At 42.8% G+C, this 144,179-nt stretch overlaps 1 protein-coding gene and 3 long non-coding RNA genes across 36 annotated transcripts in view; 3 read left to right on the plus strand and 1 right to left on the minus strand.

Moving 5' to 3' along the window:
* The first annotated feature begins 22,056 nt into the window (after positions 1-22,056).
* On the plus strand, positions 22,057-32,160 carry LOC309647624. Its single transcript, XR_014256197.1, has 4 exons — positions 22,057-22,171; positions 27,503-27,609; positions 31,139-31,176; positions 32,061-32,160. It is a non-coding gene; the product is annotated as an uncharacterized lncRNA (long non-coding RNA).
* LOC309647518 (uncharacterized protein) lies at positions 29,873-111,810 on the minus strand. 28 transcript variants are annotated; one of them, XM_082434940.1, is made up of 5 exons: positions 110,889-110,940; positions 110,221-110,287; positions 107,772-107,821; positions 95,798-95,979; positions 65,717-71,814 (listed from the first exon to the last, which is right to left on the minus strand). In XM_082434940.1, the coding sequence occupies exons 1-5, from the start codon at positions 110,906-110,908 to the stop codon at positions 71,669-71,671; spliced, it is 465 nt and encodes a 154-aa protein (XP_082291066.1). In that variant the 5' UTR covers positions 110,909-110,940; the 3' UTR covers positions 65,717-71,668. The 28 variants fall into 28 exon arrangements, 2 of the variants coding, with proteins under 2 accessions (XP_082291066.1, XP_082291067.1); XR_014256108.1 differs by lacking the exons at positions 65,717-71,814; positions 95,798-95,979; positions 110,221-110,287; positions 110,889-110,940 and adding exons at positions 29,873-29,998; positions 32,401-33,857; positions 111,484-111,606; XR_014256109.1 differs by lacking the exons at positions 65,717-71,814; positions 95,798-95,979; positions 110,221-110,287; positions 110,889-110,940 and adding exons at positions 30,894-32,538; positions 33,652-33,857; positions 111,484-111,606.
* Positions 110,947-115,461, plus strand: LOC309647629. Of its 5 annotated transcripts, XR_014256199.1 has the most exons (6): positions 111,020-111,131; positions 111,560-112,148; positions 112,393-112,480; positions 112,644-112,691; positions 113,531-113,659; positions 113,752-115,461. It is a non-coding gene; the product is annotated as an uncharacterized lncRNA (long non-coding RNA). The 5 variants fall into 5 exon arrangements; XR_014256198.1 differs by lacking the exon at positions 111,560-112,148 and having other exon boundaries at positions 110,947-111,045; XR_014256200.1 differs by lacking the exons at positions 111,020-111,131; positions 112,644-112,691 and having other exon boundaries at positions 112,040-112,148.
* A 26,673-nt stretch (positions 115,462-142,134) lies between these two features.
* LOC309647648 overlaps positions 142,135-144,179 on the plus strand; it is an 11,672-nt gene continuing 9,627 nt past the window's right edge. For both annotated transcript variants that reach the window (XR_014256224.1, XR_014256225.1), the window contains exon 1: positions 142,135-144,179. This exon is cut by the window's right edge and continues 222 nt beyond it. This is a non-coding gene — a long non-coding RNA (uncharacterized lncRNA).

Consider the following 144,179-nt stretch of genomic DNA (forward strand, 5'->3'; position numbering starts at 1 on the left):
GATGAATAAGTTCTGGGGATGTAATGAACAGAATTGTGATTATAGTTAACAATACTGCATTATATACTTGAAAGTTGCTAAGAGACTAGATCTTAAATGTTCTCACTAGAAAAAGGAAATGATAATTATGTGATGTGATGGAGGTTTTAGCTAATGCTGTGGTGGTAATCACATTACAATACATATGCGGATCAAATCAATACATTGTACACCTTAAACAATGTTATATGTCAATTATATCTCAATAAAAAAAGGATAGCATGAAGGATTTTTTTAAGGGGGTAATAGAACTCTTGTGTATCCACTTTATGGTGGTGGGTACACAAATCTATTCATATATACACCAAAAAAGTCAATTTTACTGTATGGTCATTGGAAAAATAAAAGTAAGTTACCCATCAAAAAATGTCACTTGAGAGGCATAGTCAATACGTGCTATAGGATCTCATCAGGCAGAGATATCCCCACTGGCTGTAGAGGAGAACTGAAAGCAGACTGTATGGTAAAAGGAACTCACATTGGACTAGAAATCATAGATCTGGGTTCTGGTCCCAACCCACCCCTCCCCTAGCCCTGCGATCTTGACCTTAGGCATCCCTGTTCAGTGTGAGAAGACACATAGGGAAGTACCTTGGCTAAGTAGACATGAAGACTGTGAGTGTGAACTTTAAAGCCAGACTGCAGAAGAAGACGATGTTGCCCAGGGGTGTGGAATAAGAATGACAGAGGGAAGGAAGTCTTCGAGCTCCTTAGTAACATATTTCCTGAGCAGGTGTTTGGCTAGAGATCTGAATGTTGTTATTGTCCTGTGGCCAACAAGAAAATGTCAACAGCAACATTTAATAGCTTTTGGTAGGAATAATATAAGAAATCTAGGCAGAAGGAGAAATAACAGTGGTTTGATTCCTATCCAAGTGACTGCCACCTGCCATTATGCAGAAAAGGAAAACAAGGAAGGAAAAATAACAAAGCACCATAGGCATACAAATCGAAGAGATGACAATCGGTGGGCTTGTATACAGCCTGGGAAATGTACAGAGAGCAGGAGGGGGAAAAAAGAATGACCACATTCCCACAAAGAAACTGCTGCCACAGGTCAGAAGACTGCTGAGCAGATGATAGCCACTCATTTTAGTATTGGAGCCAAGCAGGGAGTGGCAAAGCATATTTAATGCCCTGGAACTTGCCTTCTCCTCTCTATCGGCTGGAAGGAAGACGTGTGATGTAAAGAGCACTGCCTGAGTGACAGTGCGCGAGTGATGTCTGGTCCTTACATTCTCATGCCTACGCAGCTTTCCGGCTGGCCGCCACCTGATGGAATGGCCCCTCGGCCCCTCCAAAGGTCTCTTCCCCCCTGAAGCCTGTCCGACACTCATATCCAGGGACATCTCTCTTCTGAGCAGTGACAGCACTTAAGAGTCTAAAGTCTGCATACTGACACTTATCTGAATACTGTATTGTATTGTTCTTGAGTTTTGTCCCTGGCACTGGTTTAATTCCTCTGCTAAATTCTAAATTCCACTATGACATTGGATGGCTTTTTTGTTTTTGGTGGCGGTGGTGTTGTTTTTCTTTTTAACAACACACAGCACTTTGTATTCTGCTGGGCTCATGTTTAGGAGGTATTTAATAAACAATTATCAAAATTCACTTAAATGAACTCATTCATTCAACAAGCATTTATTGAATGCACATTATGATCCAGGTTCTGGATCAAAGCAAGGGAGAAAATAGAGAATCTAGTACATAGTAGCCACTCAGTAAATTTGTTTTCTGATACTGGGAAGCACAGGATGCCAAGAAAATATATGGGGCTTCCTATCCCATATTTCCTGGAAGAGATGAAGCATCAGAAAGCAGCAGCTTTTCAAATTGCCATCACAATACGTGTTGCCTTGAGAAGTAGTGCACCATAAACCATCACACCACCAGGGAAGCATTCAGGACCACAACAGTAGAATTAATTATCTACCGTATCAGCACCAAACCCATTTTGCTTCATATCTCTGACTCGCTCCAGTCTGGCCAGAAGTCTCCAGAGAGATTCAAGAAAATATTCCATCTATAAAACAAGGATAAGATGCTATGAAAGAGAAACAATAAGAAAACTATTGGAAATTGAAGAAGGGACAGTCTCAAAAAATATAAAAATTAAAAATTATAAAGAGATGGAAAAGAATAAGAGATGTAGGCATTCAATCCAGGAGATCTAGCATTGTCTAAGAGGAGTTCCAGAAATTTAGAGCTGAGAAACAGAGGAGAGGAGATTATCAAATAAGTAACAGAATGTGATTTTCCAGAAATGAACAGGCATGTTAGTTTGAAAATTTAAGTGTGAAGAAAATCCTAAGCAATTTAAATGAAATATAAAGACCACACCTAGGTAGACTTTTCTGAGATTTCGGAATACTTAGGCTAAAGATAAATTAAATCTTCCTAAAATTGGGGAAGATAAGTGGGGAAGCATAACAAAAAGATGATTAAAAAAACAAGAATCAGACTGGCATCAGCCTTCTCATCAGCAACACTGAATGCTAGAAGAAAATCGAGCAATATTTAAATTACACATTTTATTTTACTTTCACACCAAACCTATGAGATAGCTACTGGGAGACACTTCCTCCTACTTTTGATGTTTCCTTCCATGTGGAGACAACTCCTCAAGGATAACACTCCTGGACTTCTCCACCCCATCTCAGGTAGAGACTGACTTAATCTGACTTGTGAATTTGGAAGAGAAATTGGGCATGTGTAATCTAGCGTGTTCTCCTGGTTCCTTTTTCTTGGGAACAAGCTTTCCACAGGAAACATAATTCTGTTCTGCCTCTACAGACTGTAAAGCAACCAGTCTCGTCCTCAGGGGTAAGTCAGCTCAGTTCTATGGTTCAGCATCTGGAAGTACTTGGGAAGCTCACTTGCTTGCAGACACACTCTATTTCATCTCATGGACGACACCATCAACTGGAAAGCAGCACCAATATTTTATGTACCACAAAGAAAGAAAAACACTGACAATCAAGCAGTGCCATCCTTTCTATCACTTTGAATTTTTAATACTTATTGAATAAGATTGTTTCTTTTAGACATACGTATTTATGACATATCACTCTTTTGTATGCATAAAAAAGGAAAAGAAGTTGGTTATCATATTTCTAAAAAATTTACATTCAGAGTCTCACTGTTTTGACTCAGAGTTATCTACATCCTTGATTTACAACATAACATTTTCCTCTTTGTCACTGAGATATTGCACTGGACTCATATTGCTCTAGGATTTTCTTCCAAGCTGTAGACATCCATTCCGTAGATTTCGATGCCAGCATCTTACCTTTTAGAAGGTATCAATGGAAGGTTTTTAGACAACAACCAGGACTTATTCCTTCCTTAAATGGTCCTTAATAGTTTATTAACAGAAACATCAAGAGGTGCAGCGGCCCGGTCTTGCTGCCGAGAATAACCCAAGTTTACATGTGGGCAAGCACTAACAGCTATATCATGACTGCCAACTCACCAGCAGCAATGGTAAGATGCCCTTGATTGTGAAATGCAACCTCAGTTCAAAGATGTTAAATGTAAATAGAAAGTACATCTTAGAATCAATAAAATTCAGCAGCCACTTTCTTTAGTACCAGCGTAATCACTAAGAAAAAGGGTATTCCATTTCTCATCTGCTTTATGATTGTGTTGTGTTTTCCAATTTGGTCAAAACTTGGTGGGAAGGAGGGCCACCATTTATCAGGTCCCTTTGAATCCCAACAGTAAGTACTGTTTTTATCCTCATTTTGCAAGTTAAAAAATGAGGCTGAGCAAAGTTAAATAACTGGCCCAAGGATTCTTAACTCAGGGGCAGAATCAGACTGAATCCTGGTCTGCTGGGTGAGAGCACCTAACCTCCAAGCATACTTCCCTTTGTAAGCTACCTGCTGAAGAGAGTTTTAAAGGATGGATAGGAATTGACTTGTGAGGAACACACACCAGAACGAAGAGGCTCAAAGATGTGAGAGAGCGTGGACTTTTTAGGAACCTCTAAGAATTCCTCAGAGCTGGAGGGCAGGAGGAGAGGGGATGGGGTGTTGTGATGTGATACTGAAGAGGAAGCATTCCCTTTTGCAAGGATGATGGGCAATTTTGTGAAATAGTTCTTTTTATTTTCCAGGTTAAGCAATGCTGCCCTGGGAAGATTTCCCCACTCTTACAGTCTAGATGAAGGGTCCCTGTCATCTGCTCTGATGGTAACTTCTACCTTAAAACTTATCACACTTTACTATAATTACTATTTTAACTATATTCACCACCTACTATAAATAAGCTTTGTGAGCAGAAGATTGAGTCTATCTAGGTCATCGTTTTATTCCCAGAGCTCAGCCTGGGGCCTGACACAAAGTAGGTGGCCCCAAACTGGTTGGTATATGAATACACAACTCAATTAGTGGTAGGCAGGGGTTAGCCAGCAAATGTGAATGCTACACAAACATAAGAGGGAACCACTGGAGAAACTGAAGGACTTGACCAATGTAACCAGTGTTGTATTTTAGAGAGCTATGTCTGGCTGCAGGGTCAAGAATGGATTGGAGGGAACAGAGTAAAGGCAGGGAGACAGTTAGAGGCTGCCTCGGTGGTCCAGACATGCAGTCCTACAGCAAGAGGGTGGCAACGATGAGATATCATTAGCATTTAATTAATACATAATTGAAATCATGAGACACTTGAGTAAGAAGAAGACCAAGACAGAATACCTAGTAACACCGACATTTAGGAGATGGTGGGGAAGAGGAGTCAGTAAAGGAGGTCACAAGCAGAAATTTCCAGAGGAAGAGGAAGAACAGGAGAGCATGGTGTCAGAGCCATGTAAGGAGAAAATAATTTGGAGGAGAAAGATGTGGTCAACAGGATCAAACTCAGGCAAGAACTGAAGTAAAATTTCCATGGGAGTAGAAACAAGAGGTCACTTGTGACTTAGAGTAGTTTGCCTGCCATGGAGGCAGAGGCCGATGGCAGGGGGCTGAGCTGGAGCTGGGAGCTAGGAGTGCAAGATGTAACATTTGAGGAAATTAATTTTCTAGGAGCCTCAGTGCAAGGGAAAGGAGGGGCTAGGTGACAAGGAAGGAAGTGTGCAATCCAAGGAGGATTGTTGTTGTTGCTATTTTGTGATTGAAAACAGTTGAATCTGTAAATAAAGTGGGGGTGAGGCGCCATCACAGAGGGAGAGAGTGAAGATCTTGGGAAGGGGGATGTATTTGACGTAGTGAGGTCTCCGATGAACTGGAAAGTCTAGGTGGGGCACCTGGAGATTTTAAGTGTTAATGACAAGGGACAGTCGAGGCTTTGTGAATGACCTTGTGAGAATGAAGGCAAAGGGAATGTCTCTGCTGGAGGAAAGCCAAGATGGATAGAAAGAGAGAAGGGGAATGAGAGGAGGAGGGGAGAGGAGGGGAGGGGAAAGTGGAAGACAGAGGAGAGGAAAGAGGAGTGAATTTCACTCTTGCCAATAACAGAAATCCTTCTTCCACAAGGAGGTGCAAATGAAGGGGTGATGGAAGGACCAGAAATATCCCCCCCTATGGCTTCCCCCTGGGATGTGCAGAAGAAACCCCCTCCCCACCCCTGGAAATATGACAGGGCAGTTCCCCAACCTTCAACCTAGTTAAGGCCACTGGAGGAGACTAACAGAGAAGTCTGGTGCTGGTTATTTTTCAAGACATGTCAAAGCTTGACAGCAAAGGGCAATGGCTTCTGGGGGAAGGTTGCTGCTCCATTCTCTTGAACAGGCATGGAGAGAATAGCTCCATTTTTGAATGTGTGGGCCTGAGAGCAAACCCAGTGGGCCCTATCAAGATCCAAAGATCAGTACTCATTAGCCATCCACAGGCTATGCATAAGGCCGGTCATTGAATAATTTCCCATCGCAAACACAGAAAACACTTGTGATTCCCAGCACATTTTTGCAAACCGTTTGATTTTGCTTGGAACAGATTGCTGTCAGGAGGAACATTTTCCAGGTGGGGAGTTCCCCTTTGTTTCACCCTTAGCAGCCCTTCATGACATTCTCTGGCATACAGATGCCTCCTTATGCTGTGAACCTTTTTCCCTCTAACCTCTTTCCTGGGCTAATGGAGCCCTTTTCAGCAGCAAATCATTCCTTGAGCCTGTATTACATCTCTTCTTCTCAGGATTTGCTCCACGGGTATAATTGGCTGCCTTCAGCTCCCTTCTGTCGATAAGACCATAGATCATACAGGCAGAGATGGATCCCCGGTGAACCAGAAGAGGCTTATGGCTTCAGGAAGGCATTAAGATACACATATTTTATTTTAACCTCCTTTGGGTATAGGGCAGCCAAGGCTTGTGTCCTCCTAAACAGTCTTCCTGGCTAAATAGTCAATGGCTACATAACATATTGTATAGATTACATTTTTTTAAAAAATCAAAGGGGGAAATCTTCCCTTCCTATAACCCCCCTTCTTCGAGTGATGGAGAAGTCTGTGATTCTGTTGCAGAACATGAACTCAATTAAAATAGTTCCTATACATTGCTGCTGGAATCACTCTTGAATGTTCCCATCCTATAAACATATCATATTATAATATTAATGTGGAACCTGCTCACTTTATTGCCTCAGTCTCTTCACAGCTCATTGATTAACCAGATGCCAAGCATCCATCCCCTTGACTATGTGTGTGTGTGTTTCATCATGGAGGATGCATTATGCATCCCATCCAACATTCCTCATTGAGGTTTTTCCTATCAATTGTTTCCTTATGGTTCACAGCATATGGCCAGTGTATTCTGTCATCAATCCTCAGTGGGCCATTTGTGTCCTTGATAATAATAACAGCATTAATGGATGTGCTCCCATTTCAGGATGTATCATTATCTTGAGCTAATTTAATTAAACTGCACTACAGCCTTGTATCCTGGCTTCCTATTCTTCATCATGTTGTTCTCCCACACCCCCAAAGAATGTGTTTCTGAGCCAGTGAGGCTCATTTTTTACCTTCGAGAAGCATGAAGGGTCCGTGGGTTAGAGTTCAAGGAGAGCTTGGGAAAGGGGTTACAAGGGAGAGAAAAGGAAAGACTATGAAATAAAGATGGCTTTTGTCAAGAATTCCATGGTCTAATAAAATGAGCATAGACAGAGACTCAAACCTCAGCACTGCCACCTCCCAGCTTTTTGACCTTGGAAATTTTTACTTCTTTTAGTTTTAATGTCCTCATCTATAAAAGGGGCACAAGACTAGACTTCTTATTTGACTCTTTAGGAGAATTAATAAAATAATATATGTGTCCCTAGCACATGGTTGGTACTTCATTAATATTAGCTCCTTCAATTTTTTCCTGTTTTTCAACTTGAGTTTCTGCAGAGGCTGCTTAATATATATTGCAGGTGTGTGCTGCTCTAACAAAAGGTGTGCTTCTAAATAAAGGGTGTAAATTAGGTTGGAGAAATGAGTCATATTTTAAATGTAGTGCAGAGCACACTTTCTAAAGTTCTCCTGTGCTGCATTCTTTTGTAAAGCAAAATCAACGCCCCCCATAACAAGTGTACATAAAGCAATAGATTGCTGTACAAGAATTTTTCTATACCTGAGCTATAGGCTTCCTCTTCTATGTGTCCACTGAAATAAGAATAATGTCACTGAATAACATTTACTGAGAGCTTACTATGTATATTGTATTAATGACCCTCACATCCTCTGTGAAACAGATGCCATATTATCTCCTCTTACAGAGGAGGAGGAAACTGAGACATAAAAAGGTTATACAATGTGTTCAAGGTCACATAGTGAGTGGCAAGCTCAGATTTAAATACAGACAGTCTGACTCTCCTGAGTCACTTCTGGGGAGGGTTTCACTCTAATGGGAACCAAAGTGGAATACCTGAAAAATCTACCCTCCCCTAACCAAGACTTCTTAAGAACCTAAACTGTACTCTCAATGTTTCCTTTAACTGTAGTTGCAGTTAAAATGGGGCTATGGCTGAAATCCACCGCCTGGCTCTGCGTCCTGTCAGAGGTGTAAGATGGATGGCATTCTAGATCTCATTTTAAAACAGTTTAATTCCTTGAGGTCTTCCTAAAGACCCACTAAGAACAGCACCTGACAGCAGCTGACATCTAAGTGAGCACAGAGCTTCTTCAAAGGGAAAGAGGTACCAGCCACATGGGAGGCACAATCCCAGCAGCTGGCATCTTCAGGAACATGCGGGTGACTCCTTCTTGCCCCAAAACTTTTGTGTAAAATAAAATACCTCAGATTCCTTGCAGGGAATTGAACCAATTTTTTTAAAGAATCATCAAAAGAAGGAGTGACATAAAGTGGTAGGAAGGATTTTTCAAGGTTTGGAGAATGGCTTAAGCTTGAGCTACGCTTTTGCAACTATGTCTTCAAATCCTGCCTTTGCCACTGATCTTTCCCCAGGAAGACATACAGATAGAGGTGAGGATGTGAGAGGAATTCTTCCCTCCGGTGCTCAATTAGAGGGGCAGTTCTGTGACATCCCCATCCCCTAGGAGTTTCAGATTTCCCATAAGTTGTTTATTTGCTCAGGTGGGTGCTTTAACTTCCTGAAAGACCAGGAAGTTGAAAGTTGATTGAGGACTGGACTCTGCATCCTCTCTTGGGGTCTCTTAGTCACTAAGGTGGGTTCTCCAAGCATTTATAATGCTGTGCAGCCTGGTAAATCTTTACAACTCTCTGGACCCCATAATACGCTGGGGTTTGTTCTTATCTCGCACTTTTCTTTGAAAATGATGGTTATGTCCTTTGAAGTAGAGTTGGGGTGAGTCACTCTGAGTGACAGGGAAAATAGACTTCTGCTGTTTGGATGGATCCTGGCATAAATGACTCTCTAAAGCTGAGACTCATCTACTCTTTTTTTTTGAGGGGGTGAAGGGTGGTTAAATTTGTGGTAACATAGGGAGGTACTTGAAAAGATGAATTTCTAAGAGCCATGCCAATAAGCTAGGTTGAATTTGGAGTTGCGTTCTAATCTCTGGTTTCAGATGGGCTGCAAATATGCTGAGCTGTTAATACTGACCTATCAAGGTCATGACAGGTTAAGAGAAATGAGACCATGAAAACCAGGATTGGCATTTGTACAACACTGGATCGTTTTTAAATTTTGCACCCAGAAGCTTCTCTTGCCCAGTTCTGTTGAAAATATCCAGAATGAGGTTTGGTGCAGAACAGATCATCAATAATCAGAGTCCCAACTTCTGTCTCAGAGCCCAGCTGCTCTTGCTGCCATAACCATTGTGACACATTGAGAAGCCCTTTAGGCTGCAGTGACTGCCTCCAACCTCCAGCCTGGGCGCTACCCATAGCACCACCAATAAATACAAGGAAGTTCCTGCCTCATGGGTTGGGTTTTGACCAATAGGAGGCAGATAATTTCTCCCTCTTCCTCCACTGAGAAACCCAGGAATCTGGAAGGCCTTTCAAAAGACTTACCAGAGACCAATCCACGAGGGGCACTTGTTATAAAGCTGAGGCCAGTTCAGCAATGCCTCCCCTCATGTTTGCCCTTCACTGCCTCAGTTCCTTTTGTCCTCACTGTTGTTTCCCTTGAAATGCACTCCTTAGTAAAGAGCTATTAAGTTCCTAAGTAGCCCCTGGGTCCAGGGAACCCAGGCTAAGAGAAATGATAAAAATTATATACATTGTTAATCACCAACCACATTCTGATCTGTTCTAGCTGCTGGGGAGGAATTGATGTTCCATGAAACAAAAATAGTCCCTGCTTCCATGTTCATGGAGTTTCACCTTCTAAATACATAATGACAAATTGAGATGAGTGCTCTGAAGAAGAACTCAGCTCTCTAGATTGCATAATAAAAGAGCTTGATGTAGACAAGGTCAGGGAAGGTGGCCCTGGGAGCTGTGGGCGAGCAGGAGTTAAGCAGGTGCAGTTTGATAGGGAGGAAAGAAGGGCAAGGTGTGTGTGTGTGTGTGTGTGTGTGTGTGTGTGGAATGGAAGAGTAATGTGGTTGGTGTGTTTACACAGGCTCTGTGGCTGAGCACTCAGTGGGTGCCACCCAGAAAGCCATTTAAAAAGGATAAATGCTGAGGCCCTACCATCGGCCTACTAAATCAGAGTCTTGAGTAGTACATGGGAAGGTTCTTAAGTCTTCCTTTTGAACCTTGGCCAGGTTTGGAAACTACTGAATTAGACATGTACGCCTTGGCCTGAATAAGGTGAATTTTTGTTCTCAGTGTGCCCTCTTCCTGCTGCCAGAGACCACCATATTTCTCATACTTACCCTCTATCTCCCTTCCCTTCCACAATCCCTGTCCCTCCTGCGCACGCACGCACGCATGCGCGCACACACACACACACACACACCTTAGTAGTGCTCATTTCTTTGCTTGCCCAGGATGCCCTCAGCCGTGCTTCCCTCTGGCCCACTCTCCACAGCTGTGTCCCATGTGGAGGACTTTTCTTGACCTCTTTCCCAGCAAAACTGACCCATTTGGAATCCCTCAGGTCCCTGCTTCCTGCTAATTAAGAAAGTTTTCTCTAGTTACATGCTGATTGCTGAACACCCTTCCAGATAATCGTAATAACTCACATGTCAGGATAATGACCCTGTCTGGTATCATAGCTTAAAAAGATATTTTCAACATCATATTTTATTTAGTATCTCTAGCAGAACTAACCGTGCAGTATTATCCACGCTAAAGAGATGACACTTCATCACTGACCAAAGGTATGTAACAAACGTACCACTCTATCCCCAGGGAATACATTTCTATCTTACATACGGGTCTTTAACCTCTTTATTAAAGCAACGGAGTGATTGAGATTGGGTTCATCTTAAGGCAAGCCTCGATGGAGTGGAGGAGGGAGACAGGGGTAATTTCGCAGGAGAAAACTTTCAGCACTGCCATGTATGGGAGGCAATAGAGTACAGCAGTTAAGAGCAGCATGCCTAGGCTTTTGAGTGAGATGGCTTGAGTTCAAGGCCCAGTGCTACAAGGCATTAGCTATGTGGTCTTGCTCAGTTACTTAATCTCTCTGATTCCAGTTTCCTCAACTGAAAGTTATGAGTTACACCTCATAAAGTAGGTGTAAAGACTAAATGAGATAATACATTGAAAGCACTTGACAAAGTGCCTAGAACATAGTAAGCCCATTCCTTTATCATAATTATTATACCACGTGGGCAACTGCCTTCCCTTCTGTGAGACAGGCCTTAGAGACAGCCACCGGAAAACGGAAAATGAAGGTGAAGTGTTTCTGTTGGTGGGAGTGGGGAGACGAGGAGGAAGACATGGGAGCAAAGGGAAATCAAGTGAAAAGCTCTTGGCTTGCCCATATGACCTTCTTCTGATTCCATGGGCCCAGCTGGGCCATTTTCCAGCCCCACCAGAAGGAGTGGAAATTTAACTATGATCTGGAGAACTATCCGTTCTGACCATGAGTCAAATACCAGGAGCCAGTTAGACCTAATTGTCTTTGAAACATCCGAAGACCAGATACATTTTTAGAGGCTGGGCTGCGCTGCTGAAAAGGAGACAGAAGTACCTGGGATGAAAATAGAGGCATAATAGCTTCATACAGTTGGTCTGAAAATGAGCGTTAGGGGTCTCCTTATGGTGGTTTCTTAATGATGTGCAACGTAATAATGGCTTTGGCCATAATAAAGATGAATTACTTCTTTTTCCTAGCAAAATAATGAAACTTTGGTAAGTAAACATCCCAGGTTTATCACTTAATTTTTCCCCAGCTCATGGAGGGAGAGAGAGGGGGAGAGAGAGCGAGAGGGAGTGAGCGAGCGAGAGGGAGTGAGCGAGCGACAGAAAGAGAAAGAGAGAGAGAGAGAGAGAGGAGAGAGGCATACCCCCAACCCTGTCCCCATTTTTAATATTCCAAGCTATTAGATTTCAATAACCCACTCTCCAGCAACGTGTGTCTCATTTCCCTGGACAGACCAAATAGGCAATAACAGCCTCTCGGTTAGAACACTAATGTTGTAATTTAGAACTTCTGTCAAGATGAAAGATCTTTGCTGGGATCCTCAGAGGGCCCACAGCAACACTTCAACCCAGGCCCAGGTAATGAAGTTTTCATTATTAAATAAAGATATTTTAGGAATGTCATAAACCATAAATCCACTCTGCTCTGTCTATTGCCCTGTCACCTTATTGTGTGTATTTCTAGAGAAAGCCCATCATCTTTCTAAGGTCCCTAATTCCTCCAAACTCGGCATTTCTTGCCTCTCAACCCCCTAATCCCACTGTGATGCCCTGAAGTTGCCATGGTGACAGAAGAGTGTCTTCTCCCACTGTAGATCCATAGTGGCGGGTATGGAGGAGGCGAGTCCCTGTTTCCTCTCCTCGGATGCTCCTTCCTCCCCACCTTGTCCTGCCAACCAGCTGAGAGGCTGACTCCAGGCAGTTTTATCTCACCTCAAGGAAATGCTAACAAGCGCCATCAGGTCTGGCTGTTCTTAAAAATTATGGCGCCATCAACTTTTTTTTTTTTTTTAATAAATATTTATTTATTTATTTATGGCTGTGTTGGGTCTTCGTTTCTGTGCGAGGGCTTTCTTCTAGTTGTGGCAAGCGGGGGCCACTCTTCATCACGGTGCGCAGGCCTCTCACTATCGCGGCCTCTCTTGTTGCGGAGCACAGGCTCCAGACGCGCAGGCTCAGTAATTGTGGCTCACGGGCCTAGTTGCTCCGCGGCATGTGGGATCTTCCCAGACCAGGGCTCGAACCCGTGTCCCCTGCATTGGCAGGCAGATTCTCAACCACTGCGCCACCAGGGAAGCCAGCCATCAACTTTTAATGTGAATTTAGTGCTGGTTGGAAGCATTAGATTCCGAGTCCCAGGGAAATGACTCATCTGTTTATCCACTTGCCAAATGTTAGGGTGCATTTCCCGCAACGCCAGCTGCCTTAACCTGGCTCTAATACCCACCTCAAGAAGACAACCTTACTGGGGTGCCCATGCCCACCTCAGGAAACTGCCCCCTCTGCTGATCATCTTAACAGAGTGGATGAGGATGGATGCTTCTGTTTCCCAAATCCAAGTGGCACCGAGAAGGCTCAAGAGGCAAAGGGAGCTCAGACACATTGCATCTCAGTGGATTCTACAAGTAAAGAGAATCAGGACGTCTGAAATTGGGAACTCATTTAGTCATCCCCAGCCCACTGCTAGATCACACCTGACAAGCCAGCTGTCTTAAAAATTTAAGAGAAATTTTCTAGTCCGTAACAGTAAAGTAAAGAAGCTCTCATTTGCACGTAACCAAATGTCTCTCTGCTGTAATTTAGGCCCATATTCAAAAGAGATAATGATCTACTTATCATAATACACAAGATTTTGTTCATAGAAGGGGAGTATTACCACCTAGACAGGGGATTCATTTATACCTGTATTTTTGTTTATACCCGCAATCTAAACTGAAGCAAAAAGAACTATTCGATTAATCAAAGAAGAACTTGTAGATATATTCAAAGACAAAGATGATGACCACAGGGCTCCCAGCCATCTCTCTGGAGCTTCTTCCGTCTCACAGTGTGATTTGAAGTCGGACAGAGTTAGCTCTAAGATATAGCGAAAACAAGCAAACAAAAATCATTTTTTCATCTCCATTGTTCAGTGGGCTTTAGGAACAGTTGGTCTCAGCAAAAACACTCCTTCCTGAAAACATCTGAGAATCCAAATTATGAATTCTGTATTTTCTTTTAAAATCCATGTAGGAGTACACATCAGTTTGGGATTTTTATTGGGGAAAAGGGTACAACAAACCACAGCACCCTATCGGCATTTGAATTAATTGAAAATAAATTTCCCCTCCCAGCACTAAACAAATGAGGAGCTTTTTGTGCGGTAACACCTACACCCATCTGTAATAGGTTGCTAAGATGCCACTAATTAAAAAAAAATCTCATCTGAAGATAGTTAATGGTTTCTGCATTGCTACAAAGCACTAGTCAGACTACATTTCCTTGAACTTCAGGGTCTGTGCTGATTACTACTCAATTAGTTTTGATTCAATTCACTGAAGAAAAATGTCCATTTCATTAGTGCAGAGAAATAACCATTGGACACAAAATATATTTCCCGGCATTGCTATGGCAACCAGGATGACACAGCTGAGCTCAGAATGTTAATGCCTTCTCTGGGACTGTGTTTTTAAGTCAGCATGTGGCCATTAAGCCTTGCTGGGTGGGGATGGCTGGCTGGTGCCACATCACTCCTGGGATTGGCAAGCGAAAGAGTCCAAGGGGCTCCCAAGAAGGCTGCCTTTCTGCCACTCATCTCCCCTGGCCACTCCCCTGAGGGCAGGGCATCTCAGTAGCAGCATCGATTGCTGTTTTGCAAGTCCCTAGGGCCCCTTTTGATGTGACATGCAAAAGTCCTCCTAGAAAGTGAAAAATGCAGCCCATCTTCCAGATGTGTTTTTCTACGTGTTGCCTGTTTTGTGCATGTGTGTGACTATCAAGGTGAGGGACTGATGTTTGAGTTGGCCCAGGTTGGCCCACACTGAGAGTGAGGTGAGAAGCTGGGAGGTGATCCACGCAATTCAGTAAATCTGGCCATCAGCCTGGAGAACCCTGCCCCCTTAAGGGCAGCTTGAATCTTACCCACACTCCCCCAGCATTTGTAAGCAAAGGATGGGAAAAAAAGATTCTAGATTACCAAAGCAGAAGCAATGAATCTGTTTGTATAGGATAGGAGGCAAAAGCACCAATGCCAGTTTTCAAGAATGATAGATGTGACCATTAGTAAGTACTAATTAGGGCAGATAACCAAATTAGACCAGAACAAAAATTTTATTTGGCAGACTGAATTTTCCTGGTTAAATGGATAATTGCCCATATTTTCCCTTAAGCTATGTCAACATAATCTTAGACTATCAATTAATAATGAATTGCTGTGTACTATGTTCAAGGTTCCTTGCCTTAGGATACAAAGATTAAAGACAAGTGACCAGACTCTTAAGGAACAGTTTAGTTGGTAGGTAGCACACGAAGTACTAGCGAAAGCTACTATTTACTGAGTACTAATACATGCCTTGCAGTGTCCTAAGTGCTTTATATGCATTATTTTATTCAATCATCACACTGGTGCTAGGAGGAAGATGTAAGCACCATTTTAGAACCATTTACACTAAGGCTCCAAAAAGGTACCTGACTAGTCAATTACTAGTTGATTACAGCCAGTAATTAGAGGAACTGGATTCAAACCCAAGTCTGTCTGGCTCCACAATCACTTTCAACCACCAGGCACACTGCCCCTGGTGTACACATGAATAGCCAAGTGGGAAATATTAGTACCCACTGAGTGTTGCAACAGTACATGCCTGATTTGTAAAGAAAGCAGCAAAGTCCTATGCATTTAATGAATTTAACTTCCCTTTTAAAATTCACCTTCAAAGGAATGGGCAAAATCAGTGTCCCATCACCTTCATTAACCAGATGTTCTACTCATTGGCCTCCCACTCCTTCTGCAGACCACAGGGAGCGGCAGGAAGGCTGCTGTGAGAGCTGCCAAAAGGCAAGGACCGGGCGCTCATTCTAACACAGGAGCAAGCTCACAGTCAATTATCTCATTGTCAGAGTCACAGTCTCCCCATCTCCACTCCATCGCTTTGGGATCCTGTGCACCTGAGCTTCTTTATTCTGAATCATCATCATGTCACCATCAAAAATATTTATTAAGTTTCCGCATACATAGTGTTCTGGTCACCCCATTTATTCTTGCTCCCTTGGCATGTGTGTAATTTTCACTCTATCTGTTTGCAGTTGCTTAACATGATTTTATGTCATCTTTATACATCTTCAGATATGACGTTCAATACACCCAGAACTCAGAGTGGGTCCCCAGCCTTCTCTTTGTTTGTCCTTAGCAATAATATCGGGTCTTGGTGTCGGGGTATCTTGGTTCAGGGACTGACAGAATGGCTTCTTCCAAATACAATCCAGAGCAGAACGAATTGACATATGTAGCAGTTTATAATCTAAAATCATACCACAGATAAAACATGCAATCTATAGACTGGCTTTGTTGCTAGAGCAGCATTTGTCAAAACGCATTCTAAGAAAATCTAGTCCCTAGGGATGTTAAAGTCTGTTGATAGAAAAAGGGAGGGAGGCAGGTTCTGTGGTCAGTTATGTTTAGGAAACACTGGGTTAAACAAACTTAATCAGGTTTCTTCACTGCAAGTGTGTTCAGAGCTCTTAATATGCTAATGTACTGTAGGACTCTCCAAGAGGAGAGAATAGGAGGAAGCATTATCTACAGAACAGTTTTAATCCTGGAGTTTGAAGGGATTAGTGTTTTTGCAAACTCTGGAAAACACTGGGGAGGGGTCAATCTAGGAGCCTAATCTGCATACTACCTGAGGAAGTCTGGAAAATGGCACAGGCCACTGGGACTTTTTGCATGAAGACTCCTAAGCTTCATGGGAGAAATGTTTAGGACTTTGGTACTGATATTTGAACCCAGAAAAAGGAAACTAAGGATACCAAAAAAGACATAGTGAAAAATATCTGGTTTCAAATTTCAGAAGGAGTGGCCCAGATGGGCTGGAAACTAGTCATCCTGAGGTAGGAGAGAGCTAAGTGGCTCAGACCTACCCTAGTGCAATGATTTTTGTTTCTAGAGAAACCTTTGTATAGAATTGGATATCTGAAATACAAACGACTGAAAATTCTAATTAAACAGTTTTGAACAATAGGCACATTAATAATCTCACCGAATAAGAAGACCCGGGCTCAAATCTTTAGAATCTCTGTGATTCTCTTAGCTTACATCCACATCACCTCCTTCTTTGATTTTTCTTTCTCTATTGGAGTAAATAACTTAGGAAGGATATGTGAGAGGTAGATTTTCTAAGTTCTTGAATGTCTTGGTATACCTTGTTTTACCCTCACAATTGATTGATAGTTGGCTAGGTCTAGACTGGAAATTTAGATTGAAAAACGTTTTTCCTCAACATATTGAAGTTCATTTCTTCCTTGCTTGTTGGTGTAGAGTGATGCTTCTGAGAAACCCGAAGCCAGTCTAATTCTTTTCACTTATGTATAATCTGTTTTCTCCTGCACTGATTTATCTTTCTTTAAAACTTTAGATATAATTGACATTTAAAGTATTAGTTTCAGGTGTTCAGCAATTATTCGATATTTGTGTATATTGTGAGACAGTCACCACAATGCGTCTAGTTAATACCCATCACCACACGTAGAAATTTTTGTTCCTTGTGATGAGAACCTCTAAGATCTACTTTCTTAGCATCTTTCAAATATACAATACAGGATTAACTATAGTCACCATGCTGATGCTATACATTACATCCCCAGGTCTTATTTATTTTATAACTAGAAGTTTGTACCTTTTGACCCTCTTTACCCATTTGCCCACCCCTCACCCCCCCCCACCTCTGGTAACCACCAATCTGTTCTCTGTATCTATGAATTTGGTTTTTTTGTTTTCATTTTTGTTTTTTATATAAGTGAGATCATACGGTATTTGTCTTTCTCTGTCTGACTTATTTCATTTAGCATAATGCTCTCAAGGTCCATCCATGTTATCCATGTTGTCACAAATAGTAAGGTTTCCATCCTTTTTATGGCTGAATAATATTCCATTATATACACATATATATTATATAATATTCCATATATATATATATATATATATATATATATATATATATATATATATATACATTTTCTTTATCCATTCACCTATTTATAGGCACTTAAGTTGCTTCCATGTCTTGACTATTGTGAATAATGCTACAATGAGCATAGGGGTACCTATATTTTTTGAAAGTGTTTCCTTCAGATAAATACCCAGAAGTGGAATCATATGGACCACTGGATCATATGGCAGTTCTGTTTTTAATTTTTTGAGGGATCTCCATAGTGTTTTCCACAGTGGCTGCACCAATTTACATTCCTACCAAAAGTGCACCAGGGTTCCCATTTCTCCACATTCTCTCCAACACTTGTTACTTTTTGTCCTTTTGATAATAGCCATTCTAACAGATGTGTGGGAATCTTCTTTTTAACCATAATCTTCTGAAATTTTGCAAGTACATTCCTAAGTTTGGGCTTATTCAGACCTCACTGATCCCTTTCAATCTGAAAACTCAATCTCTAGCTTTGTGAATTTTTTTTCTAGTGTATCTTTGATAATTTTCTCTCCTCAATTTTCTATATTATCTCTTCCTGAAATTCTTTTTTTTTTTTTTTTTTAATTTATTATTTATTTTTGGCTGTGTTGGGTCTTCGTTTCTGTGCGAGGGCTTTCTCTAGTTGCGGCGAGCGGGAGCCACTCTTCATCGCGGTGCGCAGGCCTCTCACTATCGCGGCCTCTCTTGTTGCGGAGCACAGGCTCCAGATGCACAGGCTCAGTAGTTGTGGCTCACGGGCCTAGTTGCTCCGCGGCATGTGGGATCCTCCCAGACCAGGGCTCGAACCTGTGTCCCCTGCATTGGCAGGCGGATTCTCAACCACTGCACCACCAGGGAAGCCCCTGAAATTCTTTTTAATGCTTAGAGCTTCTGGATCAATTCCTTATGTCACCTGTACTTTCTCAAATTTTTTTCTCTCCCTAATTTTTCTAGATTCTAGGAGATTTCTTCAACTTATCTTCCCACCCTCCTACTAATTTTTTTCTTTTATTCAATCTTGTCAGTTGTATTCTTTAGGGCAATGCTGCCTGCTGTTGTACTAAATAAAACCCAATGTCATGTACAGCATGGGGAATATAGTCAATTATACTGTATTAACTTTGTGTAGTGACAGGTGGTAACTAGACCTATGTTGGTGATCATTTCATAATTCATATAAACGTTGAATCACTATGTAGTGCACCTGAAACTAATATTGTACATCAATTATACTTCAATTTAAATAAATAAATAAAAATAACACCCCCCCCCAAATTTCAGTGGCTTACCACAATAAACATTTGCTTCATTTGTGTAACTCTTTAAACACAGATGTTACTGTTCATCAGGCAGCTCCTCCCCATAGGAAAATTCAAGGTTGCTGGCTCCTTCCATAGTCAGGCTCATCCATCACCCAAGCCTCACAGTCCCCTGTATACAGCAAGAAAAAGGGGCAAAAGCAAGAGAAGCTGATTCTCAACAGCCTTGACATGCAAATGTCACATGGCACTTTCACCAATAAAATGTGAGCACATTCTATTGGTGAAATAGTCATTTGGTCTCACTGAGATGCAATCTGGAGGGAACTATAAAATGTAGTTCCTGGTTAAACAACTGCTTCCCACAGTAACTGTATAATTTGGAAGAAGCACAAATTTTGTGCTTAGTTGATGACCATTAGCAGTCTTTCTTGCAGCAATCATATTTTTATTTCCATGAGATCAATCATATCTCCTATTGTTCCTTTCACAGAGCACAGCTTTGCCCTTTTGTTCACTTTTTCCTCTGGGATCAGCTATTCTTCATTATCTTGGCCATTCTCATTTATGCTCTTGTTTCCTTCTCTTTCTGGCAATCACTGTTAATTTTTTACATTAAAGGATTGAGGAGAAGTCTGATTACTCTGAGTAGATGGAGTGCATTTCATTTATTGCGTATTTGCAGGCATGGTTCTTTCAACAGGACTTTTCCTTGATGGGAAGGCTGACACCTTTGTTCATGGGTCAGCTTTTCCACCAGCAGGTTCACTCTAGGCTCTGTGGCATTAGAATGGAAGAGTCACACAGACATAAAGAACAGACTTGTGATTGCCAAGGGGAAAGGGGGATGGGGAAAGGATGGATTGGGAGTTTGGGGTTAGCAGATGCCATTATATAGAGAATGGGTAAACAACAAGTTCCTACTGTATAGCACAGGGAATTACATTCAATATCTTGGATAAACCATAATGGAAAAGGATATAAAAAAGAATGTATATATTTGTATATCTGAATCTCTTTGCTATACAGCAGAAATTAACACAACATTGTAAATCAACTATACTTCAAAAAAAAAAAAAAGAATGGAAGAGTCAGCAGCCCTCAGACTGCAAGCTCTACAGGTGCCAGAATAAGACAATCTCTACTCTGGGCCACCACTCTCAATCAAGAAGGCTTGGCTGCCCCAGAAAGTCCATCTTTAGAAAAGAACATCTAGATGTTTCCTGAGAGAGTAATACCAGTTTGCCTGTCACTCTGTGAATAGGAAAGAAAAGGGGATCAACAAGGACCTACTGTATAGCACAGGGAACCTCAATACTCTGTTATAACCTATATGGGAAAGAATCTGAAAAAGAATAGATATATGTATATGTATAACTAAATCATTTTGCTGTACACCTGAAACTAACACAACATTGTAATTCAACTATACTCCAATATAACATAAAACATTTATTTAAAAGCACAAAAAAATTAAAAAATAAATAATTTTTTAAAAGCTCGTGGCTGTATATAGCCCAGACAAACATAGACAGATATGAAATTATAAAATCTTCAAAAAAAAAAAAGGAAGGAGAGGGGAGGGTGAATGTGCCTGGCATAGCATCCCACAAATAAATCTTGGATTAATCTTCCTCTCAGCAAGTACTCTCCCCCTCTGCCCTCCTTACTTACCAACACCAAGCTGCAAGCATGTCCAGGTTCTAGCCAGCAGGCCAATCTCACCTGCACTGCAGCCGCATCCAGCAAATGATCAAGTCTTAACAGTTTTCCTCGGTTAACATGCTTCCATCCATTCTGTCTGATGGACTAAAGTCTCTCAGCTGGTGAACCTACCAGCTATCACCACCTTAATTTTGCTATTAGGTGTTCATTCTTTTGTATACTTTCAAGCTGTAATTTTGATGAGAGGAAAGGTCTTAGCTCGCCATCTTAAGCAAGATGAGAAAAACACTCGTAAATGTCCTTTGGACCAAGTTTTATGAGAAAAGAGGGTTATAAAAAATTATTAAAAGCAGTGGCTGACAGGATTCTGAAAGAACTTCGGTCAGCCTTTAGAGAAAATTATCTCTCAATTTACATGGCCTGGTCGATATATTTATGCATTCATTCTTCTTTTTTTCAATATACTGAGAGCTTATTCTCTACCACAGGCTGTGCCAGGTACCAGGGCAAGACCATAAACAACATGGTCTTCCCATACCTCGCCTCGAAAAACTTAGCATTTGTGGAAGGAATTAGCATTTGAAACTTAAAATTTAAATTTACTTTTCACTATTAGAAGAAGTTCAGGGCACTGTGGAAGCACTTAAACAAGGCACTGAGTAACCTGAGAGATGAGACTGAACCAGCCAAATCAATGCATGGGGTGAGATGGTAGAATGTTCCAAATAAAAGAAACAGCATGTCAGAATCACAGTGGCTCCCACCTGCATGTATGAAGAGCTTCATATGACTATTGTCTGTGCTTGGAATGTCTTCCCGTCCACCACTCCCAATCCAGCAAGTGTGGCAAAACCCTCAACTCAGGTATTCCTCCACCCTTGGAAAAGCTCACGGAAAGTTCCCCACAGATCTGGGCATTTTCCTCCATTTGCTCATTATAGCTTATATGTTCCATGCTTAGAACAATGGGCACACTCTAGAAAATGTTTAGTTCCCTTCCTGTATCTACCACCGGTCTAAATTCTCTGAGGCCAGGAGTTGTGTCTTATTCACATTACCTGCCCATGTGAATGGCAAGTGTTAGGTATGCAATTAGTACGTGTTGCCTGTTGAATGATGAATGAAGCAGCAGTATTGTGACCATATATTGGTTTCCCTCAGTTGTACACAAGTTTGATGTGACTTTGTTTCAGAGGTTGAGAGTTGAATGAAGAATTTACATATTCACTTCTATGGGAACTTGGTCCAAGCACTTAGGAAAGATAAGCCTATGGAGAACTTCCCCAAAACTGCTGCTACCTACAATAATACAAGCATAACAAGCTCTGACATTATGAATTAGCAGGAATCAGGCAAGTCTTTATTAGGATAACTATGATAGTGTCAGGCAAGTCTTTATTAGGATAATTATGATAGTGTCAGCTTTACCTCACCTGTTTACCTTACCCCTGCAGGTTAAGTGGACATCTGAGAAAGAATAAATTCCCTCTGGATGTGTATGAGTCCTGTGCAATGATGTAAGTTTGCTTTAGATGGAACCAAGGAGGCAGGAGAATGAAAATTGGGATGGCTTCAATCAACGAAGACTAAATTGCACGTTCTTCTCCCTGGATGTCAGTGAGTTCATAAAATATCATTTTGTTCATAAAAATTGCTTTTGCTACAATGAGTATACATGATGTTATGATGATGCATGTCAGATGGAGCCTTGGCATAAGTGAAGCAAGATGTAAGATCCACTGCAGGGGAATAATGGGTAAGAGCCCTAGAACATATCATTCAGGCACTAAAGAAAGATTGCATATTTACAGCAAAGTGTGAGAACATTGCCTCCTGGGTATTAAAGAGAGTACAAGTACAGCCAAGGCAGTAAACAACCGAGCTCAAAAAGTAGCACAGAACTAAAGGGCAACCAAGTGAATAGGGCTGTAACTTTAAATGACTTAATAGACACTGGGAGACTCTGCTCTCCCGTAGCAATGCTTGCTTCATAATTACTGCTCACTTGTTTGGTATTCAAACCTGTATCTTAAACACACAAAAAACTGAGAGTCATTGAGTTCAACTATACCTAGTTTAATATTTGCACTTTTCTGCTAATTTTTAATTTGGGTAGATAAAACGCATCTGTAAAATTTTGAACCCTTTATTTAATCACCAACACAATAATTATTAAACATCCCCAATTGAAAATAATCCCTATTATTAGGGTGATTTTACACCCTAGTTTGCTTGGGACACTCCCAATTTTTATCTAATGTCCCAGATCCTGCACAGTTAAACATGTAACTTAAATTTTTCATTTTTTAACAAAGCATTAATTAAGATAAACTAAGATAAGTTTGGTAATTTCCAGTTTGTACCTCTAACTTCTGCCAGCGTCTTGTCTAATATGAAGTTGTATGTAGTAGTTAATATAGTTGTATGTAGTTCTGTATGTAGTTGGTATGTAGTATATAGAATTGATTGACATACGGTTAAATCTGAAAGATGACAGGTGATAACCAAACCTACTTTTCCTTTCCATTTCAAGACAGGATATGCTACTAACACATTCTTTTTTTTTTTTTTTTTTAATTTTTATTGGAGTATACTTGATTTACAATGTTGTGTTAGTTTCAAGTGTACAGCAAAATGAATCAGTTATACATATATCCACTCTTTTTTAGATTCTTTTCCCATTTAGGCCATTACAGAGTATTGAGTAGAGTTCCCTGTGCTATACAGTAGGTCCTTATTAGTTACCTATTTTATATATAGTAGTGTGTCTATGTCAATCCCAATCTCCCAATTTATCCCTCCCAAACCTTACCCACCCTGGTAACCATAAGTTTATTTTCTACATCTGTGACTCTATTTCTGTTTTGTAGTTAAGTTCATTTGTACCCCTTTTTTAGATTCCACATATAAGTGATATCATATGATATTTAACACCTTCCTTCCAAGGACAGCATATGCAGTCACTGATAAAACAAAGTAGGTTCAGATTAGGTAGCCAGGGACAGCTAACTCCTCTGGTTTGGCTATGATGGAAGAAGTGTTCAGTGTTGCTGCCCTTGCGGGCCAGAGTGTATACCAGCAGCCAGTTGTGCTGTGACCAGGACCATGGACAATGCCACAGCCTGCAAATTGCAGGAAGCTATCAGGTTAACAGTCAGTGGGAATCGTCAGGAATGATAGGTTTGGAATATGTGAAATATGTGCAGGAAATACAGGCTTGACTGTCCTACCATAGATCACAGAGAGAATAGTCTGAATACATTTGTTCAGTGGTACTTATTATTTACTGTATGATATAAACCTACAATTATGTATCTACTTTATTGTTTAGTAAGGTTTTGTTTTATTTTGTCCTTTTCAAAGCAATGATCTCAAAAAAGTGAACGCTTAATGAAATATTAAATACTGAATCTCCATTTCTTAAGAAACTTGGTGATGAAAATGTCAGTTGCACAAAATTCTGGTTTACGTTTATCATCTATGTAACATCGCCAAAAGACACAAATATTCTGAAGAAGCATCAGCATCTACTTCAAAAGTTAGTAATTATTTTTAAAAGACTGTTTCCAAAAGAGTCAGTATAACAAGTACAGCTGCAGAAGGTTCATTTACAACACTGGAAAGCATGACTTATCGTTGGGATCAAATGAGTATTTTTCTAAGATAATTTCACTCTTGATTCTACGTTTCTCCTGTGTATGTGTAAAAGTGAAATTATAGCTATTAAAAGTATTGGTTCCATTAGCTAGAGAACTTCACTAAGAGTTAGATGATATCAGTTTTACATTAGTGTCATGAGATTCTTCAAATAGAAAATCAGTTAATTCCAATAATGTCTTTTAAATCCAACTCATGAAATCAAAGTAAAACTTTTAGAAGTTTATTCTCTCTTGGTAAAATATTTTAACTTTCTTGTAAATGCTATTAAAAATCTGGATACAAAGCTCAACCTTGAAGATAAAGTTACTTGTATTTACAATGATAGTATAATGCAAATTTTGATAGGGCCCAATATTGTGGTAAAAGCCATGTTCTAACTAAATCAGGAAACTTGTGGAGCAGGTTTGGAATTGGAGTTCTAGTTGGAATTGGTTGTAGTGCACATATTATTCATGAATGTGTCCAAACAAGCTTTGATAGTCTACTTGTCAAAATAGAAGCTGTATTTAAAGTCAGCAAAATTATAAACTTTTGTGACAAAATTCATGTTGCATTTATTTTAAAATGTTTCAGTTATGGTAGTGCATGCTTTATCTCTTCGCTGTCTGTCACCATCAGATTTTAGAATTTTTTTTGTTTTAAAGAACTACTTTGTAGATCCAACTAAGCATCTGACAATGATATTGAACCTTACTGTAAAGCAGTCCTCTAAATTTAGGTTGCATTTTGTTTGAAAGAAGTTGTAAATCATTAATCAGATATTCAACTGATGGAACACCAAACAACTTCAGCTTTTGAAATGTGCAGCAAATTATAATTATTGAAAGAAAATCTTGACACCAGAAAGATGATGAATTGTAACCCCATAAAAGCAAAGGAAGAAATGGATTAACTAAATGATAAAAGATGAAAAGCATAAAATATTAAACTTTGAAATTCTGTAATTATACTTTGGAATATCTTTACCTCTGGGGAAAATCTTCTAATGGAGAGCCCTTGGATTCTTTTGTTTTCTTTTTTTTTTTGAATAAAACATATTCTGTACTGAATGGAACTATACTGAGGTAGCCTTCAAATATTGCAGATAATCTCTTGACAGGTTATGTTTTGTAAAATTGTTTTCTGAAGCAATGTAGGCAAAAGGACAGTGCATGCAAAAATATTTGGCATAAAATATTTATACATTTACATGTTAAAAAATAGAATTAAGAATATCTTTCATCCAGCAGAATTCACTTAGAGCTTACCAGACAGATACATCAATACCTGAGGTATTTTTGCAACTAAAAATAGTGTGGTCTACAAAGAGAAGTCAATTGAAGTTATGAACAATTTTAAACTTATCGACCATAAAATGTAGTTTTGAAAGATACTGCAATCAGTTTTATGAAAAAAAATTGACTAATAAGCCATATCCAAACTTTTATTCTTCAGAAAAACACCTATGTCATAATATTAGAGACGGACACAAGCAAGAAATGAAATATGTAAAGGTATACCAAGAATAATTATTTACTTAGGTTATTTCAAATGTTTATATAGTTATACATATATATATACACGTTACTCCTATTTTTTAGAAATACTATTTTTGAAAGTAATTGAGTAGAATTAATTCATATCCATCCATACAATAAACCCATTTATAAAGTAATAAGTAGACATTTCAAAAAGTTATATAATCTTAATTATTTTAGTACTTCCTTTCACCCTTCTGATTATATACTTACCTTAGGGACAAGTCCTATTTCCCAGAGACCAAGTGGTAGAAAGCCCAGAAAATAAAAGAGAAACACTAGCTGCAGCTTCTTCCTAGATTTTAGACCATGAAGTCACACAACCACGCACATTTCAAGCTAGAAAGAAATTAAAGAGATAATGTAATTCAGACCCATCAAGCATCTCCCATTCTTGGATCTACATAGTATGCCAGAGAAATAATTTTCAACTCTTTCTCCAAACAGCAGATCTTAGAAACTAGGGGAGAGGCACTTTCCTACTCAAGGAGTCACAGTAACAAATGTAAATTTATGGAGACTCTAGGTCTTCACTCCAGGAGTAAGTGCCCACTTCATAAAACGTACATTTTGTAATCATGCAGATTTCGGTAAAAATGAATTTTTAAAAATACAGTCATTGGTAGACTACATAAATATTTTAAAGTATTTCTAAATATGGTCTTTGAATAAAATATGTTGATTATAAAATTTGGACTCTATCAGTACGTTAAACTTTCATGAAAACCTCCTTCTCTGTAGATGGACAAGGAAAGAGGTAAGATGGCAGGCATGGGATTGGCTTAAGTGAGGAGAAAATCTTGACTGGGAACTTAAAAACAATTCCAAAACGACACATTTAAATTTCTATTAAATTCAGAAATAATCGATTTTTAAGCATGTTTATAAAATTTAACAGTGAATGTAAAAATAATGGAATTAATATTTTCAACTTCCTTTATTTGGTGTCTTATTAAACAGTGAGGTTGTTTTATTAAACAGAACATTTTTTAATACTCTTTTCCATTATGTTTTATCATAGGATATTCAGTATAGTTCTCTGTGTTATACAGTAGAATCTTGTTGCTTATCCAGTCTATATATAAAAGCTTACGTCTGCTAACCCCAACCTCCCACTCCATCCCTCCCCCAACCCCCTCCCCCTTGGCAACCACCAGTCTGTTCTCTATGTCGTGATTCTGTAAACAGAACTTTTTTTTAACACACTGTTTTTAGGTTTTTCTTTTCATTAGCGCATATCCTTACCTGTCCATTTTTAAGAGGACTGCCCTATCGGCAAACATGTAGGTTTTAGAATATGAGTTTGGTTGCATGTTAATAAACCACCAGAAAAGATACACATTTTCAAGAGCTGTCAGAGGATCTGAAAGGAGTTTCTCTTATTTTTGAATAAACTTGAGCTAGATGACTATCTTCTCTGACATATTGTGGAATCAGGAGAAGCAACTTGTGGATATCAACGCTTTGAGTCCTTTGGAAAACAATTGTCTTCTCATAGCTATTAATCTCACCTACAAGGAAATCTCCTGGTAAGGAAAAAATAATATTAAGAATCTACTATGCACCAAATAATTTGTTTACCTGATTTTACTAATTTCTATTGAAAATAATCAATTTAAAGATGAGGACATTTTAACTTAGAGAGGCTGAGTAGCTAGCCCAAATTCTCATATCTAGTAAGTGATAGAGTCAGGAGGCATGTGGCCCCAGGATACATCCTCTTTTGTTTCATTACACCGCCTTCTACTTAGTGTCTTTCATGTCTACCCAGCATTTGAATCTCAACTGGAGTGATAGTGGGGTGCAGTGGAAGAGGAGGACAGGAGCTCACACGTCTGACAGACTTTGTGAGATTCAACTGCCCACATTCACTAGGCGGTAAGCTCAGGGTGAGGCCGTGTCTGTATTACTCACCACTGTATACTAAGCACCTCATTCTATACACATGGCATATAGAGGCCAAGGATATTTAGAAGGAATCAATAATTTTTGTTAAATGCTGAATTCAGGGTCAAATTTTAGTTGGTGAGCGGAGTGGAAAGACTGAAACTGGATATTTTGACCCTATTGACTAGAAATTAAGTTAATGTTTCCACTGCCTTTTGCACTTATTCATATTGAATTCATCCACTCTTTCAATATATATTTTGCTGAGTTCTAGGCATTAGGGATATAACAGTGAGCAATGTTCCTGTCCTCATGGAGATGACATTCTGGTAATCAAGGAATTTCACAATTAATTTTGAGACCTCAGAACTGCCCTGTGAAATGGATGAGGTGGGTATATTTGTAACCTGCTGGCTCTCTGAAATATTGCAAAAATGTCTAATCCATGCAATTTCATTCAACAAAGTACATCAGTGACAGAAATAATATAACCATCTGAACATGTTTTTTTAAATTCCAGATTCCCTTCTGTTCTCAACATAATGTGATAATTTAGTATTATTTTATTCATCAATTTTCCTACCAGTAACGCACACACACACACACACACACACACACCACCACCACCATCCTAACCTGTCCCCTTCCACACCCCACTGCAGGGCTCAATGAATAATTATCACTATCGTGTCTGTTATGGGCTTATCATGTGTTGGACAGCTGGGCCTTAAATTTTACATTATTTCTGATCTTTCCAATAACGTCAAAAAGTAATTATTTCTATCCTGGATTTAAGGATGAGAACATTGTGATTCAAGAGATGATTTCACCCAAGATTACAGGGCTAGTTAGTAGCTACGTTCAGGTACAGATATATACCTGTCTTGGTTCTGTCAGTGTTTTTCTGTCTTGACTCGAGCAGAGTTTCCCTCTTTTCTCTTTTGTCTTTAACCCATTCTCCACAGCTCACCAAAGTTATATTTTTAAGCACAGTTTCAATCATATAGCTACCCTTACAAAGAATGAATGGATTGCTTCAGCTTTTAAGATAAAATGTACAAACCTCAGCATAGGATACAGGATCCCTCTTGACTGTCCCCAGACTCTTTTGCCAGGTTCTCCCAGGCTGTCATTCCCCACCAAGCATTTATTCCCATGACACAGCAGGCTTCTTTCGTGGCTGTTCATGCACATATTTCATCTCTGCCCTATTCTTCTTCTCTCTCTAGTAAAACCCTACTCTTCATACATACCTCAAAGAGTTCCTCCTTTGGGAAGCCTTCCTTAGCTTCTCCAGAGCTAGTTCCTCCTCCAGGGATCCCCAGTGCCATTGTATTAATCAGAGAGTCACTTGTTACATGGGTTTGTTTACTTGCTATCCCCTTTGTTTACTTGTCTTCCCCTCCCTCTTCTCCCCCAACTATGCTATGGGATCCTTGAGGGCAGAGCCAAGTTCTTATTCACCTGTATCTGTGTAGCATAGCACTGGGCCTGTCACATAGTAGGGTTTGAAAAACTCTAAATGAATAATAAATGACTGCCCTCTCCTTCCTGGTCCTTCCCTCATGAACTCAAACCCAGCAAGGCCGGAAGAGAAACGCAGCTGGCCAGAAAGTCTTCCTGTAACGAAGCGCTGCAAGGTACAGCCACAGCCAGCTCCTGCGATGTTACCCAGCAGAAATGTAATTGACAGGTTGTCTTGATGTGACTTGATAACGCAATAATTGATAAAATGATCGTATAATGTAAAACAGTCTGCCTATGAATAGGCCACTCTCAGAGATGAAACAAAAATGAGAGTGTCTGCATAATCTGTGTGTAAATGCAAGCAGGGTATTAAGCATTCCTTTTTATTCTTAAAGAGCTGAGATGAGAAGAGCTCTCCCCACCCCTAAGCAGTCTCTCTCTCTCTTTCTTTCTTTTTTCTCACTAATAAGCTTTGAGCAATTTGGAGGAAGGGTGTGATATTGCTCTCACAGATAAATAATAACCAAAAAATCATAATGTTGATGTGATTATACCTCACTGACTAAAGGGAATTAAAGGTAGACTCTTTTTTATTAGCTTACTGATCCTGGACATCCGACTCCTCATAACTGCTCAATATATCACACTAGTTAATCATTCTTGTCATTATCTTTAATGTCTTATTAGAGGGCTTCATTCATCTGGTTTTTATCTGTTTCACTGGAAGCAGTTTTAATCTCATTTCAGCAGCGCTGATAAGCCTGTTAGTTTGCACAAATTGGTTTTGGTGACAATGTGTAGATAGCAATAATGTTCGATTTGCAAATGGAAAAGAGAAATCTGTTCAGGTCCAAAAAGGCAGGTGGCTTGAGCAAAGGAGCTGTGAAGAGGTGGAGACGGTGGTCTGGGCATCCTAAAGGAAATATGAAGAAGGTAGAAAATAGGAATGAGAAGATGGGAGAACATGAAACAGGAAACTCAGATAAATTGTTACAGCACCGCCGCACGCACCCTGCACCCCTACCCCGGCCCCCGCCCAGCGCCACAACTCCGAAGTGCCAGCGGTGATGGCTGCGTCCGACCACTAGATGGCCTCATTGAGTCAACCGTGTCTCATTGCAGCGGTGGAAGGAGACATGTTTAGTAGTAGTACTTTGCCCCCGAAACTGGGGTACCCTACTCTCAGATTCCACTCTGAGTCTGCTCCCAGTGCAACCAGAAATATTCCCTCCAAGACCGTCTCAGAATTGCCTTCCTGCTCTGGGGTGCTTAATATCTGGCTGTCGTTGTGCGATCTACCCAGCTAATGGAGCCACGTTCATCACTTCCACCTCACCTTATACTGGTCTGACTCTAGGCTTCTTAGAATAAAGCAGACAAAAAGCCCATCAGGCTCAGTGACTCAAAACTGCATTAAGCGTAGATGTTAAAGTAAAGACAGTTTCCGCAGGTTTCCAGATTGCGAGTCATCTTTTGCTGGGGGAGGAAATCTGAGCGATATGAGCGGCGAAGCTGGGAATGGATATCTGATGTAAGAAAGCAGCCTCTTGAATTTCCCGACTCCTGCTTCTCGGGTCCCGGTACTAAAGCCGGGAAATGAGGCTTGTCTATTACAGTCATTGCCCCTTTCTTGAGAGTGTTGATCCAGGGTCGGGTGTCTGGAAAGATTTAAAACCAAAATCGCTCTCCAAATGAACTAAAGTCTATCTGATTTATACTTCACATGTACACACACACCAAAATAATAATAATAAGGAAAGGAAGCATTTCAAGAAAAGTGTGTCTCATAACAGGCTTCCAAACCACTTGTTTTGGAGGCAAACAAATACCAGCCAAATACAGACAGTCAATTATCTGGTGGCGTATGGGGTGGGAGGGAGCTAATAATATTCCAAAATCCCGAACTGCCAAAACACTTTGCAGTTCCATTTTCAGCCCCTCTGCTTTTCAAGGAACGTTTGGTTCATGTTTGTCTGATTCATTCTCACAACTCCAAATGTTGATATAACGTCTGTTTATGAAATTCTGAGCCTTCTTTTTCTTGTTGTTTTAGAAACCCAGGAGGCTACACTTCCCTCAAACCTAAGCAAGGTGTGAACCCCCCTCTCTTTTAGAATCTGAAACTCTCCACCAGACATTTCAGGTAGTCTCAGCTAAGAAGTTCTCACAATCCCTCTTTATCCCATGTTCTGATTTTCCTGGTTTACAAGCATATCCATCCTGTGACTACACTGTGGAGCGAAGAATCAAGGATGAAGTTTAGTGCCTCACTTCTGATCTGAGCCTCCAAGGTAGAAATAGAATCCTAAGACCACAGCACAAAGAAACTGATTTCCTGCAACCGCCTTTAGCTGACACTCAAGAGCTGAGCTCTCCCTCTTGAATGAGTTGCCATTGGGCAATCACTGCAAGTAATAATGTCTAGAACCCATGAAACCAGCTAGGTTTACATTTCTATCCAATGTCGTGTTGTTCCTTCATGTGGAAATGATAGCATAGGGCAGCTGGGTACTTGCCTAGAGCCGTATGAGTACAGTCTCCATCATTACCCGACCCCCATGGGGACATATTGGTTGTGCACATGGTCTGACAAGGACATGACCTTTGGAAGCCAGGTTTGTCCAGGACAGTCCAGGACATAACACCACCATGAGGTAGCCAAAGAGAGCCTACTGTCAGGGCTGTCTGTTTAGGAAGTTCCTGTGGAGATTTAACTTATACGTGTGTGTCTTTGCTACTCCTCTAAACCATGCCATCAACTCTTCGGAACAAAATGCACTTCCCACCAGTGAGGTCTCCCTAACAGCCAGTATGCAACATCTGTATTTGGATTTGCTGTCCTGTGGCTTTGGAGATGAACTCAAGGCCTTTCAGAGATGATCCTCTCCTTTCTCCCAATTCCCCCGGGACATTCAGCTCCTAAAAGTCAGGCTATGGATCTTTGATGTATATTCTGACTCCTTAAACTGCCACAGAATGCACTGCTCAGTGCCCACATAGCACTGAGAGCCTCGGGACGAAACTGTGCCAGCCGCTGCAATGCAGAGCCAAGCGTGCTTGAGGTGGACAGAAGGACCCCACACAAGGCTAGAGACTAAGGACCTCGTTCCTCTATTTTTTCACATCCGTATGCTGATAAGCAGAAGACCGCGTGCGTGAGGGCGCATATGTGTGTAAAGTGCCGAGTGCATACGAGTCAGATCTGTTAATAGCCTGATCCAAGTGAGCAAGGGCTGTCAGAAAACAGGAGCCAGGAAAAGCAGACACGTGGCAAATGGTCCATCTGCCTGGGCCTAGAATCCAAATATTACAGACCTGATGTTGGGAACGCAGATGGAACTGCCAACTGGGGCTCCTGCCAAACTTCTTCCAAACTTTTCGTGGTACAGCTGACACCTATTTGAAAGTTTCTCCTTCCTTCTATCCACTGAGATAATGTCAGGTTTCTCTGACCTGAGTGGAGAGGGAGAACAAAAATAACATTAAGCTGTGTTTCCCAGACTCCATAGTCTGTCCTAGAACAGTGTTTCTGTGTCTCTGTCCCCACGTGATCACCCACATCTCTTGGATTCCAGATGGTGTCTGCTGGCTCTCTCAGCTCCTCTGGTGACAGCTCCTGCTGAGGCCACAGATGACTGAGACCAAGGCACAGATCCCTGGGAAGAGGCCTCAACCTCCCATCACCCCTGCTGCATGGCTGGCCATGGTGCTCAGGAATCCCCTGGGGTTGCCTAGAGCTGGTGACGTCCAGTGAAGCCGATGTTTTTGTTGTGCCCTTCTTCTATAGCCACCTCCCCATCCGAGAATTTGGGTTTATTTCAGGATCTGGTTTCTGAAGGATAGATGCCAGAATTTCCTCTTTCTCTCTTTTTGCTGCATTGTCATCGACCAAGCTCATACCCTTTAGCCTTCTTTCTCTAAGACATCCTCTTTCTCAGCATATCCTTGGTACTTCAGACAAGTAGATGCCCGGGGGACAGCGAGGAGGGCCCCAAGGTGCCCAGCTTTGGTATCAAACAGCACTGGCTCAATCTGGGACCTCTCCCAGCCCCTGAATATGTATACACACGGACCCCACACCTACACATGCCAGGCTTAGAATACTTAAGAGCGTTTCTTCTATTTCCATTTGATAACATCTATTGAGTCAGATTTAATATTTGAGAAGACGTAAGTAACCCAGATACAATGCAGGCCAAGTCATGGCCCCCTCTGCAAATAAAGTCACATTCAAAGAAACCCAATCTCTCCAGGTTTTTAGAGAATTTTAATATTCAACAGAATTTCTCTCTCTCTCTCTCACACACACACACACAAAGTCAAAGGAACCTAATACATAGCTCCCAATAAAAACTTCTTAAATTTATATTTCCCCATTCCTCTGATTCTCAGTGCAATTTGCATACCCCAGTGGATCTGAATCTTTTCCCCAAAGAGTCCTGTGGGTACCTGTGTGAGTTCTTAGCTTTCCTCCTTCTCCCCCTATTCTTCCATTTCTATTCTTTCATTCCCCCATGAGTAAATCTCTGTCCTTTTATATTCAGCCCCCCACCCAACCATCCTTACCTCTCCTTTCTGACTCTCACCACATGTCTTTGGGATTCTGCATCATCAAAGTCCAGGAATTGAGACTCAGAGTTTCAGTCATCTGCCTCTCAAGGTAGAATTCTTCATAGAGAATGGGAATTGAAGATGCTGAGGATGGCAGACTGTATCCCATAAGTGTTTGGGGTGGTGGGGGGAACCGTGACTCTCACATTAATGCTTTTTGTCTACAAAACACAAAGATCGAGGTTGGGTTTTAATTGCACACCTCTCCCTATGAATTCCAAACCAACTGAGAAATAGGCACTACAGCCAAAGGGGGGATCCAAATATAAATTTATCTGTTGGTGAGCCTGAACTGCAGAACCTTAGACCTATGGTCAAAATCAGGCTCCTTCCTGCTTTCCATCACACTTAGTCCCTAGGACTCTGATGAGGGTGATGGGGTCTGAAAGCAGACCTCACTCTGCCAGACTCCTAGAGGAGCCTTGTCTGTCATCCACCTTACTGAGTCCAGAGGGCCCAAGAGCCCAAGAGGCAGATGAACGTCTAGACCTTCCTGCAGAGGAGCAGGGTCAGAAGGAAGGGTGCGCATTGGTGGTGAGAAGACCTTGAAGGGGTTGAGCCATGCCTGTCCCCTGCCCTTCATCCAGTGTCTCCAATCAAATGAGTCATCCTACTCTCATCACCCAATGCAAAAACCCTTCCTGATACTTTTAAAAGCGCAACAAAAGCCCACTCCATGCTAATCTAAGACATAAAGATAGAAATGGGGAGAAAATAATGTGCTACAGTAATAAGCCAGAGTTTCTGCCCACAAAAGGTTCATTCTAGACATAGATCTTTTAAAAGATTTTATTGTCTTATTGAAAAGATTTCGTGTGTCTTTTCACACAAAGTAGCAGAAAGAAAAATAGAGTGGGAAAGAGTCAGAAAAACAGGGTTCTGACTCAGATTCTGCCACCCAGGGTCTGGCTCTCCTGTTGGGGTATATCTCCAGAATTCTGTCTCTCACATTCCTGGCAGACCACTGGCCGGGCAGCTCCTCCGTCCCTGCACCCAAGGGTCTTCCTGGGTTCAGCAGTCCAAGCTTTCATGTGTAAGGAAAAGAGGACACCTCCTTCATAGCAGGTTTATTTTTTAAAAAGCTGTAATCTGAGAGCCTACAGTAGTGGAGTGGCTGGATGATGCAGAGGAACTAGGAATATCCCCTCGAACACTAACTGCCTCTGTTCAAATCTTGGCCCCATCACTCTACAGCTGAGCAACCTCTGGCAGGTTGTTTAACCTCTCAATTTGTTCCTCTATAAAATATGGGATATTAACAGTGTAAGCTTGTTGGGGAATTAAATGACTTAGTGTATGTAAAACACTTGGAGTAGTATCTGGCACATAGGAAGAGACATGAAGTGTTTGCCAGCACTATGGTTTAGTAATTTCAGTACAGAAACCAACATAACGTTATAACCTCATCACAGTCATTTTATGAACCTTTCTAATAACATGGAAATGCTTATGCTTAATTGTTAAATTTGAAAGCTAGAATTAAAATATTTATGTACCATTTTGAACTATGTTTAAAAATAACAAAATAGAATGAATTCTAACAAAATGTTAATTGGTGATCTTTGGTCATCAGATTATGAAAAGATATTAATTTTTCTTTATGTTTCCACACATGAATTTTCTAGAATAGCATGTATTCATTTTAAAGAAAACTGTTTATTTTGATTTTTTAAATAATTCTGGTGTCGGGGGCAGATGTACTGGACAAAGCATCTCTAGCAAAATGTTGTTCTTTTAATCTGGATATATCGCACATTAGACTGACAATAAATTCTATTTTTGATGGAAGAAAAACATTCCTTCGTCAGCAGTAAATCACTCTATCCCTACTCCACCCCACAAAAGTTATAAATGCTTCTCTCCTTGGTAGGTGTTTCTCCTGGGGGCTGCATTCCACAGCTCCACAGCAGGTATCAAGTTCTGCTATTACTTTGAGGGTCCATCCATCCTGAAGACAGTTGTTGCTTGAAGCAAGAAGCCTTGTCAGCCCCACCTGCCCCCATCACCCCACCCCTCACATCATATTTACCAATGTATTAAATGTTTGATGACAGAATGTGCTCAAGGCCAAAGATGACAGCTAAGCCCACTCTTCTATTGCTGCTCCATTCCCCCCTTGAGATAGAAAACTTTCATTGAATAAACAACCTGAATAATTCTAGCCCCATGTTGAAGCCTCGGTCTCCAGGTATGTGACTCTCTAAAACATTCCTGGGATGGAAACTTCCACCTTGACTCTCATTCTTGAGGTTCATTGCCAGTTTCAGGGGGTTGAAATTTTTTCCCCGGTATTTATGAGTTTAGATTGCTGCAAACCAGAAGAGCTTATCTGCTAAGTGCATCACAGGACTCAGTCTGTCAGCTTCAGCATCTAACCCTGGGGGAAAGGAACTATCTGGACAAGAGTTAAGTCCTCGGTGATGACACTGTCGTGAACTCACGTACACCATGACCCAAAGCCTAGCACCGTCGAAGATGGACTCAGCTCCAGGCCACCCACATGCAAGCTCTGCCTTGTCTTGCCTTTCTTGCTCCCTTATTTCTTGCTTTTTAATGCTCCCTCTAGACTCATCAAAGTCACAGAATATTGTATCTGGAAAGGAGTTGAGCCCTGCCTTACATCACACAGCTAGTTAGAAATAATAGTAGTAGTAGTAGTAGTAGTAGTAGTAGTAGTAGTAGTAGTAGTAGTGACAGCAACAAACTCAGGCAAGCCTTCACTATGGGACAGGCACTCTTCTAAGGTGTTAAATAAAGTAACTTATTTAATCAGCACCACAACCTTGTAAGGTAAATACTATTATTATCCCCACTTCATGGATGAGGAAACTAAGGCCCAAGAGGTTAAGTAACTTTTCCAAGTTCCCTCAAGCCACCCAGGTGAGGCCAGAACCCTTGGTCTCTTGATTTGTCACTCATTGTTCTTTCCAAAATACCAGGCTGTTGCCTGGAACTCAAAAGCTCCTATCAGCAGCCAACACCCTCAGAATCTTCCTCCCAACTCTGCTGGGCCAGACAGAAAAAAACAAAATAATCACAGACGTGCAAAAAGAGTCCAGTTAACTTTATCTCAGAACTACCCACTGCACAGCACTCCCTCCCACACTCCCTCCATTCCCGAGACTCATCTCCCAGCAAAGTCTTTACCTGTGGGTCCCATTTGGTGAGTGATTGATGAAGATTTCTGAGCGATGCCAGCCCCTCCTCCAAGCCTGGCTTGGCTGCTGCACCATTCCGGAACAAACACACGTTTGATCTACGAGGTCACTTTCTTACCATGAAAGGATGTGCCTCCCAAGTGACCTCTTCCTTGATAGTTGGAGAGAAAGTGCGATAAAAAGCAAAAGCCACGTCCTTTGAAGATAATTCATACATTGGCCAAGAGATGCAATAAAGTAGCTAGAAACCCTGTGTGGGCTACAAGCGACTCCACATTAAAGGTATCTGTGTTTAATAAAACTAATAAATCAAATGCTCTTAGGTGGCGCCTCCTGGCTATGTTTTAGGGCTATAATTGGTGCACATGGATAATACAAGAATAAAAGGCATTGAGTCAGCGGAGAGGCTGCTAACCTCTGATATGCCCCTTGAGTATTTATAGGATTCCCTACATGATTTGTTTGAAGAAGTTTACCGAAAGTATAGTCCCTTTCCTAGAAAAGTGCCAGGCTACAAATCCATGCCCATAAACAGGGAGTATGCCCTCTCTCCGGGGATCCACAAGCATAACGAAAATGCCAGAGAGGAAGGTAAAGGAAAAGTAGGAAACTGGGAAAAAATTAAGTATATTGATTTGTCGTGCCTCTCAGATGTGCACTTCATATGTATTTTCTGATTTAATCCTCACAACCACCCCGTCAGATATGTGACATTATCCCCTTATTACAGGTGAGAAAACATATGTCAGTGAAGTGATTTGTCTGATGGCAGAGCTGGTTAACTCCCAAGCCAGTGAAAGAAGAACCTGAAGAACCTTGGAGTATTCAGCCTTGAGAAGACGGACTAAGGGAGCAGCTCTTACAACTTTAGGTCCATCTAAGGCTATTCCTTGAAGAATGGAAACCCATTAGCATTAGACCGGAGGAGAACAAAGGATGTAGGTTTAGGAACAGAAGGAATCGGTTGGTAGCAGTCATCTCCAAGGGCTGTTGGACCTAAAAGGAAATGGTAGGAATTCCTGGCCTGGTGTTATAGAAAGGACATTTGACAAGGTCCGGGCCCAGGTGCTGGCACGTACAAACGGTGCAATCTTCAGCAAGTAACAACCTCTCTGACCTTCAATTTGCTTTGTAAAATGGAGATAGTAATAACTAATTTGGAGTATTTTGAGTAAAGCAGTAAATGAAATGATGTATATAAAATGCTTGGTAAACACTAAAGTGTTATCGAGGATGAGGATTGTTATGACTCCTCCTTTCTGGAACTTTTAATATATAACACAGCCTGGAGACAGATGGACTAAATGACTTCTTGTGACTCCTTCTTACCACTAGAAGTAGATATTTCAAAGCTTGGGAGGGAAGGCAAGCTACTTCTAGGGATCATTAGCTTTACAGTTTCCAGAAAACCTCAGCCTAAAATAGAGATGGCTTATCTCTCCCCTCCACTCCCCCGTGAAACGTTTCAGCCCTGTCTCTGTTGCAGAATTTGAGAGCGATGGAACAGGTCACGGTCAGCCTCCTTCTGCTAGGAAGGAGGACAATTTTTATGAGGAGTTACAGGGTCATGATACTGAAGTGAATTCACGATTTGGGGCTAGAAGAAATTGGCCTTTGCCTCAGAGCTATTTAATGCCATAAGACTCCAGGCCCTATTTTAGAGGCCAACTTAAACAAAAAAGACTGTGACCTTAATTATTATAGTAGATTGATTAGTCAGGGACAGATGGCTTGAAGTCTATTCCCTACCTTTCCAATAACTTACCAGATACACATTAAGTTCATCTCTTAATCAATATTGCAAATAGTTATCTCTCTTCATTAAATGAGAGATAGCATCAATCTTTAATGAGCGCTAACATACAATGTCAGTTGCATTCTTCATACGATATCTTTCTAGGACTGTGCAAGCTGGTGTAGAAGCATAAGCTAAAAAATTTTAAAGAACTATACAGATGTAGAAGAATATAGAAATAGAAATTGATGTAGATATACTTAGCATGATGAATTATCATGACAATGCAGTCTGAGATCTTATCTGTTGTTTGTTTTAAAAGTGAGAAGCTCCAAGTACTTCGTAACTACATCTTTATTCTCTCAAAACTCACATCAAAGAGCCTTCTGAGTTTTAATAGGATAATAGAAATTTTGGCTTTTTTGAAAGAGCTTGAGTATACTTTTGATAAACTTTCCCACACGAGTCACCAAAAATCCTTTGTAAGACTAATTAAATCACCAGAAGTGACTGCATTTATTAAGACCCTCGCAGATTAAAACCTAAGTCAATCAGCCTGGAACAGGAATGACGTTCCTAGATGAGAGACCAGCTCACATCACACAGTGGTGCTACTGTAAGATTTTCTTCTTATATAACTTTAGGGCATTTTGTAGAGCCTGAAAAGTTGGAAGTGGCAGACTAATTCAGCTATCCTCTTTAGTACTGATCATCATTATTAAGGGCACACTAGTGCACAGCACTGTGCTTGGAATGGGGTGGCAAATATCTACTTACACCATTCTTTCCCTCAGTTGCTTACCATCAAGGTGAGAAGACAGGGCTATGTTTCAAGTCACAAAAGGCAACACAAGTTTGCCTGATTCAGTGCCACATGAGTATGATAGATATTGATGTTTATAAAAATTCAGAAGAGGGAAAAAGTCTCTCCGACATGGGGGTGATTAAAGAAGTTCTGAAAATTCTTTGAGAATTCTTTGACCCTCCGGTATCTGCTCAGTATTTTGTTAGCCTAGGGCAAATGGACTGCTTGTAGAATATTATTATAAAGCCAATTATCCTCTCAGTGTTCTAAGCAACTTCCCAATTGCCTCTTGGACATTTGACCCCAGTTTTAGCAACAGGAAATTTCAATGCCTACAAAAGTATATTGTTTGGTACAGCACTGGATTTTAAGCTTGAACTTAACCGCCAAGATGTAATAGTGCCATCCCTTGCATTGGGAAGTTATTTCTACTTTTTAAAGAGTGTTTTCATTTGGGGGCTATTTTGTCTTGATAGGATTTCTGAGATCAAACAGAAATTATTAATCTCCATTTACATCTCAAGTAACTGAGGTCCAGAAAAGTTGTTCAAGACCAGACAAAAGTCCTGAGCAGAGGCAGGTCTAGGACCCAGGGCCTCCCAACTCCGTGTCCAGATGGGGAGACAAATATGTCAACCAACAGTTACCTGACATCAAGGCAGCAGGATGTGATGAATGTTGTTTGCCAAGTGTCAGCAGATCCTTAGAGGAAAGGGCATTATAAAAGTGCAACATATTAAGCTAATTAGTACAGGGGAAATTCCTTGAAGACCCATTTCCATCAGAAGCTGTCTTTAGAGGCTCCCCAAACGGTAGGTGGCTCTATAAAGCCAGATTTTCCTGTGATGCAGAAATCATAAACACTGTTTGGCCACACATCCCTTCCTCAGAACAGAGACCTGAACACAATGAGAAATGATTTTCAACTCACATCGAAAATGAAACCAAGCTTTAATTCCACCTGGAGCTGGCTGCTTAGGGGAGAGAAGATAACATGGAAGGAATCAATGCAGATTTCCAGGAGTGATGGGGCCAAGGAGGCAAGCAACATTTACTGAATGTCTAGACTGTGCCAGGCCATTTTGCACATATCCTAACATTTAATACTCACTACACCCTGTGAATGATGTAAGGACAATTGTACCTTCTAACAGGTGAGGTTAACAAATGTGCTCCAGGTCACATGGGCAGGAAGAGGTGGGCTCCCCACCAGCTCTCCAGTATATCTGATCAAAAGTCCATGCTTTTTGCATTCTCAATTCTAAGTTAAGCCAGCCACTGAAAGAGGCTGAGAGAGAATGAAGTCAAGACTTAGAGAAAAGTCTACCTCTGACCACACTTCTCTACCGGAGGACTGGCTATTTAATGCAGGGGGCCCTTTGTAAAGTGAAAATGTGGAAGCCCTTGTTCAAAAATTATTCAGAATTTTAAGACAGCAACTGCAGAGAATTAAACCAAACACAGGAAACCTCTGAGCACAGAGTCCTGTTTAACGGCATGGGTTGTATGTACATGAAGTGGCCCTGTTCCACCAAGTCCAGGGCATAACAAAGGTGAGAAGGTAAGAGTCTTGGAGTTGGGGGTGAATCTGGAAATATGGTCTCATGGTAGGAAATATGTACCATGTGGTCCTCAGGAGCCTTCCCTCCCATGATGGGCTGCTCATCACACACACACACACACACACACACACACACACACACACACACACACACACACACACACACGGAAGTGCGTGCACTGCCTGGGGGAACTCACTAATCAAGACTGATAAAAATTACATAGCAAGCCCCTGGGGGCAATTGTAATCCTTTTTCTAATCTCAGGAAGATTCGAAATAGCATCCTAGTGACACAGGGAATGAGAGAACATCACCCCTATTGCAGCTGTCACTTGTATCTGAAATCAGGTGAATTATAGAGATTAGCCACGTCCAAGAATTACTGCACTTTTTGCATGGTTCTGTGCATGGCCCCTCTTAAGGTGGAATTGTTCAGTTTTGCATTCAGACTCTGGAGAAAGCTTAGTAAGTTCCGTGCTGCCACCCAGTGTTCAGAGAGCAGGTCCAGGAGAAGCAGACGAAAGGCTGGCCAAACATCCCCGGTTCTGTAGGCGCTGGAGCCATCCTGTTCCCTGGGCCCCAGGCAAGCTTATTTTAGAGGTCACACTCTACATTACACCAAAGATATTACAGTGTACCCACATCCCGCACTGAAGAAATTGATGTGTAACCATATAAGACTTGAGTAATTTTTGAGTTGGTGGACGTATTATGTTTTGTGGAGATTTAGTTAAACATTTATTTTGATTTTGCTATTTTCTTTTTGGAATATGGATTCAATGTGGTGGCTCTGGGGGAGAAGGAGAGCTCTTCTGACTTCTATTTCACGTCAGAAATATTTGAAAAGCTCCCCGGGCTCTGTGCCTTTAGTACCTGCTACTGGGGGTAGGCATAACAGAGGAATACCATGGAAGAAGAGAAAACGTGAGGAATATTGGATCTGATCACCTCTGACAACCTGTATTCTTCAAGTATTAGTCCTTTCATTATATCTGTGTAAAGTAGCAGCCTCGGTAGGTGAACCATGGCCAGTATCTGCTAGACTTTAGTGCCAAGATTTCATTATTAAAATAACAACAACCAAAAAACCCTTGGTCAGGTCTGCTGTCCAATGCAATTCCATCAAAAGGCCCCTGCCCTCTCACAGTGATGGGTTTAGCTGCTAACAGGCAAGCTGCCAGCACGGAGTTTCACGCTCCCTGAGTGCCTGAATCCCTCCTGAGCTATGGTGAGTGACTTTTAACTGCATGAGAGAAAGACCCTCGCACAGCTCTTGCAACAGAGAAACAACATTCAAATATGAATCCCCTGCTTCTCCCACCTGGCCTTGCCCCTGGTTGACAGGTGTGGAAGCACAGGGGCGAAACCAGAGGCAGAAATGACCAGCTTTGTGTAAATGAGGGCAAATTGGACCAGGAAAAGGTGACACATTCAAGCTGGGAGAGGCAGTAGAGAGCATTTAAACTACCCCCCTGCTCTCTGGCAGAACCGAAGTGAATTTATTTTGACCACCTTATGGACTGAACCTCATAATCCTGCACGTTTGTGGATTTAAGATTTCTGTGGATTTAGGACACAGGGGTGTTTATTCTGTAAAATAATCTGTTCTTTTTACCCCCTTTCATTACTTATTCTTTTTTTTTTTTTTTGGCCACGCTGTGCTGCGACCAGGGATTGAACCCCTGCCCCCTGCAGTGGAAGCACAGAGTCTTAACCCCTGGACCGCCAGGGAAGTCCCCCATTACTTATTCTTTAAGCTCTTGAATTTTATCTTCAACCACACTGGACAAGACCCTATTTCCCCCATTAATTATTTGTGACTGCATTTTACTATGAGCCTCTCTGACGCAGCCTCTAGAGAATGATTATGGGATCATGTGACTTAGAGCTGGCAGAGCCTTTATCTATAGAATCGAGCTCTATCCAGAGCTGAGTCTTCTTTACAGCACTCCCAGTCAGTGCTTGTTCAGACTCTGCCTCAATAATTACCTATCTAGAAAAGAAGCTGCAACTTTCTGAAGCAGTCTTTTTCCTATAAGTAGTGAAGTACACCTGCCAGAAATGTCTTCCTTCTACTTTCCCTTTAAGAGTTAAACCAATGTGAGTCAGTGATGTTGAGCCTGGGGGTGGACATTTGACACTTCTCTGCTGCAGGTCACCAGTGGGAGCCCTACATTGCCCTTGGGGACTCCACACTGAACAGGTTACATACTCTGCAGAGAAAACACCAGCAACCAGCCCCACTCCTTCCCCCTCAAGTGCCTCTAAGTCCAGGCTTTTGTGAAAGAAGTTAATCTATGGACTCAAGGGACAATCGAGCACAGATGGCTGTGAGCAAACCAATTTCTTGCACTTGTGCCAGGGCTCAGGCCTGTTCTGAGGACCTGGAACTCTTCTTTGTAGAGGTCATCCAAGTAGCATCTGTAAAACATCTGAAACAAGACCCTACAGAGTCCTACGTGTTTTCCTCCACATACCAACTATTGAACTCCAGTTCCATGGTTGTTATTTGTGGTTTTAAATGTGGGTGGGTGTGTGTCCAAATGCTCAGTCCTAGGCTTCTGAAATCTAGGAGGCGAGACCATCTGAATGTGAATGAAAAACCACAGTTGGCTTTAAATTCTACACCATCTACATAAAAAAGAAGGAGGAGGAGGAGGAGGAGGGGAAGGAGGAGAAGAAGAAACTCAGCCCTGAGTTCCTGCATCAGTTGGAAAGTGGGCTTCAAAGAGTAGACAGTAGTGTTTGGAATCTCATCCACGTTTTTGTCCATTCAAGAGCAAGTGATTGCGAGCTGACTAGCAGCTGGGCATGGCGCTAATGCTAGGGATACAGAGATGAACAAAGCAAACACATGTCCCTGACATTTCAGAGTTTCAAGGGAAGCTAAATGGTTAAACAACTAAAACTGTTCTTGAAGCCAAGTTTAAGGAGTAGGATTATTATGAGAATCTCTCATTCTACCCATAATTACTCCATTTCCACAAATTTAACTAAATATGGCTTAAGAAGAATTGTCCCTAAAGCAAAAGGTCTTCTACACCTGCTCCTACTAACCCTCCACCCAGCAGGGCCTGATGGTGGGCAGTGGTTTTACAGATTATATTAGTTTCCTATTGCTACTGTAATGAATTATCACACAATTAGTGGCTTCAAACAATACAAATTTATTCTCTGACAGTTCTGGAGGTCAGAAGTCTCACTGGGCTAAAACCCAAGTATCAGCAGAGTAGGGTCCTTCTAGAAGCTCTAAGGGAGAATTTGTTTCCTTGCTTTTTCCAGTTTCTAGAAGCCTTCTGTACCCCTTGGCTCATGGCCTTTTCCTCCACCTTCAAAATCAGCCACATAGCATTTTCAAATCTGTATGACTTTGACCATCCTGCCTAACTCTTATAAGGACCATAGTGATTACATTGGGCCCACCCAGATACTCCAGAAGAATCGTTCCATCTCAAGATGATTAACTTAATCACAAATGCACATGCAAAGTCCCTTTGGCCATGTAACTTCACATATTCACACGTTTTGGGAAATAGGTCATGAAAATTTTAAGGAGGGGGGCCTTTATTTTGCCTATCACATGTGTCATTTCTTGTTCATTTTTTAACACAAATAATCCATGTTCATTATAGAAAAGTTAGAAAATACAGAAAAGTTTTAAATTAGAATATAAACACTTTAAAAATATCTCCATTTTGTTCTTTTAAAAAAAGCAAATGAAACCTGACTAAATATTCTCTAACACACTTTCTCATTTTACCATATAATGTAATCATCCTCCCATAACGACAGATGTAACTCTATATACCAGCATTTTATTGACTGTACAATGTTCTATTATGATATTGATATAGTACTATAATTTTTGAACATGTAGGTTGTTTCCAGTTTTCTGTACATACTAATAATGATGTTATAATGTTCTTGTCCATGCATATCTGTATATATGCCTGATATTTTCTGAGGGTGAGTTCCCAGTAACATAATTGCTAGGCCAACGGCTGCGGCTGCTTTTAAGGCTTGAAATACATGTGGCCAAAGTGCCCTACAGGAAATTAGAGCAAGTTCACAGACTCTCCTGCAGAGCAGACTGTGACCCCTCATGCTCAGAGCCCTGGTGGGAATCAGACTTTTAATCCTGTACCAAACTGATAGACAGATTGAAATCCCATTGTTGTTTTAATTCATATTCCTTTGATAACCAGTAATGTTAAACATTTTTCATATATTTATTTTCCACTTACCTTTCTCTTGTTACCTGCCAACTTATGTCCTTTTTTTTCTGTATTAAGGTGCTTATAATTTTCTTAATATATGTTCATAAGTCTATATGTTAACCCTATGTCATATTTTTCATAAATAATTTTCTTACTTTGGTGCCTTTTTTTATTGAGTCTTTATTGCAGAGTGGTTTCAAAAATTTCTGTGGTTAAATCTATCCTTTTTATTTCCTTTAATTTACATTATCTGCCTTTGGTTTCATGCTTAGTGTCATGGTATCATGCTATCATGGTTCTCACCTACCCGAATATTATATAAGTATTCTCTGTTTGGGTTATTAAACCATCTTGGTTGTTTTGCCCAAAATATATGTTAGTGCCATTTGCTAAAAGGATTCTGTCCAGGCAGCCACTTGAAACACAAAGATGCAGCTCCCTGAGGGGCTGACACCAGGCTCTAAATAACGAGTATGTTGTGAGGCTGTGTCCAAAGGCTTGGCAGCCGAGTCTCTAATTAGGGTTACACTTGAGGTCCTAATTCATTGCGATTTTTAAACCAAGTGAAGAGCCTGTAGAGAGAGAAGACCTACCACCTCATTCTATTCAGTTGAGATAAATATGACTCAGCTCTTGCTTTTTATGGTGGAGCAATTTAATTTTATTTTCCTTGTCATTTACTTCCCCTGCGCTTTGGATCACTGAGGTATGGGAAGAGATTTGCTGAAATGGGGTCCAAGCCCGTGGAGTTCTTGGCTCTGGCTTTAGGCTATGACCAAGGTGGATCAGGGCATGAAGGGCTTTGGATAGTAGAACTTAAAGAAGTTATTGCCATAGACCCATGCTGCCCACTGCTCAGGGGGAGACATCTCTGTTCTTACCTCACCTGGAGGGGTAGCTGTGGACTGACTCAGCAACTGTCCCCTGCTGAGTTTGGGTTGGTGCCAGGTAGAAGCAAGAAACCCAAGCTGGCATGGAGGGGTCTCCACTTATCAGATGGGTTTCACTGTACACTGCAAGCCTAAAGATTTAGGTGGAATTACTTCTATTTTCCTGAAAATCTGAGTCCTAGAACTTTCCATTGAATAGAGAAACTATATGCTGAACCACCTCCCCTCTCTCTAAGTCTACAAAAGTATGTGGGAGCAGAGACTCTGCTGAGGACAAAGCCCCATTGCTAAGGATCTCCCTCATTAAAGTAGGAAAGTGGACCACACCTGTTTTTTGGTTCATTTGCTCAACAAGCAGGTACTGAGGGCCTATCTCCACACTTTTGTTTATGCTGTTCCCTTTCTAAGCATGCCTTCCTCTGCACCCACCTAGTGAAATCATCATTCTCAAAACCCAGCTCAACCTCTGCCTCTAACTTAAAGCCTTCCTCAACATCTTTCCAACCCTATCTTTCTTTCTTCCTCAACCCCATCTACCCTGGAAGAGTGTATAGTGGCTTTGGAACCAAATGGACTTCGGTTTAAATGTATTCTTCTCCCTAATCACTTGGTACATTTGGGACATTTCAAATATTGACATAACTATTTTGAGCTTCACTGTCTTCATCCAAAAGATGAAAATATACTGACCCTCATAAGGTTATTATTTTGCAGATTAAATGAGATCACATATGAGATGAATAAGAGCAGATATCTGGCTTCCTTAATATAAGGTGCTTATATTAATTGGTAAAACTATAACACATGCCAATATCACTATCATAAAAGGGATACAGAATGCTTCTCAGTACAGAGGAAAAAGAGATCTTATCAATCTGGAATGATGAAGAAAAATAAGTGGAAGAGGGGAACGTTGCCTCTTGAAGAAGGATTAAAAGCCCACCAGGTAAAGCTTGTGGGAAGGACAGATCTGATTAAAGGAACTCTGTGAGCCAAAGATGAAGGCAGGAAATGCAAGCTGTGTCCAGAGAACAGAAAATAGCAGGCTCCACTAGAACTATTTGAAAATAATCAAAGGTTTCTGAGCATAGACTGATATCATTAGAATTATCTTTAGAAAGATCAACTTGGTGATTGTGTACAATACAGTTTGGAAGAGATTCACTGGACAGTTAAGAAGGTAATGCAATTATCCGTATTGAAAAGAACAGCCTTAGTTCTGGAGTCAATAATGTTGACCCAAATCGCAACTTGATTGGATATGAGAAAGTGGATGGACATATCAAAGAGGACTTACCCTCAGTGACTTGGAGTATGGTGGGGCCATTAAAAGAAACCCTTACGGGACCATTTTTTGACATGCTGAAATGAAGATCTCAGGAAGAAGAAACATCCAGTAGGAATTAGAAGCAGGACAATGAAGGTTAAGGAAATGATGGCACCCAAGATAAAGCTTGAGGGTTTATCTAGGTAAATAAGAGATAATGATACTTGTGTGAATGGATGAGATGCCCAAAGATAGAGTACAGGCATAAAAGAGGACAAGGACAGAACCTTAAGTCATGTCTACAATTTAGGAAGTAGAAGCAGGAAGCAAGACCAGGATAAAACAATATCACATCTGCATATGATGTTTTGTCTTAATTTGCAATATTCTCTGAGATTACCTTTATTTAAATTGCCATCATTCTTTAAGGTCTAATAGAATTCTTACACAAAACAATTATTAATGGCTTGAATTTATTGAGCATATACTGGTACCAGCCACTGTGCTAAGCACTTTACGTGTATTATCTCTTTCCCATAACCCTATGATGTAGGTACATTAATTTTACCCATTTCACATATGAGGAAGTAAGATTCAGTGAGGTTTAATTTGCCAAGGCTTAACAGTTAATAAACAAACCCAGGTTGTCTGGTGTCAAAAATCAAACTCTTAGCTTCTTTGTTCTACTGCCTTTAACTGGTCTCCTATATATTGGGGGTAAGATCTAAACATCTTTATTTTTTGAAGTTCTATGGGTGATCCTGGGAGCACCCAATCTGAGAACCCTGCCATACACTGCAGTAGTTAAGAGCAAATCTGACCTCCATGTTGACAACATGTGAACTAATTGCTTAACTCTTAGGTCTTAGTTACCTCTTCTTCAGGTGGAGATAATGTTTGCCCTGAAGGGTCAGTATAAAGGGTAGATAAGTTCTATTGCTATTACTAATACTATTATTGCTATTGTTGCAGGCATTCGCCTACCTCTCCTTGAGCTCCTTCCACTCCCTGAATCTGTTCCAAATGTCTCTCTGTAGGTGCAAGTTCTCAGGCATCATTCATCTATGGTGTTCTTTATTTAATGTACTGCCCATCCCCAGGGAAACAGCATTTTACAGGGAACTTACTTGTGATGGAGTATCAAAAGGGTTTGAATCTTGGGGAGAGATAACCTCATTAGATAAGCTGTGCAGCTGATTCATGAGATGGGTCTGAGCCCCATTCCTTTCTTCTTTCTGATCTGCCCTCCTAACAACGCGAATGTCTGTATATTTACTCCCAGTGGGGTGCTGGGTGAGGGGTAGCAGGCTTACACCTCAGCTTCAAGAGACTATGCCAAGTGACCCAGCAATTCCATTCCTGGTATATATCTGAAAAACACGAAAACACTAAATTGAAAAGATACATGCACCACAATGCTCATAGCAGGATTATTTAGAATTGCCAAGATATGGAAGCAACCTAGGTGTCCATCAACAGATGAATGGATAAAGAAGATGTGGTATATACATACACAATGGAATACTACTCAGCCATAAAAAAGAATGAAATTTTGCCATTTGCAGCAAGATGGCTGGACCTAGAAAATATTATGTTTAGTGAGATAAGTCAGACAGAGAAAGACAAATACTGCATGATATCACTTATATGTGGAATCTAAAAAATACAACAAACTAGTGCCTATAACAAAGAAGAAGCAGACTCACAAATATAGAGAACAAACTAGTGGTTACCAGTGGGAAGAGGAAAGGAGGGAGGAGCAATACAAGGGTAGGGGGTTAAGAGGTACAAATTATTTGGTATAAAATAAGCTACAAGGATGTATTGTACAACACAGGAAATATAGCCAATATTTTATAATAACTATAAATGGAGTATAACCTTTAAGAATTGTGAATCACTATGTTGTGACTGTAACATATAATATTGTACATCAACTGTACTTCAATAAAAACAAATTTTTTTTAAAGGGACTATGCTATCCAAGCAGGCATTTCCCCACACCAGTTAGCTCCTCCCCTTTCCTGTCCGAATTGGGGTTTGGTCATGTTTGGGGACCGGTCCCATGAAAGGAGCTAAGTTTCCTCAAGCATACCCTCTAGTAAGGCCTTCCATTGGATTTGACAATCATCTGCTACTGCCAAACCTCTCTCCCTGCTCCTGTTCCAGGAGGAGAAAGCATATGGCTTGTTAATTTTTGCCAGAACTGATCAGAAAACAGAACTCTGTTCTCATAAAAATTGCATAGTACCTGTCTCCCTTTCCTTGCTGACAATAAAAATGAAGCTCAAGTTTGGGGAGCTCTCTTTCTTGAAGGAACTATTTTTCATCCAGATCCAACTCCTAACTTCATCCTTTCTTACCTGCTCAAACACCCTGATCACTGGGGGAGAGGACTATAAATAACTGAAATTATGATTTTGTTAAGAATTGTGTTTTATACACAGTAAGATCCAGGTCTTTCCATTGAACGCCATTGATAATTTTCAAACTTTCCTTACAAACATGGAAAAGAAACCATGGTATTTTTTTTTAATTTTAATTACTCACTGAATGAAATCTGAAAGTATTTAATTATTAGATTTATGCCTCAAGATAAGTTCAATGGTAATTACAGGATGTCTTTTTTCAAATTCTAATTCCAAATAATGAAATGAAATGAAATCCAAACACATTGGATCATTATGATTATAATTAGAATAAAGGTGTCATATTTGAAACCAAAGTTTGGCTTTTTTGTTTAACCTTTTTGCACCTCATCAAAGGGGAATGTTTTGGAAAGAAATCTGTTTCAATCTCTTTAATGCTGGTTAAAAAAAAAAAAAAATGATTGTCTACAGGAATGCTTTTTCATTGCAATATTGGCAGAGAGCAGGCAAGCCCGGCGCTTTCGGCTTGCTTGAGGTTCCAAGGCATGCTGACTTTTCTCTGGCCATTTGTCATCCTCGGGCACAGGGAGAACTCAGACAAGCAGGCAAAAAGACGAAACAGATGCAGCAACAATATCAAGGCAACTGAGGAAGAGGATCTGTGAAATAATCCATCTCTCTCACCCCCCAATTTGTCAACCAGTTTTGGGGTAACTATTTCTGAGCTCTGCTTCAATTAAACATGAGTGGATGGAGATGGGCTGGGACTGGGTAGAGACCTTAGAGGGAGCCACACACATGCTGGAAAATCTAAAGCAAAATCCACAAAATAAGACCTCTAACTAAGGCTCAGAAGGTGTTTGGGGGCTGGCAGCAATCATTTATTGAGAGAAAATGAGCTTATTCTTTCCCTGTGTTGATGAGGCTATAGAGAAACCCTTGCTGGGATGTCTCAAACAGCATCTGAATTGAGCTCGCCGTCCTGCAGACTTCTCTGCACTCTGTTTCAGGATTTGGGAAGTGGCAAGGGTGGTGGCTTGTGGTTTCAAGGAGGAGTTGCAGGGTGGGGGTCATTCAGGAAGGAGAGGAGACACACATCTTTAAAAAGTAAATAAACCGACCCCATGTCTTCCCCTAGCTGTAGGCAGAAAGGCGAGTGCTTGCTTACTCGAAGGCACTTGAAGACTAGAGGGATGAGAGTATAGGAGGAGGGAAGCAAAAAAAAAGCTATACAAAGAAGGCCAGAGAGCAATCATAATACTTAGAAAAATGTCACATTAAAATCCTCCATCTGCCGGCGGTTGGAAGGGAAAGCGTTCCAGACAATAGCTAAGGGGACAAGTTGAATCTTGCGTTCATTCCTGTGGTTAAAACAAGTCTGTACGACCACAAGGAAAATTCCATTCTCCTCAGACCTTAACTCCCTGCTTACCTGAGCTGCAGACACTTTCTACTGAAAGGCCCCTTAATGGAATCTTAAAAAATGGTACAAATGAACCTATTTACAAAACAGAAATAAAGTCACAGATGTAGAAAACAAATTTATGGTTACCAAGGGGGATAACAGGGGGGAGGGATAAACTGGGAGACTGGGACTGACATATACACACTACTATATGTAAATTAGATAACTAATGAGAACCTACTGTACAGCACAGGGAACTCTACTCAATATTCTGTAATGACCTATATGGGAATAGAATCTAAAAAAGAGTAGATATATGTTTATGTATAACTGATTCACTTTGCTGTACAGCAGAAGCTAACACAATATTGTGAATCAACTATACTCCAATAAAAATTAATTTAAAAAAAAGTCAACTTCTAAAGAAAAAAAAATTTTTAAAATAAAGGCCCCTTGAATTTGAAGCTGGCGATGCATAAATGCCCAGCATCCCTCCTGCCCCAACCTTTCTCTCATGTCTGAGTCCTCACATCTTGAAAATTACCTCCTTTCCTTCGAGGGGCCTGGTTACCCCATTGACTAAAGCATAAAGAATAAAGCAGGGGTTCAGGAAAAGGGCAAATCCCCTTTGCCACTCTCCCCACCCACCCCCCAATTACAAGCCACATTCATGTTCTGAACCTTGAGATCTATGGTTGTCAAATAAAATTAACAGCTAGTTTAATAAATGCTTGTTGAATGCCTACTATATCTCAGGCTCCAGACACGGCATTTAGGGAGGATAACCAAGGTCAAGCTGTTCTTAAGAACTTCCAAGTCAGGAGGCACAAGAAACATGAAAGCTCGCGTGCTAATTGTATGACAGATACAGCGAACATTGTATATTGTGAATATTGAACATGGCCTTTTCCTTTCCTTCTTTGGGGTTTTCATGAGTCCAGCTGACAAGTGGCCTGCCTGCTGGAGTTAAGGTGGCCAAGTATCCCTCTTCCTCACCAGTAACCCCAATATCTGCTCCTTTTCCTCCCTCCCAGACAAGCCTTAGATTGCCTTGCTCTGGTAGCTCTCCTGTTGGAAGAGAGAGATTATCATTAATTGTCTTGGGTTCAGGGGAAGATGGAAAAGAAGTATTTTTTCTTAAGCCCTTTGATTCCTAATTTGAGGGTCTGGGGGCTGGTTAGCACACCCAGGAGAGGGAGAATGCACTCAGAGAGGCATGGGTGCTGGGATCATGCATGTCTCCCCACTGAGAAAATATAACACCAATAATGTAATGCTGTAGGAAGGAGGAAAAGGTGGTAGACTGTGGCACTCAAAGGAGATTATAACTTATTTATAGTCAAACTGGGAAAGATCTGTGACTTGACATGTCTTCTGTGCTCATCTTTTAAAAACTTTCAGTAAACTCTAATATGTGTTTAGTTAGACATAAAGAGAGCTATAGGAATTGATTAGTGCCCTCACGGAGCTTACAGCAGTGGTGTGCTTACAAATCTGAACAACCAGTTCTCCAGGGGGAAAAAAAGCCCTGCTTTCTAGCTTTTGCTGATTTCCATGGTGTAAACACTCCCCCAGTGGTTGATTTTAAGCTACTATCGTGAGGAATGGAGAAGAAATAGGCACCATCCACTCTTGTTAGCTAACATGAACTGGCTCAGAACACCAGTGGCATATAGTCTAACACACGGATACAGATAAACACAGGACACACAAGCAGAAGCTCCTGATCAGTTGACTGATTGGCATAAGATGGAAAATCTTTAACCAAGACCCAGAGGGGAACATGTTTTAGGGGTAGCTCGAAAAATGCACAGTATTTGTATTTCCCCTTCTGGTTCCTTGGAAGCACAGAGATCTATGGGAAGCCAGAGCCTGCAAAGACCCTGGAGATAATCAAGATCTATCCCCTATTCCTCCCCTTACAGAAGGGTACCTGGGGCATGCAGGCAGGAGTGATGTATATAGCCTCTGCTTCAAACATATCACTTTCGTTGATGGGTCTAATTTCCCTACAGTTAGGTTGGGGTATCGAGCAGGAATCTTGCAAATAAACTAGATTATTAAAAAAGAAAATCAGTCAGAACTCATTGGGGCCCTCCAAGCACACATAGAAGACAAGTGACCATCTGTACAGCTGATGGAGAGTGGGTGAAGGTGCCATCAGCGTGATGGCAGTTGACTGTGTCCGAATTTGTTATTCAATGACTTACCCTGGACACAAGCTTTCTTGCAGAACAGAAGCAAACCCACAATTCTGCCAGGCTCTGGCTGCCTTAGCCTTTGAATCATTGGTAAGAAATAAGCTCTAGTTAGGAAGGAAAAAAAAAACATTCCTATGTGAAGAACCCCAGCAGTAATTTTCTGTGTGGGAGAGAACTACCGCTGCGTCTCTTGGGCAAATGTAATGGGATGGCAAAGTCTGGTGCTGAGGGAGCTCCAACTCCTTCCTGCCTGTAATTCATGATCCCTGAGACAATGATGAGCAATGAAAAGGCCTAAGTCAAAGGAACATCAAGTAAAGCTAGATTTAGGAAAATAACACATTACATTTAAATATCCATATGTATTTAATCTGTGTTTAATAATGCAAGGAATACATTAGTCAAGGCTTAGTCAGATTCCACATTGATGTTAGTTACAGAACAGCCTGGCTCTCTAAAGTTTCTCAGCCTTGGCACCACAGGAATGAAAACTTCTGGAGGAATGAAGTGTGTCATTGCAAACCCGGGGCACTGCAGACATGCAAATGGGAGGATTGCTGAGGTCACCACAAAGTCGGGCTTGCTGCCGAAAAGAGAACTTGGGATGAGCAAAAGAAACCCAAAGCTTCAGTCTCTGAACTGACTTACTCCTTGTGCTACCCTCTGCAGGGCAAGACAGAGAATGGGAGGGAATGTGATGGAGGGACAGGGGGACCAGGATCTCTCTTCCAGCTATTACTTTATCTCCCATCTCCTCTCTCATCCTTGGGCTTTAATTCTAGACCTCCAGATGGGGAAAGACTACTTGGGCCCCAGGAGAAAGTCAGAACAAGTCCCCAGGGGGCAAAGCCCGGGCTCTGAGGTGCTTGCTGCCATCTGGAAGGGGGAAGCAGGTGAGTGTACTGGAGGATGAAGGAGGAATCACATACATGCTCAGCCTTTAGTGCAATCATGCTCCTCCAAAAGCTGAAAAGGGAACGAGTGGGAACACGGTGCAGTATATGCCAAGGGGCATCTGGGACCTGGTGAGAGATAAGGGGCTGGACTGTCAAGTAGAAGAAATCCTTCTGCTTTGATCTGACCAGCACCCAATACAACAATGATAAAGTCCCAAATACTATGAGTTTGTCATGACTCCATTATTCACTTAGAGCAACTCATTCCCCAGACATGCAAGTCTCACTCTACACTCTAAGTCACTCACAACCTCAACTAAGGTAGCCTCAGGAACAAAGTTACAGTGAGAAAGTATCTCAGAGACTAACCCGATCTTCTGATTTTATAGATAAGAAGACTGAGGCCCACAGAGGCAATGCAGCTCATCCAAGTTTACCCAATCAGTGAGTGAATAGCCAGGATGAAAGCCCAAGTCTTTCACCCCAGGGATCTGTCCATATACTCTACTGCCCCTCCTGTGAAGCATCATTGTAGGTTTGGATGGTCTTTAGTAAAGGAAGGCAAACGTGCAATTAAATGTCAGGCACTGTGCTAAGGGCTTGAATATATATTATCTCCAAAAGATTAAATACTAACCTACCTCAACAAAAGTTTACAAATAAACCTTTTGTCAAAAAGAAAGCTTGGCTCTGATTCTGGCTCTGCCACTTTTCAACTGTATGACAATGGATTGGTCACTGTACTTTTCTAGGTGCCATTCTGCCCCCGTCACCTGTAGAACCTCCATATGTCATTCACCAAAACACAGAATGAGGACTAGTCTAGTCCAAAGCAGAAAGGAAAAGACAAGGAGAAGGAAAACTAGATCAGGGATGTGAATGATCTAGGTTCCATTTCCTCTCACAAATGCCTGGAGGAAGCAGAATTGTGATGATGGTCCACTTAGAACCCACTCTACATCCTTGAGTGGGCCATAAAACACCTCCATATCTGTACTTGAGAACTACTCATCCTATCCATTCCCTATGAGAGTCATTCCATGAGTTGAAACAGTCCAAGCTGTTCCCAGAAAAGAATTGTAGGAGAGGCAAGGACCATCTCCCTAGGTTGTTTCAACCTTCCTCCCAAGAACTGAGTCCCTAAAGATTCAAACAATCTGAAATTTCCTCATCCCACACAGGGCTCCTCCCTTGGAGGGAAAGCAAATTAGCTCTACGTGTCATTTAGGTTAAGCACAACTTTGAGAAGCATGCTCATTCTAGCAGTTGGCACTTGGAAAAAACATGAACTGTGACTCACTAGTCATTTTGAGCCAAGTATTTTGAATTGGCTCAGGGCAGGGAAATAGCCAGGGGCATGGATAGGGAGGGGAGGGGAGGACGCAAGTAGATGATGGCCGAGAACTACCCAACTCTGTTCCAAAAAGGCAAGTACAGGGGAGACTCTCAGAATTTATGCTCCCGTTCTTGTTGTTTCATTGCCAGGAACCTCCTAAATCATTGTGAAATGGCTGCTTTCTGCTTGCTTCCATCATGTATTATGGGACATTAATAAATAATGGGAGGTTGTATGACCAAAAGGCAGGAAAACCCAAAGGGAAGGTGATGGAGAGGCATAATTTAACAAGTAAATGAAAGAAGCTATTAAATCATTGTTAAATTATGCTGGCACTGGCCAAAAAAAAAAAAAAAAAAAAAAGGAAAAAAAAAGAAAAGGATTTCCTGTTGCAAAGTGCTTTCAATAAAAGATTGAAATTTCTCTCCTGGCTGACAGAGGCATCTCCCAATCATAAGGATAGGAGTCTGCAGCCTACAGCTCCATTAGATACTGAGCTCGGGCAAGGGATCTGAGGATGGAGAGTTTCAAGGTGCTTCTCAGTAGATACATTTCCTAGGATGAGTCCACATTCAACATTTGATGTCCCATCTATGATCCAACTATTGCTAGTGGCCTCAGTAACCAGTTTGCTATTCTATGCCTATTTCTCCATTGACTCGCTTTGGCACATTTTGGGGTTCCCACCTTAGAGGAGTGGAAATTGAGGTTACCAAAGTTGTGACTTAAAAATAACTCTTTGACTGTATGTACAGCGCTCTACTTTCTCAAGTACAATCATATCCATTAAAACTTTGACATTTACTATAATGTTGCCAGGTAGGGGTGAACTCTTTCAGCAGGGAAGCTATATCATGTTTATCTTTGTGCACCCAGAACCCAGAAAACTGCACACTTTATAAAATTGAGTTGGATGAATGGGTAGATGCATCATGCCTGGAAAGGTGGGCGAATGAATGAATTCCCATCTTACAGCTAAGACGCATGGGAGCGGTTAAGTGACTTGCCCAAGACTGAACTATGCAGCATGGGAGCTGTAACTAAGCAGCCACGCTTTCAAAAACTCAACCCTGTGCTCTTTCAACACAACATGTCGTCTCTCTTCAAGGTCACACAGTAAACTAGATCAGAGCCAGTACGCACACAAGCAAAAAGAAGACACATTTTTCTCTGTTGGGATTGGGTTTTTGACTGTGGCATAGACTGCTGTTGAGTACTTGAAGGACCTTGAGGGTCTCTCTATCTGAAGGAAGTTTCTGGAATACTTCGGCAGAAGATCCACACGGAAGCCAGGCCACTTCACGGTAAGGATCTCACTTTCCTTGTTTCCAGGGATGTTTGCTCTGGTCTTGGCAGGAAAACTTGCTTCCATTCAATTTCTCAGACATGCTTGGGCCCCAAGCCCCAATGGGAGAAGCATGTGTATCAACACGCCAGGGGAATAAAGTCATGGCAGAGTAGATTTGTTTGGACAGGCAGGCTTAGCAGTCTGACAGGGTGTGCAAGACATCCATGCTACCCTGCATTTTAAAAAGGAGCTACTTGGCAAACATACCAGGTAGCTAGGGGATAAGTTTATACAGGGTCCCTGAATGGTCGGGGGTACAGAGGTTGGTTGGAGCATCTTTCAAGACAGTGAAGGGGCCTCCAAACCTCTCTCCAGACAACAGCAGCTCGACCAAACTATGCTTGCTTGGAAGAATCTTTAGGCCAGGAGAAAAAACAAGAAAATTACCTAGAGACCTGTACTTACTAACAAGAAGCCTGGGACAGCAGGAAGAGACCCTGCAGTGGGCTTTGGAATCAGAGAGAACCAGGCTCTAGCACTTACAACTTGCTACTTAGGTAATTTTAAGCAAGTTATCTAACCTCTTTGAGCCCCAATTTCTTTTTCTTTTAAATGGGAATATTTAAATCTACTGTATCAATTAGGACTTAATTTAGCTACAAGCGACAGAAACTCTAAAACCCTAAGTGACCAAAATGAGATGTTAAAGAGAATAAAAATAACCTGGATGCAAGTAGTTTTAGATGAGTAGAATGGCTCCACAGGTTGTCAGGGCTCCAGGCTCCTTTTATCGGATTGCCCCACCTTCCTACAACACATACTTACTTACACCATGTGGTTCAAGATGACTTTGCAAGTTCCAAGCACTCTGTCCAAAGTCCAGTCATCAGGCAGAAGGGGAATGCACAATCCCCCCTTTAAAGATATTTCTCAGAAGTTCTCCATAGCTCTTCCTCTTATAGTCCATTGGCCAGAACTTAGTCACATGGCCACATCTCTATGCAAGATGGGCTGGGAGATTTAGTTTTTTATTTCTAGTATCTATGTACCCAGCTAAAGCTCAGAGGTTTCATTTCTTATTAAAAGCAGGAGTTCAGTATCAGGGCAACAATCAATAAAGTCGCTCATGTCTAATTTACAGGACAAAATGAAACAATGGTTGTAAATTATCTACTTCAGGGCCTGGCATGTAGGTAGGACTTGGTAAATGCTGATGTCTGCTATGGTTAAGGTTGATGTACCTTCACTCAGGAATAGATTTCTGTGGGAGAGTCTTGGTAATGCCCAATACTTGACTTCATCCCAAGGACACTGTGTAATCCTATCAAATTTATCACTGTGATCAAAGTGAAGGTCCCACTAAGGTCAAATATTGAACTTGGAGAGGGCTCAGAGGAGAGAAATGAAGATGAGTAGAGCACTGATAAATCGCACTTCCGAGGGAGACACTAAGGAAGCCATGGAGATTACAACCAGAAGGCAGGGGTCTTCAAAGTTGCAATATCTATTTTATCAGTGATGGCAGCCAAACTCCACTTTCCTCCACTGACACTAAAAGCAAAGAAAAAGATATGAAACAAGGTAAGAGCTGGATGCTATCTGGGGTTCTCATGTATATAGGTTTTCATGCAGGGGAAAGAGATGGAGGAGGTGAAGGGGGTTATTGTTAGTGTAAAGAAGAATCGTTTTATTGGCACCTTGTGGCTGGCTATCCAATAAGTATTTCTTGAAGGGAAGAAGAAAAGGTAATCTCGCTGGAGGAATATGGGCATGAAGACTGTATCAGTCAAGGTTCTTCTCCAGAAAGAGTGAGACACAGAGAGATTGATTGATTTTAGGGAATTGGCTCATAAAATTTTGGAAGCTGGCAAGTTCCAATCTGCAGAGTTGGCCTGCTGACTGGAGACTCAGGGAAGAGTTGATATTGCAGTTTGAGTCCAAAGGCAGTCTGCCACTTCCTGGGGAATTCTCTCTTCCTCAGAAGAGGACAGCATTTTTCTTAAGGTGTTCAACTGATTAGATAAGGCCACCCACACGATGGAGGGTAATCTATTTTACCCTCTATTTTCAAAGTTTCTGGTGTCTAAATGTTAAACTCATCTAAAAAATACCTTCATAGCAACATCCAGACGTGTTTGACCAAACATCCGGGCATCATGGTCTAGCCACTTTGACACAGAAAATTAACCATCACCAAGACCACTGGAGTCTTATCCAGCAACAGAATCATATTCAGTTGGGTAATTCTTTTTGCTGTTAGGGTCTTTTTGGTTAAAAATTCTTTAGTAGACAAAACAAATAGATGACAAAAAAATACCTTGCAATATATTAAAATACAAAAAAAGTGCATCAATGAAGGGGTCAGACTCAGGAAAAAGGAAATGGCTTTTCATTTCAGAGTCAATAAAAATTAAAAACAAAAGCAAGGCAGGGGGGATGGGGGTGTTGGGCCTTCATACTGGACAGCATGGAACAGATTGAAATGATAGGAAATGATCACAGCCAGGGGTGACTGATGGAGAACCCTGACCCATGAAAAGCCTGTTCACTACTAAAGCAGTAGATGGATATTTCATGGAAATTAATTGACTTTTTGCCCTCATTGCTCCCAATGGAACCAAAGTAACTGGAGGAGGAGGTATAAGTGAGTGAGTGAATATGCTGAGTGTGTGAGTGTACGTGTTTATATTTGAGAGGTACTTAAACAAAAGAGAGAGGAATAGGCAGGAGAAGGGTAAGGATATCAATATTTTAAAAAATTTTTTTATTGAAGTATAGTTGATTTACAATGTTGTGTTAATTCCTACTGTACAGCAAAGTGACTCAGTTATACACATATATACATTCTTTTTTAATATTCTTTTCCATTATGGTTTATCCCAGGATACTGAATATAGTTCCCTGTACTATACAGTAGGATCTTGATTTTTATCCATTCTATTCTATTTATAATAGGTTGCATCTACTAACCCCAAACTCCCAACCCGTCCCTCCCCTACTGCCCTCCCCCTTGGCAACCACAAGTCTATTCTCTATGTCTGTGAGTCTGTTTCTGTTTTGTAGGCAATTTCATTTGTGTCATATTTTAGATTCCACATATAAGTGATATCATATGGTATTCTTCTTTCTCTTTCTGACTTATTTCACTTAGTATGATAATCTCTATTTTTTTTTTATTGGAGTATAAGTGCTTTACAATGTTGTGCTAGTTTCTGCTGTACAACGAAGTGTAGTTGCATCCATGTTGCTGCAAATGGCATCATTTCGTTGTTTTGTATGGCTGAGTAATATTCCATTGTATATATGTACCATCTTCTTTATCCATTCATCTGTCAGTGGACACTTAGGTTGCTTCCATGTCTTGGCTATTTTGAATAGTGTTGCTATGAGCACTGGGGTACATGTATCTTTTTGAATTATAGTTTTGTCCAGATATATGCCCAGGAGTGGGATTGCTGGATCATATGGTAATTCTATTTTTAGTTTTCTGAGGAAGGAAATATCAATATTTAAGAAAGCTTTACTTTCTTGAAGTGAAATATAACATATGAAACTGAGGAAATCTCAATGTCCACCTTGACTTTCCATGACCAGAGGAAGAGAAGAGAACCTATGGGTGATTTGAGGGGTGCTGTGAAGACACCTATCATCTTCCTTCTCTGCTGTTCCTTCTTCTTGGAAGACCCGCTGTGAGTCACTCCCTTGGGCTGCAGCACTGGCTGGGCTGGCACATGGAGCAGAGACCAGCCTGGCATTAAGAGCCCCAGGCCATTAAGCTCATGAAGGATTCCTTCAGCACAAATCCAAGTCCTGAGCAGAGTCCAGGAGGGCTCCTCCAAAGCCCAGCTGTGGTCATGCCTTGTATAGCTCAGAAGACTTCAGAGGCTTCCAGGGCCAAATGAATACAGTGCTGGTATCTCTGACTTCACAACATGGCCCTGACTTTCCGTTCTGGCCTTACCTGCTGCTATGTCCCTGCCCATGACCAGCACTCCAACCAAGTCTTCCTAGTTCTGGCTCCCTGAACCTTCTCAATGTTTGCCTGAGTCTGTGCTTTTCCTCGAGCTGTGTCTTCAGGCTGGAATTCTTCTTCCTGCCCCTCAGCCCATCCACAGAGCTTTTCAAACCCAGTCCCATGCTACCTTTATCATGACGTCCTTTCTTGTTCATTTTAATTGCAAAAAGAACAAATTTATCATAAATACTCATTCATATCAGGAAAGTATAAAGTAAAAGATTTCTCCATGCCATACCTCCCACCACCACTACCAAGAACGACAACCTGGCATCTCCCTGGTGCCAGAGATAAGGGTTTGATCGGCTTGGTAGGCATCTAAAGCCCTCGGATACCCCCATTTACGTAAGTGGGTAAGATCTCTCCAACCTCTGAAGTGCCTTAGCAGTTAATATCCCTCTTACGATACTTTATCTTGTTCTGCATTATATTATAGTTGTATGCAGATTTATCTTAATTGACCTCCACACTCACTAAAATGTAACTTATCTGAGGGTCTTCTGTGTTTCCCCTTTGCAGAGCTTAGGACAGTTGGCTCCATATTTGGTTTAGTGTATCAAATCTCTATGAGCACCTGTCCTGGGCCCTATTCAGCTAAGGACCAAAGAGGAAAAAGAAAACACTACCCAGCCTTCAAGAAACCTGCAGCTTAGGTGACCTTTCTCTTCCACCAAATAACAAACAAAACTGTGTGTGGAATTTTTAGATACTAACTACACAGAAGCAATAGATGCTGTGGAGGCAGCACTTTGAGCAAAAAATGGCTTACCAAAAATATTGCGTACTTACAAAGCAATCATCAAATATGAACACATGACACTGAGTTCAAAATGGGGGCATGGAATGAGAAGGAATGTGGGCGGAGGGAGCTTCAGACGGAGGTTCTATAGAGGAGAGTGGGTGAGGGGGTAGTTGGAGCACCTGGGACATTATTTACAATGCATTGAAAGCTGTCAACAGCATTCTTCCAGAGAATTCTGCCTGCAAGGGGAAATAATTTAAAAACGAGGCCTGCCACACTGGAATGGATAAAGCCTTCCAGCTTCTAGTTTATTCCTTCTGACCCTGGAGATGAATTTCTATTTCTGTTGATCTTTCCTGGTCTTCTGTCATTGACAATTATTTATAGTTTCAGTCAGTGTAGCATATATATAGTGAAGAGGCTTTGATGTCAGAAAGACCAAGGTTCAAATGTCAACTCTGAGTTCACTGGGTACCAGAACAACCAAGAGCCCAAATTTCCTCATCTGTAAAATGGGAGTAACAGTACCTAACACATACGGCTGTTATGAGATGAAATTTAATTGCATTTGGGAAATGATTTAGCTCAGTAGGTTAGCACAAAGCAAGTGATCAATGAACAGGATCTATTTTTATTGTTAGGTCCTTTATCTCTAACTAAAGCATAATCATTTTCGAGAGAGTCCATATCCCGGCCCTCCTAGACACTAGCCAGATTCCCACATGCTAAGAGCATTCATTAACTGCCACTGAGGTTCCTGCCTCTGCTTGAAGAATGCTTCTCCCAAAGGAGATGAAAATACACAAGTTCCCACACCAGCTCATCATGGATGGAGCAAAGAAGTGGGAGGGGTGGTCAACAATATCCCACAAAGTTTCAAAGGATGGTTTAAGAGCCAGAAAATGGATGGAAAGAGAGTATCAATACAAGCATGAGTGTGAATGACCAAAGGACCTTTTCTATTAGACTGTGTGGGCGCCTGAAGTGCATTGCCCAAAACTCTCAAGACAGGTTTAAATAGGTAAAGAGAGAGTTTACATTTTGTTCCATAGAAAGAAGATATTTTTGTAAAATATGACGTCTTATGCAAGAGGTCAAAGCCATGGCTTGTATGAAAATATGGCTATGAGGCAATGATCTGAAATCTTTAGAGAAGTAAGCTCAAAATTTTGCACTGATCCTGAGGAAAAGAATATTCCCACCAAAGAAGAGATGAATATGGACGATTTGTTCCAGTTTCCTTGGGACTTATAAATGCATATTTTCATATCAAATCTCACTCTATGTACTATACATAAGATCAAAATTAGGGAAGATGAGATCAATATTGAAGTTCTGTCTGAGATCTCATCTCTTTACTACTGTTCTCATTTCCTTTAGTGGTAGAAATAGAGCTAATCTTTGTCTTTCAAAAAGTTGTTTTGGGGCTTCCCTGGTGGCGCAGTGGTTGAGAATCTGCCTGCCAATGCAGGGGACACGGGTTCGTGCCCCGGTCTGGGAGGATCCCGTGTGCCGCGGAGCGGCTAAGCCCGTGAGCCACAAATACTGAGCCTGCGCGTCTGGAGCCTGTGCTCCGCAACGGGAGAGGCCGCGATAGTGAGAGGCCCGCGCACCGCGATGAAGAGTGGCCCCCGCTTGCCGCAACTACAGGAAGCCCTGGCACAGAAATGAAGACCCAACACAGCCATAAATAAATAAATAAATAATAATTTAAAAAAAAAAAAAAAAAGTTGTTTTGCATTTTTTGATCGAGGAGAATTAAATTGAATTAGATGGCTCTGGAGTGCTTATTAGAACCATTAGATTTGGCATAATGGACATACCTAGAGAAAACATTTACATAAGGAAATCAAAGCTGGACTCATATTTTATCCAGTGTTCTGACCTCTATTTGATTCTGACAAGCAGAATTTAGATGAATATTTCTTAAGATGGTACACGTAACAGTAAAATGTATCCCCTAAGATATTTACATAAATCCACATTTCCTTTTGCTCAAAGGAAAAACTGCCGAGAGAGAGAAAGAGAGAGAGAGAGAGAGAGAGAGAGAGAGAGAGAGAGGTCTTCTCAAATATTTATAGGCATATTTTTCATCTGGGTCCTTATTTGAATTTTACTCTCATTTAGAATACAATTCTGACAACTCCATCATTAATACCAGCTCTGGCAATATTCCATGAAAAAAACACCAATATAACACAAAATCTAGATGTGAAGAGGATTATGATGTCATATTTTAAAAAGGGGAAAGAGAATTAAAATGAGACCTATCTGAAACCATCAGAAATGAAATTCTCCTTGGGATAAAATGGTCTCTTCCAGAAATGCAGCCATTTAAAATAAGATTAAAGTGATATTTTATAAGAACTAAAGCAGAATATAAATGATCTCTCCCTGAGTGAACTCATATTTGCATACAACGGAAGGTAAAAGAAAAAGAGGGCATTTTTAGGCGATCAGACTGAAGCTTCTCCACTTTGCTCAACAATTTCTCAACATACATTCCTACATCAATAACATCAGGGGTCTGTGTTAATGAAGAAAATTCTAGGGCTCCATGACCTCAGAATCAGAATCAGAATGCGTATGGAGGAGAGGGAGAGATTCTGCATTTTAAACTAGCCTCCAGGTGATTCTAAAACCCACTGATTTTGAGAACCTCTGATTTGGAGGGTCTCTGGGGAGTACAGGTAGACCTGGACAGAATTCAAAGCAGGCTTCATATCCTAAGAACCACCAACTCTATTCAGTTGTCCTGAGTTCAAGCCATTTCTATTTCTACCAGTGACCTTAAACTTAATCACTTAATTGACAAGTCAATCTCCCAGTTTTCTCATTTATAAAATGGGATCATTTGTTTCACAGGTTGCCTTGAGCCTTGAGACGTCGATAGTCTTCTATAAAAGTTATTCCTTGTTACCATTATTGTTACTATGTGGCCAATGGTGTGATAATAAATGATGATAACTTTAACTAGCAACATCGCCACTGTTAAGAGAAGGAATATAGAGATCACAAACTAAGTAGCCCAGAAAATAACTAGCTGGTAAAATTCTGTATGATCATCAAATACGTGTCAAGAGTAAATATGAATCAGTCAGTTGGCACACACTGAGATGAAAAGAATATTGATGGGAATGACAAGGTAGAATTAAGTTGGGACAAAGCCAGGATGATACGTGAATGATCAGACCAGGGTGGCTGCCAGGAAGTATGTGGTTTTGTTTCTCAGTGGCATCAGAAGGATGAGGATTGGTGAGTGGAAATATGGACAGGTGACTATCTTTGTAGAAGATCTGGGGACCAAAATCAGAGAGGAAAAAAGAAATTTCCAAACACCTGTGTCTGAGATGAAACACATCAAATGGAGGAAGGTGAGGTGGACATGACAATTAGAAATCAAGCAAAGGAACAATGAAAAATCCTAAGGCTAAATTTTATTTCCAACTCTGAAGCAAACCATCAGAATACCAAAATAGAGGGAATTTTAAAATAGTTCCCTGATCACAAATGATAAATTTAATTACTGAAAACCACAGCCTTGCTCTCCTTGCAGGTTCCCCATGTCTTTGGTAGGGGTAGGAAAGGAAAGGAGGGAAGGAGGGTGCTGTGCTTCTCCTGGAATGGGAACCAGAAACACCAGGACCCAGAGTAGCTTTACTCCAAAAGGGTAGAGCTCTGGCTTCCTTTGCGTCAACCTCTTGGAGTTTAAACTTAAATATCTGAGGGTCTCTCCCCTTGAAGCCCAGATACATTGATGTCCTTCCTGGAAGTTCTGTCCTGTGCCCAGCTTTTACTCATTTTGTTCGCTTGCCTGAGAATGCCCTTCCTTGCCCCTGTCTCTGACCTTTGAAGTCCTAATTAATCCCTAAGTACCAATTCCAAGTGTCAACTCATCCACCGCTCTCCTCTTCATTACATCCATCACTCCCTTCTCTCTGACCTATGTTAGTATTAGGCATCTGCATATGAGTTTACGTTGAGAAAGTTCTTTGAGGTCAAGGACTACATCTGATTCACTATGTGTCTCTCTAGATGCCTTCTTCTGTATAGTAAGGATGCTCAAAACACATTTACAAGATACTCCCCTTGTCCTATACCTTTACTGGACTTTGGGTTGTTGTTCAACCTGAACTGATAGAACATCATTCAACAGACCCAACGTAGGAAGAAAGAGCCATGGGATTCTCTGATCCTTACAGCAGGATCTAAAGAAGGCTGCTTCCATGCCAGCAAGCCAGAGGATCACACTAAAGGGCTGTCTTAACCAGAGACCGTTGTTAGGAGGGATCAACTATTATTGAAGGTTGAGACCCTGGGACCCCTGTCCAGCTTTTCTCTGCTGTCAGACTTACCCTTTCTCATGCAGTTGCATGTGGTCAGGATGGATGTCTCTGCTCAGTATACACTGGTAGGTCTGGCATGTACATGGAATTCTCTCTATTGGTTGCCTGTTGTAGGAACTCCCTACTGACTAACGCCATAACACAGATCAAATCAAGGAGAGTAAAAGATGTCAAGTGTCTGAACATGGCTCCTTTGGACTCTGGGAGGAATTGGTCAGATGTAACTCCAGTTCATATGCTTGTTTTCACCCAGGACTTGGCTTTGAACATCCTAGTGAGTGAGTGAGTCCATACCAATAGGGATTCTCAAGCAGAAAAATTCGATTCCAGCTTCTGTTCTTAGAGAGCTCAAAGACTGTCTGGTGCTGGAGGGGAATTTCAGATCACTCAATCCAACACCTTATTTCAGGAGGAGACAGAAGTCAGAGAAGGGAAGAGACTTCCCCACAGGTACATACTCTGTTACTGGCCAAAGTGAGACTAGAGCTCTGAAGTTTTTCAGCTTCTCCAGCAAGTCCTCCATCTCTAAGGAAAGCAACACTTCATCTTCCCATATAAAGTATCCCAGATCCTCACATCCATCTCTATCAGAGTCCAACTTCCCACTTGGTTTACAAATAGGTCAAGAAAACCCCCTCTGTAAAAATGTAATGTATTCAAGGACAGCTCACTTGAACACGCAGACTTGTCCCGCTGAGGTGCTGGACCTCCACTGCTTCTTTAGCATCCAACCCTCTTCCCTGCATGCCAGCCCACCTCCCACCACCTGGCTGTCATCACGCATCACCTTCTCAGAGAGTGTTTCTCTGGCATCCTTATCCAAATTTTGCCCCAAATACACACATCCACTGATTATATCTTCCTGATTTTTCAATCTCCGTGGAATTTTTGTGACTTGGGATTATGGTATTTATTTAGTTAGTTTTTGTCTTCTCACGCCAGAATGTAAGCCCCATGAGGTTAGGGACCTTCTCTGTCTAGTTCTCTTTGTGTCTCCAAACACCTAGAAGACTGCTTGGTACAGAGTTGGTACTTGGTTATTGCCTATTGTATAAAGGAGTGAATAAATGAACTGAAAAGCAATGGGACCCTGACTGTTACTTATAGATAAACAGAAACAGTCTGCACACAGAGGGAGAGGGGATATGATCTTTTTTATGGACGCTACTGGCCAGTGAAGTCTAGAATGTTAACAGCATGGCCACGTTCTTAGTTAACTACAAATCAAGGGTGGAAAGGTGATAATGTTGGGCCAAACATTTTGACCATGTTGTCTGATTTATTCAAAGAGCTGGTATGGGATTTTAGTCCAGTAAGGATACACCATTGTTGGCACTACACACATGCATACAACGAGTATGTACATACACATATACACTCACTCACACCCTCTTATTACCTCCTGCCTATTAGATACTCTAACAAAGCCCTCAAGCTAAAAATGACGTGATGTCTTTAAGTTTCTCAGGAAAATCACCTATCCATGGAACTCAAGAGAGCAAAGAGGCTGGTCTATTGTGAAAAATAGAGTCCAAAGACAATTATATTTGTCATTTTTTAACTGGAAATATTTGTTTAGTCTGAGAACTAGCAAAGAAATGTTGAAAACGCAGGGACTTTTTGATATCATTTATTTTTTTCATACAGTTCTACCCCCCTTGCCTTGGAGATATATCTGGCATTAAGATGTAAACATCTTCCAAATTAAAAAAGAAAGAAACTTTTTTTTAATAAATAAATGCTCACAATGCAACTTGTTTCTCATTAAGCACTGTATATGTCCAACTATGGTGGAGAATTTAGAAGGAAACGAAATCCAACTCCAGTTTAATTTCCGTTTTCCTGTTTAGCTCCAAGCTCAGTATGTGATCTTATAAGTTGACAGGAGTAACATTGCACCTATTAGCACTCGTCAACGGAAAGTAGATTGTTCAGGTTTCAATAAATGTTTTTTGAATTGGATTTCGGTTGGTGAGAAAATAAATTAAGTCAGAAATTCTTTGAGGCAAATTACATATTGAAATGAACAGTTTGATGCACAACCCCTCCATCACCCCCTGCCAGAAAAAAAGACAGAAAGAAAGGAAAAAAGCAGAAGTCTTGCTTTTCTAGGCTGTGAGAATTTCTTCTGCTGTTTCATCTGTGAACAGTTTACAAGGCAATATCCACAGTTGGATTTTAACAGCCCGTGTTTGATGGGAGCTTGCGTGACATCTGGGGCTATATTTTTGGAGAAATTTCAAAACTAGTGATTTCCAGTTTTTAATCACCAGAGTATTTATTTTCTACCAAAGCATAATTGTCCATTGCTCCACACTTATTTTCTATGGGAGCAGTGCAAAATGAAAATCAAGGTGAATTACTAACTTGATCTTGTATCTCTCAAGGTTCAATGGCTCTTACCTGCTCTAGAGGCTAAAAGCCAAAGTGCTGACCTCACCTAACCGTGCTGGAAAAATTGAACACATGGCCGTTGTCAAGGACAAAACACCCTCAGTCATAAGAACAAAGGGAACAGCAAAGGCTAGTGAAGGAAGAGGCCATGCACCCCAGACAAGTACGCAGCATCCTGCACCTCTGCTCAGACCTGGGTCATGTCTGTGGCCACAGGTGCCACAGGCAGAAGGGTATGCTGTGCAGAAATTATTTTCACCCCTTTCTACTGAGAGAGGAAAACCTCACAGTGGATCAGCCTGCTCCTCTGTAAGGGAATGAGTAAGTGCTTGCTTTTCACTGTGGTTTAATCCAAAAGCCTGGTGTGCTTGAAACTAAGAACAAGAACAGAGGCTGCTCGCCTGCAAACTCGCCAGGGCTTCTACTGCCCAGCATTAGGAGATTTGGGGTTTGGTTGTTTGGTTGTGATTGTTGATTTCTTTTCCTATGCTTTGGATGAAGCTCCTGAAACTCAAGAGGGATGAATTGGGAGACTGGGATTAACATATATACAATAATATGTACAAAATAGATAACTAATGAGAACCTGCTGTATAGCACAGGGAACTCTACTTCACTGTACAGTAGAAACTAACACAACATTGTAAAACAACTGTACCCCAATTAAGAAAAAAAAGAGAGAGATAGCAACCACTAGACCTGTATCTAAGAAGGTAAATGATTTGCCCAGGGTCACACTGTTAGCTCGTGACAGAGCTTTACAAGACTCCTTTACATAAACCAAAGCAGGTGAGGTGGGGTGGAACAAAGAAGAGGGTAAAGTGAGGGTCTTTAATTTATAAGAGCTGCATGACATGGAGGGGCTTTGAGGAAAATTGATGGATGGTGTTTTCAGTGCCCGCCCTCCCCCCCCCACAACTCCCTCTTTCTGGCTTCACTTTTCACCAAGCCCTCCTTTACTCTGAGTTCCGTCTGGGCAAGTCCTGAGCTCCTGGAATGCATCTCTGCCTTCCTTATCTGGGAGCTAATCACTAAATAGCAGGTGGCAAAGATTCTGCTTTTCATCTCTTTTGCTCTCTCCCCTTCTCTCTTTTACTCATTTCCTCAGGGCTGTGAAACTCTAAATCTGAAGCAGGAAACCTCCCTGATTTGTTCACACCTGGAATACCACCCTCTCTTTGTTTGGAGAGGAAGGAGCAGGGAGAATCAAGAGAAGAAGCCCATTGTCTAGAGAAAGAGAGATGTCAGCAATTAAATATTAATATACACACTCAATGAGGCAGGGACACATTCACATATTTTAAATCAAGCATTCTTTCTTTCAATTCCTATATTTCCCCACTCATCTCCACTCCCAACCAATGTCTTATAAGACAAATTTACCGTGTGTCACTTCAGTTATCAACACTTCACACAAATAGGTTGACAGAGGAAACAGGCAAAGTACCTTTGCAAGTCTGTTTGGGGTTGAAATACAAACTACACAGCCTAGAGGCTCCCAGAGATTAACTTACTTTTTGCTCCTACAAATGTTAGAAACTAGCTTTTGAGGGAAGCTGTCATCAACCTCCCCTTTGCCGTGGGTGTTAGGAAGTCCCAGCCTTCTTTAAGTTGTGCATTCTGTCCTCTTCGTAGACTTTCCATTCGGCCTTTGGAATATCAACTGGTGCAGGCTCCCACCTTTAGTTATCATGTGTCTCTAAACTCAGAGACTGGTATTTGTGGTCTGCTGAACACCAAGCTCCCTCAGGGGAAAATGGAAGAAAATATTGGATCCAAGGGTGGAAATTTAATTCCGTGATTTCCAATCTGTGGGCCCAGGGAGCCTACAGGGACACCATCTTTGTGTGAATCAGTACCTATAGTTGTACATGAATCATACTATTTAGTCAACTATTCTGATACTTCTAATGTACTCATTTATTCATTCTACAAATATACATAAGGTGCCTACTTTGTGCCAGGAACTGTGCTAGGTGCCGAGTATACAATAGATAGTGAACAATGCAAATCAACTATGGCCTTGTGGGGTTTCCAGGCCAGTGGTGAAGACAGTGAGTTACAGAAACACAGAAGGAAAGCAATAACTCAGATTTGGGATAGTATATAGATAAGGTGGTGATTGATAGCATTCAAATCCCCTTTAAGGTGATAGCCTCTATTATTAATATTTGCTCTCCCAGTGCATTCCTAAAGTGTAAGTATCTTTATCTGCAGGTCTATAATTTTTTTGAGATTAAAATGTGCTCTCCATACTAAAATAGGTTGGACACCACTGACCTAAATCAGCCCCAAGAGACGTCTTTTCAATCCCACATGAATGAATTAAATAGCAAGAAGTGATATTTCACCAATATTCTAGCAAATCTCAGGTGGATCATTCTTCCTTAAGTCTGAATTTGCATTGTTTCACTGAAAGTTAAACTCAGACTCTCTGTACCCCATCATCCAGGAATACCACCTCTCTGGGAAACCCTGGAGAAATCAAGAAAGAACATACCCATTTGGTCATAGATTCCTCCTCCCCAGTGGGCAGAGAGCAGCCCCACCTATGCCCTGACTTGGGTGAGGTCGGAAGAAAGTCTTGTGGTTGATTTTGGTATGCTGGGGAATTGTAGGCCTGGAGCCGTGGGACGTGACTTGCTGCTCTATTAGACACGCTAGATAACCTCCTGAAACAAGGAAATAAAGCAAAGATTAGATGGGAGGATTTTCTTGTCAAGAATTATGAATGCAAAAATAACCCAGAAAATATAGCTGGATTTGAACAGGGACCAGGCAAGATAATGGACAGGAAGACCTGTTAAACGTGAGGTCCCATTTAAATCAAAATGAGCCACCAACTCTCAGCTCCCAATGGGGCTTCTGTATGCATATTCAAGGGTAGAAATATTCTAGGGACATTATTACTGTATTAGACAATGTGGTGGGCACTGAACCTACAAATAAAATATGGTCCTTCAAGTGGCTATTTTTAAGCAAAGAAAAGGTAAAGAGCAATGCTCATTTAAAAGATAATTAAACAGTAGTTTAGGCTTTGTGACAATGGGCAGAACACCAGCATGGGGGGCAGCACCAGGTTTAGAGTCAAGAGACTGGATTTTATCCTGGTTCTATGTCAAATTTGAGTCTTACCTTTGGCAAGTCACTTCCCTCTTATCCTCAACTCAGTTTTCTGACCTATAAAAGGACAAAGGTTACTTCCAGCTCCTAGTGCTATGATTCCAGGCCCCACATCAGAAAGCACTTCTTTTTTTTTAATTTATTTTTTATTGAAGTATAGTTGAATTACAATGTTGCATTCATTACAGAAAGGACTTCTAACAAAGGTCCCTTAACTTATTTGGTCATGTTATCCTTCCTATAGAATTTGTCACAGCAGGACAGAAAATCCATCTATTTGTTGCAGTAGGCCTGGGTTGTAGGATAAGATATTTCCTGACAGACTCCAGAAGTATCCACAGGTCCTCTCCAAGGGACCCCACAAGAAGACCTATTAAAGGAAGGAGATCAAAAAGCCAAATGGTGAGGAAAATTTGGGGGACCACCTGTCGGAAACAGATCCACTTATTTAGTAGGTGGAAACATAAATGCATGTATCATACACTTCCCCAACACCCCACTCCCACCAAAAAAAGAAAGAACACAGCAAAATCGTTGGTACTGTTAGACTGCACCTATCTTCAGCCCTGGTCTTTCACTGAGGTAATTTCTTCATCTGCTGTCAACTTGACATGTTGGTGTAGGTAACTGTTGCTTCATTCTGACTCATCACAATGTGCTTTGTGGCAGTGAACCCAGCAGCCATTTTTCCCTGGTGATCTCTGGCCTCCTTCTTCCAAATTGCTGTCGGGCAGCCATGGAGCAATGGAGCTGAATTGACTTTCCCTCGGTTAGTCAACGGCCTTTGCCCAGCTCCCTCCTGATCCTCTTTAAGCCCTCCTGAGAAGTCACAATGTAGAAGTTCCGGTAAAAACTCCCACATTCTGCTAGTTCAGTAACAGAATTTTGAAGAGTAAAGACTGGGCATCCCAAGCCCCTGTGAAGTGTCACATATGTCACACCCTCCAAAATCAGCTACTTGAGGAGATCAAGCAGAGTGGGATGAGGGCTTGCATTTTGAAGTCAGATAAACCAGTCAGATCAACCCCAGGGCAACACTGAACTGCTCATAGTTCCACATATCTTGCTATTTTTAATTCCACACGTTGACTGTGCGACCTACTCTTTCTGAAATGCCCTGCCCCACCCCACATATTTTCTTCTAACTGCTGCTTATCCTTAACCTTCAGCTGAAACATCACCTTCTCCAGGAAGTCTTCCCTGACCCTCCCAAGCTGCATTAGATGTCCCCTTGGTGCTTAGCCCAATTCCCTATGTATAGCTCTATCATTTTACTTACCATATTGCTGTATAATTGCTGTCTTCCTCTCCTAGACTGTGAATTTCTTGTCAACTAGAACCAACTCAACTTTTTCTTTTTTTTCTCTGCATACCTTAAGGCATAATCTAGTTTGTTTACTGAATGAATAAATTATCTGATTCATCCACTTATTAGTAGTGTGTTCTGGGCAATTTAATTTACTTCTCTGGGCCTCTAATTTCTCATCTGTAGATTGGAGATAACAATCCATTGCTCACTGAGATGTTGTTCAGACTTGGAGGTAACATACGTAAAGGCCTACCACAATGCTGATGCATAGCATGGAGAATTAATGCACACAGGCCGTGGATCTGCACAGGGCGTGATGAAAAGGAAAGAGAACACAGCAAACTCATTTGAGAGCAATGAAGACTCCCACAGTCAGGCTGCAGTGCCTACCTCTATGGATGTATGTTCCCAGCCAGCAGCTCCCTCCCTATGGGGAAGCCTGGAAGTCCTTGTTTTTTGTTTTTTCTTAAATGAGAAACAGCAGATCATTCCTAAAAGTTTCCTGGGACTCCAGCATCTCCAGTTGGATTGATTGACTGGCAGAGTTACTCTTATCATTTCTTGCATTGACAAAGGGCCCTGTAAGCCTAGGACACCCACCCACCCCCCGCCCCCATCGACAACCCTCAACTCTATTGTAAATAGGTCCTTCACGTGGTGAGGTCAGGCTTACCCAGAGAGTTTCTGGTGATTTATCTGCACACTTTGGGTAGGAAAAGAGGAAGCAGCTGTGGTCTGAGCCTCCTGGAAACTTGACAATTGCCCTGACACTTGGAGGGTTTGCTCAAGGTGTCTAGAAAAGTTTCCAAATAATGGAGGTAAGGAAGCAGGGGCAGCTTAGCAGAAGCTAGGTGGTCACCATGGCAGCAAGTGCTGTTGGCCTGGCCCACAATATCATTACACAGGACCATCCCCACATGTCCCCAGTTCCCCCAAAACACACATGCTCATGAACAAACACACACACACACACACACACACACACACACACACTGCCTCCCTCCAGGAACATGCAGGGCTCTCCACTGGTCAAATCCTCCCAAATCCTCCCAAATCCTCTGGTGAATCAGGCTGAATCAGACCCTCTGAGTCATCTAGAACCCATGCAAGCCAGGGTTAATTTATTCAATAGTTATTTATTGAGGGAGTGCCAGTGCCAGCTTTGTGCTAGGCACTGCAGGCCAATGCCTTCTAGAACATTCTTGAGAGCCTTTCTCCCCAAGCCGCCCTATGGGGGAGAAACTACTTCAGCCAGAAAGTTGGTGAGGCAAGGGATTGTCATGGAGGTATTGCCAAAGAAGAGATCTGTGCTGAACTGGGCATGGACCATTATCAATCAACTCTTTCTTCAAGGACACACAAGAGGGTGCCAAAACCACTTCCAGGGACCCACAAAATGGCCATTCAATGGCAAGTTAACAGTGGAGGGTCAAGATTGAGGAAGAGCAAATTCCCACAGAATTGCTGCCACTCTGAAACTCAACCATGGCCAGAGAACCAAGAAGCACTTGAGCAACTTTCCTATGGTAACCTCCAAATTATTCTAGGATCCCAGAAGTGAAGAGGAAGGAGCTTCTTTTAGGAAGAATGACAGAGAGTGATGGTGGGCTACTGCGGAGGTTTTAAAACATGTCTGAAAATACTTATACAGTCTTTCCAGGGAGAGGTAGGTTGATATCCCCTCCACCTGAATCTGGGCAGGCTTCTGACTTGTTGTAGCCAATTGAATGTGGCAGAAATGATGCTCCATGACGTCTGCAGCTAGGTGGAAAAAGACCTTGCAGCTTCCACCTTGTTTGCTGGAACACTTGCCCTTTGAGCCCTGAACCCTGAGCCACTGTGTAAGGCTGCCCTTAGGCCACCATGCTGTGAGGAAGCTCAAGGATGCGGAGCAGCCATGTGTGTGTATTCTGCCCGACAGCCACACTGAGGTCCCAGCCCATCGCCAGTACCCCATGTCAGACTTGTGAATGGAGGCGCCTCCTAACGATCCCAGCCCCAAGGCCTTGAATTGCCCCAGCTTTGGAGTCTTCCCAGCTGAGGCTCCAGACTTTGTGGAGCAGAGATAAAGCATCCCTGCCATGCCCTGTGTGAACCCCTGCCCCACAGAATCCATGAGCAGAATGAAATGGTTGTTTCATGCCACTAAGTTTGGGCAATCTGTGGTGAGTGGCAGGACTTCAGTGACCCAATGATCCTGGAGGCGAGAGTGAACGGTATTAGAAAAAAGAAAGAGGAAAGTACAAACAAGAGAATGACACTAGGAGAAAAGGACAGTGACCTGAATGATGCTGTTTGTACTGTGTTTTCTTTTCTGATGTGAAAAAGGAACCAAATGTAATCACATTTCACAAGCGATCCCTAGGCTTAGCTTTTGGTAGCCCAGCCTTGCAGTGGCCCGGGAGTACTCACACCTGGTGGTCCACAGCCTCCCATGGCATGGCCCTTCCCTTATTGCCCCTCAGGGAAGATAGGAGCCTCCAGCATTTCAGAGGCCCCCCCCCCCAGTGGGGGGAAGCCAAACGACTTCACAGTGGCTGAAGCTGAGGCTTCTGCAGCTTCTTTCCCTTACCACCTCCCAGGGGTGCTCCAGGAGGAGGTGACAAGGACTGTGTCTGCCCAAAGGCATGCTCAGTTATCCCTGAGATAGTTGATAGTTATCATTCTAAAAGAGACCCTAACCAGCACTGAAAGTGCTAATTTCATCTGAGCTGCTGGGAGTTACTTGTGGCAAAGAGCTCTTTATTCTTTGAGTTTCTTCTAGTTCCACTGCTTGGAAAAAAGACCACCTTCTTACCCCCATTCCTCCCACCAGACTGCTAGGAATATTTATCCTTGTTTAGACAGCCCTTTATTAGAGCTCAAGTGCATATTAAGAAACCCCTTTGACACCCTTGCCCTAGAAGGAAAGGGAGGTGGCCTTTCAACAGGCCCGGCAGGGACCTCACCCAGCGGTCAGGTCCCAGGTCAGGGAGCATCCAGGACCTCTGGAGTCCTTGAGGACAGGGCTGGTCAGAACTCACTACAGTCAGTGCAGCAGTGGGGAGGGTTCCCAGATCTGCAGGACTCACTCACTGGCCTTTGTTTTGGTTTTCTGAACAGCCCCATTTTCCAAAGGTCCACGCAAATTGTCAGAAGGCCTTTCTATCTGTCTTGGTTTGCTCCGATTTGAATCTCCTCCTTCAACTTAGTGGCTGAATTAGACCTGAAGTTATAGACTCTTTCAACTAGAAGGGACCTTAGAAATCATCTAGATCAACCCCCAGGAAAGGAAAGTGACTTGTCCAGGGTCACACAGCAAGGGTTCTTTAGTGTTAGAGTAAGGACTGGAACTAAGGCCCCAGGCTCCCAAGCCAGGGCTCTTTGTACAGTGCTCTTGGTGCTGTCAGACTACCCAGACGGCTTGCTCCCTGGAGAGTATGAATTCAAAGAATCTGCTTGAACCCAACCAACCACAGGAATCCTGGGTTCCAAAGATCCTGTTTGCAAACCCCACTCCTTCCTCCTCTCCTCCCTACCCCCAAACCCAACCTCCCAAACCTCTAGAATAGTTTGGAGGCCAGTAAAAACAATCTGCCCAGGCAGTGTTCTACATTTAGGCATCCTTAGAATTAAAGCTCCTGGTTGCTTTAGAAGTTAAGACTTTCCCACCCACCTCTCTCTCTCCCCTTTTCATTCTCCTCCCCACCCTGGCTCTGATTTCATGTCTGCTTTTCTGTTTCCTTAGCTACTTGAGGCATTTCACATGGCCAAGCTTCATATAGACTATTTCCTATAAATGCAAACACTGTCTTGGACACACCAATAAAACTTAATTTTGGTCAATGTGCTGTTTGGGGAATTTTTAATAAATTATACCCCTTGAACACATTTTCAAACAAAATGAAATACCAAGAAAAGAAGAACATGGTTATTTGCAGACAATGGAGGAACCACTTAGACATAAACGTTAGAATAGAGGGACAGACTGTCCTATATTATAACTGTTTGGGTAAGTATCTATTTTTCTGAGTGGAACTGACTCCTGAAATGTATATACCATGTCTTTTTTCAATTCTACATCCCTCATAACCCCAAACATACCACTTTTCACATACAAGGGCCTATATAAATGTTTGTTAAATTGAATATTTTTTTTAATTTACTGAGAGCCTACTATGTAATAGGCAGAAGGCTAGATGTTTTCATAGCTTTTTAAAAATTGATTCTCATGATCCCCCATCAGTTATTTCTTTCCACATTAATGATATTTTACAAACCACCCTAACAATTCTGACTCCAGTTCCAATGGATATGGGGTTTTCCCAAACCAACCAAGCAATTCTGCAACACCAGCTGGGTGTCCTACAATTCAACTTAATCCTGACACTATCTTCCTGGAGACAGCATCAGATGCACTGGTTGAGGGCTCAGTCCCACAAGACTGCCCCCACTTCAGATGCCAATCACAAGCCCAGGTTGTCACCTATACTTCTGACTGCGTGGCTCTAAATCAGAGGTTTCCAAAACCCCCTCCTTGGGTTTGATTAATTTGCTAGAGTGGTTCACAGAACTCAGAGAAACATTTTACTTACTAGATCACTGGTTTATTATAAAAAGATATAACTCAGGCACAGCCAGATGGAAGAGATGCCGAGGGCAAGGCATGGGGAAAGTACACGGAGCTTCCACGCCTTCTCCAGGCATGCCCCTCTCCCCACAATTCCAAGTGTTCACCAACCAGAAGCTCTCTGAACCCTGTCCTTTTGGGGTTTTATTGAGGCTTCATTACATAGCATGATTGATTAAGTCACTGGCCACTGGTCATGACTGATTGAACCTCCAGCCCCTCTCTCCACCCCAGAGCTCAGGGGGTGGGACTGAAAGAGCCAAGCCTCTAATCACGTGGTTGGCTCTACTGTAAACCATCCCCCATCCTTAGGTGCTTCCCAAAGGTCGCCTCATTCACATAACAAAAGACACCTTTATAGCTCTCCACACTTAGGAAATTCCAAGGGTTTTAGGAGCTCTATGACAGGAAGGGGTGGAAGACCCAATGCCTATTCTTATTATAAATCGAAATATCATACACCCTAAAGCTTAGTAGCTTCCAACAGTCCCCTTCTGCTGTATCTGTGGGTCTCCAGGGTGGCTTGCCAGTGCTGCTGATGCGGGCTGGGCTTGGCCAGTCTTGGTGAAGCTCAGCTGGAGGGCAGCTGGGCAGGCTGATCTAACATGGCCTAATCGGGGGTGGCAAGATTGATTGGGGCCTCTCCCCACATGATTTTCATTGTCCAGCAGGCTAGCCCAACCTTATCCTCACAATGGAGATAACAGGGTTCCAAAAAAACAAGCAGAAGCATGCAAGGTTGTTTGAGGTTTCGGCTCAGAACAGGCATACCTTCACAGTGACCACACTTTATTGGTCTAAGCAAGTCATAAGGCCAACCCCAGACTCAAGGGCTGGGGAAATCAATTCCACCTCTCAACGGAAGGAGCAAAAAAGCCATGTCACAATGCATAAAAGGATAAGGATTGAGGTCATTTTTGTAATAAATCCACCGTGTAAATCCAATTGTAAGATGAAGGGAAAAAAATGGAAAGAGGTTAAAAGATTTATAAAAACATATTATAAAATTGCATTGTAACGATGGTTGCACAACTCTATGCATATACTAAAAATCATTGAACTGTACACCTACAATGGCTGATTTTATGGTATGTAAATTATTCCTCAGTAAAGCTGTTTAAAAAAACTGAAAAAAAATTTACTGACAATCATTCAACTAATAATTGTCCAAATCTGCATTTAAACTCAGGTATTCTAGCACAAAACTCAGTAATCTTTCAATGCACTATATTTATCATACCTAAAGTATTAGATTCTCAGAATCAGAGCATCTAAGAGCTAAAAAGAGCTCCTACTGACTATTTTGCCTACCCCTCTCTCTTCAAGCAGCTGAATGTGTAATCCTTCTGGTGCAGGTGCAAGAATCCTCTTCTTAGGTTGAAAAACAGAAACAACAGTGCAGGAAACCTGAGCCATTTGAAAAATACCCCTCATCTTCTCATATGCTTTTGGGATCTAGAGTGATTAACGTTGGAAAGAACTTGACCCACTGTTCTTTCTAGAACCAGAAGCTGCAGACAATTCTTTTGATTATGGCTCCTCTCATTTTATGCTGACCATATCGTAAATAGCCAGGATACCTAATGTGCCTAGATTCTGGTATTAACAGTGATGGCATTTTTCTTCTATTTCATTACTCAGTGTCCAAATCTAAGTTCTTTTTTGGGCTGAAGGTTGTATTCAAATTAAAGGTAGCCCAAGGAACATCCTTTGTGGGTAAAAATTTCTGACATGAGGACTCTGGGAATAACAACAGTTAAAGAAAAAAAGGCAGATTGTGCAATGTGGTCCTTCTTTCATGAACATTAAGGCATCTGTGAGGATGATGAACACATGGGAAGTGGCATGGTTTTGTCCTATAATTTGGACTTGTTTCTGGAAAGAAAAAGGGTGAAATCCCGAGGAGATGCATCCAAGCTCTCCATAAACAGAGCTTTGAAGAGCAAATTGAGCAGCTTTCATCAATCACACACAGACCACATCAAAAGCTGCCTGAGGAGAATCACTCACCCCATGTCAGGCAGGGTCAGGCACATGTTATCAAACGCTCTTTCAAGATATTACAAACCAGAATCAGAGAGAGAGAGAGAAAAAGGTAAAGAGGAGTGTCAAAAATAAGACCATGAAAGGAAGGAAGGCAAATAAGGCAGAGAATGTGATGCAGTGGGAAAGAGAATGAGGAGGGAGGACAAAGGGAGAAGAAGGGAAACAGGAGGATATCAGGATAGACGGCAGGAGACAGAGCCAAAGGCAGAAGCTATAAGGAGAGTGTGGCAAAACAAAAGTAAATCAACAGCTAAAGAGAGGCAGAGAAAGGAAAGCTCAGAAGCAAAATGGAGAGAAACAGCCTTTACACAGGGTGGAGGCCATGTTGGCAGCCATCTGTCCTGAGGACGCATGGTCTATGTGGACTTCTGTGGAAAATTAGCCAGAACAGATCTATTTTCCCACCTAGAGGAGCATCATTAAGTCCCACTGAAAGGGGGTGGAACGGAAAACAAAGAAAATACTAACACTCCAAACTTCTTCCTCTCCAGCTCCCCCAAATTGTCTTTTATCTACTATGAAGGGCTCTTTGATCATCCCAGCCGGCTTTACTCAGGTTCTGAAAATCGGAGGGAACAGTCATTAGAAACCCAGCCTGATGTCCACCCAAGCCCCCACTGGAGCGATTTCATCTTTTATTACAGCAAAGCGAGGGCAGTCATGTATCAGCTCAGGTTATAAATCTGTCTTCTTCATAGATCAAGTTCGATTTTCTAACTAATTGGAGGCAAACAAATCCACTCCTGGGTCAAACCAAACAAATTTCCCTTTCTCAGTAAAGGGCCTGGCTCTGTCTTAATCAAGAGGTAAGGGTCCAACAGTATGTCACTGAATGGATGTGTCACCAATTATTGAAGTAATTTCTTGGTGTTGGTCATTTCTTTTCATCTTTTATTCTTAAAGATGATACTTTCAAAAACACCTTTGCCAAGAAAGAAAAAAAAAAAAGGAGGTAAAGGTCCAGGCGCCTGGGTGTTCCCATGAGGAGCCCTGGGGGAGTCCAGGGTCAGTGGGAGGCTACCAGGTGCGAAAAAAGGAAGCCTTCGCAACAAGGGGGAAGAGATGATAAATAGGAAATGGAAGGGCTTTCTCCAAAGCAAACTTTGCTCATTGTACATTTTAACCCCATAAAGTGATATTGGGAATAACGATGCATTAAGAAACAGTGTCCTAGAGACAGCCTTGCTCTTGGCACTTTGTGCACATTTGTTGAAATAAGGCAGGATACTAGGAATGATTTGCTAGTGGTTCTCAATGCTTAACTGCAGGGTTTAGATTGGAGCTGAGAGAATAACAGTGCCCAAATTTATGGAGCCAATCATTTTACATGCATCATTTCACTTAATCCTCACAACAAACCTATGAGGTAGACATTCCGATTATTATCCCCATTGTACTGATGAGGAAAGAGAAGCTCAGAGAGGTTAAATGACTGATCCAAAGTCCCAGAGTGAGAATGTGGTGGAGCAGAAATCTGAGGTGCAGCTAACCCCAGAGCTGGTCATACATGGCCAGCATCACTCAAGTAGCAGATGGAGGCGATGGAAGACCACTTTGTCCTTGTCCCCTTGGAGCAGCATGCAGGATGGGGAGGAAGGAGATCCAAAACAGCCTCAGTTCAGTTGGACAGGATCAGGGTTTCAAATAAGATGGTAACTAACAGTCCATGTCGCAAAATAGAAGCCAATGTACGATATGAACATTTTTTGAGCCTGGGGATAAATGGTGCAGCCATATACCAAGAAGAAGGTAGCATTACTATGGGCTGCAACAAGCGTGGGGAGCTCTTGAAATTCTTCTATTTCCCTTTATAAAAGCAAAAGGCCAGAAAATTATACATAATTACAGAGCCATCGGCACTGAACTACAACATGGACCAACATGGCAAATGACTCCACAGCATCAATGAGTGTCCTAAGTTCCTCCTCCCACCCCCAGCTCCACACTGGCATAAGCAGCCCACACCACACACAAGCAGGGTCCAGAACACAGGCTGTGTGGTTAGACAGACATGTGTTCAGATCTTGTCTCTACCACTTACTACCTGAGTAACTATAAACACTTTGTTCAAAGTCTCTGAGCCACAGTTTCCTCATCTGTAAAATGGGGGCTATAAAAATACCTGAGACCCAAGTAATATTAGGATAAAATTAAAAGATGAATGCATAACATCTAGAACAATACCTAATATATAATAAGCACTCCTTTTTTTAAAAAAAAAGCTATCATTATATTTTTCCATCCCTTCATCTTCCTTATTTGAAGCTAAAAGAGGAAGAGGCAGATCAACTGAAATTGCTACATAAAAGCCAGATAGAGCCTGGCTATTCCACCAGAGGCAATAATTATATAGCTGCTTCAGAGCACAGAGAGTTCCAAGAATGGAATACACATTTGGAACAAGTTCATTAAAAAAAAACTGCTTACTTATAAAAGCTGCTATCGTTATAGCCTGACAAATGGAAAACACAGCACTGATAAATAAGATGCCAGTGGTAAACAAAACAGCTACACCAAGAGGTCGCTTGATTTCTCTCTTCCCATCCTCCAACAGTTTCTTAACCTTTTATGGGATTATAATGACAAGTTCAGTTAGGTTTTATGTGTCTGTTTACTGAGTTTCCCCCAAACTCCAAATCGAGGGAAGAAGCCTTGGACATCTCTGCCAAACTTCCAGGAATGGAATGAGGCAGCCATGGCGCCCAGCAGGTCCTTTCTCACTTCTTTGCCAAGTCGAGTCAGTTCCAAGCTTTTTCCACCTCTTCAGCCTTTCTAGAGACCCCAAAACCCTCAGCATCTCTGCTCCAATGCTGCCCCTCACACCTCATTGGTCCGCTCCAAGAAGAACTCTCTCCTGGCCAGTCTGTGCCCTGTGCCTTCTTGCCCTAGCCTGAGTGGGTCACCTTCCCAGTAGTAGAATGAGTGCTAGATGGAAAGTCAGGAGATTGGGGTGACAATGCAGCACAAGCCACTTAGCTGGACATTGTCACTGAACTTCTCTGAGCCTCAGTTTTGTTGTCTACAAAATGGTAGTAACAACACCCCCGTCATGGTGTTTCTGTGTAGCTTCAATAAGTTTATGGTCATGAACTTTCCCTGTAGAGTGCCTGGCACCAGCGGGAGCTGTTGCAGCCAGACAATGACAATGACTAAGCCCCCTGATATCAGAACTCTGTCCTATGAACTTGGGGCTGGGATGGCAATGGAAAGTGGGGGGAAAAGTCCCCACGTATGTGCTGTCACAACTCGCTAGAGATCACTGAGACTTTCAAAGAGTTTCTAAGTGCAGAAATGACCTGAGGAAATAGGGCGAAGGGAGCTGGATGCTGTCACCCCTCTGCTGTACCCTCCCTGTCCCTGCCCTGCTCTAACCCCAACAGACGTGGCTAGGTCTTATACCCTTGCCAAAGAAAAGCCAGCAACATCAAAAGGAAACAGGTTAGTGCTTTTACAGGGCCTGTGGCAAAACAGACTTGCCAGCATTTACCAGAAACCATGGCAAACCTTCTAAATTCTTCCATAATGAAAACCAGTGATCTCCATCTATTCCTTTCTCACCCAATCACCACCTCCTTGACTATTGCTTTTCTGGAGGTTAAAACAAAAATTATGTGTCACTAAATTACGCAAATCAGCAGCTAATTTAGGCTTTGAAAACTTTATTTCTTTTGTAAAAAGGGGACTAAACACTAAGTAATACCTTTTGGGAGCCAAATCCTTCCGATGCAAAATTTCCTGGAGAATTGGCTTTCTGTGTGAGTGTGCTTGGAGACTGGATAAGGCTGGTTTAAATTTGAATATGTAAATGCTAGGCTTTTAGGCAGCCACTCAATTATTCTAGAAATCTAGAAGTCATTCTAGAAATTGAATACCCACTATGTGCAAAGCATTGTGCTAGGTGCTGAGATAACCAAGATAGATCCGACTCATGATTATTTCCTGTTCATCAGAAACAACCGGGGAGTTTTTAAATAATGAAGATGACTGGGTCCCACCACTAGATAATCTAATTCAATTGAAATGGGGTAAGGGCTGGCATTTTTTTCCCCCACAGGTGAATATCATGTGCAGTCAAGGTAGATAAAAACGGGCTACCAGGAAAAGTACAGGTGGAGGAAAGACAGGCGTCCAGGCTGGAAAGGACCAGTCGTGGCAAGCTTGATTCATTCACTCTACAAAGAGCTACATATCAAGGACTGTGTTAGGTGCCGGGGATACGAAGGAGCCAAAGAGCTGGCTCCTGCCATCAGGGACTGGACAGAATAATGAGACAGGTTCAATTATTCTGTGTGTAGGTTCTGTGATGAACTTGAGCACAGAGGCAGCTCCTGGACCACTCTGGTGAGTAACAAAAGCCTTCCCAGAGGAGATGATTCCCAAACCACATCCTGACAGATGAGAAAGAGTTAAGCAAACGCAGGGACAGACGTTGAGAACATTCCTAGCTGAGGAAACTACCCCTGCAAAAGCCCCAAGCGAGGCAAGAGAGAGCTCATTGAGATCTGGGGACCGCAGCAGTTGTGCAGAGCAGAGTTGGGGCCAATGAAGGGGCTGGATGGGAAGCGGGGAGGGACCAGAGCATGATGAGCTCCTCACATTTCAGACCACTTGATCATCACTCTGTCACTGACCCCCAGCTCCTAGCACAGGGCCTGACACACAATAAACTTGCAACCACCATTAGTTGGATAAATGAGAACAAGCAGAAGCCTGAGGACAGAGCTCTGGGGGAACACAGACACTTAAAGGCTAACAAAGAGAATTGACAGAAGAGAGGACACAGTCAGAGAGAAAGGAGAAAACGAGATTAGTGGCCCAGAACCAAGGGAAGACAGTTTCCAGAAACAGGGGACTAGTGTCAAAGGCTGGAAGGAAGCAAAGGAAACACACACAAAAGGCCAGCTGTTGGATAACAATGAGGTGGTCACTAGCAGTTTGGCAAGAGCCAGGCACATGGGAGCTAAGGGAGGAACATGATGGTAGTGAACTCAGGAGGGAACTCTGGGGAAGTAGATTATTCTGTGAAGAGGCTCCACCGTGAAAGGGCAGGTGAGGGTGAGATGGAAGTGAGAGGGTAGATGGGGCAAGAGAAGGTTAGATTTTTTTTTCCTCTTTTTAGATGAGTTAGACTTGATTTTTTTTTTTTTTTTTAACACGTTCAACTGAAAGATCCTGCAGAAAATGTTAGCCATGTGGGACAGTGTGCTGCGATGACAGGAGCAGACCTGCCACTTGCTCTGTGACTCTGGGACCATTACATAACCTCCCTGAGCCTCAGTTCTCATCTGTAAAACAAGGACAACCATGCTTGACTTGAACAGTTATAATAAGTGAAGAAACTGTGTCTAGTGATTGGCTCCTGTAGGTTTTCAAGTTTTCTTTTTTTTCATCTTTAATTGAAAGAGGAGTTTCACTTAAAAGTTGGTGGGATAGAAAGACTTGTGTTCTCCTTCTATCTCGCCTCTTAGGAATTTAGTGGCCTCCCGCTAAACACCACGTGTTTACTTTAGTTTCCTCAATCAAATGGGCACACAAGTCCCTGCCTCGTACAGCTGGGGCTTTTAGATTTACTGTGAACAGAACAGTAGAAGACACTTGCAAAAGTTAAAAGTGCCATTGATGTCATATGATCACTATCTAGGAAATACAAAAAGGAGAACCTTGAGATGGGTGACCAATATTACCTTAGAGTCAGGCTGACTCATGGATTCATTCTTAAGGAAGATGAACAGAGAGCTTCTGTATCTTGATGTCTAAAAGGATTAAAATGTTTTTCAAGTGTATGAAGTTTTCTGAATGTAGTAAATGTCAATAAACATTACTTTCTTGTATCCTGATCTGGAAAATTTAAAAACAATATTATCTTACATCTCCATGGAGTAGTCTGAGTGGAATTTGGCTCAGTTATAAAGGAAAGACAAGAAGATTTAAATTCAAGTTTAGGAAATGATATTAGAAGGCTCAGGAAGAAGAGGCAAGCTGTTTCTAAACTAAGCTGCTGCTGGGGAACCTCCATGGTGATCTTTTAGCCTTAACAACAGGTCATATATTTAACTAAAATCTTCATTCTACCAACTCTTGCCCCAAACCAGCACCTTGATCAGAACATAATGGTCAGTCCCTCTGATTTGATTGCAAGCTCTGTAGAGGGACACGAACGGAGCCTTAATCATTCTTTTCTCCAGCTCTAGGTTCAGCACTTGCTCCACCCTTAAGACTCACTCTACAGTGGTGTTATATAGACCTGGGTTCCAATCTCTGTGGCATTCCATGCAGGTGCCGTTAACAGAGTGATCCAACCTCAACAATAGGCTGCACTTTTCCTCATCTATAAAATGGAGGCACTTGGGATTTGCAAAGGTGGGAGGGAGGGACAGAGTGAAGGTCTGTAAGAAGGTGGTCCGGCAACCAGTCACATAGTAGGAGATCAGCACATCACGGGAGCTCATATTATTATTAAGAATAGAAGCCCACAGGGTGGGCTAGAGGGTGAGATTAGAGTGCACACAGGGGTGATAGAACATGGACAGTCAGATTTTACAGCTAAAAAGAGGAAAAAAGGCTCAAGTGAATTTTCCCCCCATTTCACCAAAATAATATGCTCCAAGCCTGAGACCTTTTTCCTCCTGTCTACTGCCCAAAACTCATTTCTCCAACAGAGATCTGAGCCACCATAAATCCCATCAGGGGTCAAAATGGCTGACACAATTTTAACTACAAGAGAACACAGCATGAATGGCATCATTATTATCCCCAAGGGCTGCTCTCTGCCTTTTCTAGGGGACAAAAGAAAAAGTCATATTTTTTAACCTGGAAATATATAGTATTCGCAAATTTTTGACGGACAGATCCAAGAACTCAGAAGCACAAAGGCTGTTAAAGGAAAGTATGACCAGACTTAAAGGGAACAATCATCTTTCCGCCTTTTAAAAAATATCTTTATTGCTATCTTACCAAAAATCTAGAGACATTGTTTCTAAATAAAGTCAGTTCTGCCTCTAATTGCCTCTGACTGTATAGTCCTTTATATGCCTCTATATTCTATAACCACTTCTCTTTTAGTGATGGGGCACTCAATCCCTCGCTGAGTCCCCACACCTTCTCCTGGGGAGGTTCAATATTGCAGCGCATTTCTGGCACCGACTACCCGGAGTTAGCTCAGACTTCACGAGTTAAGGGCACAGTCTCCAACAACACTGCCCTCAATTCAGGCAACAGCCATAAGTTCAGGGGTCCCCAGGCCACCTGCACTTCTGACCAACTGGCTATCAATGCAGGGGTTCCCACAGCTCCCTCAGGTTCAATTACTCAGAATGACTCACAGAATGCAAGAAAGTGCTATACTTACGATTAAAGTTTTATCATAAAGAATACAACTCCCCAGGCCAGACAAATAAAAAGATGCATAGACCTGGGAGGGCCCTGAAAGTGAAGTTTTTGTGTCCTCACTGATGGAAGCAGGAGCACCACCCTGCTGATACATCGATGTGTTCACCAACCTGTAAGCTCAACCAAGCCTCAGTGTCCAGAGTTTTCACTGGGGTTTCACTATGTCGGCATCATTAAATTGACTCACTGGCCATGTGTTTAAATTCAGTCTCCAGCTCCCCTCCACTTCTGAAGGCTGGGCCAATATCATGTGGCTCAAAGCCCCAGTACTCTAATCATATGGCTGGTCTTTCCATCCTAGCCAACCCCCATCCTGAAACTATCCAGGGGCTCACTATGAATCCCTTCATTTGCATAAGTTCAAGGTGGTCCCAAGGCTTCACCATGAATAACAAAGACACTCCCATCATTTTGGAAATTCCAAGGGTTTCAAAGCTCCATCCCAAGAACCCAAGACAGAGAACAGACAAGTACTTTGTTACACAACAAGAGGGGAGGGTCTAACCTCTAAAACGCTCAATGTTGACACTGCAGACACAGTGCTTGTTCACCTGTTGCCAACTTCAGCAAGTCAAACACTTCCTTTCTGACGTCTTAGTCTCCGTCTTGGAGCACCACTGTGCCTGGCCAACCTCATTTCCACTATTCCCCATCACAAAATCTGCACCTTACTCCTCCTGCTCCGTGATAAGGCATGGAATGCTAAGATAACCTTGAGAGCACAGATGAGTAAGACCAGAAGAGGACCTGGGACAGAACCCTCTCTAATATTTAAGAGCAAGCAGAGGAAGAGCGGCCTACAAGGAAGCCTGAAGAGGTAGGAGAATTCAGCTGCTGCACGTGGCCCTGGAAGCACAGGAAATGAGTTTTCAACATGCTAGGAAGGACCAAAAGTGTCAGCTCCTGCAGACAGGTCAAGGAAGATAATGGCTTAAAAGTTTCCATTGGATTCAGCAATAAAATAGTCATGGATGACCTTTCTGAGAGCAGTTGCAGTAGAGTGATAAGGGCAGAAGCCAGATTGCAGTGGGTAGAACAGAGAATGGGAAACAAAGAAGCAGAGAAGCAGATACATATGTCTCTTCAAAGAGAAAGCAATGGCTGAAAGGTGCCATGAGGTTTGAAAGGAATTGGATACTCAGGATGAAAGATTTGAACACGTTCAAGTGCTCATAGGCAGAGGCCAAAAGGGAAAGGGCAGGGTGATGGTGTAGGAAAGAGAGAGGGAACACTGATCCAGCCAGGCTGCTAAGGACTGGGAGAGAAGAGCTCCAGAGGACCAGTGGAGGGACCAGCCCAGATGGAGATGCTCCTCTTCCATTGTAACAGAAGCAAAGGAGGGAGGCATGGAGGTGGTAATAGCTAACTTCTAGGTTTGATAGCAGTAAGGTAAGGGGAGGGCGGGGAAGTGTTTCCATCTTTGGCATCTACTTTCTCTGTGAAGTAGGAAGAAATGCCGTATGCTTAACTTGTGAAAGTCAAACATTTGAGGAGAGGAAGAAAGTGAAAAAGGCATGCAAAAGCTAGTCTAGAGAACTAGAGAGAGAATTGGCTAAGGAACCATGGAACGGTTACAGGGCAGCAGTGGAAAGCCAGGAGAGTCCAAACCATGAAGTTGTGGTGAAATTAATCTGCACATCTGTGCAGTCTTCTCTCCAACACTTAACAATACTGGTAGAGAAGGCTGATAGTTCATTAGATCTGGGGTTGAGGTTTTGCCCGTCAAGTATGAAAGAAATCCATGAAGCAAGGCTGAAGGAAGATGAAGCTGGAGAGGGAATGAGGAGGGGCTTATAAATACGAGGAATAGAGAGTATATGGTGTGAACTCAAGAATCAGCATGGAGGGAATGCTGGTCAGTCTGTCCCTCACTCTACAACATTGTAATGCCTCCCCTATGCTCTCTATATCTTGCCTTCCTTTCTCCAGACCTCTCTTAAACTAACTCAAACTGATCTGTGATCTTGGTACAGCTTTCCATTCAGATTTCCAATGGTAGATTTTCCTCCTCTTTACCTTTTTGCTGTTCTCTCCTTATCCAAAAAGAGCAATAAAAGGAATCAGAGAAGAACTCACAGTTTCTCACCTTGTCTCCCTTCGGTCTAAACAAGAAAACATCTTATTAAAAAAGGCGGGTGGGGTGGGCTGGGGGGAGAGAAAGGTGATATTTCATTTTATTGTGGAGAACGGATCATTGCTGGAGAATGCCTGTGGCTAAATGAGGCCACCAAACCAAGAGCAGAGCAGCGAACCGCGCGCACAAATATGAAGTAATATCTTTCTGCTCCGGGGGAAACTGACACTCAATTTCAGAAGCTTCAGGCAGGCAGCTCAGAGTAGGGTGAAATCACAGCCGCCTTCTTGGAACCATTTATAATGGCTTCTACTCTCTGCTGTGAAAGTTTAAAAATGCAAATGAAATGGGGCTATTTAAAGAAAAATATCCCTTCTAACTGTGCTCTGGAAAGGAAAAAAAAAAAAAGCTTATAGCTCAGAGGGCAATCTTAAAGTCAATGAAACTCAGCAGCGCTGAATGATGCTTCATTCTGATGGATAATGTGCACTGTGCTTCTCCCTCACGAGTTTAGAAGTATTTAAAGAAAAGGGGAAAAATCACCCTGTTTAGGAGATTAATTTCTTTCTGAAAAAAATGTCTGTTTTTGCTGTCACTTTGGGTTTGATGAAGAGTAAAACCGGAGCTTATTCTAAATGCTTGCTGCTGAAAATTACTAAGGTGGGGGGCCGGGTAGAAAAATCTTGAAGAGGTCAAGTCCTGCCGCATCTCCCCAGGCAAAGTCATGCTTAGATTATCCAAGAATACCTATAAAAGTATTTCTTCAGGGATACAGATTCTAATAATATGTGCTACATTTATTGAACACTGAATGCCAGGGATTGAGCTTAGCACTTTACATGAATTATATCATCTTCATAACCCCCTTCCCATACATATACACACAGGAGGTCCTATTACTCTACCCATTTTACAGATGAGGCAACTGAGGTTAGGGAGATCAACTAACTTGCTCAAGGTTTCATAGCTGGAAAGTGACTGGGCAGGACAAAGTTCAAGTTCAGGCTACAACAGTGACATTGCTACAATTCAGTAAATTATGTCTTGCTTTGAAATTTCTTTCTTTGAAGATTGCTTTTAGAATATAAAGTCATCAGTATTTGACGAGCAGGCACTATAAACCTAGGGCTGAGGGGCAAATTGGGGACGGCCAACTGATCAAAAGATACGTGGCATCTCCTGCCCTTCATGTGCTTAGGTTGTAATTGGAAGCCCATCTCTATTAAGCCATTTATCTCAAAAGAAGAACCCACATTGATTTGGAACCTAAATTCTTCTTGGTGCAACTCAAGTACATTTTCCCACTTTATGATGAGATATTAGAACCAAGCTGCCAAGCTCACCACCTTCTCTAGTTCTTAGATAAAGAACTAGAGAAAAGTTCTGAAAAGATGCTCAACACCACTAATTATTTGAGAAATGCAAATCAAAACCACAATGGGGTATCACCTCACACAGGTCAGAATGGCCATCATCAAAATGTCTACAAACAATAAATGCTGGAGAGGGTGGGGAGAAAAAGGAATCCTCCTACTCTGTTGGTGGAAATGTATAGTGGTGCAGCCACTATGGAGAACAGTATGGAGGTTCCTTAAAAAAACTAAAAATAGAGTTACCATATGATCCTGCAATCCCACTCCTGGGTATATATCTGGAGGAAACTCTAATTTGAAAAGATATATGCACCCCAGTGTTCATAGCAGCACTATGTACAATAGCCAAGACTTGCAAGCAACCTAAATGCCCATCGACAGATGAATGGATAAAGAAGATGTGGTATGTATATACAATGGGATATTACTCAGCCATGAAAAAGAATGAAATAATGCCACTTGCAGCAGTGTGGATGGACCTAGAGATTATCATATTAAGTGAAGTAAGTCAGACAGAGAAAGATAAATATATGATATCACTTATATGTGGAATCTAAAAAAAAAATGATACAAATAAACTTATTTACAAAACAGAAATAGACTCACAGACATAGAAAACCAACTTTGCCTACCAAAGGGGAAAGGAAGGGAGGAATAAATTTGGAATTTGGGATTAACAGATACAGACTACTATATACAAAATAAACAACAATGACCTATTGTATAGCACAGAGAGCTATATTCAATATGTTGTACTAGCCTATAATGGAAAGAATCTGAAAAAGAATTTATATTATATATAAATACATATTTACATATATATATATAAAACTGAATCACTTTGCTGCCTGAAACACTGCAAGTCAACTATACTTCAATAACAAAATAAAAATTAAAAAAAAAAAAAACTGCAGTCTGAATCTGACAAATATATGGAACAATGAGAGCTGGTACACTGCTGGTGGCCATTTAGATTAATACAGTCTTTAGGAAGACACTTCGGCATTATCTTGAACATTTGGGGATGTGTGTACCCTACAACTCAGAATTTTTATTCCCAGGTAATACTTATAGCAGCAATGTCTATAAAAACTAAAAGCTGGAAACAGCCCAATGTCCATCAACAGCAGTAACAATAAATAAATGGTAGCATACACACACAAGGGAACAGTGTCATCTCTTGAATATGAATTAATTACAGCTGCATGCATGTATCAACACTGTGAATCTTGTAAGCACAATGAGCTAAAGAAGAAAGTAACAAATGAAAACCTATTATATGATACATATACCATTCAAAACAGGCAAAATTAAACGATGTTGTTTAGGGATGCATAATAGGTAGTTAGGCTATTTTAAAAAGGTCAGGAACAGGTCATCACAAAAATCTGGAGAGAGGTGATCTGATTGGGAAAGGGTACATGGCACATAAGATACTGGCAATGTTCCAGTGTTCAAACTGCATGGGGGCTCAATGGGTAACCATTTAAAAAATATTCATTCAACAGTATATTTTGGAATGAATATTTGTTATAAAACATGGTCTTCTGTTTGTATGACATATTATATATGAATACTCATGTGTGTATAATACAATATTAAGAAAGTATGCAGTCTGACTCTGTGTCATGGAGTTAAGTCTCTATTTTCATGCAGAGTTATAGAAGTTCTGAAATCATTGGCATTGATCCCTTCTAATCATGAAATTCCCTCTAGAGCATGCCACATGAGATTGTCCAGCCCCTGCTTAGATACCTACAGTTATGGGAAGCTCATAGCAGCCCATTTGTTCTTTGACTTTTAGGGTTGATTCTGTAGGCAATGGAGCTCTTGATTTGTTTTTTTAACTGTGGTAAGATATACATAACATACAAATTCACCATCTTAATCATTTTTAAGTGTACATTGGCACTAAGTACATTCACATTGTTCTGCAATCATCACCACCATCCATCTCCAGAAGTTTTTCATCTTCCCAAACTGAAGTTCTATTATACCCATTAAACGACTCCCCGTCCCCTCTTCTCTCAGCCCCTGACAACCATCATTCTACTTTCTATCGCTATGAATTTGACTACTCTAGGTACCTCGTATAAGCAGAATCATACAATATTTACTCTTTCGTGTCTGGTTTATTTCACTTTGCATAATGTCTTCAATGGTCATCCATGTTGTAGTGTGTGTCAGAATTTCCTTCTTTTTTAAGACTGAATAATATTCTGTTGTATGTATATACCCCATTTGTTTATCCATTCATCCATTGATGGACACTTGGGTTGCTTCTACCTTTTGGCTATTGTGAATAATACTGCTGTGAACATGGGTGGAAGCCCATTTCTTCTCAACTACTAGTAAGTTTTTCCTTATACTCAAAATTTCTTCCTTGTAACTTATGCCTGTTGGTCTTCATTCTACTACCTTAAGTTCTTATAAGGTAAACCCTCTCCCTTTTCCCCACAAGGAAACCTTAAATATTGAAAGACAACCTTGATGTTCTAGTCACCTTTTCTTTAGCCCAATTATTACAAGGTCTTTTGTTACTTCAGTAGTCCTTCATATGATGCATTCTCCAAGCCTCTCATCAACTTAACGTGCTTCTCTGGATACTTCCCAGATAACAATAACTTTTATGGAAATCACAACCCACTATTGTTTCATCTCCTGCTTCTTGTACAATAAAAAGCCCTTCACCTAGAAAGCCCTCTCCCTTTCAATGTTAACATCTACAAAAACGGGTCCCCTAATTCTGTGGCTGTGCAGTTGAGTTTTTGAATTTCAATACAGCAGATTAACATTTTATATTTGGTAAAGCTCATCTTCTTGAATTTGGTTCAGACTCCCAGGCTATTGAGATCACTGTAACATTATCCCATATGACTCTATGTCATACAAAGAAATTGGAAATCATATTTGTTACTGTGTTCCTTCAAAGTATTGATGTATAGATTGAACACAACATGGTTAAGGCAAAGGTAAATTTCACTGACCTCTCCTTCCAAATTATCATTTGTTAACACTCTTTAAATACATAAATTCAACCAACTAGAAATTCACTTAACTGCAATACTTCTTAATATACCTATTGTAGTCTTATCCACCAGGATATCATGGAAGACTTTGTCAAACATGTAGAAATCGAAATATCTTAGGTTTATGGACCTTCACAGATTTGTCAATGTAGTTGGTCCATTTTGGTTCAGTTTATGGTAGCAGTATCCATATTGGCTGCCAGAAATCACCTCATTTTTTTCTAAGCATGCATAAATCATGCTTAATGTACTTTAATGTACTGTTGAGGAGTTTTACCAGATGTAATGTCAAGTTCCCTTGGAGTTGGGTTCCAGAACTACTTTTTCTCTCTTTCTGAAAATTAGAAGAATATTTTTCTATTTCTAGTATTCTGGGAACTTTTCCGTTCTTCATGGTTACTGAAAATGAGTTTTGAGATTTCATCTGCAAATGTCTTTAATACATGAGGGTGCAACCACCTGGACTTGGAGACTGTGATCTGATTCATGTTAAAAATCTCCCACACTCATATTTTAACATCTCTTCTTTGACTACCCTATTCTTGATGAAGACTGAACTTAAACTACCACTGGGCTTCTATCATCTCTCATTCATCCATTAACATTATAATTTTCTCAAGCCATTGGCTCATCCATTCTTGGCAATTGTAATTTTCATTGTTCTTCTTGCACCTTTAAGCCCTTTTGTTGGTTAGGAAAATAAGATTTGTGGTCCCCAGTGGATAAGAAGGAAAAAAAATAGATATCCAAATACCAAGACATACCAGGTTTTGATTGGTTCTCCCATTACATGATGGAGGTCTTTTCACATTAGCTGTGCAACTACTAGTAAAGCTGGCATACGGGAATAAAAGAAACTGGATCAAGTCAAAGCTAGACCTGTAAATCAGCTCCACTCACTGTCATTTTATTGACCTAGGGAGTATCAGGCCTTAGTATCTTCATAACTTAAATGATGAGCTGGACTCAATGTTCTAAACAGAAGTACTACTGCCATTTTGGACAGAGAAATTCTCAGCTGCGTGGAATGATATCACACCGTATAGCATGTAAGCGTGTAAAATGCTTAGCATCCGTAATTTCAGAACACTAAATTTAATTATGCCGCTCAGTCATGGTCATTGTGACATTCCAAAGCAAGCAAATACATTTCCAAGTGCCCCTGGTTGAGACCCACTGAAAGATGTCTGTTTTTTTTTTTTTTTTTTTTTGGCTGCTCCCGGTCTTAGTTGAGGCATGTGGGATCTTCATTGCTGTGTGTGGGATCTTTAGTTGTGACATGTGGGATCTAATTCCCTGACCATGGATCGAACCCGGGCCCCCTGCTTTGGGAACGCCAAGTCTTAAACACTGGACACCAGGGAAGTCCCAAATGATGTCTTTAAACTCCTTTCAGCTCTGAATTTCTGGGTCTATAATTCTTTGCAGAGACTCTGAAGTTTTAAAATAACATATTACATTATTGAAAGTCATTTTCCAGATGAAATAGAGGTAATCTGTTCAATTTCAGCAGACATGCAACATTTTTATACAAATTTTTAAAATTAGCAGGAGTAGCTAATTACAAATCTAGACATCCAGAAAAACTAGTACACAGTGAATCATTTAAGTCAATTGGAGGAAGAACCTAGTTGAATAAGAAATGATGACACATTCTTATCACAGTATCACAATAAAGAAAAGAAAGCTGCTAAATCTAGTCATTTCCCTTTGTTTTAAAGGAGTGAAAGCCTAAAAAGCTTCCCACTCTCTACTGTACCTGGAAATTCTCCTGCAGGTGAAAAGAATTTCTCCCAATCCAGGAGAATTATCTTCCTGCTCAAAACTTGTGTCAGAGCAAATAATTTAGTCCATCAACAGTGGGCTTTCCAAGAAGGCTTATTTTTTTATCCTTCCCCTTTGCAGTACCTTCCTGTCCCCACTCCCACCCCCAACACACACCAGCCCCTTTCATCACCCCCATCATCACCACCACTGGCACAGTCACCATCACCACCCAAGGAGAGCCAGAGCCATGGCTGGCTGGCTTCCCCTCAGCAGAACTGGCACAACTACTCCAGTGCAATGCAGGGGTCTCTACGGCCAACATGTGCAGGAAGTGTTTTCCTTCCGCAAGCAGAAGGTCACCGTCCTACAAAAATATCTGGCACCTTCCAAGCCTTCTGAGCTAGTCCAGACAGAGAGAGATGATTGTGAAACTCTTCTTTTTCCCTTGATAGGGGGTAAAATATAGGGAAGGAGTGCTTTTCAAACTATGCATTCTGTCAGGCTTCCCTTCCCTTCCCCACAGTTCTAGGATCTAGCATCAGCAAAACATGTTATATCACGTTCTGGTGTGGAAACAAAGAGAGAAGAGAATTCACTTTGCTAGGGTGGGGCTTTGAGACTTGTCTTCTCTTACTGTATTGTGATCTCCTTTCTTCCTGGATTTGGGGGAAAAGAAAAAACTGCAAAGGATTGGGGGAGCTGCACAGAAAAAAGTGAAGGGACAGAGTATGTGAGAAGTTGAGATGTACATAGCTACCGTAAAGACATCGGAAGTTGAGCGCAAGTCTCAGTTTCATTTTTGTTTTTCTGCTAATTATCTGGCATAGAAAGCCAGCCCTGGGGCAGCTCTCCTCCCAGCAAAAGGATTCAGGTCTCCAGACTGGATTGGGACCAGGCTTTGGACAAAGGCTGTATAATCCCCGTAGCTTCTTCTGCCACCTACAGAAGAAATGGGATGAGTTATTCTTAAGGACAGAGCCAATTAAAACAGGTTTATACTATAGCAGTTGGGATCCAGGTTAGATAATGAAGTTACTGGCCATGAGTCCTGCAGGGAAGGGATGTTATGAAACGTCTCATCTGAGGTCTTAATATTTGAAGAGTTTCTCATCTCCTTCCTGTGTCTAGCCTGGTCTTTTCAGGAGGCAGGAGTTGGTAATAGATTCATTGGTCTTTCCTTGCTTTCTCTGCTTCTTGATTTAGCCAACATTTCTTCAGCATCTATCGTGTCAGTCTCCGTGCTTGGAACTGGGAGGCAGGGAGGAGAAGCCTTCTCCTTTTGATTCTAATCCAGGTGATTAATACCTGTGGTCTGCACCAGTGTGGGAGTAATGAGAATGGACCAAAATGGCTGGATTCAAGGCCTATTAAGGTGATGAAATTGACAGGTTTTGATGACAAATAGGATGTGAAGAATAAGGGGAAGAAAAGAATCAGGGGTGACTCCTAAATTTCCGGCATGAGCAACTGGGTGAAAGGTGATGTTATTTACATAGAAAAGGAACACAGGAGTGTTCGAGGGAACAAGTTGGGGGGAAAATACGATGAATTCAATTTTGACATATTGAGTCTGAATTGCAGCTGTTCAAGAGAAAGTTGGACAAACAGGTCTTATGCTTAGGACAAAGATCTGGACTAAAGACATGAATGTGGGAGGCATGCCATAAGGCAATTTGTAAAGTGGGAAAAAAGGAAGAGATGGAGAAGGTATGTGGATCTTTAAAGCCCCCAAAGAGATAAGAAGATCCAAATGGAAAGCTCATGGGGCTTTGGGAATTGATCACTAGCCTAGATTTCAAAGAAAGATGCTGAATTAGTGAGGAAAACCCCATGAAGTCACTAAAGGCAGCCTTGGTTGGCCCAGAGAGTCAGCATCTTTCTGTAACAGGCCAACTGATCCTTGGGCAGATGCAGCTGGGCAAAACCTCCCTTTCTACTCTGCCAGGCCTGACCAATGATGGCATGACCTTTCAAATGACCTTTCAAATGACATAAGATCCTGGTAAAGAAGGCTTTACAAGCCAAGTCCCCTGGGCTCAGCTGAATAGCACCACCAAACCCAACTTCCCCAGAATGGATTCATAGGGTGGGTATTTAGCAGCCCATTCAATACTTTTTAAAATTATTTTTTAAGGGAAGTTGACTTTGTTTTATCCCAAGAGCTTTGAGATCTTCCCAACCTGTCGTGGATTTGCCTCCGTCCTCATGACAGCACCACAATAAGCAAAGAGTTTCCCCCCCAAGTCTAGCACAGAGGTCCCCAATGGAGCATTTTTTAAAGGCATAGAACCTCTGTGGGTGTCATTGGAAAGAAGGCTGGTAGTAGGTGAGGTGGGATGACATGGCAGGGGCTGCACTGAGCACAGAGAAGAGAGGGGGTGGGTGACATGGTGCCCGACCAGAACCAGGGCAGTGCTGAGGCTGCCTGCCAAGTTATGAACCTCCCTCCATTCCAGATGCTTAGATGTCAAACCAAGCCCACTCCTTTAGGGCTAAAATTTGTTTCTTCTTGGCTGAGGAAGATTTCACATTTTCAAAAAGGAGAGAGGAAATGAGAAATCAGAAGAAAATCCTAAAGGTCTTATTAAATGACACTTAAATACTTCTGTCAATATAAAAAGCGCCAGAAATATACAAATTTCCTGAAACATCCCCCCTGACAAAACAAACATGCTTTTAGGTTACCAGGAAGAGTTTGTTTTGTTTTGTTTTGTTTTGCTTTTCAGAAGTGACCATTAAAACATTAACTGATGAAAGAAAAAAATAGCAAGTTCATTTTCAAGGTTGACTCAAGGCACATCTCTTCCCAACTTTCTGACCAAATCGAAAAATCACACCAGGAAGGGGCTCCCGGCCTTTTCTAAGGACAGGTTTTAAGAGTAAAACCTGTTTTTCTTCTCTTTCTTTTTCCTTTTATTTTGGATTTTTTAATAAATTTTTTATTTTTCATCTTAGAGTAGTTTCAAATTGACTTTCCCTTTCTTTTCAATATCCCACAATACTACTTAAAAGAAAATAAAGTATTGATTCATCAATTCTGATGAAGGGTATTTAAGACCCACCAACAGGACTGTCTAACTTTGAAGAAACCTGGACTTCAGGGAAAAGCTTAGTCTGACACAAGATACCAGCTGTAAGCCTCACAGGGGTGTTTGTGGCCTCTGGGTCAGCTGAAGCCAAACTCTGGGTGTTTTTACAGATCAGAATTAATATAAAAATATTCCTGAGCTTTTAGCACTTTACAATTGACCAGAAGAACTTTCCCATATTTCAGTTCACAGCTCTGCTAGGTTACCATGCTGTGTTATATATAGGTCCAGAGAGGTAGAGAAACTAAAGGAACAACACTAGAAAAGGCCAGAGCTAGGAGTAAAATACGGGTTTTCTAAGTCTAAGCCCAGCTGTCATACCCCAGGTGCTGGAGAGGTCACGAGTCCATGACAATGCAAGGGACACATGTTAAAGAAAAGAAAGGAAAGGAAAGGGGAGGAAGAGAAAGCACAAACACCTAGTAGAGTCATTCTCATAAGGCATCTGCAGTGAACACTTCCATACTGGAAACACAAATCCATCTTTGAAATGTTGTATCTCCAGCATTTCCTAACATACATTCTGCAGGGCCAACTGGTACCCCTTCCAGGCCCTCCTTAGCTAAGCCCAAGGACAAGCCTTGCTGTTTCCCATGGCTGGTTCCCCATCCAGGGAACAACTAAGGCACTGAAGCATAGGAGTCACAAGAAAGAGATGTGGCCCACACTTCCAACCTCAGCTGACCAGGCCCACATAAGATGATGAAAGACATGATGCCCCCTTGGTCCTCGTGTCCCTTAGTTCTCTGTGTCACAGAACCATACAGACCAGTGCTTCTCAAACCTGGGGACCTTGTGAATCTGGGGTTGTGGATTCGGATTCAGTAGGTCTTGCAGGGGACCTGAAATGCTGCCTTCATAACAAGCTCCCAGGTGCTACTGCTGGCCCAAGGACCACACTTTGAGTGGCAAGGGTATGAACACTGTCAGAGCTAGAACGGCCATAGCGAGCAACGTTCTCAGTGCTCTTCAAACTGGGTTCCTGGGAAGTTCTAACAAGGGGGATATTTCAGGGGATAATTTGAAAGACCAGAAGGAAACCAAGAGCCTCTCTGCACCCCAGGTTCAATCAGAATGTCTCTGCTTTTCTGCTATAGAAGTTGAAATTCTTCATAAGATTTCATTTGATAAAAGGGTTCTTTTGTTTTATAAATTTGAAATCTACTGCTTTACTCCAACTACCTCATTTTACAGAAGGGGAGTTTGAGAGTAGGAGAGGGTAAGTGAGTCACATGAGATGACACAGCAAATGGGTGGCCAAGCCAAATCGGAGCCCTGGTCTCTTCTTCTCCAACCTACTCTTGTTTTCTTTGGGTGAAGACTTAAAAAAGCCATGACTCAGTGGTTTCTCCTCTTTCCCCTGGGTTTACCAAAGTAAACCCAGCAGAACCTCACAATGCTCTGGCTCTCAAAGCAAAGAGTCCTGTCTCTCCCCACCAAGGGCTGGCTCTTCAGAGGTGCCCTGCCATCTACACCTGACAAGTCAGGGCAGCCAGCGGAGGAGGGAAGCATCAAGGTAAAAGTAAGGAGCATTCCCAGAGGCAAGATGGGGTTTGGCTGTGGAATTGTTCCACAGATGGGCAGGCATGTGCCTGCAAGACCTCAGAATTCCTTGTCTTCCAGGAGGGGCCCAACTGACTCACCAGGGCACTTACAGACAGCTTACTTCAAGCTGATTTGCAGCAGGCATGCTAGGGCAGCTGCAGGGCTCCAGCTGAAAAAGAAAGTTTGTCATGGACAGGAGCAAAGCAGGAGCTGGGGGAAGTGTGTGGAGGCAGGGGGAAAGTCTAGTACAAAACCTGTGACCATGAAAGATCAGATACTCTGAAGCCAGCAAGCTTAGGCCAGAGGGTGATTCAAGAAGACATGGTCCCTGGCCCCAAGAATCCTACAATCTGGAGAGGTTGTGAAGAGGTAAAGAACACACATGAAACAATTGGAGAACAATACAAAACAGCATGGAATTAAAAGCTAGACTGAAGCATTCAGAATGTAATGGCCACAGCAGGTTGGTGCAAAACAGATCACCATGGGTTGGAGCAGCTGGGGGGAAAAAAACGTGATGAAGGCCATACAGCAGCCTAGAGGATGGGTAGAGTAAGACAGGAGGAGAGAAATAAGTCAGGGATGGTGATCCATGTGGTCAGAGGAACCAGTGGGTGCTATAAACAGCATCTGTAGGGGTGCAACATGAAGTTACATCTTCAAGAAAGCAAGGGAGGGCATGGCTGGCTTGGAGTCAGAGTCCTAGCAGAACCACGACTGATCCAATCCAGTCCAGGATGATTCAAACCTGCCTCTGCATTTCCACAGGGTTTTTCTAATTTCTCAAGCTATTGGACAACTCCAAGAGCTCTGCAGGATACAGGCAACAGAAGAAATGCTGAGCTCCACTTCATGGTGATCCTAAGCCAAGTTCAAGGTCACATGTCAAAAAATCAATACCCATGCATTGTTTCTGGCTCTGGCTAAAGCCTCTCTACACAAAGACTTGGATACATTCAAGGAACAGATTTAGGTTAGCCTCAAGAAGGACATCAACCCCAGAGATTCAGAGAGACTAAATGCTTTGTTGGAAACCACTCAGTCAATTATGAAAGAGAAATCCATCACCACTTTTCTCCTCACTCCTATCTCTGGTCTGATCCCAACTAAACAGCAAGAGTGAGCCTTATTAAAATCTCATCCCCTACTCACATACAATCTTCCCACATCTACATTTCTGAGGTAGGGAGTTTGAGTGAAACCCACTTCCCAAGGATGCACTGCTCAGTCTATAAACCCAAGGATGGAATTGCAAAGCCTTCTACTTGCTGCCTCACCACCTCATTGCCCACCTCCATGGCACCATCTTCCAACCTCTGCACTGTGTTCAGCTGAAACAACTCAGCAGCCTGGCATTCTTCAAGCTCACTGGGATTCCCAAGGGTTGTAAATAAAAAATCATGGAATCTGATTCCGTTACCCCTGCCTCTCTCTGACCCATACTAGGGTCATAACCTTCTTCCTGTCTTTCAGCAACTTGATTTGGGTCCTTTCCAAAGTCTACCTGCAACCTTCTGAAGAGTTAAGTTCTACATTAATAATCATCTAAGACTGTTGGAGCTGGAAGGAGCATTAGAGTCTGTCTTCTCCAGCCCCATCTCTTGAAAAATGAGAAAACTAAGATCCACAGATGTGAAGTGACTTGTCCAGGGTCACACAGCTCCTTAGTAGCAGGTGGGCAGCTGGAATCCTGGTCTTCTAACTTCCAGACATCAGGCAGTTTGAATCACCTTATGAGAAGGTGGCATTATTGCCCAAGATCCTACCTGGTCTCAACTTAACCATATCCCTGGAGCCATTTGCAAGTGAAGACACATATCTGATGGCCACATGGTCCATAAGGGATCCCAGTGATGGGAGGGAGAAGAGCCTGGGTCAGCTATTTGATATTATTTTACTTCACTTTAAGACTCAGCCAGAAATGCTGAGTTAAGGTGCTGACCTAGATGGCACACCTTTATTGCACAGTCACCGCAAAAGGAAGGTAAGGCAACCTGCATCATTAAAGAGTGAAATGGCAAAGCAGAGCTTATGAACACCCTGGTTATATCTTGCAACAATAGCATGATTAATTCAGATGACTCCCTGATGCTTCTTTTCAGACATTCAAACCACTCAATGTCTGCAACCGTTTCCTCAGGCCCCAAGCAACAGAAATCCCACGCTCACTCCGTCTTCAATTCTGCTGGAAAGAATCTTTGTGTGGGTCTGGCAGGCTGTCCTGAGTGAAATGAGCCCTCGGCTGAGAGCCCAGGACACCTGGGTTTATTTGTTACTCACTGAGTAACCTTGAGCAAGGGGGTTTACCTCTCTCTGTATTTCACCTGTGTGTGAGAGTTAAGTTGGAGGCTGAGAAGTAAACAAGACAATCTCCCCAGATGCCTTTCAGTGTAAGGAGTCTGTGACATTGGCTGATACCAGTATTCTTCACTGCTTCCATTTAGGGCAGAATGAGAACATGGGAAACTAATATTTATTGACCATTCACCATGTGCCAAGGATTGTGCTGGGGCTCACACCAGTCTGTGATGTGGTATTAGCTAAGTCTCAGATGTGGAAACAGTGATCAGAAATGTAAAGCTGTTCATCCAAAGTAACACAGTTAGTGAACAAGGGAGCCGGGATTTAAATAAGTTTCTCTGACTCAAAAGACCTTCTTCTTTGCACTACATCACACTGCCTCCAATAAAAGATGAGTTCATATTACTGAGAGATAGTGGGGTGAGGGGTGCAAATTGACAGAGAGACAGAGAGGGACCCAAGGATACAAATCATTCAAATGCCAACAGTCAAGAAGTTTAAGTAAATGAGTGATGAGGGCTGGAAGGCAAGTGATAAACTCATTGCCTTCTTGAAAGGACCTGAGATTCAAGGTCCAGCAGGGTGTGGTAATGAAGAACTTCTGGCCCAGGATTGACAGATTTTTTCTTTTTTTAAGGGGAAGCTGAAATCCGGAATTTTATGTGAAACCACTTAATTTACATCTGTGGCTCTAACCCATTCTCAGGTTCAACCCATACACCCCCCCCCCACCACCCAGTTTATAAACTCTGGAAGTTGAGAATAATCTCCTCACCACAGGAGTGAGAAAGACTGAAACATTTCCCTTTGGGACCCTAGGAAGGCCTCATCTCTGATTCCCTTTTTAGAGAAAGTGAACCTTCTGGAATGTTCAGAGCTAGGATACAAGGGTGCTGTGATTCAACCAACCCCACTAAATTGCTGGGGCTCATACCAGCAATTCTTTTCTCCCTTGGGGAGTTGGGGGGAGCCATACATGCCACTAAAGCCAGTACGATTACCCTTTTTTTCTAATAAGCAACAAATTATTTGAGGGGAACTTGGTTTGAAAACTAATTCTACCCCTATAGTTAACTCCAATTATACCATAATTACAGGGAGTCTGCACACATCAGAGCTTAGCTGGAAAAGAATAGGAACACCGCGGTTCTTCAAAACATTGGCTGGAGGTAAACCTATCATTTCACCGACCATCGACCTGGCAGAACCTTCATGGGAAAGAAGATACCCTTAGCTCTTGACTTTCCATCAGAAGACAACCCCACTGGTGCCTCTTGACCACTGTGTGGCACTGGCTCTCTTACAGTTCAGAAAAGACAGGAGTATGGAGGTGTCTCTTATTTCCTTTGAAACTGGTTGAGAAATAAGAATGGACTCATATCTCCAAGCCCAAATAGAATTAGGCACTAGGCGTATGGAGAAATAGGAAACTCTCATTGTTAAATCGTTACCATTCCTTACTTTTATTATGTTTTTTCTTGAGGTGGGGATGAAAGGAACACTTAGATATAAATAAATAAATAAATAAATAAATAAATAAATAAATGAGTGAAATCTACAACGAAAACCTTTGGAAGCATCTCTTATTCATCGCAAAAAGCCCATTTACTTGTCCATTTTTCATTCTCACATGGATCTCCCATCCTCAGATTTAAGGGAAATGTTCAATTGTTGCCCTGGCTACAACACAAACAAGAGGGAGAAAAACTTTACTAAAGCTTGGAAGGTCTGACATGTGCAATATCATACCTGCACATTTTGTTAAATAATATTCTTCTGCTGAAAGTCCACAGACATGTCCATTTCTGTTGAAACCCTTTCAACTGCCTTCACACAGACTCCAGGCTCCACTCTGAAGGGAACATCTAGCCAAGTACCTACTGGGGGAAAATATCCTCAGGGCTTTGCTGAAGACAAGGTTGATTTTGTAGAAGTAATATCATGCTATAATTCCTCCCTAATCCCCACCTCATTTTTGTCACAAAAAATACATGACTGAGAGGAAGTGAAGTTTTAGTCAATTCATCGTGCAGGCATTAAACCCTGACACTGTGCAGGGCATCGTGCTGGGTTCCGTGGGGAAGAGGAAAATGACTACAGGTATGAAAATGTAATGGGAAGAGTAACAGCCAAAGCCCTGGCCCAAGGAGTCAGGAAAAATCTCTTCTCAAATCTCAATCCTAACACTTCCTAGTTAAGTTACCTCATACGACTTAACCTCAGTTTCCATATCTGTAAAATGTCTGTGCCGTGAGGATTATAGGAAAGCCTGGCATAACCATCATAAGAGAGTCATTCATGGAGGGAAGAGTGTAATCAAAAACACAGAGATGAACCTATTTTCAGGGCAGGAATAGAGACGCAGATGTAGAGAACGGATGTGTGGACCCGGGGTGGGGTGTGGGGGAAGGAGGGGGTGGGATAAACTGGGAGATTGGGATTGACATATATACACTACTATGTGTAGAATAGATAGCTAGTGGGAACCTGCTGTAGAGCACAGGGAGCTTAGCTCGGTGCTCTGTGGTGACCTAGATGGGTGAGATGGGAAGTCCAAGAAGGAGGGGATATATGTATACATATAGCTGACTCACTTCGTTGTATAGCAGAAACTAACACAACGTTGTAAAGCAACTATACCCCAATAAAAAACCAAAACAAAACCTTATACACCCTAAAAAATAAACACACAGAGTTAAAAAATAAACATGTGGATGATGTGGATAGCATCTACTGGAAACAGGAAGCAGCCCAGTGGGACTGGAGCCTGGGTTGCAGGACCAGAACCAGGCCCCCCTCAGGGCCCTCAGCAACCCTGCTCCAATGTGCTCAGTGTTGCTGAGGAGAAAAACAAGCAGGGAAGCCGGCCCTAGGGAAGCAACGTGGAAAACCAGTGAAGAGGGAAAGATGAGATCTGAGGTGTGCTGGAAAATGCTTAACAACCAACTCTCAGGAGGACCTTGATTTGTAGCATGGTATAAGTACCTCCACGGTGGCTGATTTCAAGCTACCAACACATTTAACAACCAGATGGGAAACTATTTCCTGAAATGTTAACAATTGGCTCTCACAGCTTCAGTACATCTCTGGGTTGGGTTGAGGAAAACTGGGGAATACCAGCCAGGTCCTCAGAGTCAAACACAGAACCCAAAAACAGGATACACCTAGCAACTCGAGTCCATAAAACTCTGCATTTTAACATTTTGGAATCTCAGGTGTGATAAACATTCATAATGATTCTGAAAGCCTTCATAGTTTTAGGGGAATATTCCCATGCATTATCCAGGTGTCACTATTATGCCCATTTTACAGATGAGGAAACAGAGTGACCTGCGACTTGACTAAACGGCACAATTAGCAATGAATGGAGTCTGACCCCTCTGCCCACCCCAGAGGGGTCTCACTGCCTAACACCTGGTTCAGTCCACTTCAGTAAGAGTGAGCCTTTCTCGAGCTCCTCGCCATCCTGAGTTTCAAGTGATGCTGAATAGACTTAGGTCATCCGTCCTCCTAGCCTTTGGAAAGTGAATCCTAGGGTTACCGGTGAAGCTCTGGCCCTCTTCTTCCTCAGCTCGCCCTCATCCCATCCCCCACCGCAGCACGACAAACCCCAAACTCCTTCTCACAGGCTTCTCTCTGGCCCAGCAAGGTACTGCAATCTCATCACCTCCAAACAATTTGCTTCAGTCCTGCTGCATGTTCCTGCTTATTAAATTGCAGTATTACCCCACTCCGCTGCAGCGACAGGGCTCCCGGACTGGTTTATTGTTCTATTGCTCAGAACTGCTGAACTCAGCACCAGCGCCGGCTTCTCCAGGACTATGCATGATGGATGAGCTGGCACCCGCCAGCGTCTGAGAGCAGACACCTGCGCTCCGAGGCCCAAAACGACTCCCCACCTGAAGGTTTGGTTTCCAATTCTTTCTTCTAAGAGTGGCAGGTATCAGAGAGACCCAAACTTGGCTTATTTCCCCCTCCAACAACTCAGCAAGGGTTGGAACCTTTCACAGAAAAGTTTTGCAACTGTCCAATCCTCCCCCTCTTTTTCTACCTCATTCATTTTGCCCACCTAATCGCTTTTCTATGACTAGCAGGTAAACTGGGCTAAAATGCCCTGATGCTGTAATTAGATGCAGGTACACGTGCGCACGTGGGCGCGGACACGCATGCGCGGGCCAACCCTACCTGGTGCCGAGCTAAGCGTTCTGGTGGCCTCAAGTCTACCTGTCTCCCTTTACCAGCTCACCAGTCAGTTTCTCCCCATTAAAACTCGCCCCTCTCCTGCTGATCTTCCCTCTTTATTTAGCAAATTCTAAGTGGCATCTCACGAAACACACAGAAACACGTGGTGAGGCAACCAATAGAAATTGCCAAACGTGATTACCTGTGTAGATCCATCTTGCAGAGGTGCTGATGAAGTTTGGCTAGATTTTTTTTTTTTCTTCCTAGGCAGCGTGGGCTCTTTCCATCCCCTCCCATCCTTCACTCCAGATCCCGCAGGTAGTAAACCTGCTGTCTGGGCAGTGACCCAGGGTAGAGCTTGCACTTTTTAATCTTTTTCTTTAGGAAGAAGGCAACCTGCCCACCCCTGCTCAGCTCTGCCACCCCAAGGAGTCCCCACACCAAATTCTCTCTTTTCTCCAGTTGGCACATTTTCTCTTGTATTTCTGAGCTCATCTGGGTAGCACCTCTTCCGTGAAGCCTTCCTGATATACAAGGCAGGGACAGAGGCTCCTCTCTCTTGGCTGCTACAGTGCTAGCTAGCACAGGGCCTACTGTCCTCGCCCCTCCCTCTTGTAGCCCATGTCACCACACTGGCTCCCTCACTGCACTGTAAAGTCTTTGTGTCCAGGGGCTGAATCTTAGCCATCCATTGATCTCCAGCATCTGATAGAGTATCTGGCACATAGTAGGTGCACAATAAAGGTTGAGTGAAGTTATCAATGAACAAATGACACCTGTCTCTCCTCTGTGTTCTCCAAACCCTCTAGTTCTCCAAATGATGAGGGCCACGAGTCGAGGACAGAGGAAGGTGCAAGCTATCTCTAGCTCAGTGTTTTTGGATTCTGCTCTTGGTGTCAAATAACATGAACTGCTTCAGCTTTTCAAAGCCTCTTCTATTAAGAATGCTCTCCCACCCCTCTGCTTTCCTAAAGTGGTATTCAGATGTTGATGTAGAAAAAATAAAATCTCAAACAACCATTCTCCATGGAAATGGAAGTTCCCCCAACTCAGAAAACCTCCAGGCAAGTTGGAGAGACATTTTTTTGGAGCCAATAACTGTAAGAAATGTCCAGAGTGGACAAATGTGTTAAAGACAAATGATTTTGCTTTCATGCGCCATAATGTCCCCTGGGGTCCCTCTTCTGTCCAGGAGGGGCACATGGGCAGGCCTCGAAGTTGTTTCTCTCACCTGAAGGACTCGGTTAGGCCTTGGGAGGGAGGGGCCTGGGAGAGGAGACCCACAACAGGGCCGGCTTCAGCCCGCCTTGCTGCCTCTACAGCTTCCAGAGAACGTGCCCACCTCAGGAATGAGGGGCCTCCAGCCCCAGCCCAGAAATAGACGAGTGGACGACAAGCCGTCAGATCTCCCAGAGCAGAAGGACATCTGGTGGCAGGTCCTGAAACTCTGGGACAGTTCTGACCCATATTGGAGTGGAATGGGGCCAGGAGAGTTGGAGGAGGTGGTGTTAACCCCAGACCCCAAGTCCCCCCCTCAGTAACAGAGGGTCAGAATTCCCTGTTCAGGCCTCTCCTCACCTTCACCCAGTCAACAAATGTTTACTGAGCACTTACCACAAGCCAGGAACTTCTAGGTGCTGGCTTTCTTTTAAGAGGTTCAGGGTCTAGAGAGAGAAAGACAAGAAATCAATACCTATAAGGTAAGGTATTATAGAGGTGTGCACTGATCACAGGATCGTATGTGCAGAGTGGGGATGCGGCGTCAGGACACAGTCAATGCACAAAGGGCTGGCTAGTGAAAACCAACCCCAAACTCATCTTCTGGGGGCACAGCACCAGGCAAGTCAACTAAGGAGATACCATGAAGTGGGAGGGAAGGTGTATTCACGAGGGCAGGAAGGGGCCTCAATTTGATTTGCTGACTTGGGTTTAGGGCTTTAGCTCCACCTGTTCAGACAGGTGTTCTGTACCACCTGGTGGGTGTATACAGAAAGCATGCCTCGTCCTTCTACTTTGGGGTGAGAGTTTACCCTCTCTGAGGGGGCTCTATTGACTCCAGAACCATCAGGTTTCTTTTGCTGCCTGCCTGTGTCCTTTGTGGTCTATTTCTAAGAAGTTACTTCTATAGGGAACTGGGGATAGGAAAAGAAGTTGCCCCTCATTCTATCCCATGATACCACTAAGAACAAATATAAACCTCTTTTACATGGCACATCTTCATGTATTGATGAGAACAGCTATCATATCCCTCCCTCTACTCCCCAGTAATTGCTTCTCCAGACTAATCAGCCCGTCTCTTAATCCTTTGTCAGAGTGATCTATGTTCAAGTCCTCTCACCATTCTGATCATTTGTTTCTCACTTTCAGACTTGTTTTGGCCCCTCTTAAAATGTGGAGCCCATAACCGAACATAGTAAACCAAGTATAATCTGAGCAGTACAGAGTAGGAATATCACCTCCCTTGTTTCTGGTCTCATATTTCTAATAATACAACCAAAGATAGAGTTTCCTCTTTTGGCAGCCACATCAAAACATTGAGTCCCATAAAGCTTACCATAAGCTCAAATCCTAAGTTTTCTGTTTTGTTTTGTTTTCTATTTATGTTGCTGCTAAATCACATCTTCCCCACCCTACATTTGTGCAGTTACTTTCTGGGCCAAAGTACAGAACTAGGCAGAGACAGATGAATTAGCATGCATTCCTCCTGACTTTGGGCCCTGAGAAACCTCTCAGGGAGAGGTCCTCCTGGCTTTTCAATATGTAGAGCGGAGGCCCAGGACCAGTGGAAAGCTGGTAATGAAAGCTCCAGTCCAAGGGGGCACTCCCCGACCCCCAGGCATGGGCACTGATGTCCCCAGCAGGTTCCTGGGAATAAGCTGCCTCTTTGTGTCATACTATCCTTCCTGTTTCACCCCAAGAGGCCAGCCCGCTCCAAATGTTGTGCAACAGGGCTCTTTGAAAACTCCTTTGCTGTCCCTCCCCAGTAGAAAGAATTGCAGCTGATTCCACAGACCTTCACGGGAAGACCTCAGGCACAGGGCGAGGTGTGGAGGTGCAGCTGCAAACTTAGATGAGCTTGTAACCAGAATCTAATTGAATCAGTTGCTAGAACATTTGGGAGACTTTGCAGTCTTTTGCTTGTTTCTTCAGAAATAAAGAGGTGACAGTCAGATAAGGGGCTGGAGGTCAGAACACAGGGAATTGTCATGGGTTTCCAGGACCCAGAGAGGCATGTGGGGACCAAAGATCCTCCACAGCAGATCAGCCCAGCTCAGGCATGGTGAGGGGAGAAGGGGTCAGGATCAGGGATACACAGTCAAGCGAAAATGTGCAGCTCAGTTGGAGAAAATGAGCAAATACCGCTAGAATGGGTAGCTCCTGAGTGGAGATGGGAGCTCCGTGCTCCCAGCCCAACAGCCCTGCCCTCCCCACTCCATTCTCCTCTGCCCGCAAGCACACACTCGCAGGCAGGCAGGCAGGCAGGCAGGCTGGGCGGCAACCCGTGAAAGAGTCTGGGGAAAGCCTCTTAGAGACGCGGACCTAGAAGTCTGGGGGGAAGGGAGGACTCCTAGGGCTTTTACCTCTCCAGCTGACTTTGGAACAAAGAACCAGATGCAGGGTTGGGGAGACAGGAGGCTTTCAGCAAAGCCATGCTGATGTGTTTCCCACGCCCTTGCTGACCTGCCATACAAACCAGTGTCCAGCCAGTCCACAGAACATCCTCCTGGACCCTTGTGAATCCAGTTGGGGGGAAGGTAGATAATACTACTGATAATAAAGGGCAGGTGAGACTTTCCTGGCCCTGTCAGCTGGGCTATCATTTGTTCCCATTTTGCTGAACAAATTTAGAGGTCTGAGATGACCCCTGGAGGGGAAAGAATCTGACCAGCAGGAATTGTGCCTATTTTCTGCGCTCGGTACCCCTCGTTCCCTTCCCTTCACCCCACATTTTGGGGCCGGCAGCGAGCCACCTACCTCTATTCCTACCTGGGAGCAGGGCAAGCTTCTGAACTAGAGGGGGAGGGCTCCTTCCTCAGGCCTTTCATTCAAGCCAGGTCCTTACCAACTTCCTGTTCCCTCCGCATCTTTTCAGAGACAGCTCAGGTGTCACCTTCTCTGTGGGACCTTCCCTGAATCTCACAGACAAAAGTTGGCAGTTTCTTTTTGGGGGGTATTCATAGTGTTTTTCTCATTGGCCTGTTTTTTCTGTCTGTCCATGTACATGTGTAACTAAGTTGGGAGTTCCTCAAGGGTAAGCACAGTCCCTCACTCACCTGGTACAGAGTTGATGCCATCGTGGAGTGAGGCAGTGAGGGAGAGAGTGAATGAATGAAATAGAAGGAGGGAGGGATGGACAAGGGCACAGAGAGTGAATGAATGAAATAGAGGGAGGGAGGGATGGACAAGGGCACAGAGAGTGAATGAATGAAATAGAGGGAGGGGGGATGGACAGGGGCCCAGAGAGTGAATGAATGAAATACAGGGAGGGAGGATGGACAAGGGCCCAGAGAGTGAATGAATGAAATACAGGGAGGGAGGGATGGACAAGGGCACAGGGTCTCTACCCCACAAGTGAGGGTCATCTTGGTCATCTCTGCTGCTCAGTCTACATTACTAGCTGGGAAATGGAAGAGCTGAGGCTGTGATAAGGCAAACTGAGTCCAGGTGTCAGGGAAATCATGTGCCCTGATGGTATGGGGGAGGAGTCCATAGACTTAAGAAAGCTCTCACCTGGGAAATGTCCCTCCCATCAGCCCCAATGGAGCCTTTTCTTCTTCCAGAAAGAGTGCAGACTGCTCCAGGCAGATGCAAGGCCCTCCAGAACTGGGGAAGGCAATCACGGAGTGTCTGTTGTAAAGAGCCCTTTAATGGAAGCCAGGAGATCCAGGTAGATTTGAATCTTAACCCTACACTGGCTGCACGAACTTGAAACAGAAATTCTCCTCTTAGAGACTCAGTTTTCCCATCTGTTTGGTAAGAAGCTTGGATTGGTTGATGTATGAAGAGATTCTGAGCAGAGAGAGTTCGGGTTCTACGAAGCGCTGTGGGACAGCGCGGCACCGCGGTATCCTATAAATTGGGTTCTTTAATTCCCCTCCTTTCCTGGGAGGGGGGAGGAATCCACTTTCCCTGAGCACCAGGAGCTCTGCCTTAAGAACGCATGGAAGTCAGGCTAGGAGTCTCGGCAAAATACACCACATCTGAGGGGACTTCAAGTGCCCTTGCCCTCCTGGTGTGGCAAGAGGGAGAAATGGAGAGAGGGGAGAAGGAGAGGGGGAGGAGAGGGGGGAGAGGAATTCAAATAATCAGTAGTTGATAGACCAACCTCCTTAATGTTCCTAATGAGTTGTCTGGCTCTTTCTCCAATTCCTTTTGTCTCTTCCCAACTTCCTCTCACACAGGGTAGTGTTTTTCCCCACCCCCTGGAATGACAGAGAAGAGGGTCTGAAAGCCTCTTGGATTATAAAAGCTGCTTACGCTTCACGAGGAGCGCAGCAAACTCACTCTGTACTAAATGCCAGGATAACCCACTGGCTGGGCCTCTCCTCGGACCCAAGGGTCCCTGGATGGGGTGGCGGATCTCTGCTGGATTCCTGAAGTGTACTGCGTGCAGCCAGGACCCGGGAGTACGGCTAAAATCTCCAGAGGCCATCCAGTTCTACTACCTGCGGCGAGCGCACACACGTGCACACACGCGCGCACACACACACACACACACACACACACACACACACGGCCCCTCCTAGCCGAGATAAGATCTGAGATTCCCTTTCTTCCTTCCCCAGGTTTCTGGGAGACCAGGAACAGCACTCAGATCACCTGAGTCTCTCCAAGGATAGAGACCTCCCCTCCCTTTTCTGGTGTTTACAGAACAGTAAGAAAGCGAGGTTAGGTGCAGAAGGGCCTCGCCATTCCTGGCCCCCAGGGGGTGTGGGTGCCGAGAGGTGGAGCCAGCAGCCCAGGCCTCTCCGCATTGGGCGGGCTCCGCAGGTAACCCGAAGCTTGGCGGAGAGGTGCATAAATAAAGTGTGGAATTAGCACCACCTCCTTGAAAGGGGTTGAGTCCTACTTCTTCACCTTTGCCTTGGAAAAACCGGCTTCTCTCTCTTTTATTGTCTGTGCTGAAAGTTCAACTGAGCCCCACTATACTTCAAACTCTTTCTTTCTGGCTGAATTTGTTCCCCTCTACTCAATCTCCCCTTTCCTCTGCTTTCATACGCTTTTTTAATTAAAGGTAAAGTGACTGTTCAGGACTGGCCCTCACCTGCCCTCAGGACCCATTTCTGTTCTGCATGGGCCCGCTCAGCTGGACATTTTATACAGTAAGTGCTCCTAGTTTCTTATTCCCGGTCCTCAAACCTTAGGAGTGAAAGAACATTCCAAGACTTGGAATTCCTTTTCTTCCTCTCATATGCACGAGTCTCCAGCCATCTCTTTGTTCTGAATTATCTTATGAAAAATATCTATGTATTATTTTGAATCAAGCTCAAAGGAGGCCCTGTTACCTGAAGGTACAGACACTCATACTGACAGGTGAGTCTGAAATCTCCGGATTGGGGGGTGGGGGGCATTGGAAAACCAAAGCCAAGAGGCTCCATCCGGAGAATCATTGGGCAAAAAGAGAAGAGAGTGAGCTGTGGAAAAAGCCACAGTCACTGGAAGTTGATTATCAACTTCCCCCAAGGCTAAAAGAACTGAACCTGCTGTATTTTCACCAAATCCCCAGTCAGTTCCATGTTCTCTTGGAGACTGCCAGGGATCCCAGGCAATAAATCTCACTGATAATGGGAACTGGCGTGGTGAGGTGGGAGCTAATCAGTTAAGTACCATTATTGCAGTTCTGTCTGGTTTCGTGGAAATTTACCCAATTAGAGGAACAGGGGGTTGACTGGCTTTTCAGTCCTGGGCTAGAGGGTGCAGCCCTAACAGGAGATTCAGGACCTGGGTTCCATTCTTTGGTTCTCATGTCCAAGTTGGTTTTATTAGGAAGTTATTTAAGGCACAGTCCTGAAGGCGGTTGGGCAGCACAGGAGGGCAGACAGGGGATGAACTTAATCTATAGCCAAATACATGTGTGGTTTGCTTCTCTAAATAAACCCCACACTGCAAGTGGCCAAGGCAAAGGTCCCTGGGACATCAAGTTGGCGAAGACATATTGGGCAGAAGAATCTTGAACTTGAGGTATGGGGTCCAGAGTGGGTCAAGGTTCCTGATACAGGTTTCAGCTCATCCTTTCCTGTCTGTCTTGTTGCAGCTGCAGGTCTGTAGGGTGAGGGGAGGGTGATAAGGGAAGGGCCTGCCTTTTCTGGGCTCTCTAATATCAGTGCTACCTCCTGTTCGCACGGCCGTTCACAGTTAAAGTGCTTTTACAGACTCTGCCATCGCTGGAGTATCCACCCTGGACGTTAAGGACCCCATATGAGGGTGATGCTCTCTGCACACTCCGATTGAGGATTTGAAGAATCTGGTGGACGGTACATGTTGGGAGGGGTAAGAGTGGGGTAAGGGGGTTCTGGAGGGAGAGGAATTGTCCCTTGTGCTCTCTGACTTGGGCTGAAATCCAGAGAGAAAGCAAAGAATCCTTCCATCCCAGAACTATTTCCTCCCATCATCGCCTGCCATCATTTATCAGAGCCAAACAGTTTGGTCTCTTTCTTCCTTTAACTATGAAATGGTTCAAAGACAGTGCAGGGGGACCATATCATCTAGATCATTCGCAAGTGGGGCACATTTCTCTCTCATGATCGAGAACCATGAGTACTTACGAAGAAGGCTGATGGGAGAGGATGGGCCAGCCTCCTCCCTCCCGGTACCCAGATCCCTGCCCCCAGCACACCCTGTGTTCTCCCTGAGAAAGGAAAGTGGGGCTCTGCCTCAGCAATAGCTGGAACCCCGAGCCCTTGTTGCAGAGCCTTTTTGAGATGCCCAATGCCCAGGCGGTTGGATGGGGGTGGGGAGCCACGTTACAAGCTGCTGCCTCCCTGCTTCAGGCCAGAACAAGCCCCAGGAAGAAAGTATTCCAAACAACAGGGTGGATCTGCCCTAACTCACCCAGTCTGCAAGTCGGTGCTGAGAACAGCCTTTTATGGGGCTTACATTGAGCCCAGGGCACGTCTGAACACAGCGAGGAAGGGGTGGGGCAGTAACTACACAGCAACGGGTGGATGGCATTTCTTTTTAGGAGGACAGAGAGCTCTCAGAGGGTTTCCATCCTCTCTGTTTATCGGTCTCTGAAACCCAGGTTATGGCCTCCCTCTCCACATTCCCCTTCCCCAAGCCTGGAGAAGATGTAGTGGTGCTATTTCCAGGCAGGTTTGGGAAAGCATGGGGGGCCCCCGGAAAGTGGCCGTCCTAGATGAGTCTGTAGGAGTGAGAGCAAGAAACCTCACCCTCATGTGCCCTCCTCACCCAGCCCCGTCAAGGGCGCCTGGCCCCAGCCGGCCGTTCTTCCTCCCATTTTGCACCCGCAAATGGGCCTGCCAAGTGCTGCTCACGCTTTCTGGACAGTGTGTTCTGGAGAGGAACGCCCCCACCCCTGCCTTCCACCACCTTGGTAGGCAAGTGCATAGTAGAAGGATTCTTCTAAAGCAATTTCAGAACACCTGCCTTCTGCAGCCAGGACCAAGCTCAGTTATGGCACACGCAGGGGGACACAGACCAAAGGGGAGGACGACCAGCGTCCAGCTAGGTAAACGCAGAGAAGTTTCCACACGGACTGGCGTGGAACGGCTGCTTCCAGGGCAAGAAACGGCAAGGGTCCCAGTCCCGCAGGCCATCCCCACCACTCAGCATCTTCGGTGCTGCAGACACAGGGGGGCCTTGGTGAGCTGGATCTCTGCAGCTCCTGGGAGGAAGTGATCCTGGGGAAGATGTGAGTACTCAGATCTCCCACACCTCCCAAGTCTGTGATTCAAAGATCCTGAAGGCTTTCGGCCAGGCAACAATCCTGCGTGCAGAGGCCGGGGTTGCCACGTGGCCCACCCTCTGAGAAAAAGACCTCAAACAGTCCATGTGTTTCTCTTGTCCTTCATTCCACCGGAGTCTGTCTCATACCCAACCAGATTTCAGTGGAGTGAAGTTCAGGAGGCGTGGAGCTGACACCAGAGCAGCTGCAACAGTAGCTCTGACTTGGAAAAGGAAAGGCCCAGTGAGAGGTGTGAGAGATGCAGACATCTGCTGTGCGTATCCTTCCGCAGATGGGATGGGCGATGGGCAGATTGGCAAAAGCACCACAGATGGGATCTGCTTATTCTTTCTAAAATGGATTCTATGGACGTGTGTGTTTTCTGTAACTCATAAAAATTAAAAGTTTTCTGTCTCTGTGATTCATGTTGTTGGATGCGGACTCCCTGGCCTTCTAAGTCACCTCCCCTTTGAGCTAAAACGGAGACATGGGCTTGAACAACCGGCACAGAATCCCTGCTCTCCTTGGGCTCCCCAGGCAGGTGGCTGGAACACTGTTTGAAATCAGCAAGGAACCCTACTGCCCTCAGCCTCCATGCAGTGCCAGCAGGACCTGCAGAATGCGCTAAAAAACTCTATTAAGATGTTTAAAACCCACTTATATTGTAATAAAATAAATGTAAGTAAGATTTAAGTGAGGGCAGATTGCAGATATTTGAGACGCTATACAAGATATATCTCATATAGTACGGGTGTAAATTCTGTAAAGGTTAATGCACTTCAACATATTTGACACATAAAAATGTCAGGTCCAACATTTAATCATTTACCAATTGTAATTGCCCTTATATGGGTCTCTTCTCCCCAAGACATATGATTAAAACACCAGGCTTGGTTTAAATCTGGAAGGGAAAAAAACAAATAATACTTCTCAGCTGTCAGGGTCTATGATTTGCTTTGATAGATTTAGCATTGATTTCATTGGCTTTACAGTCCTGTGTGATTTGCCTTTTTTTTTTCTCCACATCTCTTCTTTAGGGAAGAAGAAGGTTGTGGGGAAGAGGGTGGGCCCCTAAGTCCGAAGGAAGTCCCACCCAGTTACTGAGGAGATGCCCAAGCCTTTCTGTGAATTGCCCCTTCCTCAGGTAAACAGGGGCTCCTTCAGGGAGCCAGTCCGCTAAAGAGGCAAAGTCTGAACAAAGCCTGGCTCTGACAAGACTTCAGAAAAACCGGTTTTCACCTCCAGAATGTGCCCCAAACGGTAAAAGTCAATAGATGCCCCTGGCTTGGCCGAATGGTGTTTTTCTTAGGAGCCGACTATAGAGGAGAGTCCAGCTTTACAGATGGATGCCTGTCACTTGGGTATCCAAGCCCCCTCCCCCAGCCAGTGACCTCTGAGGGGAGGGGTCTCTTCACCCCTTCACCCCTTCCTGGGACTCCGCCCCTCAGGAATAAAGGGCTCCCAGACTGAGGGCAGGAGCCAAGAGGAATAAGCATTTCTCCAAAATATTGTCCTGCTTCAAATTCAAACGGATTCAAAATCCCTTCCCTGTCACCCTCGGCCCTTCATTCTGAGGCTCATGGACAACAAAAGAATGAGGAGGCCAAGCCACAGGCGGTTTTTGAAGACGTGTTTACCCATAAAAATTATGCGGGGAATGGAGTTGGAGACAGGGTCAGAGGACTCAGGGCTAATGAACCAGCAAATACCTTCCATTCAAGGTCCTGAAGGAAGAGAAAAGGGCACAAAGCGGAGTGATGGGGCATTTTCATTTGCAGCTTGGTTTGAGCCCTACCACCTGGAATCTTTTTAAAGGAAGAAAGATGGTGTGTGTGTGTGTGTGTGTGTGTGTGTGTCACCTGGCTCAAGTGGGGAATGGAACTAAAAACAGTGACCAGGGGGCCAACTGTCAAACACCAGCCAGGGCACAGTGCTGTGACTACACGGAGCTCTGCGTGATGCACTATTGGGTCTCCATACCCCAAATCGCACTCCAACGCCATCTTCACATCAGGGACACAGAGTCTGAACTGCCCCCTCCCCCTGCTGGTGCAGCACGGGCAGGATGGTTAATTTCCCACTCAGAAGGAGCGTGAGCCAGCCCGGAGCAACCTGCCAGGGAAGGCAGCATGTGCTGTGAGCCGGAGCGAACTGCCCCATCCATCTTCCCCATCCAGCCCCCGCTATTTGATGTCCCATAGCTTCATTGCAAAGCATGGCTCGCCACAACACAACACAGAGAAAATGATTTAATCAAAATTCCCCTGCAACAACAAATAATATTGCCCTGCTCGCTTTGTTCATGATCTTTTATTGAGGCAAAAGGCAAATATCATTAAGCCAAACCTGAACAGACAAATATATACAACCATTGGTAATTTCATAGTTTGTGCAAATGGTATACACTGTAGATACAACCTGAGAAGAGTAAATTACAATCCTATCAATAATACATCACACCCGGGCTCCGGTTTCCTAGTTCACGAGAAAATGTGTACTGGCAAAAGGCTCTCCCAACAGTAAAAGCCATGCATATAATGAGACAGAAGCTACCTGCTCCCCTAGGGCTGTAGTCTGGTCTTTGTTATCACGGTCCTTTATGGAAGAAATATCCCACATTGAAATATCCTAAAGCCGGTGCTAAATAAAGAAATCCCATTCACGTTCTCGGCAGATCCCCGGGTGAAGCTTCAGTCACAGAATAAGCTACAATCTGGGCCTCCGTTTGCCAGACAGCTCAGAGAACTGCATCCTTTTGGATGCCTCAGGTCTGTGGTAAATGTCTAGGGTCTATGGGAGTGACCTACAACGATGGACAGGGGTCTGCAGAGAGCCCCAGTGCAGACAGCAGTGTCAGAGGGAAAAACCACATGGCTTCAGAGCTCTCATCCGGACCCTAACCCTGACCCTCTCTGTGGTCCTCCAAAAGAAAGGAAGAAGGGAGGGAGGACTGATAACAGACAAGCAGCCAAGCACCTGCAAAAGATAAGAGATTTATTCTGGAATTTTAAAAGTCCCTAGTTCTTAAAAGTCAGTGGATCCAAATCCCCTTACCCCTCCTCCTTCCAACCCCCCTCCCCGTGTCCCCTCCCCTGCCCCCAGAGAAGCAAATGACAATTTCATTTGAAAGTGAAGAAGAAGTCTTTCTGTCAAGGTAATACTACTATCAGGGACGAATTAGGTTACTGTTTACAGGAGTGCTAGTCCGTGCCATAGTTACACACTGATTCCCATCTTTGACCTCCTCTGATTAAGGACGTGAGGAGGAATCAGTACCTCCCTTAACTCTTTTTAAATTAGACCCTGAAAGAAAGAGCCCACAGAGGGATGAGAGCCTGTCAGGGGCTTTCAGGCAAAAGGAAGACAATGCAGGCAGGCAGCAGCCTCAGACTCAAACTCAGAAATGCAAAGGGCTGGCCAGACACCAGTTCATTAGTGGAAATAAAAGCTTCCTAAATTGTAGGGAACTGACTATAGGCTTTCTGGAGAGAGACACTATGCATCAAAGAAAAACAATGCAAAAGACTACCTTTGTCCGGAGGCAAGGAGCAGCTTCTAGAAGACTCGTCACAGTCTCCCCCCCTCCTCCCCACAACGCCTCCGTCCCCCCTCGATTCCTTTTTCCCCTTTGGAGGGGTGAAGAAGGCCATTTTTCCTTGATGCGTGTCAGATAGCAGGGCTGGGTGGGACACCTGGTGGTGAATAGGGGAATTACACCCACATTGGCTCTCAAGCATCACTACAGGTCTAAGGAGACTTGTGCACCCTCGGAGATCATGGGCAATAACAAGGCAAGCAGCTGCTAGGGTATGTGGAATTGAAGTGGACTTTAAATATAGTAGCAATTGGGTAGATACCCACCTATGTTTCTGCTATGTTCAACTGTACTGGGGAAATATTTGGCTAGGAATAAATATAAGTAACTGGAATCTATAAATAAACAAATATACACTATGATTTGCAATACAACTCCCTTATTATTTTAAATTTACTTAAAGTCATGTTGAAAGGAGATACCATCCCAGAGGCCTCATCTTGCTGAACAGTTGGGAGAAGTTCCCCAGAAGATAATCTATAGATGAGAAACTCTCACCAAAGTTAATCAAACATTGACTGCTTAAGGCTAATACGATTCCTTATTTGCACCCAAGTGCATTGCTGGCAGCAGGCTGCGGTTTCTGAGTCAGTGTGTGAAGTACTTAAGAGGCGTCAGATTAGATCTGGTGCCAATGTGATCTGGCTAGGGGACTTTGGGCCAGATGCTTAACCTCTCTAAGACCCAATTTCCCTATCTGTCAAGTGGAAATAATGATAATAATGGCGAGTACTTACTAAGGGCCAGACACTGCATGCTTTGCGTATATTAAATCATTTAATGCTCACAATCACCTTATAAGGTATGATTGATATTTCAGTTTTATCATCATAAAAGTGAAACAGAGAGAGGGTAAGGGACTTGTCCAAGGCCACCCAGTTTTTGAGCAGCAACCCTGGGCTCCCGGGCCCTGGAGTTCACACACGGGACTATTACTCTCTCCCATTCCTTGGTGCTGGTGTGAGGATGAGATAGGATAATGCATGCAAAGGGTTCAGCAAGTGTCCAGTAAAACGTAAGGATTCAAAAATAGTATTTACCATTGTAACTTCAGTAACAAGACAAGTACCCTTGAGAAGCTTGCCCTGTGTCTGCCAACCAGGAATAAGTAACTGTATGCACACCTTTGGCTGCCAGCAATCCAGTGTTGAGTTCACTGTGCAATTTAGTCCCAACTACAAGCCACCTCAGCTTCTAGAACAGTTATCTCTTCCTCCCATCATCTTCATTTTAGGCGAGTTTTCGCTTTTTAGCTTAACATTCAGTGCATGTGTCGTACCTTAAGGCCTTGAGGATTCCTTTTTTTTTTTTTCAAAATAGGCGTAGCATAAATCCGAAGTAAGTAACCGCTTTTCCAGGATAAGTGCCATTTCAAATTTTCACTCTATTTTCCCAGGAACAAATGGAAAGTATGAGGGAAAAAGAAACTGGTGAAGACCTAATAAAGAAAAAATGGTTTCAGCTCCCAAGAAAGTGGAACATTCAAGAGATGAATCAAGAAAGACGTCAAGAAATAGCAAACAGACCATCAGCAAGGAGGTTGCGATGGCTCTGAGCTCAGTACCCTGAAGCCGGAGGCTGAGGTTTGAGGAGCAGCTTCGTGCTGAAGCCATGACATGGAGGTCCCAGTAAAGAGACTGCAGCTCTGACAGCAAGCGTACCATCCGCCCGCTGGGGCTCATTCCCCAAGGGTTTTCACAGATGGGAGTGGGGCTGTTATGCCACTCGGACCTGCCAGGCGCCTGGCTCTCAGATCACCACTCCCTCCTAGAGTGCCCAGCTGGTCTCAAAGTATGAGGGTACTGGCTGGAGACTGCTTACCTGATAGGTGCCAGTACCAGGGAGGTTCTCACCAGCAGCTGGACAAAGACAGGCTAAAAAGAGAAATGGAAATGTTTACACAGAACCTGTTCCTTTTGTCTCATTACCTTAGCCCAGACCATTTGCTTTCTAAGAAAGAGAGCCTGGAACAAAGAAAGTGTTCCTTTTTTATAACATAACCATATCAATTATGTTTCATCACTAAACCTTTATGGCACGTTGCATTATAATCCAGCTGTTAATGGCCTCACCTCAAAAGTCCACAGCACTCCCCTTTGCCCTCCTGAAGGCCTGGCGTTTAGCTAAGTTGCTTTATCTACTGCAATTTGGTCCAGAGTCCTTCCTTCCTCAGTCCAGCCCATGCCAATAATGGCAGCAACTTCCCTGGGCCCCTCCAAGCGGGGTCTATTAAACATGTCTCGCCCCTTGGAGGTTAATTTTCAATGTTTCTATGGGTTAATAAACCAGCAGTGCTTCTTTAACTTGAATGTGCACACAAGGCACCTGGGAATCTTGTAAAAATGATTCAGCAGATGTAGGGTGGGGCCTGAGGTCTGCATTTTGAATAAGTTCCCAGGCGATGCCACTGTGGCGCCAGGCCTACACTTGGAATAGCAGAGAACTAGAGGGCTTGAGATTCAAAGCCAGTTCCCCCAACACCATGCCTCTCAGTTCAGCAAAGGGCCAGAACCCACTTCTCAGCTTTCCTTTGCTCCTTTTCCTCTGGTTTTTCTTTCAAGTCCCTGGCATCTTAGCCACTCCTGGGACACATGAGAGCCACAGAGGGCAGAAGGGTGGTTTGGGCTTGTCATGGCAACCCAGACTCTGACATGTGATGAAGAAGTTGGGGTCTTTTCTGGACGTAAGAATGGCCCAGGTGATTCCAATTCAAAGAACCCACAGCAGTTTAGAATAGTAATGGTACCTCCAACGCCTAATATACGAGGTACGTTACTATGAATAAAATCTTTGGGACTCGGGAACTAAGAGGAAGCACCTTCAAGGATCTTGGCCCATGACCACTGATCTGGAACTAGGAACCATGAGTATACTTTGGCTGCCAGAAAACTCAGAGCTAAACTTAGTGAGCAATTTTGAAGATGAAGGAAGAAGTCAGATAATTTACCAAAGATCAAGATTCTGGGCCAGACTTTGAACTGACCTAGTCCTCCCACCTTGTAAACTAGTGTTACTTTCAACAAGCCACTCTGTTGCTGTGCTAAGAACTTTCTGCTCTCTTGCCTAATTACCACGTGGACTTATCAACACCCTGAAACTCAATGCCTCAATTCATTTTTTTGTAACAGTGGGACCATAGAGCTGTTAAAATTCAAAAATTAAATATTTAATATCATATATATTTATAAAAGTATACTTATTATATTAAGTTACTTTCTCAGCGTTTACTGGAGAAATGAATACCACAGATAAATGACTCTTCTGAGCAGTACTATGTTGGCTCAGGAAATCAATGACTGGGTGGAAAGAACTCAAGCTGAAGCAGGACAGATTTGGGTTCAAATCCAGAGTCTGCGGCCTTAAGTAAAATAATAAACCTATCTGTGCTTCAGCTGACAAAATAATTACAAAGCAAATCATGTTCCTTATCTATCAAAGTCATTGTAGGTACAAGAAGTGCTCAGTTAATGATAAATAGGAATAGGAGTATTTTTTTACATCTCACTGGTAGTCAGACACTGAGAGAATGAAAGACAGCAGGACCAGGAGAGCTGAGGAAAGACTGCGAGGTCACAGCCAGAGGAGATTAAAGACACACAAAAAACCCAGAGGCCTCAACAAAGTAGGAGTCTAAAACACAATGGGCAGAGAGGCAAGTGTGGATTCCAAAGGGCAAATCATCCCTGGATCCAAATGGATGTTGGAGATATACATAGGCAGAGGGAAGACACATTGTGACCGATAATCAGAATAAAGTAGTGGTTCAGCAGACCAAACACACACAGTGTAGGGGTTCAGGAAGATGAATTTCCCTGAGTAAAGGTGAGACAATGAGTTGGAAAGCCAGACAGGTTAGTGGGCAAGAAACATACCCACCACAAGAAACAAGCAACAGGAGGCTAAGAATTGACCTTGCTGGAGGCAAGTGTCTGGCCCAGTCGAGTCCCTCAGTGCTTTCTATCAGGGCATAGATGGCTTCCAAGCCTGCAAGTACGGGCAGGAAATAACAGAAGAAACAGCATCTGGCTGGGTTGCAAAGAGAATATTGGGGCAGCGCCTGACAGCAGATTCTGACACAGCACCATTAACATATTCCTGACCCACATTCATTTTGTCAAAAGATGCTTTTCAAAATTGAGTCTTTATTGAGAAGACATGCACCTAGATCTGATTTGAGCAGGCAACATAGCTGCATGCAAAATAAGAGGTTAGAGAGAAACTGTTTTACACTATACTCTATAGCGAGAAACAAAGCGCCCTATTTTGTATTCATATTCTGTGTTCCAGATAAACTGTCAGGTCCCTCTGCCAGATTTTTATGGATAATTAGAAGGTTGCAAGAAGCAGATGTTATGAAACTATCTATGACTAGTCCTTAATGGTGGATGACAAGAACTCAGCACCGTTTCTTAATTACACAAGACATAGTGAGAGACATAAAAAAAAATAGAGGGAGAACTTGTCAAAGCCTGACAAGGTATCAAACGGTTAATCACCCACATTGAACCTGAACACTTCTTTGCTATGTAATTCAGAATACAGATCTCACCTCCCTTTAGCTGAATAATTTTCTAAGGTGTGCATTCTCCTGTGTTTTAATAACTAAAATATCATTTCAGGTTTTAATAACTTAGATATGAGCTCCTGCATAAAATAGGTAGATTTCTGGTTAAAACTCCCCTGACAAGAAAATTTGCATTTTATTAAATATAGATACAATTTTGCTACATCAGATCCTATTCAGTAGGATAAAAGGAAGACACAGTGCCTGGAAAACTGGGCTCTTGTCCCATGAATATAATGGCCACACTTTTTTTGAGATCTTGCTCTATAGCAGGTGCGATGTAAGCTTATGGGCATGCAGCATCTCAACTCTAAGTAGGTCGGCATTTTATTAGGCCCATTTTTTAGAAAAGGAAACTAGTGCTAATAATAACAACAATAGCAACAGAAGCCACATCAGCTACAACTGTTGCCAGTTATCAGGTACTTATACATCTTAACATTCTGCATTTCATACATCATCTCATTTAATAGGGCTAGTGCCATAATGATTTTTATTTCCATTTAACAGAAGAAGGAACTAGGGCTCCAAGAGATTAAACAACATACCCAAGTGATTATAAGTGTAAAGTCAGAATTCCAACCTTAGTGTTCCTGACTCTAAATATAGTATATTTAATCTCTGGGCTTAGCTGCCTCCTTCTGGCTGGGTCACTGTTACGGGCTGAATTGTGCTCCCCAAAATTCATATTTTGAAGTCCTAATCCTCAGTACCTCAGCGTGTGACTGTATTTGGAGAGACAGCCTTTAAAGTGGTAATGAATGTAAAATGAGGTCATATGGATGGGCCCTAATCCAATATGACTTTAAGAATAGGAGATTATGGCACAGACAGGCACAGAGGGAAAGTCATGTGAAGACTCAGGGGGGTGGGGGAGGGATGGATTGGGAGTTTGGGATTAGCAGATGCAAACTATTACGTATACAATGGATAAACAACAAGGTCTACTGTATAGCGCAAGGAACTATGTTCGATATCCTGTGATAAACCATAATGGAAAAGAATATGGGAAAGAATATATATATTACATATTAGCCCTATTAAATGAGCTGATGTATGAAATGCAGAATGTTAAGATGTATAAGTACCTGATAACTGCCAACAGTTGTAGCTGATGGGGCTTCTGTTGCTATTGTTGTTATTATTAGCACTAGTTTCCTTTTCTAAAACATGGGCCTAATAAAATGCCGACCTACTCAGAGTTGAGATGCTGCATGGCCATAAGCTTACACCGCACCTGCCACAGAGAAAACAGTCCACGGACTGGAGGAGTGCAGGGCCTCACTAGCAGTGGAACACTCTTTCCAAGGGATTTGGGGCAGGAGCAAGTTTTATAGGGGCGTTAGGAGAGGCAATTCGGACACAGGGCTTGAATGACCAGGAGGTGGGGGATTTCCTTATAAGGCTTGAAGACCCTATCTTCTAGGTAAGGTAAGCTACTTAAAGCTGAGTTGGGGGATTGTGGCCAGTGTGTGTGAGGTTTCCTTGACAGTGAGGCGTTAAGTGTGGGCTGATTGAGGTTTAGATTTGTGATGTGGGCCAGGCCACTGGGGTGCCCTCATTTTGTGGTTCCTGATACACAAATTAACTTTATCAAATTAAAAACAAAAATAGATATTCTGAAGGGGTGGAACAGAGTTCATCAGACTTTCTATAGAGCGTTTTCCGCCCCCCAATCGAAAATGAGGCCAAAGAATGCAAATACTCCAGAAAGAGATAGTATACTAACTTAAAGTCACACCAAGCTATAAGTGATTAAATCAGTCCCTTTCCTAGAGCTCAGTTTTATGAAAAGGATGAAAGAGCAGAGGTAATGGGGTGCTGGGAGTGGGGAAAGAACTAAGGAAAGAGTTGCTGAATAACTGAAGACTAATGTTTTCTGCCTCCCAGTTTTCCCCAGGGCCACACCCGGCTGTTCTGCTCTGTGTTTCAGGAAATCTGTTAGAGTTTACCAAGTTCTTACTGAGGAAAGAAGACAAATGTAGAGCAACAGACTCTATAGAAAGACAGAAAAGTAACTTTTAAGTAAAAAGTAGTGCAACATCAGGAAGATTTCTCTTAAGCTGGATAAACAAGAACACATCCAAGAATAACTAGACAGTGATGACAACTTAGACTACCTGTCCTGGCTTCCACAGCAGGAAAAACCAAGTGCATTTCATTCTGCATCAAACATGGATTGAGAGTCTCCTCCACTATCCACTCGGATCACCCCACCTTCAGCTGGTGTCATTGCTGCTCTTATCGGCCTACTTGGTGGCATGACCCAGATGCTTATTCCTTGGGGTCTGTGCTCTTGGTCACCATGCCCTCCTCCTGCCAGGGCTGATGTAATTGCCCATCTCCTACTTTCGAGTGTTTAGCTAAGCTACTCCATGGTATTGCTGCCTCAGCATCCATTTTGTTTGGCCAGGTGTCCTGCAGTTGTCTTAAACTGACACTAGCCCTCTCATGAAAGCACATACTCTAGACAGCAGCCCACAGAGTCACAAGCAAAGGTAGGTTCCTGCTATTGTGATATTGTGATACTGATATGAATGCCTCAATAACCCTTCTGATCAACAGTCTCCCTTCCCTCCCAGCACCTGTATGCTTTATGTACCTTTTAGATAAGACCCCCAAGGGGTTTACCAAAACCCCACTCTTTTGGTTTGAATTGACCAAACCATCCCTAGCCCAGGAATCACAAAGCACTCTACCCATGAACTTTAATAAAGGCATGTGCCCCAGGTCTTGCCTCTCTCTCAGTACCCTTCCTTGACTTCCCCGTGTAGTGACCTGAGGCATGCTGCGTACTTCTTGCAGGACCTGTGAGTAATAAACTTCTCTATTTCAATTTCTCTGTGGTCTGCTGTTGAACTGTGATTCACCATCTTACACCCTGTGCTCCACTTAACAAATATTAAGTTAACAAAGTCATAAAACGTACTAAAACTGGTCAGAAATTACAAGAGATGCCTCCAAGTGGATCACCTGAATTCCAAACATGTTTCTCCCTGCCTGCAATGAGTAACAGTAGCCCTACCTCCTTCTTCTAACCAGGATAAATTACCCCAGACAAAATGGTAACTCCTCTTTTTGCCTACTGGTCTCCGGACACAAGGTGCCTGAAGTGCCAAGGAAGTAAGGGTTCAATAGAATTCCAGCAGAATTTCCCCTTTAAAAAACAGTGCCAAAAAAAAAAAAAAAAAAGAAACAGTGCTTTTACACATTCATGGCCCAGATCTGTGGGGTAAGAAGCACATGTTCCTTAAGTGGTCATTGAAGTATGATTTTTGTCCAAATGCAGTCAACTTGCCACAAAGTGGTCAGTTTGTCTCCTTGAGGGATAGTGTTAAATCATGGGTCCATCCTTGTTCTCTGTAGCTGGCGGGTTGCTCATTTGACAGTGGCAATACATAAATCAACCTTTGAAGTTCATGCTGCTGCGCCCATGCATTCCTGCCAACATGGCTCTTACAGTCATTGGTCCATTGTGCCAACACAGGGGAGGCCAATGACAGATCCTGGCCAAACTTTCTGTGTACATGGTTCTATAATATCTATACCATGGTAGAGTACACTCTGTTAGGCATAAATATATAGTATGAAGATCTTTGCACTTTTGGCCCATTTCCATATGTCCATCCTCATGCCTCTTGCCCATACCTCCAGCCAACCCATTCCCTACAGCCCATGAGTCCATAAATATTCTAACCTTGGGCCACTTGTTAGATGGATGACTAGGTGGACCTCCTGAGGTCTTCCCATTTTGGAGACTTTCACTCATCACTGTCTTTCAAGCCCACTCTTGAGTGGAGCTGTAGTTCAGCTACAAAACACATCCACATACCAAACCAACCCATTCATGAACCAAAATCAGCTTGTTTCCTCCCTCATCAACTGGTCATACAAGATCCCAAGTACGGTCACACATGTGAGCTGAGAAAAAGGCTACAGCAAGGTACAGCAAGGCAGAGGTCATGAGGTCTGGGCTACTTGTTTGTGCAACTTGCTTGTGCTTTCTCCTGCTTGTGCTCAATACCAGATATATCACTTCCATCACAGGAAAACTGGGCCCTCCTGATCTTATGATTTGGTGGATCTGATCAAATCCAGCTCATGATGGGAAATACCAGATGCGTGATCCCTTAATGTCCTATGGTCAAGTGTTTCATCTGCATTGAGGACTCGTACCACTCTAGGAGCTTTTTCTCTAAAAGCTGTGTAATTCTATTCTGCAGATAGCATGGCCTTGTTCCAGAATCCCAGGTGCCTATGTTAATATTCTCTTACTGGGACTTTCCAAAAACTCTACAGTGCATGTTTTATCATAACAGACACCTCTAGTACCATTGAGTCTGCTTGATCATACGACTCAAGCATCAGGGCCACTTGTACACTAGCCTGAACCTATTGCAAAGTCCTTTCTTGCTCTCAGCCCCACTCAAAACCAACAGCCAGCCGTTCATGTCACCTGGTATATGGAGTGTAGAGTATTCCCAAGTGTGGAATATCTGCCTCCAGAATCCAAAGAGGTATTATGTTTTCTTCTTCGTGATGGGATGTGCAAGACACAATAAATTGTCCTTTACTTTAGAGGGGATATCTCAATATGCTCTAATGCATTGGATGCCCCAAATTTTGTTAATATGATGGTCCCCTAAATTTTCTTAGGGTTTGTCTCCCACTTTCTGGAGTGCATGTTGTCTTACCAAGGCCTCCAGCATGCTCATCCAGTCTGATTAATAGGATGTCATCAACATAGTGGACCAGTGTGATACTCTGCGGGATGTCTACACAACCCAGGTCTCTATGGATTGCTTTGGCCTAGAGTGGGAGCTTGGCTACTCTTCTGATTAAGTCCTGGGCCAGGTCTTCAACTTTCTATGTTCATCCCCCTGCAGGAGGTGAGAGTCTCTTTATATGCTGCCAGGAGGAGAGGTGTGGGAGAGAGGATGTACATGTCTTCAAAAGACTCCAGACAAATTTGAAGGGGATGATTGGATGAATAAAAAGAATCAGATTAGACATCAGACGCACATGGGGGAGCTTATAAAACACGGATTCTTGCCCTCCCGTCCCCATCCTCCAGAAATTCTGATTTTAAAAATCTTAGAGTACAGCCTGGAAATCTTTATTTTTTAGGAGTTCTTCAGGTGAACTTTTGGTCACCACTTTTGAATTATTTGACAAGATGACCACTCAGTTTTATGTCTATTCCAACACAACTACTATTTTAAATTGAAAACAAAAGAAATCCATAATCTGGTACCCACGTTTGGAAGTAAATTTATACACTGCCTAGGTAGGGGAGGAAAAATTTCTCCTCTACCCTTCTAGGTTCTTCCAGCTGGTCTAATAGTTAAATTGACATGAGACAGATTAACAGGAAAAAAATAAAATTTTAATTTCATATATGCAGAAGGTCATAGAAATATAAGACTCAAAGAAACGACCAAAGCAGGCAGCTTTTACACCTTTTAGACAAAGAAACAATAAATTTGTGAAGAACTGGCAAGGCAAAGAAACTTTGGCTTGGGTACTAATTAGTGAAGAAACAAAGCACGGTTTGTTTACATAGTCTTCTCAGCCCTGAATTTCCTATCTCTGGTGGTAATAATGTCTCTCTAGGGACTTCCCTGGCAGTCCAGTGGTTAAGACTCTTCGCTTCCACTGCAGAGGTCCATCCCTGGTCGGGGAACTAAGATCCCATAGCTGCGATCCACAGCCAAAAAAAAAAAAAAAACGAAAGTATGTCTCTCTACTCCCTGGTACAGGGAGGGTACTTTTCACATGGGAGATTTATTTACTGCGTTTAGGGGGACAGAGAGGAAGGTAAGTGTCTTTTTCTTGCACTGGCTGTTTCTCAAGCAACTTCAATTCAAGCTAATCAATTTGCCAACGTTGCATATTTGGGGGGGTACTGCCCTGAACCCCATTACCTACTTGTATTTGTTTTGTGCCTTACCTGACCCCAGGCTAACTTCCACAATACTGGGTTTCCACAGAAAGCTACGCAGGAGTGTAAAGTCCTAAGAGGCAGTTGTTGATAGGTTGACAGGGAGAGATCTTGTGAGCTGCAAACTTCTTGCCTCAAAAAGTGTGAAAATTTGGAGTCAAAGTGAGACCAGGACAGGAGGAAAATACCCAGGACAGCCCATTTCATCACAGTCCCATGTGGAGGGAGCTCCCCATGGGCACATCTTTAAAATGGGCCCTGTGGTATAAATAAATAAATAAATAAATAAATATTTGGTCTTTGCCATCCCTGTTCCCGGCACAGAGCTCCTAAAACCCTTGGAAACTGCTGAGTGATGACAGTGTCTTCTGTGCTGATGGCATAACCAAGGTGAGTAGATAGCTTCAGGATGAGGGCTGGTCACCAGAAAAACCAACCATTAGAGGGTTAGAGCTTTCAGCCCCACTGGGAAGGGGAGAGGGGCTGGGGATTGAGCTCCATCACTAATGGCTGGACGAGTCATGCCTACATAATGAAATCTTAGTGGGTTTCAGGGAGCTTCCCAGTGGGTGAACACATCCATGTGCTTGGAGGATGGTTGAGGGCATGGAAGCCTTCCAACCTCCCACCCTACCCCCGTCCATACCTTGCCCTATGCCTCTTTTCCACTTGGCTGTGCCAGAGCTGTACCCTTTATACTCAACAGGTAATAGTAAACAAAGGTCTTTCCTGATGTCTATGAGTTGTTCTGGCGAATTATCAAACCCAAGGAGGGAGTTATGGGAATCTTCTAATTTGCAGGCAGCTGGGCAGAAGTGTGGGTAACCTGGGCACCCCACTTGTGGCTGACGTCTGAAATGGGGGCAGTCTTATGGGACTGGCCCTTGACCTGTGGGGTCTGCATTAACTCCAGATAGTTAGCATCTGAACTGAATTGGATTTTTGGACACCCAGCTGGTGTCAGATAATTGGTTGTTGGTATCAGAAAAATAAAAACCACACAGGCCCTCAGACTACTGTCCTCCTGTGTCTGTGTCCCCATCCAGAAAGCCCTGGCCAGCTGGGAAGACTGTCTTCTGCTGCCTTCCCAGCCCTCTCAGGGCCTGGCAGCAGGATGGATGGTAACAGGGGGGTCTGCATCCTCTGCCCCCCCCACAGTCCCTCCCACCGTGCACCATGAGCACCTGCCCCGGCTGAGTCTTTAGGCCTCTCACTCCTCTTCCATCAGGAACAGATCTCAGTCCACAGTTCAGCTCTCCCTTCTTTATAATTGATGTTCAATTTTCCACCTCCAGCTCTGACCTCATCTGGAACTTGGTCTTTTAAGTGTCTGGCTAGCCTTCGAATGCCTCCGCAAGTATGAATTCCCAACCAAATGGACCCTCTTCCTCCAGAGCAATTCCCTCTCTCAACTTGCTGAATTCTTTTTGTGGGTTCATTAAATGCTTATTGAGTTCTTAATATGTGCTAAGCACTGCCCTAGATGTTGGAGCTACAGTAAAAGAATAGGATCAGGTTCCTGCCATCAAAGAGCTTACAGTCTAGTTGAAAATGTGTGTGCTTGACCTCGATGAAGTAGCTGACAACCAAAGCAGGGGTCTCAGGATTTGTCTCACTGTACATATTATAGTGGAAACACTTGTGAAGTGAATAAATGTGAAATCAAAAGAAGGATTGCAAAACCTACCTAACCTACTGGGACCACAGCACCTCATGTGTAAGGCACCTCTCTCCCTGTGGATACACCTTTCTGCAATTTCAGGTGTGGGCTTGGGGACTCTCTGCAAATACTGTTCCCTTTCTCTGGGTAACTCAGAGGTAACAACTGACTTTTCAAGTTACCAGCACTCTCTGCTCATAACATCACGATCAAGCTTTTAGAGAGAGAACAGCTAAAAACTACTCACAGCGAATGGCCACTGATGAGTCAGAAACCCTTAAAAGCTGTAATCAGGGGCCAGTGTCATGCATAGCTCCGTGGTTAGGCAAGCAGGAGTCACCTACAGGAAAGGATAATGATTATTCCCATCTGCAAGAATGCTGTGCCCACCCCCCCCAAGCACCTGGCTTCCCGTTAATTTGCCTGTGACATGTTGCTGCACTTAATTGCATTTGACAATTAGTAACATTTCAACACCTCTTTTAATGGAACAATTAAGAGAGTGCTTGTCTTGGTTGCAAGAAAATATATGAGCTGATTTTTCAGAGGAAAAGAAAAAAAGACCAAACATAAACCCCCAGTGGTAATTCAGTTAGAGTCAGCTTTGAAGTAAGCCCTTTCTCTTTTTGCATTTTGCAAGAATTATGTGCCAGCATGTCTTTTCATGTTTGTTTGTTTGTTTCTTGGTTTCCCTGAATGAGCATTTCTCCACCAGACAGCTCCGGGCTGTTCAAGCAGCCAAGTGATATTAATTACAAGGAAGAATGGATGCTAAGCAGTTGCTGTTACTCATTTCTCACTCGTGTTGTTGCATTGATTTCTTGGGAAAGCAGATGCCCTGAAGGCAGAACTTCCCACAATCAATGCGGGCCCCAGGGAAGGCTGAGAAGAGTCTTTGAGCTTTTGTCCTGGTTTCCAGTTCCCTCCAAATAACAGACTCCTGGAGATGTGTTGCCCTGAGAAGTCCCTGGAAAAACTTAAATCACTGCTATTTTTAGTATTCAACACCTCCCCCTGCACACACACATGCATTAATAACAGAGAAAAATTATTCTGCTCAGTTATTACAAAACTGACCCTACAGCAGTAGTTTATAAATCTTGGGACTCACGAATAATACAATATTGTCACTGTAGACAAGCCTGCAAGGAGCGTGTGCTTGAAGACTCGCCTGATAAAGAGTTGTGAGGGGCACAGAATTAAGTGTCATTTGCGGCATGTGAACTCTTAGTTGCGGCATGCATGCAGGATCTAGTTCCCTGACCAGGGATCGAACCCAGGCCCCCTGTATTGAGAGCACGGAGTCTTAGTCATTCGACCACCAGCCGCAACTAAAGATCCCGCATGCTGCAACTAAAGACCCTGTGTGCCACGACTAAGACCCGGCGCAGCCAAATAAATAAATAAATATTTTTTAAAATAAATAAATGTCATTTGCAAGGGTTCATGCATTTCACTTTCCAAAACAATCATTTAGCAGAGCGGATAGGATGGATCGTTGAAGTGGTTTCTGTGTTAGAAATGTCCCAAGAATATGAGACAACCTGGTCAAGGCTATCGTTGTTGCCCCGTGCCCACCAAACTTAAGAGCAGATCCCGCCTTTAAAGTCCACTGCCATCCTCGTTCTAGACAAATTGGATTCCTGCTACCTCTGACAATGACCACCACTCTCCTATGACCACGTGGCTGCCGGCTGTTCCTTCTGTCTGCAATGATGTCTTCTGCCTGCAGTGATGTCTTCTGCTTGCCCCAAACCCACCATTTCTCAAGATACAGCTCACATATCATGCTCATCATGAAGCTTCCTCTGACCCCCTCCCCCTTTCTCTCAGACCCTTCACCGCTTGGAAGCTTCCTGTATCACTCATTATCTATGTCTTACAGGCATCTGGACCATTTGCTCATGACTGAGTAGACTGTAAACTCTGAGGCCAGGAATCCTATATGATTCTTCTTTAAATAAGCCATACACTCCAGTACAGTATATTATTATTTATATTATTAATGATAATTATAACTGTCAGGTATTCTTCAATAAGCATTTGTTGAATTAATTTGTATGGAATTGTCAGAAAGGAGTCTGACTTTTTAAGAATGTCACTGGTTTGATTGACAGTTGCCTTTTTTACCCTACCCACCCCCCAAAAGTACCTGTACAGGTGAAAGGCTGGGAAGGCAAGGAAAACATTTCTGCTCCTCCAGCTCTGATTTAACACCCCTCCACCAGCTTAGGTTGGTGCGTCATCCCCTCTGGAGTGGCTGGGCGTTTGTAACCCCAGCGCTGTCACAATGTCCCCCGAGGGAGAGATGCAATCAGAAGAGTAATAATGACTTCCTGTGAGCTGGAATGAGCAACTTCATCTCTCAGGTCACGAGGGCAGCCCTCTTCTGAGACCCACCACAGATTTGTCACCATCCTTTCTCTTCCTTTCCACACTGACACTATTCCCTCTTCCCTTCCCCTCCCCCCAACACTACAGCTTGTACCCAAGGGCCCCCAATTGGACTGTCTAGACATCTAAATAGATCTTTCACAGGTTCCATCCCTCTCCTGGGTCAGGAGAGAAGGGGGTCACTGGTCCCAAAAGATGAACTTCTTGCACTGAAATCCTCATCACTTGCGCCTTCCCAACACACATCCTCACACAGCTAACTGCACACGCTAATGCCACATCTTGCTAATTGTATTACCCTTGCTGGTTATTATTAAGGTCTTGCTTTCAGGACATAGAGAGAAGCAACCACATAATGATCAAGGAAACAAATGGAGCGTATCACTGAAGCCACCGTGCAGTGATAATGAGTTACATAAATCAAAAGTTCAGTAATTTACCTATCAGATCGAGCAGTGAATAGGGATTTTCAGTTATTGTGATTGTCTTGTGATAGATTTTTTTAAATAACTTTTGTACACAGATGTTCTAGAAACTAGAAATGTGTTTCCTAAGGGGAAACAGCAGAATGCTGTGCAAAGAACATGGCAGCTTGATGAGTCAAGAGACCCTTGAGCTAATTTAGCTCTGCCACCTTGCGGAGAGAAGCCAGCTCCCTTCTCTGGCTTTCAGATTCTTCCATCAAATACTGTATGTAGAAGGGTCTTTGCACTCCTAGGATCCCTTTCTCGCTGAGATTCTAGGTACCTACAATCCTCAGACAAAATGCAACAGGACACCTCCTGCTTTCCACTTTCTAGAGAGAATTGAGCTGCAGTTTTAGTGAAAGTCAGCCAGCCCTACATCAACTAAAGAAACATGAGTTTTTCCTCACTCTGTGTGCATTGCTTCACTCCCCAGATCCTACACTAAATCAAGGGATGGTATAACCCTCTTCCTTTTTTTACACTTGGTGAGATGGTTTGTCTACGTGTGTAGCTGGGTGGTGTCATCCACGGTAATTTGTCTTGGGTTAGAGCACAAACTGTTTGCATGTTAAACCATTTTGTTTTGTTGGTGATTTGTGGGTTCCTAAGGGGCCTAAGAACAAGGTTCCTTTGAGGGAGAGTGGCCAAGAACATGTGTGTGTACATGTATATGTGTATACATATGTATGAGTGTGCATGTATGTTTGGATATATATGCGTACCTGTGTGTATATACATGCATGATTCTGTGTGTATGTGTGTATGTATGTGTATGCATGTGTATGCATGTAAGTGTGTATGTTAATATGTGTATCTATCTGTGTGTGTGCATGTGTGTCCGTGTGTGAGTTTATGTATGTGCATGTGTATCTATATATGTGTATATGTGTATGTATCTGTGTATACATGTGTATGTTTCTGTGTGTGTAAGTATGTATGTACATGTGTGTATGTAGAATGCAGAGCTGACACCTCCTGGTTTAAGTCCCAGGATCAAATGATGGTTATGTTTATGATAAAGAGGATGAGGATGCCAAAAGTTCACCCCTCCCCAAACCACTGGCCTCTGCCTCCTTCTCCAAGCAAGGATCCCTTCACTCCAATAACAGGGAGAAAATAATAATCTTCTCTGCATGGAAAGAGACTCGCCAAGCATGAAGCAAGTTGGCGCTGGCTCCGTTAGAAATGAACAGATAAACAAACAAATGGGAGCTTGGAAGGAGGAGATGGTTTATGAATAAAACAATGTTTTATTAAGTTGCTATTAAATTTCAATTGAACAGTGCTTGGGATACATAGGCACAGATATATTCCTGAAACTAATTGGTTTTCCACATCTGCCTTGCTTCCTAATTGGACTAATTACTGCACTGTAGGATAATGTTCGTCGTACTACAGAAAGCAAGAAACCTTGATTTACAGTGAGAGGAGCAGCAATTAGAGGGAATTAATTCATAAAGCAACATCTAAATAAATCATATTATGAAAAGACAGCAATGTAATTATTGTGACTGGTGGGTCCCTGGTGGGGGAACATCAAACTTAAACCTCAAACCAAGCTGCTGAATTCTCCTCGGATCAGTGTACCATCTCCTATTTCATCAAGCATGTACTACCTATTCTTTAAGGCCTAATTGAGGTGCCACGTCAAAAACAATATGCCCCAACACTTCTCCTCTCTAGTGGCGGTGGAAAAAACCATCAAGTTCTCACCACCTCATATTTGTCCTTTGTCAGAATTAAATATGAGCTCAGCACGACGTGGATAATGTGTTATGTATGGCTGCACTTTCAGAATGGGATCCTTTGCAAACTTAAGTGTCATTATGAATCCTCTCTTGACATCCAGTGGCATTTTTGGGGTTGTAGCTAAGAGCGCTTATTAGTAAGAATAGCATGTTAAACTCCGGCGTTTCAATAATTCATCTCCCCTTGCTAAGAAGTCCCTGGCTAAGGTCCTGCTTGACTGTAATGGGTCTGAAGACTCCACAACATTCACACCAGCTCCCTCCCCTTTGACGGTAGACATCCTCTATTTTCCTTCTGTTTTTCTTTTTGTTTTATTTTTCTTTCCTCCTTCTTACTATCATCCTGACTGAACCTGAAGGGAACTTGTGCACAGCCTCCAGAGTAAATCTCTTGAGCCTCAGTTTCCTATAAAATCCATAAAATTCAGTGATTTCCTCCTAACTAACATTCCGCCTGCAATATGCTTTTTTTTTTTTTAATTATTATTTATTTATTTATTTATTTTTGGCTGTGTTGGGTCTTCGTTTCTGTGTGAGGGCTTTCTCCAGTTGCGGCAAGCGGGGGCCACTCTTCATCGCGGTGCGTGGGCCTCTCACTATCGTGGCCTCTCTTGTTGCGGAGCACAGGCTCCAGATGCGCAGGCTCAGTAGTTGTGGCTCACGGGCCTAGTTGCTCTGCGGCATGCGAGATCTTCCCAGACCAGGGCTCGAACCCGTGTCCCCTGCACTGGCAGGCAGATTCTCAACCACTGCGCCACCAGGGAAGCCCCTGCAATATGCTTTTAACAGGGTTTTCTCACTTTTTCACATCCAGGCACGTATACAAAATGATGTTTATACAACACCAGGGAAATCAGAGAGCCTGTTTGTGGCCAAAGGCCATTAGGGTTTCTGGATCCAGGCTCTGGTTATCCTAGGACCTGCCCTCCTGCCGTGCTGACTGAAGGAATCAGTATGTTGGCACCCCTAAGACCCATTGGTGCCATGGACACCCACTGGGGAACTCTTCCCCAAAGAAGCTACACTCTCTACTTCAAAGGAGCCTTCTGCATTCTCAATGGCCTGGAGTAACCCTGTCCTGCAGCCCTCTACTTTACAATACAACAGGTTATTACTCTCGGCAGGTAGCCCCCACTCACTGTCTGCCAGGAGGCCTGACTTTGCTTATCTCTATCTACCAGTAGAGAGGTGGGGACCACACAGAGGAAAATATTGTAGGAAAATAACCTCCAGTGTAGCCACACACAGTGCGAGGGCTCTGAACTTCCCTTGTAAGGGGACTTATTCCATGTCTATTAAATCAAGAAGTCAAGAGTTTATCAGGGCTCAGAGAATTCTTTAGAAGAATGTCATTGACTTCCAGGACTAATTGTCAAGAACAAGGGCTTTTATTTATTTATTTTTTAAAGATATCTTTTCCAACTTTTTTTAAAATTAATTAATTTATTTATTTTTGGCTGTGTTGGGTCTTCGTTTCTGCATGCGGGCTTTCCTTAGTTGTGGCAAGCGGGGGCTACTCTTCATTGCAGTGCACAGGCTTCTCACTGCCGTGGCTTCTCTTGTTGCGGAGCATGGGCTCTAGGCATGTGGGCTTCAGTAGTTGCAGCATGCAGGCTCAGTAGTTGTGGCTCATAGGCTCTAAAGTTCAGGTTCAGTAGTTGTGGCGCATGGACTTAGTTGCTCCGCAGTATGTGGGATATTCCCGGACCAGGGATCGAACCCTTGTCCCCTGCATTAGCAGGCAGATTCTTGACCACTGCGCCACCAGGGAAGTCCCAGAACAAGGGCTTTTAGAATCAGAAAGACTTGGATTTAAACCTATTTCTGTGATGTTTAAGCTTGAATATACTATTTAACCTTTGTACCTCAGTGTTCTCATCCTCAAAATGTGGATAATAATACCTGCTTCATGAGGTTGTTGTGAGGATTAAGTAATACTGTGTATGTAAAGAATTTAGCTCCTTCCTAGGCCTAGAATAAGTTTCAAAAAATAAAAATTACCGTTAGTATTATTATTATTACTGCCCCCATCTAATTCTTCTGGTCATTCTAATGTAACCTCACCAAATGGTCGCCCATCTGAATTCCTCTGAGAAACAAAATTTACTTTGTTCTCAAGCAGCCCATTCACTTTTCAAGCAGTCTCATTGCTCCTGATTCCAACTTCTGGATCTACATTATGTCAGATTGTCTGTGTCATTTCAAAATCATTCCTTTTGCCCAAATTGATACAGCAACATCATTCCCAGGTAGCTGAGTGAGCTCCCTTTCCCTGTTAAGACTTGATCTTAGGAGAGCTTTCAACTGGGGCTCATTTTGGAGATAATGATTCAAACACTGTTCCAAACAGATTCTTCAAATCCAAAGGAATATCTACCCTGATCTTGTGAACATAATTCTACCTAGATATAGAAAAACAATTGTCAATAGAGAACAGCTTTGTTTTCAAAAAAGCTTATTTTATTTCTATTTATCTCCAATCATTTCCTTAGGATGCAGATCTGAAAGAACAAGTTTCCTTGTGAAGTAGAATAGTATTTCATGCTGCATTCCCAGACCCTCCTGGATTCTATGAGATTATGTAGGTAATGAGCTAATATAAATTAAAGTTGAATAAATGTGAACAGGTCCACATGAAATGCAATGGCCTCAAACATCACAGGAAGCAGAGGATGTCCAGTAGAGGATCTGGATTTGTCTTTGTAAAACAAGGGCTCCAACAACACCAGCAAGCCCTATCAGGGTGAAGGCACTGTTGGGCAGGACTTCAGTAGGTGTACACAGGGGGCCTTCTCTCTATGTCCTGTGGCCAGAGAAGTGGCCAGAGTGCAGCTGAATCCCAGCAGAGGCCCCCAACACCTCCATCCGCTCATTGTTTTGTGGGGTGAGGGTGGGAGCAGCTTTGTATGGGGAGATACACATTTGGAGCTCAAATGTCTAGCAGTCTAAGCTTAGTTGCTGGCTCTTAGGGAGATACTGAGAAACACAGCTCCATGTTGCCTGGGATGCCTGGGGCCCTCAAGACCAGTGGGAAGCTAAGTTTTGACACAACCCCTCCTTCTGTGGAAGGGGGATCCCTTGATCCCAGCTAGCTCAGTATCAGGCAACCCAGGCTTCGAAGCTCATGCACTGGACATCCCTCATGTTCCTCCAGACTTCCAGCTCCACATCCTAACAGCCATGTGATTTTAGGAAAGTAACTTGGACTGTCTGAGTCCTCACTGTCTCAAAAGTAAAATGTGAGCACTATCCATGCTTATCCCACAAGATTATGGTGTAAGGAGTAAATAAGATGCTGTGCACAAAAATCTTTTAGTCAACAGTAGTGATCCCCTGGGCTCTCAGGTTGTTTAGGACAGCCCATTTGGGAACATCTTCCTTTTCAGGAACAGGAGGCTGGGCAGTAAACCGCCCCCCCATCTTTTTCTTTGATGTTCTATAGTCACCTCACAGTACGCTGTGTCAAATCACCTTCATATGATGGAGAAGGATTAACATAATATGATATTGGAGGGCAAGTTGCTGCTTGATACACCGTAAATTCCTCCATTCAAAAGCAAAGTTGCACAGCTACTTACCTGCTCTTAACAAAATATTCATCCAATATACGCCAGAAAGACGAGGGATGTTTCAGGCAAGCAGACAAGGAACCATCCTGATTTGTGATGCTTAATGCCATGGCAAGGACACCTTGCAATTGGATCCCCAGCTAACGTGGAAAATGTGGAGAGATGTCACTTCAGAAAGATACAAACCAGGAGGGGCAGAGATTTGTTCAACATTGTTTACCATTTCCGTCTCTTTGTCTTTCTCTCTCTGTCTCTGTCTCTCTATCTTTATCTCTATCTGTCTCTATCACTATCTTTCCATGTCACCCATGGAATCCAGCCACCACAATTTGAGGATGGCCAGGTATATGCAGATACCTCACGTGTGTTTCAGCCTTCAGCCCCATTGCAGATCTCAGCCAACGGCCGGCATCATTGGCAGAAGGCAAGTCTTCCGTTATTCCAGCTCCCATTCTTCAAGTCTTCCAGCTGAGACCCCAGACATTGCAGAGCAGAGAAAATACCCTGTTGAAATTCCTGACCCATAGAATCCAGGAGCATAACAAATGGTTCTATTATACTACTAAGTTTTAGGGTAATTTATTATGTATCCATAGTAACTGTAATATCTTAATAATAACAGACTTAATAATAACAAAGCTTTATAGCTTTTCATATTCACTACTCACTTAATCCCCAGTGGGAGACATATTATTACTCTCCTAATTTTATGGAAAGGCAAAGTTCCTTGATTAATAGACAGAGCTAGCAGATGGTAGAGCTAACATTAAAACCAAAATCTTCTGGCTCCAAATCTTGGAGTTCTTTCTCTATATTATCTTTACTGGGTCACACACTGCATTTTGGTGAACAGGAAACGGCTTCAATCAGATCTGGGATTTTCAGTTGATTCTAGTGGCAGAGTAGCATGTTATGTGCTGTGGTTCTGGGATTCGATTTGCCTGGGTTCAATCCCTGACTCTGCCTCCTATGAGCTGTATTGTAATTGGTCAGAACCCTTTGGGGCCTTTCCATGACAGACCCCTCCCCCATATCTTCTGCTGTAGCTCCTCTCTGAAGTACCTAGATATTAGTATCTCATGCATACTTCCTGAATTTTTCGGATACTAAAAACCACCACCAAATGGAAGAAATTAACTGCTTGATGATCATGAGCACACAGCTCCCAGACCTTCTGTTGCCTAAGGATGGATAATGTTAACTGCCCTGTGACCTCAGCATCAACCAATCAGAGAACTGTCCACGAGCTGATCACAGACCCTGGAAAGCCCCTCCCTCACCTTGCTGAAATACTCACTTTTAAAATGCTTTGCTGAAACGCTTCAGGGAGTTCAAGAGTTTTTTGGCCATGAGCCGCCTGTTCTCCTTGCTGGGCCCTGCAACAAAGATTTCTCTTCTCTAAAATCCGAGCTTTCAGTTTGGCCTCACTGTACAACAGGCACACAAACTTGTGTTCAGTAACAGTATAATTTGGGCAAATTAAGAGATGTGCTGAGTTTCTTCATCAGTAAGTAATTTAAAACAACGCCTGGCACATCAGTGATGCTCAGTCAATGTTGATTCTGATTATGGTTTATAGAATTGCTCTTAGGCTCAGGAAGAGGGACCCCTGCCCTAGGCCTTCCACTTAAGTAGGATGCACTTTGACCCATATCTCTAGTCACGTCCTTCCCATAGGGTGAAAGTACCAGGAGGACAAAGCATTCTAGCCCATGTCCTTCCCTCCAGAGTGTCCTTCCCTCAGGGTGTCGGGATCGTGGAATTCCCTACACACATGGCTGCAAGCCCACTTCCATGGCACAAACTATTACCATCTTTGATTCTTCATCCTAAGGGCAGACTGTGTTTTGTCATATTCACCCTAGGCTGAAGGGTGGGCAAAGCTTGGCTGCTTGCAGGCGGTGTGGATGAATCTTACACATGCAAGCTCAGAATTCTCACATGTGTGTGCAAAACTTCTTATGTCATGAATAAAGCCAGGAATGGGGAGAGAAAAGGGTGTGGATGATGAGCTGGTGTCCAGGATCCAGTTCTTCCTGTTCTATATATTCCATCATGTAACCCCCCAAAATTTGAAATTTGATCTGGGCTTCCAGGTCATTATGAAGGTCTATTTGTTAAGACAGGAAACCAGAATATATTCTGTTTAGCATGTTTTTTATCTTGATTTATACATTTTAAATATTTAGACATTTAATGTTTGGGTCTCCATTCACATTTTTATCCCAGGCCCTGCAAATGTTAGGATTGACAGATTGATTAGGAAAGAGACAAAAGGCAGGGAGGCTAGCTGCAGGGCCCCTGTAGGCATTCAGGTGACAATGGAAGGCCAGATTAGGGTTAGAGACTTTAAAAGGAGAAAACAGAAGTGAGAGACATTTCAGCAGTAGAAGTGATCAGCCTCACCCCTCAGTGGAATGAAGGGTTTGAGAATGGTCCCAGTGGCTTCTCAGATTTCTCTAGTTAGTCCATGGATATAGAAAGGATGATGGGAGAAGCAGCAGATTTGGGGAGGGTAGGGAACAAAGTGAGTCTGGTTCTGTGTCTGCTGAGTTTCAGGTGCCAGCAGGCTATCTACACGGTGAGGACTGTGGCTTGAGATATATAGGTTTGGTAAATATTAAGGCATGGAATTGATGCAATCACCAGAATGGGAGAAAGGGGCTGGGCAGCACCTCAGAGGAAGAAAAACCAGATAATATGCTATATCAGCCTGTACTGCTGAACTGAATGAATAAGCATTTTCAGAACTCTGATGAAAAACTGATGAACTCATAAAAGTGCTAACAAAAGATCAAGATGAAAAAAACAATTAATTACATGGGACTGAGTGAACTGATGAGGATGAGTATAATTTTTGTGACTTTCTGTCTGAATTAAAAAAAAAAAAAAAATCCCACAAGGACTCAGAGGCAAAGAATATACAAATCAATTTTCACTGCAAAGTAAAGGAGCTGTTACAGTGGAGGATTACTGGACTGAATGTCAATATTATGACATAGTATGAGTGTGTTTCATGTTTGGTAATTGCAATCATTGTTGCTTTTGTTGTGGTTATTTATCTCTTGTAAAAATAAAATACAGTGTGTGTGTGTGAAAAAAAAAAAAAAAAAAAGAAAAACCAGATAATATGCTATATCAGCCAGGGTAAGCTAAAGTAACAAATAGCCCCCAAACCTCAGAAACTTACAGCATCAAAGGTTTATTTCTCATACATTTGCATTGCAGGTCACTCATGGCTCTGCCGCATGTTCTCTAACCAGTTCCCATGCAGGTGGAAGAGCATGACTGGTGGGATTGCAGAGGGAAAAGAGATTGTGGCAGTTCACATACTGGCTCTTAAAACTCTTTCTTGGAAATGACACGTGACTCTGCTTCTCACATTTCATTGGGTAAAGCAAGTCACATGGTCAAGCCAACCATCAGTGTGGTAGGGAAGAGGCAGTGGTTACCTTTGAACAGTAGTAATGTAGTCAATGACATGACATTCCAGAAAAAACAAGTCTTCCTACCCTTATTTTTTCTACTCCATAACTGGAGCTGTCTAGCTTGGAAGTGGGCTGCAGGACTGCTTTTCAAATAATTAATAGTAGTTAACCAAGTTATGTGGTGGGGAGAGAGGGATTAATGTGCTGATATTCCAAATGCGAGCAAAAGCATACACAAACTTATAGAGATGAAACAGAGCATTAATTCACTCAGTAAGCACTTATTTATCATCTACTAAATACCAAGTACCAGGAAAAGATCTTCCTACAAACCCAGGAAACGGCCTAACACACCCAATAAAACTAATGATTTATAGCCATAAGGAACACAAACATTTTTTTATGAAGCAGTTTCTAACTGCTTTATATCCATTAGCCATCTCCTCTCAGTAACTCGGTACAGTGATAATTATTACTATCATTTTACAGATGAGGAGTGTGAAGTTCAGGGCCTGTATAACTTCCCCAAATTTACACAGCTGGCTAAGGTCAGAGGCTGGATTCCAATCCACTCCCAGTTCTAATCTCCCATTGAACCGTCTATCCTCAGCATTCAGAGGTCTGCTCGAAGTGAGAAAGAATTCAGGCACAGAGTATACAGAACAAAGGCTCGAAAAGAGAACGGAAGCTAGTTAATAGGCTACACCAATTCACTTTAGATGGTGTCAAAGAGAATAAGCACAGGCCCAAAATGGTATCACTTATGCAAAACCCATGATACCAAACCTAGATGTAATACCTAACCTAATTGTAGTTTAGACCTTCGCTAGAAATGTAACCTTAATCAACCAGTCTGGAATTTTCTGGTCAACACCAATAAAGTAATCTGTCATGTGGACCCTCTCCATCCCCTCAGAGGAAGAAGAGGCAATCTGCATGATGAAACCATAGCCTTTCCCTTCTCCCAGAAAAGAAGATATCCTGGCCTAAAAATAATCCTTTCTTTTCTTTTTCTAATAGCTCCCTTACTGCACCCTTCTTCCTATAAAAACCTTTCATTTTGTACAACCCCTTGGAGTCCTCTTCTAGTTGCCGGATACCATGCTACCCAATTCATGAATCATTGAATAAAGCCTATTAGATCTTCAAATTTACTTGGTTGAATTTTGTTTTTTTTAACAATGGTGAAGTTTCTTCCTGGTGGACTCCTGGAGGGAGTGATGCTTTAACTAAGGACTGTTAAAAAAACAAAATTCAACTGAGTTAACTGTCGACTGAAAAAAATAAGCACAACGGGAGAGTTGTGAGTTAAATTTTATTGGGGGCAAAATGAGGACTATAGCTTGGGAGACAGCATTTTGGACAGCTCTGAGGAACTGCTTCGAAGGGGTAGGGGGGAAGGTCAGTGTTATATATGATTTTAGTGAAGGGGGTGCGTGCAGTCAAGCACACATTTTGGCAGAGGCTTGCTGCTAGTCACGAGGAGGTAATATCACAGTTAATGATTTTAGTACTTTTCCAGATACAAGGAGATGCAAGAATTGGGCTCATAAAATCTTCTCCTGAAAATATCTAACTATCTGAAAGCCTGTTCTGCCAGTTTTTCCCAGAGCACAGAGTGTCTCATTCCTGATCTCCACCCTGAACTCCTTTCAGGGGCTGTTGAAAGTCAGCAGCTGCAGTGGCTCATGACTTTTAATCCTTGTAGAGGTAGATGGCAAGTGCCAATTTGTAGTTGGCAAAATGTTAAA

The sequence above is a fragment of the Balaenoptera physalus genome (assembly GCF_965194825.1).
Source record: "Balaenoptera physalus genome assembly, chromosome: 1".
Lineage (NCBI taxonomy): Eukaryota > Metazoa > Chordata > Mammalia > Artiodactyla > Balaenopteridae > Balaenoptera > Balaenoptera physalus.

What these genes read in the sequence shown, in the direction of transcription:
- LOC309647518 (XM_082434940.1), bottom strand. Translation starts at nt 110,908, where the DNA reads ATGGGAGGGACATTTCCCAG. An exon ending in ATGGGAGGGACATTTCCCAG is followed by an intron (nt 110,288 to 110,888) that starts GTGAGAGCTTTC and finishes TGTGAGATTCAG; the next exon opens with GGAAGGTCCCACAGAGAAGG. An exon ending in CTAGAAGTTCCTGGCTTGTG is followed by an intron (nt 95,980 to 107,771) that starts GTAAGTGCTCAG and finishes TTTCTTCTGTAG; the next exon opens with GTGGCAGAAGAAGCTACGGG.